Source organism: Somniosus microcephalus, chromosome 1 (genome assembly GCF_052327205.1).
Source record: "Somniosus microcephalus isolate GS21.2 chromosome 1, FLI_Smic_1.0, whole genome shotgun sequence".
NCBI lineage: Eukaryota > Metazoa > Chordata > Chondrichthyes > Squaliformes > Somniosidae > Somniosus > Somniosus microcephalus.
The window spans coordinates 96,632,639-96,776,817 of NC_140987.1; the positions used below are offsets into that span (position 1 = coordinate 96,632,639).

The 144,179-nt window shown below is 45.3% G+C and overlaps 2 protein-coding genes across 5 annotated transcripts; one reads left to right on the forward strand and one right to left on the reverse strand.

Moving 5' to 3' along the window:
• Positions 1-3,642: 3,642 nt before the first annotated feature.
• On the forward strand, positions 3,643-48,886 carry pum3 (pumilio RNA-binding family member 3). Of its 3 annotated transcripts, none has more exons than XM_085984195.1 (20): positions 3,643-3,738; positions 3,828-4,259; positions 9,126-9,221; positions 10,246-10,357; positions 12,470-12,667; positions 18,202-18,337; positions 20,405-20,480; positions 21,343-21,436; positions 21,533-21,599; positions 22,446-22,620; positions 25,079-25,182; positions 32,014-32,092; positions 33,547-33,645; positions 34,644-34,697; positions 35,555-35,635; positions 36,476-36,618; positions 39,475-39,697; positions 41,188-41,275; positions 45,747-45,837; positions 48,048-48,886. In XM_085984195.1, the coding sequence occupies exons 4-20, from the start codon at positions 10,267-10,269 to the stop codon at positions 48,175-48,177; spliced, it is 1,929 nt and encodes a 642-aa protein (XP_085840321.1). In that variant the 5' UTR covers positions 3,643-3,738; positions 3,828-4,259; positions 9,126-9,221; positions 10,246-10,266; the 3' UTR covers positions 48,178-48,886. The 3 variants fall into 3 exon arrangements, with proteins under 3 accessions (XP_085840321.1, XP_085840332.1, XP_085840326.1); XM_085984206.1 differs by having other exon boundaries at positions 3,828-4,153; XM_085984200.1 differs by having other exon boundaries at positions 3,828-4,149.
• A 31,096-nt stretch (positions 48,887-79,982) lies between these two features.
• On the reverse strand, positions 79,983-94,415 carry kcnv2a (potassium channel, subfamily V, member 2a). 2 transcript variants are annotated; one of them, XM_085984212.1, is made up of 2 exons: positions 92,954-94,415; positions 79,983-82,520 (listed from the first exon to the last, which is right to left on the reverse strand). In XM_085984212.1, exons 1-2 carry the CDS (start codon positions 94,265-94,267, stop codon positions 82,242-82,244), a joined length of 1,593 nt encoding a protein of 530 aa, XP_085840338.1. In that variant the 5' UTR covers positions 94,268-94,415; the 3' UTR covers positions 79,983-82,241. The 2 variants fall into 2 exon arrangements, with proteins under 2 accessions (XP_085840338.1, XP_085840335.1); XM_085984209.1 differs by lacking the exon at positions 79,983-82,520 and adding an exon at positions 87,619-90,494.
• Positions 94,416-144,179: the final 49,764 nt, after the last annotated feature.

Consider the following 144,179-nt stretch of genomic DNA (forward strand, 5'->3'; position numbering starts at 1 on the left):
GCTCGGCCCCTGAACACGGCTGCGCCCTGTGCGCTCTGCCCTCTCTCTCTCTCGCCCGTCGACGCTGCTCGGCCCTTTGCTGTGCCGCTCGGTCGGGCTCTAGCCCGCCGCTGTCCGGGAAGGGTCTGCGCACTACCTGTTGCCAGCCCGTTTCGCTGGACCACCGCGACTGGAAAGCCAAGTCTGGCTCTCAACAGCCTCCCCTGCAATTCTCGAGTCTCTGCTGGATGACTGGGCGGTTGCCCGTGGTCGACGCCCGTGTCTCTGGCCTTGACCTCCAATCTACTGGTCTCCAGGAACGAATCCCTGGGAGGTGATGCAGAGTTGCAGGTAGGATTGAATTTGCCTCGTCGCCAATGTTGTGTCCGTCAGTAGTAAGACACAAGACTGCAGGAGAACGGTACAACAGGTGTTTACTCAACGTGGCTCACTCTGGAACTGAACTGTACAGATTACTACTCAGTGCTATATACAGGTGTGGTCAATGCCAGTACTACAGTATACATGAGCTGTAAAAAGTAGTTCCCCCCTTAAAGGTATATACATTACAAGGAGTAGGCCATTCGGCCCTTCGAGCCTGCTCCACCATTCAATATGATCACGGTTGATCCTCTATCTCAATACCATATTCCCGCTCTCTCCCCATACCCTGTTTGAACCCAGCATTAAAAGTCTGCTAAAGTCATCTCCTGGGAGGAGGTAGCTGGTTTTATTGACAGGCCTACTGATGATTTCATGGAATGCGGAAGAAGGTGGAGGGACAATACCTCGATTCCTATGGTCAGAAGTGGGGAAAAAAGAGAGGAATACATGCAGTTCAGATCTGTTGTAAGATGTGGTAAGGGAGACAAGGGGTGGACAGAATGTCCTGTTAAAGAGAGAACAAACTAAGCCTAGCGGTCGGTCAGAAAAAAATAAGTGAGCCCGCTAATAGGGCTTGTGTGGCATAATTTTATTATTTTTCTTGGTCACAAGGAGGAATCTGAAGTTAGTTGGACTAAAGTGAGTTTTGATTAGAACTGTTTTTTCTGTACATTCACTTGCTGCCTGTAAAATAAAGCACTGTAATAATTTGTATTTGGCCTTTCCTCACTAAGGTCTGCCTACCAAAAGAAGAACAGTGTGTGCTGATGTGAGAAAGACATGATATCCAATTTGGATCACAACGGGGCACCATTGTTACGCCCTCAGGTTATACCACTGTATGATTAGATATTGAGCAGTGTGGGCGCACTCCTGATTGTGAAATGTGGGGACTGCTTACTGGAATGAATCTGAGAGAATATCTAAGGCAGACCTGAAATTTGTAACAGGAATGATTATATGAAGCCAAAAGCAGATAATATTGTCTGTAAAATCCCTGGGTGTAATTCTGGACAAAGCTAGCTTTATTTCAGTGTGAGATATCAAGGTATTCATTACCTTGAGTTTATTATGAATGAATTTATCACATCAATCTGTGGTCTGAATGTGCTCTGATAAAACTGACAGACTGCTATAATAAGTGAAATTTTTGCTTTCTTATGCATAGTAATCCAGTGCTTCTAACAGTGGCCTTTTATACAATGACTGATTAACATTATAGTTCCTCACATATGTGATGGTGACCTCTGATTTATTTTGTAGGTCTGACTCTACGTAGTAGCGATATATGGTTTCCCAGAAAAAAAACTCACTAAATGAGACTGGTGCCACCTGGTGATGGAAGTTTTTTATGCAGCTGCTACACCATTCCTGATCTGGTTCTATGCAAGTTGCTTCTCTTTAGTATATATTTCCTTAAGAACACAAGAATGCACGGAACAAGGAGAGGCTGTTACTCCTGCCCTCATCCAGAGCCAAATTGAGAGAAACTCAGGAACATCACATGAATCTCATATCACACACTAATTATCCCTGACCTGCCACCTTCCTCGACATGACATTTTTATGTCACAGCAGACCAAAAACTACCATGTTCAATACAGCATTATCAGCTCTATTTATGCTTATCCTTCTAACCCCTCAATCCCATCCCGAACCAGCTATTCATTCAACTCTTCTGTTAGTGATGGTGAATCAGCACAGGATGACATGCTATCAGTGGTACCCTATTGCACAATATTACTGCGGTACTCGCAACCTGAGGATAATTTTATGAGTTTGAAGAGTCAGCCAAACTCCAAAAGAACAACGTGTAGTAAAATTATCCAGGTAAGCTTTGGTTCATTATAAACCATTAAAAAAAATATTTGATACAATATAGCCCAGTAAAAGAAGTATTGTGATAAATTTACAAATAGAAACAACCGATTGTTCAAAATGAGGATATCCTCTTAAAATAAGGGCAAACTGCCCATATTGTGTGTGTGAGGGGAGTGGTGAGAAATTCTGTACAATTTCAAGTCTTGTCCAAAGCTTGATTTTTTTTAAAACTCATTCTCTGGTTCCTAACCTCTTTCTATCTATACTGTCCATTTCTTTGAGCATTTCAAAATCCGTATCATAAATTTGCTCAGCATTTTAAAACCTACATATAGTGAATGATTTAAATCTCACTGTGTCACGTGGAGATCTTATTATTTCTAGCGATTAATCATAGTGGTACCTAAGGTTATAGGAACATTGGAACACCTATCAAGTGACCCTGTGCTGTAAAGAATGAGTATATAGACATCAGACATGGATAGAATCAGGCTACGATGCCCAGACTTTCATAAAGCCTATTGTCCCTTATGTTCTTACGCACCAGCTTCTTTCATAATGAAAATATTGTTTATAACACTGAAACTGTTTATGTATTAGAAATTGCCAGACACCATATCAAAGGCTAGATGCTGTAAACAACATTCTGATTTAGTTTGATAAGTTTCCTTTCTCTTTTTGTACAATTTGGGTGTTTATTGTTTGTGCCCCTCTGAGAAGGGGGCACTTTTATTAGGCTATTTTTTATTTGGGTTGATGACAACCCAGTGTCATTCTGATTGGTCAATAGACAGGTGGTAACCATACCTACATTCCATTCCTAAGCACTGACAATGCAGACACATGTTTCACTCTGATTTTCTGACACTGGGAAGTCATTTAGATCCCAAGTAACAATTCCGCAGACTATTAAGTTTTATCATCATGTCAAGCACATAAGAACATCAACATCAAGATTAGGGATTTGTTCTCTGGCAGCCCTGCCTTTTGACCTATTTCATTTCCTTTCCAGTTTTGAAAAAGGGTTCACCCGAAATGTCAACTCTATTTTCTCTCCACGGATGTTGCCTGGCCTGCTGAGTTTTTCCAGCATTTTCTGTTGTTATTCAAGATTAGGGAAACTTTAAAACAGATATCTAACCAGTGAGATTTTTCAACATCAAGAAAATATTAAGTTAAATTTATGATCAAGAAGAGACAGATTCAAAACCTATTTAAACGAATTTATTTTTACTTTTAGTGCGAGATACATCAAAACTATTAATTTCTAAATCAAAATTATTGAAATTTGATCGGTCTGTTTTATTTTTCCATATATTATAAAAATAACAAATAACAGTCTCAGCATGCCTGGTACTTTGTGACAGAGAGGCGGTGTCATCCGGACAGTAAATACGTTGTACAAACCTATATTTCCTGGCGTCGCCCGGACAGTAAATGCGTTGTACAAACCTCTATTTCCTGGCGTCGCCAGTGTAACCTTCTCTCTATTGTCATTACCGTCTCGAGTAGTATCGGTTCATTTCCACGGCTGAGTGTGATAATTTTTTTAAGGTTTTATTAAGTTTAATTATGATTAAACCTTTTTGTTTACATTTCATATCAAATACGACAGTGCAATTAAAAAATTAATGTCATTTTAGGAAATATGCTCGAGCGTACTGACCAATGAGATAGCGAGCGTGGTGACGTTCGTCGAAGCTCAAGCCGGGGCCACGAGTGGAGCGAAGCAGGCGCAGTGCGAGCCGGGACCGCGAGTGGCGTGAAGCGGAGCAGAGCAGGCGCAGTGCGAGCCGGGACCGCGAGTGGAGCGGAGCAGGCGCAGTGCGAGCCGGGACCGCGAGTGGAGCGGAGCAGGCGCAGTGCGAACCGGACCGCGAGTGGAACGGAGCAGGCGCAGTGCGAGCCGGGACCGCGAGCGGAGCAGGCGCAGTGCGAACCGGGCCCACACGTGGAGCGGAGCAGGTTGGTTGTTGTCGGCTGCGGGTGACGCTTTCACCGGGAGCCTCGGGGACAAGACTCTTTCCGTTCGGGGCCTGTGGCCGAGACCATCAGTCCCGTCACCGTGAATGAAGGTGAATTCGGCGGAAATCCCCAATTCACCTCGACACTGACCCCGCTACCCGGACTGGCGGTGAGATTGATCCGCCAGTGAATGGCGGGTGGGCCGCTTTCTCCCCTGGTGACCGGCCCACAGCTAGGCCCGGGTCCGCGGCTGTATCAGGCTGCAATGGAGGAGCCCGGGCAGGTGGGCCGTCTCTGGCTGGCTGGAGGCACCCACTGATACAGCACTGCTCTGGGAGACCCATTTTCACCGGCGGATGTCGGTGCCTCTGCCGCCGCCGAAAGGTGAAGGAAGGAAGACTTGCATTTATATAGCGCCTTTCACGACCATCGGACGTCTCAAAGCGCTTAACAGCCAATGAACTACTTTTGGAGTGTAGTCACTTGTAATGTGGGAAACGCGGCAGCCAATTTGAGCACAGCAAGCTCCCACAAACAGCAATGTGATAGAGCAGATAATCTGTTTTTGTTATGTTGATTGAGGGATAAATATTGGCTAGGACACCAGGAATAACTCCCCTGCTCTTCTAAGAAATGGTGCCATGGTAGAGCAGACTGGGTTTAACGTCTCATCCGAAAGATGGCACCTCCGACAGTGAAGCACTCCCTCAGCACTGCACTGGAGTGTCAGCCTAACTTTATGTGCTGAAGTCCCTGAACGCACAACCTCCTGATTCAGCGACAAGTGTGCTACCCACTGAGCCACGGTTGACCCTGCATCTCAGTCATTAGTACTGACACTCCAGTGCAGTGCTGAGGGAGTGCTGCACTGTCTGAGGTGCCGTCTTTTGGATGAGTTGTTAAACCGAGGCCCCATCTGCGATCTCGGGTGGATGTGAAAGATCACTTGGCATGGGCATTATCCCTGGTGTCCTGGCCAATATTTATTCCTCAATCAACATCACTAAAGTACATTAGCAAAATACTGCAGATGCTGGAAATCCAAAATAACAACAGAAATTGCTGGAAAAACTCAGCAGGTCAGGCAACATCCGTGGAGAGAAATTTGAGTTGACGTTTCGGGTCGAAACCATTGCTGTTTGTGGGAGTTTGCTGTGCGTTAATTGGCTGCCGTGTTTCCTATGTGCAACAGTGACTACACTTCAAAAAAAGTATTTCATTGGCTAAAGCGTTTTGGGACGTCCGGTGGTCATTAAAGGCATTAAAGGCACTATATAAATGCGAGTCTTTTTCTTTAGTAGGCGGCTGTAGACTAGAGGCTTTCAGACTGGGTTGCCTGGAAGAGGGGACTGATGGAGCTGCTGTGTGTTGCCTTTATTTATTGGCACATTATTTCTGTTGCTGTTTATGAATGTAAAAGCTTTGTGGTTATAGCAGTTTTTCTTTGCCTTGTTGACATTGACTGTTAGAAATTAGGACAGCAGGTCACCAGAAGGGTGTTAATGTTTTCAGGGGTTTGCTGGGACTGTGCCAGTAATTTCCTAGGAGAATTTGGGAGGGGGGAATTGATCTAGTTGAGTGGGAGAAGGATTTAAGAAAAAATAGCATAACCTCCTGGCTTTTGTACTCTATGCCTCTATTTATAAAGCCTGGGATCTCATGTGCTTTATTAACTTCTTTGTTAACCTGTCCTGCCACCTTCAAAGATTTGTGCACAAAGTCCCCCAGGTTTCTGTTCTTGCACCTACTTTAAAATTGTAGTATTTAGTGTGTGTGGCCTCTCCTCATTCTTCACACCAGTATGTGTCACATCACACTTCTCTATGTTGAATTTCATTTGTCATGTGTCCACCCATTCCACCAGCCTGTCTGTCATCTTGAAGTCTTAGTACTATCTTCCTCACTGTTTACTACACTTCTTTGTGTCATCTGCAGATAACAAAATTGTGCCTTGTACCCCCAAGTCATTAAGTACTGAACCTTGGGGAACGCCACTGTATACCTCCCTCCAGCCTGAAAAACAGCCATTCACCACAACTCTGTTTTCTGTCCCTTAGCCAATTTTGTATCCATGCTGCTAATGCCCCTTTTATCCCATGGGCTTCAATTTTGCTAACCAGCCTAGTATGTGGTACTTTATCAAACACCTTTTGAAAGTCCATGTACACAACATCAACTGCACTGCCCTCATCCACCCTCTTGGTTACCTCAAAAAAAAAACTCAATCAAGTTAGTCAAACACGATTTGCTCTTAGCAAATCCATGCTGGCTCTCCATTATAAGTCCATACTTGTCCAAGTGACTGTTAATTTTCTCCCTGATTATTGTTTCTAAAAGCTTCCCCACCACCGACATTAAACTGACTGGCCTGTAATTGCTAGGTTTATCCTTCTCCTCTATTTTGAACGAGGGTGTAACATTTGCAATCCTCCAGTCCTCTGGCACCATCCCTGTATCTAAGGAGGATTGGAAGATTGTGGCCAGCACCTCTACAATTTCTACCCTTGCTTCCCCCAGCAACCTAGGATGCAGCCCATCCAGACCGGGCGACTTCTCCACTTTAATTACTGCCAACCTATCGGCTACATCAGACCATACCAAGTTGTGAAGGATAATTCAATAAATCTGGTCATTTGTGTGTTGCTGGATTGTCATGATATCCCCCACATTGTCCTACACTTGCTGCTCCCACCACGCCTGGCCTAATGTGACTCCAGTCTACAATATATGGTTGACTCTTAATACCCTGTGAAGTGACCTAGCAAGCCATTCAGTTGTTCACGCAGTTTCAAGAAGGTGGCCCTCCACTACCTTGAGGCAATTAGTGATGGGCAATAAATGTAGCTCTGTCAGCTTTGCTGACAGCTTGAGAACAAATAAAAAATCCAGAACCACAGAAATGTACGATAGCAAAATACTGCAGATGTTGGACACAGAAATGTAAGTGGTATCCTATGTAGGTGAACCCTGAGAAATGTGTAGCAGCTACAAATGTCTGTGCTCCCTTGTTCTCCACTCCGCCACACCAGATCTGGGCTCCACCTGCGTCCTAGCTGGAATTCCAGCCATGTCCCTGCTCCTGTTGCTTTATCCTGCCCTACCACACTACTTCTAGGCTCTAGCTTTTCAGCCTTGACTCCATTCCCATCTTCTCCTGTGAGGTAGCCACGCTGTGTTCGAACTTTGCTTTCTCTTTCTTCCATAGAACTAAAGTTATTCTGGTACTCGGCCAATAGATGGTCCAGATGTGCAGGTCTTGTGATCTGGATATGGATCATGGTTCATCATTTGAATAGTCCAGCCATAGTGTTGTTTTGTTTAATGTATGTTTAGACTATAGTGGCTTTGAGCCCAAGATCAGCCATGGATCTTATTGAATGGCGGAGCAGGCTCGAGGGGCCAAGTGGCCTATTCCTGCTCCTATTTCTTATGTTCTTATATAGCAATATATGTGCCTTTCCCAGTGTTGTTGCTAGTATATACTGTACTAGTATCAACAGTGTATGCTAGTATAGTTTTTAAAAATTCATTGATGGGATGTGGGCGTCGCTGGCTAGGCCGGCATTTAGTGCCCATCCCTAATTGCCCTTGAGAAGATGGTGGTGAGCCACCTTCTTGAAACGCTGCAGTCCATATGGTGTAGGTACACCCACAATGCTGTTAGGAAGGGAGTTCCAGGATTTTGGCCCAGCGACAGTGAAGGAACGGCGATACAGGTCCAAGTCAGGATGGTGTGTGGCTTGGAGGGGAACTTGTAGGTGGTGATGTTCCCATGCGTCTGCTGCCCTTGTCCTTCTAAGTGGTAGAGGTCGCGGGTTTGGAAGGTGCTGTTGAAGGAGCTTTGGCGAGTTGCTGCAGTGCATCTTGTAGATGGTACACACTGCAGCCACAGTGCGCCGGTGGTGGAGGGAGTGAATGTTGAAGGTGATGGATGGCATGCCAATCAAGCGGGCTGCTTTATCCTGAATGGTGTCGAGCTTCTTGAGTGTTGTTGGAGCTGCACTCATCCAGGCAAGTGGAGAGTATTCCATCAAACTCCTGACTTGTGCCTTGTAGATGGTGGAAAGGCTTTGGGGAGTCGGGAGGTGAGACACTCGCTGCAGAATTCCCAGCCTCTGGCCTGCTCTTGTAGCCACAGTATTTATATGGCTGGTCCAGTTCAGTTTCTGATCAATGGTAACCCCCAGGATGTTGATAGTGGGGGATTCAGCGATGGTAATGCCATTGAATGTCAAGGGGAGACGGTTAGAGTCTCGCTTGTTGGAGATGGTCATTGCCTGGCACTTGTGTGGTGCGACTGTTACTTGCCACTTGTCAGCCCAAGTCTGAATGTTATCCAGGTCTTGCTGCATATGGACACGGACTGCATCAGTATCTGACGAGTTAAGCTCTCTGGTTTTAGGGATAACCCTGATGATTCCCCATCCAGTCCAAAGAAGATCCCAAAATTATGGTTAAAATTTCCTGGAAGTGTTGACGTTGGTACTCTGGTGTGACCCATACAGCTACCGTTTCTGTTGAGAAGATTGCACTTCATCTTTCTGTACTGATGGGCAGCATTGATGTGAAGTGTTCCCTCTATTGCTTGTATTTTGTGCAGGAGTGTGATGGGGTAGGAGATACTAAGGATGCAGCTAATGATGCACACTTTCAGAATTGTTTTGTTGATTAAATGTGGACATTTTCTGGTTATAATGGTTGTTCATCCTTTACTCAAAAAAAAAAAAAAAAAAAAAGAAAGCTTGGCCTGATATTTCTTTGACAGAATTCAGGGAAAATAAAATTAGAAAATCAAGATCTAAGCAAGTTGTAATTCATAGAAGGAATCATTTCTGCACTCTTGTCCACCCTCCTCATTTCTCTGCCATTGTCAGCTGATGCCTTGCAAATTGTTCTTGCTGTTACTGCGTACTTATCAGATTTTCTTTTTAACATGCATATTTTTACTTTTTTACTGTTTTTTTATATTTGGGTAGTGCAACACAACCTCAACACTGCATTGGAGCGTCAGCCTGGATTTTGTGCTCAAGTCCCTGGAGTGGGCCTTGAACCCACAACCTTCTGACTCGGAGGTGAGAGTGCTACCACTGAGCCACAGCTGACACCATGATTACATATTTGAATTAATACATTTGAGTTACAATTTTTTTCCATGTGATGCTTTTGTTTATTTCACTAATCATCTTTTGGTTAAGTATATACAAATGTTTCAGTACTTGAGTTTTCAGAGAAATTCAGACCAAGGAAGCTCATGTTTCTGGCTAGTTCTTCTTAGGCAGTCCCTCAGAACCGAGGATGACTTGCTTCCACATTAAAAATGAGTTCTCAGGTGACTGATGAGTCCAATGCGGGACCTACAGTCTCTGTCACAGGTGGGGCAGATGGTGGTTGAAGGGGCGGGTGGGTGGTGTACTTGGGTTGACTTGCGCTTGGCTTCCGCTTGCTCCTGCCGAAGAGACTCGAGGTGTTCGGCACCTTCCCGGATGCTTCTCCTCCACTTTGTGCTGTCTTGGGCCAGGAATTCCCAGGTGTCGGTGGGGATGTTGCACTTTTTCAAGGCGGCTTTGAGGATGTCCTTGAAGCATTTCCTCTGCCCACCTGGAGCTCTCTTGCCGTGTTGGAGCTCCGAGTAGACCGCTTGTTTTGGGAGTCTCGTATCGGGCATGCGGACGATGTGACTCATCCATCGGAGCTGATCGAGCGTGGTCAAAGCTTCGATGCTGGGGATGTTGGCCTGAGCAAGAACACTGACGTTGGTGCGCCTATCCTGCCAATCTTGTCCCCATGTTGCACTGATTGTGGTTCTCCCTTTCCTTTCAAACTTCATAAAGATGCAACCTGCAAATCTGATTAAATGATTAATACATTCTATTAGCAAAGACTCAACTCTGAGGTGTTACAAATTTAGAAATGGTTGTCTGTTGGAAAAGAGGAGCGGTAGTGAACGTTCCAGATACAGTTTTGCCTCTGATTAGATTCCATGCTTTAAAAAAAAAAGAATAATGTTCTTCTGTAACATTGCAAAGCATTACACTACTCCACCTGGTCTGCTGAAGCATAGACCCAGTGCTGTAACTGCTTCAATTGTCCTTGCAGGTTTCTTGAGGTGGTGTGATCATGGTGGTTGAAGGTAAAAGGTTTTCCGGGAAAGGTAGAAATGCACCACATGGAAAGGGCAAATTTAAAGGATCTAAGAATGTTTCATCAGGTAAGACCTTGATATCATTGGAATATAATAGGCGCAACAACCGTCTAACAGTTTTAATCCAGAAATGAAACTTGAGTCTCCTCCCACATCTGATTGCTTTTTTTTATTAATATACTATAATGGTCAGCTGATGCGTGGTCTTGAAAGTGAGCCCTCCACATAGCAATGTGAAGCCTTCCTAATGTTCACTAGAGAGGTGCAGATGATTGAGTTGATTGCTATTAAAGCAAAGCTATTTGTCTCGGAAAAATTCACTGGTAGGAACAGTGAACCTGTTGGTCAGGAATAAACCAAGGTTGGTATGGTCTTTTATTTCAAAGGCATACTCCCAATTTTTCAGCTCCTGTTTGTCACTGTCTATTTCTTCAACCATGGACCCAAGTTCTAAGTACACCACTCAAAACATCCTAATTTCTGCACCCCTCAAAATCGCACTACCATTTCCTTTCCCTTCAATATGATATCTCAACTACTACCCTGAAATCCTTAATTTTCTTACCAAAACTCACTACCCCTGCAACTCACTCCCCCAAACCACTTCATTACTCCAACACTATTCCTAAATTTTTACAAAGCAAAAAACCTGCTTCTACAAACTACATTGTCTTGACTACGATAACCAATGTCCATAAAAGATCCACTTCCTTTTCAGTCTATATCCCCTGAGCAATGTTTTGGGCTGTGCGGGCCATTCAAAATTCCGCATGTGCGCCTTTTTCCATTTAAAAGCCGGCTCACTGGCCGCGCAGCTTAAAGGGAACATTGCCTCTGACTCTCTGTAAGCAATGCTGTGGGAGATGAACTAGTATATTATTAAAAATTATCTAGCATGCATTTTATGCCCATCACATCATGCTGTCGCATTTTTTGATTTGCAGCTCGCCTGTATCTATGCAAATTCATGAAAAACTACCAAACCTGAAACTCAACTAATCAAATCACTCAAAAGGAATAAAAACCCTTTTAGTCTCACTTTTTCTTCAACAACTGAAATTTCTAATGTCCAGAATAAGGTTTATAACATTGAGGCATTAAAAAAAACATATTTCACAATAACATGACTAAATTGAACTATAACACTGTGCCTTTGAGTACTTGTATTAATGAAGACCTCAGCCTGCCTTAGAATTACTTTGCATGATTTCCCAGTGCAAGTGGAAGGGTGCGTCTCGTTAGGATCTAAAAGAATGAGCTTTTTCCAAATGATTTGAAAAATCGCTACAAAATGAATTTTTCAGGTAGTTTCACATCAACTGCTTAAGTTTTAGTTCAGGGAGCACAAATCCGCGACCACTAGTTAGCCAGAGAGATGAAGGGATTTTACCACTCTTTGCTGTTTGTTACAATCCAAAATCAGTTATTTATTGCGACAGATTCTTAGAATTTGAAAATAATGACATATTCAGTGAAACATTTCATTTCATTTTGTTCAGTAATTTGAGATTTTATTATAAAGAAACTGGAATCAAATTCTGAAAGCCTTTCAAGTAAACATTTCACAAAGGCAAAGGCTATATGCTGGCAACTGTACTTTGTTTATACTGTCTGGTTAAAAGCTATTCACGTTGAGGTAAGAAGTAAATTGTGGATTTTATCTTTGAATTAAAATATTTGTGCGAAACTGATCACCATCCCAGTGTGTCAAACCCAAGCATTACCTTAAAATACCTGTTTTTTAAAAAAAAATAATAAGCATGTCTGTCTCATTTGAAAACTAGAAACTGAACTGCATAGATTTTTTTTGCATAGAATGTACACCACAGAAACAGGTCATTTGGCCTAACTGGTCCATGCTGATGTTTCTGCTCCACACAAGCCTCCTCCCACCCCTCTTCATCTCGCCCTATCGGCATAACCTATTTCTTTCACCCTCATGTACTTGTCTAGCATCCCCATAATTGCATCCTCATGTCAAAGTTGGTTCTACTTCACTTGCTTGAAATCTTGTGCAGAGAATTTCGCAGATGTTTACTGTGCGATAAACTGTAGGAATGAATAACCAGAGTCCTTTGTGCTTTGTTAGTCCCCAAAGTGGGTATTGCACTTTGTATTTTCTATTACATTGTAATATAATCATTTGTATGTTCACTTTCTTTTGTTTTTTTTGCACAGGTTCTGACACTTCCAAAAACATCAAAGGTGAAGCCTGGGAAGGCAAATCAAAGTTCAGATCTCAAAAGTATGAGAAAGGGACAGAAAAGCTTACTCCCAAAAAGTTGGCAAGTGCTACTGGAAAAGCAAATGTAACAAAGTTTAAGGGAAAGCAGCAGACTGGAAATAAGAGGAAGCAGTCAGCTGGAGATGAAGAGGGTACGTAGCTGATTGTATCTCCTTTGGGTTGCGCTCTCCTGTTTCATTACACAGACCTTCAGAATGAAAATAAAAATAACTGCTAACCATAGAATCATAGAATGGTTGCAGCACAGAAGGAGGCCATTTGGCCCGTCAAGCCCGTGTCGGCTCTCCGCAGAGCGCTTCAGATAGTGGCACTCCCCTGCCCTTTCCCCATAGCCGTGCAAATTTCTTTCTTTCAGGTACTCATCCAGTTCCCCTTTGAAAGCCACAATTGAATCTGCCTCCACCATTCATTCAGGCAGTGAATTCCAGACCCTAACCACTCGTTGCGTAAAAAAGTTTTCCCTCGTGTCGCCTTTTCAAATGAAATTTTAGACGTCCGTCTTTTAAAATTTGCAGCAATATATATATCAATATTGCTGGAAATTATTGGCTGAATTTTTGCTAATTTCAAGCTTTGCCTAATATAATACGACCTGTAATTTACCCCTCTTAAATTATACAGTTTCTTCAAATGTTTTAGGTTAACATTCCAAACTATTTTTATATCCATCAATAAATAGAAGCAATATTAAAATGAGTGACCAAACTCCTAGATATGAAAAACCTAACCAGTTAGTGGCAACAAGTTGTTTTCAAACCTTCTGCATATTTAACACTGATTTTGTGAGAATGCACTGTGCTGTTTTGTCAATATTGTTTTATGTTTTGTGATCATTGCTGGAAAAAGATTATATTGTTACACAAGAACTGATGACCGTTGTGCCTCTTTTGTGTACTGTGCTGACTTACCAGTTTACTACACTGCTGAACAATGTAGTTCTCCATTTGATGATTTCTTGATCGTGCTCTTGCAAGATTAAGGGCTGGATTTTCTGCCCGGAGGCGGGATGCTGGCAGCTTCAGTCGTCAGCGGGTTCTGGTCCCGCTCCTGGTTGCAGCCATCCTCCATTAACAATTTTCCATAGATTGGCCTCATTGAGGCCAACGTGTGCACTAGCTGGTCCAATCGGTGGGTGTGGGTCGGCTGCCCGCGCTTGATGACACGCTAGGAGCCTGGCTATTTAAGGGGGTCATGTCCCCATTGCTTTTCACTTGCTTTATTCTGCTTCTGAATGCTGGTTGCTGCGGGAATGGCAGCTCAACGGTCCAAGGCTGCTCCCCGTTTCGATGATGACTCCCTCAATGCTCTTGTGGAGGGAGTAAAAGGACAAAAGGAGGTCCTCCTCCCCGCTGATGGACGGAGGAAGCCTCCTCAGCACAAAAAGGCAGCCTGGCTGCAAATTGCTGAGGAGGTAAGTGCTCGGTCTGTGTACACCCACCTGGGTGCAGTGCAGAAAAAAGTTCAATGACCTGATGCGATCAGCAAAAGTGAGTATAACATCACACTTGCCTTCAGTCTGCTTCCCATCTCTTCTCATCACCAGCACTCTGCATTTGCAACCTACTCCTGCACATCCAACTGACCCAACATCCCTTGCACCCTCACCCATCTCTCTCTATGTACAGAATCACTTCACCATCCTACTATGCACCCCTCACACTTGCTCTCACTGTTATGCAATGACAACAACTAACAACACACAGGGAGGGTGCTTGGTATTGGCACCTCATGCCATCTTTATCTCCCTCTAAACATCTATGTTATCCATTCTTTACACTGACTCCATCAATCTCATTGAAACTCCACTTGTGTCCCTCATTGCAGGAAAAGAGAGCCCACAATAAGAGGACAAGAGGCGCACCATCCCTGGCGCATATGATGAATGCTGAGGAGGCAGCTCGAGATTGTCTGAGGTGCAGAGGAGCTGGAAGTGGGGGACGGAGAGATGGGCACAGTACAGCAAGCTGGTGACCGAATTGATTTGCAACCCTATCTCATGCCTTTACTCCCCCACAGGACCATTGAGAGACCCCCTTCCCTACAGTCCATGAGGAAGAGCCGGAGGACTCCTCAGAGGAACCTGCAGCCTCTGAGGGAGCAGCGTCAGCAGAAATGAGTGCACCCAGCACCAGCGCAGAGCCACACACCTCGGTGGGTAGTTTGCGAGGTAGAGTAGTGTTGTCACCTGGTGTATCACAGCTCACAAACAAGTGAGCATGAGCAGATGGTGGAGACAGGGACAGCAGTGGAGAGCCCTTGTCGGAAGCCGCTGGACGCTTCTAGCTCTGCTCAGCTGCGAGTAGACGCTATGCATCTGGGGCCGTCCAGAAAGGTGCTGGAACTTCAGGAACAAGTGCAGGAGGCTCTGTCTGGGTTTGCAACCACGGTAACTGCAAGTGTGCAGAGAATGGAAGAGTCCATGTCAAACATGAGCAATGCTGTGGTGCACGCATTGCCTTTACTCCCCCTGTGGGGGAGTAAAGGCATGAGTTAGCTATGTTATATGTCGGTTGCAGACACATCCCATTGTGCAGATGATCATAACTCAATTTCTATGAGCATCAGATGCCATATCAGTCACTCATGAAACAAAAATGATAGGATGGTGCGTCTCCTCTTGTCCTCCCTCTTATTGTGGGCTCTCTTTCCCTGCAATGAGGGACACAAGTGGAGTTTCAACGAGATTGATGGAGTCAGTGTAAAGAATGGATAACATAGGTACTGCCGTGGCAACCTCCATGGAGGACATAAATCGCCAGATTCAGGGGAACACGGTAACACTTCTATGGAGGATAGATGGGCATCTATTGAGGAGCGAAACCAGAGGTTCATGGACGTCCTTGTTATGAGGAATGTCAACACAGAAATGGGACCTCATGGCCCCACTGATGTGCAGCAAGGTGCTCTCCAGCTACTTGCTAGCAGTGAAGTGCGAGTGACCCATGAGAGGGATGATGGTGGTCGACAACAAGGAAGTGGAGGCTCCTCTCCAAGCACGCTCACTCCCATGCCACTGCGGAGCCCTCAGTCAGAGCCCCAGATGCCTCACCCAACTGAGATGGCCGTCTCTACCCCTGCACATGCTCAGGAGGAGCAGACTGTTGCGGAGCCCTACAAGGCTTCCAAACCCAGAGGACGTCCGCCAAAGGCATCTAAGCAGGCGCAGCAGGGAAGTGAGCACGCTGCCTCTACATCTGCTGAAGCCACAGGGGAAGCACGCGTAAGAGAAAGCTAAAGCACAAATAGTCACTTGGGTGATTTCATAGTATACCAATTTACATTTGTGATGGTTATTTCTAGTGTATTAAAGTTATGCGATATGAATGATTCAATACGTTGCCCTATGTGTGCTCAGAGGGTTGAGGGCACCTTTCATCTGCAGTGGTGGTGGGGACAGTGATAGGAATGCATAGTTCATTGTTCAGATGCTGTATTGTGTGCAATGGAGGTCGTACCAAACCTCGTGCATGTGACAGCCACATGTATGTACAGTGTAAAGTTGTGTGAATCTGGCATGGATTAGTCCATCCCTTGCCTGACGGCCAGCAATGAGGTCGCGTGCTGGTAGCACTGGGACTGCGGCCTCATTTAGCTCTTCCTCCTCCTCCTCTGAGGAGGAGGCTGTGCGCTGTGCCACTTGTTCCTCAGGCAGCGGTAAACCACGCTGCTGTGCGATGCTGCACAGGGCACAGCAGACCGCGATGATTCTGGACACCCTGGCTGGTGCGTACTGTGGGGCTCCACCGGGTCTGTCCAGGCATCGGAAGCGCATTTTGAGCAGTTCTATGGTTTGCCCTATGATACTTCTGGTGGAAATGTGGCTCTCATTGTAACGTTCCTCAGCTTTGTTTGATGGCCTCCTCATCGGTGTCATTAGCCAGGTCTTCAGGGGATAGCCCTTGTCTCCAGGTAGCCATCTGGAAAGTTGGGTTGGCGGATTGAAGAGCTGAGGCACAGTGAACTGCCGCAATATGTACAAGTCATGGCAGCTGCCAGGGAACTTGGCGCAAACATGCATAATGTTCTTCCTATGGTTACACACCAGCTGTACGTTAATGGAGTGGAAGCCCTTGCAGTTCACAAATACAGCTGGGTTGTGATGGGGTGTGCCCTGATGGCCACATGTGCAGTCGATGACGCCCTGCACCTTTGGGAAGCCTGCCATATTGGCAAACCCAACTGCCCACGCAGTTACACTTGCTTCATCCGTTGAAAAGTGGATGTAATTGGCTGACTTGCCAAACAGGGCATCGGTAACCTGCATTATGCATCTGTGTGCAGCCGACTGGGAGATGTCTGCAGATGATTCCTGGAAGGACCCTGATGCAAAGAAGTTGAGTGTGGTGATGACTTTGACAGCTACTGGTAAGGAGTGTCCACCCGCTCCTCTGGGCTGCAGGTCTTGGTGCAGCTTTGTGCAGATGTCTGTGACCACCTCTCGCGAAAGTCTCAGCCTCCTTTGGCACTGCTGCTCAGTCATGTTGAAGAAGCTCATCCTCTTCCTGTAAACCCTGTGTTGGGGGTCTCCTGTGGCGCGGGCCAGCCCTGCACTGACGGCCTCTGCCATGTGCAGCATCAGGTGGCTCAGGTTGTTGCTCTTGTTGTCGGTGCTGCTGGTGTGCCTGGTTCTGCTGCTGCCGCAGCTGCTCGTCCTCCGAGTCTGAGGATGAGGATGAGAGAATATAAATGGTTCCCATTCTGCTGGTGAAAATGTCACCTTGAGGATGAAATGTTATAAGCGCTCAATAAAAGTGGAGAGAGGTTATTCCAAGGAGGTCACAGTGTATATAGATCTCACAACACATACTTATAACCTCAGTACACCTGAAAAATGTTTTCAGCATCCTACAATCAGAAAGTTCTAGCTTTTGAAATTGAACTGATGTGGCAGGTTAGCTTTAATGCTGCACTTGCAACTGTGAACTATATTCAGCTTGTTGGAACCCCCGACACAATCAGCTGGCGTGTTTCTGGAATGCCGTGGAACACGCTGAAAATGTTGCAAAATTGAAAAGCCCTCAAAATCGCATTAAACAGGTCGTTAACAAGCAACTGTTTCCGCCGCTTGGTGTCTGGTCTGATCAGGAGTCGCAGACCCGTCACTTTGGAAAGTCGCATGGAGGCGGGTTCGCAACCCACCGTCGGTCATCTTTGATTTAACTCTGGACCCGCCTCCAAGCCCACCCTCTGAGCAATGTTTTTCCCTGATGTTGAGGGAGTTGAAAATTAAGAACAAGGAAAACTACACTGTTCTTGTGCATGTTGGTGGTGTCTGTTACCAACAGTAAGATCTTTGGATTGGGAAGATGTGAAGCTGTGTTTAAGCTTAAAAGAATCTTATTTATAGACTAACACTAACTTTAATCATTTTGGATCCTGCTTTTTTTAATGTGTATTGTGTATTTTTTCACTAACTGCTTGCCTCAGTCAAACGGGTAAAATAATATGGATTATAGACTTCAAGGCATCATTGGTGCTATTCCTTCTTGTGGATGAGATGGAACAGGTCTCTTTGTTTGTTTGTTGAGTATATCAATGACATAGCTGTATATTGCCCTGTAATTGAGTTCATGTGGCAATCTACCCATGGTATTTCAAAATGGGTATAAACTGTTCATTTGTAATAGATATAATGTGAAGCTAGTAATATTTTGTGTTGTTTTAGGCACAGCAGCAAAGAAACCTAAATGGGATGATTTCAAAAAGCAAAAGAAAGAACTAAAGCAGAACCGACAACAGGACAAGAAAACCAACTATGATTTAATTATCCGATCAAAGCAGATCTGGGAAAGTGTAAGAAGGTAACTTAACAAAGTTCAACTTAATAATCACAGGTCTTGGAGATAAATTTAAGTGCCCGCTGATGAAATCACAAGGTTAGATTATAGTACAGTATATAGTCTTAATTCCTGTTAAAATCCCTGGATGAAGACTGCCTCCCATCTAAGTAAGTTGAGCACTGGTTTTCTTATCAGAAAGCTGTAAGTTTGAATTCCATTGTTATGCTTTGTTTGAACTTGTTTACGCTCTTTTACCATCAAGATTTCTTGCTGTACAACAGAAAAGTTACCTGGTTCCAAATTAACCATTTTAACTGCAGCCAGTTCTCCAGCCTGTAGATTCCTTGCATTATTACACGTCTGCATAGGCACCACTTCCGACTGTTAGCTTGAAGTCCAGCTGTGGATTTATCCTCAAGAATGTCGGCCCTGTAGATTTGTGTGTCACTCCCTTGGCAGTCCAGTTTCACACCACTCCTTGGTAGCTGCTCGTGTGGAGCATAATCACCAGCGCAGATCTATTGGGCTGAATGGCCTGTTTCTGTGCTGTAAAATTCAATAGAAAAGGATCAAATCACAATTTAAACATGATGGAAACGAATGAAAAATGTAAAAATTATACTTTTATTATGTCATAAAATCACAATCTATACAGTATGGTTGTACTAAAATTTACAGATTTATTTTTAAGCTATTGCATCAAACCTAAACTTAAATATTGGAAAACTGAGTTTTAAAAAAATAACCGCTGATACTGATTTCGGGTCACAAATCTAATCACTTTGATTTGTATTTTAAACTGAATTTATCATAGGAAAAATACAGGGGGTGACTGTACTCTGATACCTCAACATCTTCCCATTTATTGTAGGGCAAGTATAGCGAATAATGCATACTTTGGCTTATTTGTGTGCCGTAATGGTAATGCTACCATCTACAATCTGCTGTTTGAAATGTATAATCATTTTATTACAAATGCAGTAGCACTCCTCAATCTACTATGGCTGTGTTTTGAACCTAGGTTCAGCTAATCATTGCATCTGTTGCTTCTATTTACCTGCATTCTAATGTTTTCAAGTATTGTATAATGATGTGATAGTGTAGGCTCAATTCTTGAGTAATGGGCTTGCCAAGGAAAGAATTGGATGATGGCAATGGAGATAATTCTGCTTATTTAATGGAGAAATGGTGATTAAAAAAGAGCATGCTTGATTTTTTTTTACCACAACTGGTGGGGAAAGAAATTAAAATTGAAAAACTTCTTAGCTGCTGGATTGATGTTGGGCACATCCATAATTAGGAAGTTCAAAAGGGAAACTGAGAGAACAACTGACTTAAAACATCCATGGGAACCTAACTGGGGTGGTGCGGAGGGGCTGGTTTGCCGTGCTCAATAAGGCAAACTGGAACAGCCTTGATTTTTGAAGTGATTTGCAGCATGCCGTTGTCAGTAAACTTTAAATTAAGAAAATCAGCCTCTAGTCTGCAGTAAGTATCAATTAGATGAAAGATTAAAACTTGCCTTTATGAAGTCACTCCTGGGCAGAACAGCATATTTTCAGTGTAAAGTGCTTATCCACTTGTGTGATTTGGAAGAAATAATTATAGTTCTGCTTTGAGCATTCTCTTTTCACTCCATCAGAAGGCTGCTTCAGTCCAGCAATTTAAGTTGATCAATATTCAGGTATTGGGGTAGTACAGTCATAGATGCCAATTCCAGATCCATCAGCAGTTTAAAAATTCTTTATTGGTTACATCATAAAGCCGACAGTAATTGCCACGGATGTGCTGTAGGTTTGACCACAATCTTGCTGTTTTTTCTGGTGTTAACTATTTACAGGTGACAAATGCTTTGAATTCCTTGCAGAATCACCTTCAAGGACAACTGTTTTTGTATTTATAAAAAAAAAAAGTATGTTTGCAAAATAAAACAGCAAAGTGGCCTTGTCTCGTTTTAGAAATAGTAATTGATTAAAATAGTTTTAGGCTCTACATCACCTTTTGGAAAGTGTACTTCCTGTAAAAGTGACAGTAAAGTAGATTTCATTTACTTCATATTTTAAAAAATGTTTTTCATTTGCTTTGTAGAAAAGACTGCAGTAAAGAGAAGAAAGCAGAACTTATGCAAGAATTGCAGAAGCTAGTCCACGGGAACATTAAAGATGTATGGCTTTTTTTCCAGTTGTGTGTTCTACCTTTCATTATTATGCTTTGGTTAGGTAGACATCATATATGCACAACACTCTAGATATATCACACTGTTTAATACAGAGTTCTGTATCACACTAAATACTAGAATGTTTGCAACTTCTTAACTGTAGCCTGACCTGCAAATCACATCAGTATTCATTTCAAAAATGTAGACTAATTACACCTTGTAGCCTAAAAGAGACTCTCACCTACACTTCATCAGCAGAATAATACATTGTTTTACATTGTATAATGTTCCTGTCATTAAAAAATGGCTTAACGATGAGTGGTGCCATGGGGAGTTCTGCACTTCTTGAACGTGTGCATCACATTTTGGGTGTAATACTTACATATGCCAAATGTTGAAAATAAAGAGAAGGAAGAAGCTGCTTTTTATTATCCTGCCTTGGAACAGGAAGTTTATAGTCTGCCAAACTTCTCTCTTCAGATAGCAAGTAAGTTCTGACTTCAGGTTGTTTTTACATTGAGCAAATAGACTTTGTGGCCTTAAAGGAATATTAAACACTGCTCCATGTTAGCATTCTACAATACAGTGTATCATCTGACTTAACTGTGAGCGATGTCACAGGAATCCCATCGGGACATATGATTTCCAAGACATCTTTAAGCATTGGATTCTTGTGTTGACATAAAAATGCTATTGAAAGTGCAGTGTTGGCTGCCAGTCTTTAAGTCTTCCTGGGGGGGTTACCCTAAAAGTATCTCACTGAATCCATAATAATTCTTCAATAAACTAGAAATTCTAACATTTATGTGGCTAAAGAGATTGCAGGTTTTGTTACTAGCTTGAATTGTGATTTATCAACTATTTCCAGATTGCTTTTGCACATGATTCCGCCCGAGTTATCCAGTGTTACATTCAGTTTGGGGATGAACGGCAAAGGCAAGAGGCCTTTGAGGAATTGAAAGGTATTTTAAATATTTGTATGCTCTTCGTTACATTGAGGAAAGATGTTTTCTAAAATATTTCCCTTCGCTTGATACTGACTTGTATTTTGTTTCCAGGGCATTTGGTTAACTTGAGCAAATCCAAATACGGCAGGCATATTGTGAAAAAAATTCTAATGTATGGGTAAGTAGAATGTTTAGTGATCCTGGAGGCAATAATCCAGAACTTTGCATTTTACTATGTTTCTAACTTTTTTTTAGGACTTGTTTCTGGTGTTCTTCGGTTTTAATGCATCAAACTAAATCAACTGGTAAATTGTCCCTCAGACTTGATGACAGCTTTCCACTTGTTCACTAAAATTTTGTCAGGGTCATAATCTCAAGCAGTTACTTACTGGACCACTCTTGCCTAGGCTCCAACATGCTGCATTGTAGTGTAATGGGATGTGGGTCTGCACCTGTGATTTCTGAACAGCGAGTTCCTGGTTTCTATCATGTCAGCATGAGGCATTCCTTACTGGAGGCCAGGCACTTCCCATAGGAAACTTAAGAGGGAGAGTTCAATATAGGACCAGTAGTCCTCCTGAAGACTGTAAACCTGGTCTTATTGGCGTGCTTTTACTTGCTTTACGGATACTGGGATAACCCTCCTGCCTTCCAAAGCCATTCCTTGTCTCCTTTTGCTGGAGACTTAAGAAAGGGAGAGTAATCGGCATTGATTCCCAGCTCGAGTAAAGCCATGGGTCAATAGGAGGTAATCTTCAAGTGGCATCTGGGCTAGCAAAGAACATTTAACAAATTCTTGAGTGCAGTCAGATGAAGAAAGATAACTGTCGATCTCCTATTATAAATCTCAACCAAATCTTTATTGTTTTTATGCCAAATATTAAGTTTTACAATGTTAATTTTAATTAATTTTGAACAATAGTGGTAAGCTTTCCGAGTGCAAAGTTGTAAAAGAACATCCCTTGCTGCTGTGCAAATTATTACGGTGTCAGTCTAGATTTCATGTGGGATTTTCTTTTGCTAGAAATAAGCAACAAGTGGCAGAAGTAATTAAAAGTTTTAAGGGTGAAGTGAAAAAAATGTTACGACATTCAGAGGCATCAGCGATTGTGGAATATGCGTACAACGACAAAGCGATACTGGAACAGAGGAATATGCTAATAGAGGAACTATATGGAAACACGTTCATGATTTGCAAGGTAATTTTTTAATTTTTAACCCCTGTGCTGTTGGCCAGTCCAGAAAAAAAAATTCATGGTCCATGCCTTTTGTCAATTCTAACTTTTTGGCTTGCATACTGACACTGAAACAAACACTAACATTACTGTAATAAAACTGCTCGATGGCAGGAATAGTGGGTGCACAGACTCAAATAATCACGTAAGCTATTAACAAATTTTGAAATGCTTCTGATTACCGGTCCCCCTCTTTTTTTTTTCCCTATATACTTATTGTCATCTTCTAACTTGTTCTAATTTTTAACCAATTGTTCCTCCCCCTTCCTCAATCCAGATTTTTGTTTGAAATACTGTAGTTGAATATTTCCTTGTGTCTCACCACCCACTGTCAATTTTGTAGGTGTAACCCACATTAATCTAAACTGAATAAAAGATGGTCATAAAAACTGATCTAGTCAAGTTTAATTTTTACACGTCATGCTTGTATGGCTGTTGCAGGACAATGCAGACCAGTGATTAAGGATGGTTATTTATACCGCTGTCACGATTAGCAATGCTGCTTATTTTTGTACCACTAAAATCATTTACTGAGATTTGAAAAATGGTTCATTCACTGGTTGCTGATGCAATCAATGTAATGTCCAAAAGAGGCCCTGTTGAAAATGTCAGCATCAGTGTGCAAAAATGTATTGGCCCAGAAATTTGGGTCGGGGGCTTCCCGCGGGTATAAGCCCCCGACCTACACTTACCTAGCGCGCCGGCCATTGAGCTGTGGGCCCCCGTGGAATTCCGATCCTGGGCCTGCTCCAGCTGCCGGCGCGCAGTGCTTGCGTATCCCAGGGGTGCAGTTTGTTCGATGCGTCCCCTGGGATCACGTGGGCCATGGGGAGCCAATCGGAGCAAGGAATGCTCCATTCATAAGTTTGACAGGAAGAGCTATCAAAACTTATAAATACTACGGCCCCAAAACATCACTAAATCTTCAAATAATTTTTTTTTTTAAACACCACATTTTTTAAATAAACTATAAATTATATGAAATAACTTTTAAACAATAATTTCAATTTTTGAAAAAAATAATTTTATTTTCTAACGGGGCTAAAAATAAACTTACCTTGCTTTAAAGTATTTAAAAATAATAAACCTGTGGAAAAATGTTTTAATTTTAATTAATTCACCACTTGTAAAAAGCAGGCCTTACGCCTGCTTTTTAAATGTGTAAATTCTACAGACTTACCCTCCCGGGAAAACCTGTTTAAATTAAAAAAAACTAAGTTTGATGCGCACGCGCAGCCTCTCCTGCGCACGCGTTCGAACTCGGAACCCCTTTCAGGAGAACGGAAGTGCCGGTTTCCAGTGCATGCAGGAAACCGGCACTTCCATTGGGCCTACGGGTGAGTACCCCGTGCGCACTCACCCGTGGAGACCCGAAGTTCTGGGCCATTATATTTTTGTTTTCTCCTTAGTTCTTTGGATGAGTACTTGACCTTTCTTCAGTTGCTGCTTTTTGTGCATTATTTCTACCAAATCACTGAATTTTCTCTTTTTTATTCTAGTGTTCAGAATACTAATACCGTGAATTATTTAAATATTAGTGATAGCACTAACAATATTAAACTTTACACATTGATGCATGTAAAAATGCTAACTTTAATGTTATGCATTTGGGAATGTGATAAACTCCTTATGCAAATCTTTTATGCTACAGCTTCCACCATAAAATTGTGGTAGGGAATTTCACCCATCCAAGGAACTATTGCTTTGACTTCACTATCAACAAGAAGTCTAATAGAGCAGCAAAAAAAAAATTCCTTACTTCACAGGCAAGGCCAGCATTTATTGCCCATCCTAATTGCCCCTTAACTGAATGGCTTGTCATTTCAGAGGGCAGTTAAGAGTCAACCACATTGCTGTGGGTTTCGAGTCACATATAGGCCAGACCGGGTAAGGACGGCAGATTCCCTTCTCTAAAGGACATTAGTGAACCAGATGGGTTTTTACAGCAGTCTGGTAATTACTGACATTAGCTTTTTATTCCAGATTAATTAATTAATTTGAATTTAAATTCCCCACCTGCTGTGCTGGGATTTGAACCTCTGGATTTTAGTCCAGTAACATAACCACTATGCTATCGCTCCTATATACTGTAATATTGCAATTTTGATTTTGTTTTTAACAGATTGCGACTACTGTTGTACAACAATAAGTAGTAAATATAAATATTTTTCATCTAGTCCTAGACTGATATGTGCCCTGAAGATACTGATTGAGTGCATTAGAGAACCACTGTGACCTGGCTTTGTGCCCATAGTTCCCTATATATTGAGTTAATTTCATTGGTTCTGTTGGGGAGGCACTGAACAGGAAGGAGAAGGAAAATAGTTAACCTTTCTGTATAACTTTGTTTTAAAACCGATTTCTAAAAGATTTTTTTGGGTTGGTATTTGGAATGAATTGTAACATTGTTTTTGTTTACTAGTCTGTATTTTGTCCAACGTTGGACAAAGTTCTCGAGTCCAATCCTGATAAGCGAGAGGGAGTAATGGGAGAAATGAAAGAGATCCTCACTCCTATGGCACAGAAGTAAGAAAACTATTGGTGATTTATAAGTTATTACAGAAACAAGGGATTTGTCTCCAGTGTATTGCCAAACAAAAAAGTATCTCTGTATCCAGGATGTGAAACGACCTTCCGACACACATCCCTGTACATCAACCACCCAGTCCCCCCAAGTCCGACGTCAGGCAAAAAAAGGACTAGTCCATAAAGGTGTCCTCTGCCAAAAAATTCCCTTCAGCCCCTTCTAAACAATTAGGCAAGCCTGAGGAAGTTACCAGATCTAGTAATTGCTTTCCATAATTTACTCTTTCATTCCTTATGCTGTGATCACCTCATTTTGCAGAATTCTATTTAATGCCTTTCTTAACTAATGAGGAATTCTGTTCCAGAGCTAATTCACCCTTTGGGTGAAATAAATCTTCTGGCCAACCAACCTCATCTCTTTTTTTTTTAGTTGGCTCATGTGGCTCCTAATTTTATCCCAGCCTATCACCTCAAATACGCTGTCAAATGTATGATGCCTATATTAAGAACATAACAAGAAATAGGAGCAGAAGTAGGCCATTTGGCCCTTCGAGCCTGCTCTGCCATTCAGTAAGATCATGGCTGATCTTCTACCTCATCTCCACTTTCCTGCACTATCCCCATATCCCTTGATTCCTTTAATATTCAAAAATCTATCGATCTTTATCTTGAATGTACTCAATGACTTAGGCTCCACAGCCCTCTGGGGTAGAGAATTGCAAAGATTCACCACCCTCTGAGTGAAGAAATTTCTCCTCATCTCAGTCCCAAATGGCCAACCCATTATTCTGAGACTGTGACCCCTGGTTCTAGACATCCCAGCCAGGGGAAACATCCTCCCTGCATCTACCCTGTCGAGCCCTGTAAGAATTTTGTATGTTTCAATGGAATCACCTCTCATTCATCTAAACTCCAGAGAATATAGGCCGAGTCTACTCAATCTCTCCCCATAAGACAATTCCAGGAATCAGTCTGGTGAGCCTTCGTTGCACTCCCTCTATGGCAAGTATATCCTTCCTTAGGTAAGGAGACCAAAACTGTACACAATACTCCAGGTGTGGTCTCACCAGAGCCCTATATAATTGCAGAATGACGTCTTTACTCTTATACTCAAATCCTTTTGTAATAAAGGCCAACATACTATTTGCTTTCCTAATTTGCTGTACCTGCATGTTAACTTTGTGATTCGTGTACAAGGACACCCAGGTCCCTCTGAACACCAACATTTCCCAATCTCTCACCATTTTAAAAAATACCCTGCTTTTCTATTTTTCCTACCAAAGTGAATAACTTCACATTTCTGCACATTATATTCCATTTGCCATATTATTGCCCACTCACTTAGCCTGCCTATATCCCCTTGAAGCCTCCTTGCATCCTCCTCACAACTTGCATTCCCACCCAGCTTTGTATCATCAACAAACTTGGATATTTTACATTTGATCCCCTCATCCAAATCATTGATGTAGATTAATAACTGAGGCCCAAGCACTGATCCTTGCAGTACCCCACTAGTTATAGCCTGCCAACCTGAAAATGACCCATTTATTCCTACTCTCTGTTTTCTGTCCGTTAACCAATCCTCAATCCATGCTAGTATATTACCCCCAATCCCATGAGCCCTAATTTTATTTAATAACCTCTTGTGTTGCACCTTAGCAAATGCCTTCTGAAAATCCAAATACACCACATCCACTGGTTCCCCCTTATCTATTCTGCTAGTTACAACCTCAAAAAACTCTTAACAGGTTCGTCAAACATGATTTCCCTTTCATAAATCCGTGTTGACTCTGCTCAATCCTATTATTATTTTCTAAGTGCCCTGTTACCACGTCCTTAATAATAGATTCTAGCATTTTCCCTACTATTGATGTCAGGCTAACTGGTCTATAGTTCCCTGTTTTCTCTCTCCTGCCTTTCTTAAATAGTAGGGTTACATATTAATCTCCCAAACTCCACCAAACATGAAGTCCAACTCGTTCAGAACTTTGTTGGCTACCCTGCACAAAGTACTGTTCACTTGCACCCCTTGTTACCTAGCTAACTTCATAAAAGAAATAGGAGCAGGAGTAGGCCATTCGACCCTTCGAGCCTGCTCCGCCATTCAATGAGATCATGGCTGATCTTCTGCCTCAACTCCATTCACTGGCCCTATTGCCGTATGCCTTGATGCCCTTACTGGTCAGAAATCTATCGACTTCTGTTTTGAATATACCCAATGACTGAGCCTCCACTGCCCTCTGGGGTAGAGAATTTCAAAGATTCACCACCCTCTGTGTGAAGAAATTTCTTCTCATCTCAGTCCTGGATGGCCTACCCTTTATCCTGAGGCTCTGGCCCCTGGTACTGGACTCCCCAGCCAAGGGAAACATTCTCCCAGCATCCACCCTATCAAGCCCTGTAATCATTTTGTATGCTTCAATGAGATCCCCTCTCATTCTTCTGAATTCAAGGGAATACAGGCCTAGTTTACGCAAATCTCTTCTCTTACGACAGTCCTGCCATCCCAGGAATCAATCTCGTGAACCTTCGTTGCACTCCCTCTATGGCAAGTATATCCTTTTCCTTATGTAAGGAGACCAAAATTGTACACAGTACTCCAGAATGGTCTCACCCAGACCCTATATAATTGGAGTAAGATGTCTTTACTCCTGTACACAAATCCTCTTGTAATGAAGGCTTGCATACCATTTCCCTTCCTAATGGCTTGCTGCACCTGCACATTCACTTTCAGTGACTCATGTACAAGGACACCCAGGTCCCTTTGAGCATCTGCATTCCCCAATCTTACACCATTTAGGAAATACTCTGCGTTTCTGTTTTTTCGACCAAAGTGGATAACTTCACATTTATCCACATTATATTCCATCTGCCATGTTCTCGTCCACTCACTGAGTCTGTCGAGATCCCCTTGAAGCCTTTTCACATCCTCTTCACAACTGACACTGCCACCTAGCTTTGTATCCTCAGCAAATTTGGAAATGTTACATTTAGTCCCCTCCTCCAAATCATTGATATAGATTGTGAATAGCTGGGGCCCAAGCACCGATCCTTGCGGTACCCCACCAGTCACAGCCTGCCATCCTGAAAAAGACCCATTTATCCCTACTCTTTGTTTTCTGTCTGTTAACCAATTCTCAAACCATGCTAGTATATTACCCCTAATTCCATGTGCCCTAACTTTGTTCACCAACCTCTTGTGTGGGACCTTATTGAAGGCCTTCTGAAAATCCAAATACACAACATCTACTGGTTCCCCTTTGTCTACTCCACTAGTTACATCCTCAAAGAACTCCAATAGGTTTGTTAAACAGGATTTCCCTTTCATAAATCCATGTTGACTCTGCCCAATCTTACTATTAGTTTCTAAGTGCCCGGTTATTGCATTCTTTATACTGTAATAGATTCCTGCATTTTCCCAACTACTGATGTGAGGCTAACAGGTCTGTAGTTCCCCGTTTTCTCTCTCCCTCCTTTCTTAAATAGCAGGGTTACATTTGCTATCCGCCAATCTGCAGGAACTGTTCCAGAATCTATAGAATTTTGGAAGATGACAACCAGTGCGTCCACTATCCCAATGGCCACCTCTTTCAAAACCCTAGGATGTAGGTCATCCGGTCCTTGGGATTTATTGTCTTTTAGTCCCATTAATTTTGCTAGTACTGTTTTTTTTACTAATAGTAATTTCTTTAAGTTCCTCATTCTTGCCACACCCTTGGTTGAGTTCATTCAATGACGCTAAGATAATACACACACACAAGCAAGGTTCCACTTAGTTTAATCCTTTAAGTAGGGTAAAATACTTCAACAAAACCAAACAAACATGATTCTGGGAAACAAGGTCTATCGTATACAGCGCTTTAAGTTCAAACCTACTTTTTATACCATTCTGAGCTACAAATTACTAATATAAATGTCCTTATCCACTTTTTGGTAGGAAAAATAGAAAAGCAGAATATTTTTTAAATGGAGAGAGATTGGGAAATGTTGGTAGTCAGAGAGACCTGGGTGTCCTTGTACACTAATCACTGAAAGTTAACATACAGTTACAGCAAGCAATTAGCAAAGCAAATAGTATGTTAGCCTTTATTACAAAAGGATTGGAGTATAAGAGTAAAGAAGTCTTAATGCAATTATATAGGGCCTTGGTGAGACTATACCTGGAGTACTGTGTGCAGTTTTGGACTCCTTGCCTAAGGAAGAATATACTTGGCTTGGAGGGAATGCAACAAAGGTTCATTAGACCGATTACTGGGATGGGGGGATTGTCCTATGAGGAGAGATTGAGTAGACTCGAGGTTAGAAGAATGAGGGGTGATTTCATTGAAACATATAAAATGTTTAAGATGCTTGACCGGGTAGATGCTGGGAGGTTGTTTCCCTTGGCTGGGGAGTCTAGAACTAGAGTCATAGTCATACAGCACAGAAAGAGGTCCATCGTGTCCGCGCCGGTCATCAAGCCCTGTCTATTCTAATCCCATTTTCCAGCACTTGGTTCGTAGCCTTGTATCCTATGGCGTTTCAAGTGCTCATCTAAATGCTTCTTGAATGTTGAGGGTTCCTGCCTCTACCACCCTTAGAGTTCCAGATTCCAATCACCCTCTGGGTGAAAAGGTTTTCCTCAAATCCCCTCTAAACCTCCTGCCCCTTATCTTGAAACTATGCCCCCTGGTTATTGACCCCTCTACTAAGGGGAAAAGTTCCTTTCCATCTACCCTATCTATGCCCCTCATAATTTTGTACACCTCAATCAGGTCCCCCCTGAGCCTTCTCTGCTCTAAGGAAAACAACCCCAGCCTGTCCAGTCTCTCTTCATAGCTGAAGCGCTCCAGCCCAGGTAACATCCTGGTGAATCTCCTCTGCATCCTCTCCAATGTAATCACATCCCTCCTATAGTGTGGGGACCAGAACTGCACACAGTGTTCCAGCTGTGGCCTAACTAACGTTTTGTACAGCTCAATCATAACCTCCCTGCTCTTATATTCTATGCCTCGGCTAATGAAGGCAAGTATTCCATATGCCTTTTTAACCACCTTTATCTACCAGTCCTGCTGCCTTCAGGGATCCATATACATGCACACCAAGGTCCCTCTGTCCTTCCTAGGGTCCTACCATTCATTCTGTATTCCCTTGCCTTGTTAGTCCTCCCAAAATGCATCACCACACTTTTCAGGGTTAAATTCCATTTGCCACTGTTCTGCCCATCTAACCAACCCATCTATATCGTCCTGTGGCCTGAGGCTTCCCCCCTCGCTATTTACCACTCCACCAATTTTCGTGTCATCTGCGAACTTACTGATCATACTTCCTACATTCATATCTAAATCATTAATGTATACTACAAACAGCAAAGGACCCAGCACCGATCCCTGCGGTACACCACCGGACACAAGCTTCCAGTCACAAAAACAACCTTTCGACCATCACCCTCTGCCTCCTGCCACTAAGCCAATTTTGGATCCAATGTGCCAAATTGCCCTGGATCCCATGGGCTCTTACCTTCTTGACCAGTCTCCCATGCAGGACTTTATCAAAAGCCTTACTGAAGTCCATGTAGACTACATCAACTGCACTACCCTTACCCCCTCTCAAAATTCAATCAAATTGGTTAGACATGATCTCCCCCTGACAAAGCCATGCTGACTATCCTTGATTAATCCTTGCCTCTCCAAGTGGAGACTAATCCTGCCCCTCAGAATTTTTTCTAGGGTCACAGTCTCAGAATAAGGGGTCAGCCATTTTAGGACTGAGATGAGAAATTTCTTCACGCCGAGGATGGTGAATCTTTGGAATTCTCTATCCCAGAGGGCTGTGGATGCTCAGTCGTTGAGTATATGCAAGACAGACATTGATAAATTTTTGGATATTAAGGGAGCCAAGGGATATGGAGATATTGAGGTAGAAATTCAGCCACGATCTTATTGAATGGCGGAGTAGGCTCGAAGGGCCAAATGGCCTACTCCTATTTCCTATGTTCTTAAGACATGCAACTACCTCTCTAAACTACAAGATGGTTATTTTTGTGATCGATGGGTAAAGTTATACTATTGATTGACATGGATGAGATGGCACCTCATAATGCTTTGTTTCATGTTCCCATAACATTTTGTCTTCCTCCTTCGAGGTCAATGGACCCACTTCACTAGACTTTCACACAGTACCATGTCATACCATCTAAGGGCCCTTTTCGTACTGGACGAGATAAGCTCACAGGTGCTTGTCTCTTTCTTGAGGCCCAGCTTGCATTCCAGAAGGGAGAGTAAAGCATGAGATTCTGTGTTCACTTCTGTTCTGCTTTTAAAAATACATTTAACCTTTTTCTTGCCCACATCTAATGCCCTGTCAGTATTTCCTTTGGCCCCTCTAGATTCCTCATTGGGCTCACTCTGCCCTACCCCTGCATTGCTACTCGTGCTTTCTGCTCTAATACCTATCATCTACTATGTGCACTTCCCTTTGCATCACCATTGGTGGCAGACTCTTGTCTGCCCACCCCCCAAAGCCCCTACATTCTGAACTCCCTTTTGTTAAACCTCACTCCACCTTCAGAAGCCTCCTTGCATCCCCTAATTTCTCTCCTCTTCCTGCTCGAGTCTGACCCCAAAATGTGAAGCACCTCGCTATGTTAAAGATGCAAGTTGTATAAACTCGCTGAGCCAATAGGGGAGCTGCTTTAAACGTACTTTGTTCTTTAAGCAGGGTTAACTGATGCAATGTTTATGGTACTTGTGTAATTCTTTTATTGGAGTAAGTTGCATTGCACACAATTATCAATCAAAATTAATAATATAAATGTAATTTAACCCATTTGGTCTCTCTGGTCATCTCTAGAGAGGCGGTAATAAAGCACACGTTGGTACACAAAGCATTTTTGGACTTCTTCACGCACTGCCCTGACAAAATGAGAATGGTAAATGATTTTTAAAAAGCTATTTAGTATCTAACCATTTAATTATTTAAAGGTTGTTTGCAATTTGTGTTTTACTAATCTATTTAGGAAGAGATTCATAACTTGCTATTTTTATAACATTCTAGTTGGTAGATCTAAACCTTGCTATGTTCTGTATTGTTGTACATTTGTATTGTTAAATTTGTTCATTAGACCCTTAGTTTAATTCTTTTGCAAATAAAATATAATTTTGGATTGAGTTGGGCCAGCAGTAATAACTAACTTATTTGAGTATGTAGCTGGGAAGATACTTTAATGTCCCCATTAATCAATTACAATGGCCCATTTCGTTATTATTGTCAAGGACTACAGTTAATTAAAAATTTTAATTGAACCTGTGAATATTCACTCAAAAGGTATTAGTTAATGTCCAGAATCAAGTGAAGCACCTTGTTCTGTTAAAGATTCTATGCAAATATAAGTTCACTGAGCCAATAGTGAAACTGCTTTAAATGTACTCTGTTCTTTAAGTAGGGCTAACTAATGTAATGTTTATGCTCCTTCTGTCTTCCTTTTATTGGAGTAGGTTGCAGTGCACAAAATACTCAGACTCAAAATTAATAATTTTAATGTAGCTTAACATGTTAAGTGGTCCCTTCATCTAAGACAGTAATAAAGCACACTGTACACAAAGCATTTTTTTTTAAAGTGGTGCTGTGATTATGATGCACATATTTAATCTAAACTGTTACTTTGAAAATCCTTATGTAGGCTGTTACAAACTGTATACATATATCACTATAAAGGGTCTTTTACAGAGCATTCATGAGTGGAAAAAATTACAAATGATGCGTTTTTGTTTTTAACATAGTGTATGGATGCCACTGAACCCATTCCAGATTATACTGGATGCCTTGGAGTGATCCCATTGACTCTTTCAAATGGTATCAAAGCTTGAGTGGCTCACAACTGCCATCTGAGGCTTGAGGTCATAATTGTCTTGTAATTGTTAAATTGTTAATTGTTAAATTATTCTTGCATGTTAATTTTGGGGGTGGTTTTATTCTGTTTGTGAAATTGTTTTCTGGCTAGCTATTGGTGCAGAGGCTGATACTCTGAACAAAGAGTAGTTAACATGTTAAACTACATTCAAATTATTAATTTTGATTCTGAACAATGTGCATTGCAGCTTACTCCAATAAAAGGAACAGAACAAGACAGTTAAGGGATTTGCCTGCTTGATAAGTCGTGAGTGAAGCTTGAGCAGTTTTTAATGATCATTTGACCCTTGAGATGAGATTGCGGCCTTCAAAATACTCCTACATATCCACTTTAAATATAGTGAGGTTTTTTTGCCAGCATCTAGTTTGCTTCACTTAGTAAAATGCATAATGATAGCCAAACTGAAGGATTAATGATTGTAATAGGTGATTACAATGTGTCAATTTGAAAAGCATGTACTTTTCTGAATTCAGGAAATGATTGAAGCAATAAGAGAAGCAGTCATCTACATGGCACACACACATGATGGAAGCAGAGTAGCCATGCAATGTTTATGGCACGGGACCCCCAAAGTAAGCTGAACAGCAACAGAGAACCTTTTCCTTTCACTTTTTTTGGCCCTGATGAGTTTGTTATGTGGTGAATTGTTCTATCGAAGAATCTGGATTAATGATAGATCACATGATTGACCAAAGAGTGCTCAAGAAAATGTTCTGATACCTGAATTTCTACAATCACAAAAATCTAAGAGACCTCCTGCTTTAATTCCTCAATTTAAGTTTGTTTTCATATTCAGGAGTGTATGTTTCTAACCTGATTTTAAATGTTTTGTATGTAGTATGGTGTAGAATACTGTAGTGTTATTTGCAACATGTAATTTAATAATAATATGAAGAAATGATGAGGGCTCCCCTGAAGACTCAGCTACTCACTACCTTATTCAGGCCAGTAAGGTTCCAGGTTTGATTCCCACTTTCTGCTGAGTTGGTTGATCTCAGTCGGGGTGAGGGGGTGAGCTGGTGGTGGTGGTGTGACTGTAGGGCCACTATAAGTAGCCTTAGTACCCTTTGAATTATGGAAGGGATAGTTGTCAACCGTTCCCGCTCCTGATCAATGTCCAGTGATGCCTGTGGAGTTGTGGGCGGACAGCCAGCTGCAGGTGTCTGGGGATAAGAACATAAGAGTTGCATGTATGTGGATGTCAGATGAGAACTGTGATGTATGAATAGCCTGCCAACGTGTAAGCATGACAATTGACCACTAGGAGTCACCAGAGGCCACAGTCCAGTATCTTCAGAAGAGGGGAGAAGGTTAAGTTGGAAGGGAGGAACCTAATTATAATAAAACCACATTGATTGAAGTCCTGAAAGAAGCAAATCGTGGGGAAAAAGATTATTTGGCTTCAAGAAAGGTTACACTGACCAGTTAATCAGGTTGTTTATTTTTTGCTCAACCCAGTTTTTAAAACAATAAATCTTGCTGTATTCATCAATTATTTAATTGTGCCAGAACTGGTCTAAATAAAGTTCAGTTACAACTCTTTACTTATGGTTGCTTTATTCCTTCCTAGGACAGAAAAACTATTGTGAAAACAATGAAGACCTACATAGAGAAAATTGCTACTGTAAGATGTAGATCTATTTAATCTTGTTTCTTGTATGCTAGCAGTTCAAAATCCTTTTGGAAATGCACCCAGACTATTTTTTTTTAAAAAGGTGGAGAAGTAGAGAATATAGCAAATATTAGCCAATTGAAAGATGGAACACTTTTAAGTGGGTTTGTTAATATTTTGTATCTCCTGTTACTTGATCAAAAATTACCTAGTGGAGCAAAATTGAATGCATCCAGAAACAAAACTGTCTCATGTTCTAGATTAAATGATCATTGACCAGATTTGTTGCAACTAGTGGACTGGAAGATTTAGGGATCCTCCTACCTTCGAATCTTTCTGTTTAACATGCCAGACCTCTGCCAGTACTGATTTACAATTGGTTGCCAGGATTGGGTGTGAAAGCAGGCTGTGATGACACGCCCCTACCCATGAGGAAAGACATTGGTAGTCTCTTAAGTGAAGGTTGGGAACTTGCAGTGTGATAAATCAAAGCTGTAGATTGCATGTCCATCCTTTCAGTAGTGAGGCAAAGCAGTACAGCAGCATTCTGTGCCAACCAGCATTTTTATTTTTTCTACAGCTATCACATTCTTGGGCTTTGGTTTTATCACTAATACTGAAGGAATAACCACATTCATACTCTAATAAAAGCTAATTTAAAAAATAGATGTTTAATAGTAACTTAAGGAATTTGTGCTTGTTTGAAAGGGGGTTACATTTTTAGTTTTTTTTCGTGTTCTTCGCTTAAATCCTACTGCTTCCTGGAGAGCAACATTTGTGCAGTTGATGACTAAGTGGTTCGGAGGGTGATAAGTGTACATATTGAATTCTGGAATACTGACCTACACGTGTCATAAATTGTTTTGCAGGGTGAATTTTCCCATTTGGTTCTCTCAGCTGCTTTCGACTGCATAGATGACACAAAACTTGTGAAACAGATCATTCTGTCAGTAAGTATTCAAACTTGTTCTATATTACTTTGAAAGGGGGAAAAAAAGTCTAGTCTAAGTACTTGTTTGGAGTGCTTCCCTTTCTATGGAGGAAAATGTCTTATAAAAAATTACTTTCATGTTGGTTAGAGTGTCAGTTTTCTTGCTGGCAAGTAAAACTTCAAGTAAACTCCCTCCTAGGCCATGTGGAGACTTGAATTATGATGAGCACCTCTGAATACTGGAGTGACTCCATTGCAAACACCTGGTTCCTTTCTTTCTCTCCCTCCACCACTTACTCCCGAAGATGGTAACTTGTGCTAGAGTATACACCCATGAGGGCTAGCAACCTTTCGGTATCTTGCTCAAGTTGCCAGCAAGTGTCAGCAGTATTACAGCTGTCCTGTCCTAGCATCCAAACTTGTATGCATTCTAGTTGGAGCATAATTGGTAACAGGGGCCCTGATCGTGTCTTTTACCCCCTCCCCCGGCTTACGTATTGCAAAAATATGCAGCCACTGTTCTTTTGGAAATAATTATCCAAATTTGGGCAGTGTCTCTGAGCTGTGTTGTCCGAGACACAGTTCCATTCCTGAAGCAGATCTGAGTTTGGGAGCTGTCACCTCCCCTGTCACCTGTAAAACCAAACCCAGCAAAAGTTGCTACCTTCATGAGAGGTGGAGTAAGGAAGGAAAGTCTGAAATGAAATGGAGGACGGGCTAAGCCGGAGGACTAAATTAGCTCAGAAATTAAGTGACTGGTCGCGTTCTGTTGGACTGTTAAAATTTGATGTCTGCATACCTTGAATCAGAACTAACCGTGTTGAGTTCCACTTAGTATCTTGAAACTGTCTATTTACAGGAGATCATCAGTTGCTTACCTAACTTGATCAACAATAAATATGGCAAGAAGGTCTTGGTGTATTTACTAAGTCCAAGGGACCCAGCACATAGTGTGCCAGAAATTATTAAACTTCTACAACAAGGCGATGGTAATGTTTACAGGTCAGAATGCTTTACTTGTTCAAATGACTGCAGTTGTTGTGTTGAGGGATTACCTTTTTGATTTAAAATTTTAGGATGCACTGTTAATTTCAGTGAGTATTTGAAGTTCATGTAGATAAATGAACAAAGGTGGTAGAATCTAAAGCAGTTGAATAATGAATATTCTGCAACTTATGATAGTTGGGGTGAAAATTTTGTAAGATTACCAGGGTTGGCTGGTGGAACAAGAAAACTTAATGGGTTTTAAGAAGGCATTGGACAGGTTATTTTCAACAAATAGGATTCTGGGTTATTAGAAATGCCCAAAGGGAATACTATGGCTGACAGTCGTCTCCTGTATGAAACTGTTGCTATATTTGCAGTTAACAGCTCTCTAAACCCCCCCCCCCACACTCTTAAGATCACATTCTTGGTGGTAATATATTTTATATAGCCATGCAGTCCCACAATTTTGTTAGGTCACCAATCATGCAGAAAAATTGATTTCCCCTGTTTTTGTTAAAGAAGGGATTCCACTATCAGCCATACTGATTAGGAAGGGCATGGGTTTAGCCCCCAGTCTGAGTAGTTGTCTCATCTCAGCTAGGGTGGAAGTAGGGGCACTATAACTGGCATGAGCACCCATTGAGTTATGACGGGGGAAAATTATCCAGGGTACTTATTTGTGAGTATTATAGGATTTCCCCCCCCCCCCCCCTGAAAGCGTGCATGTGTAGACATTGAATGAGGATACGATTAGGCTCAGCTCCGATGTCCTTGGCAATTAAATACCCTTCTGGCACTTTCCAAGGTTTATGTCAAGATATTGGTGATTTTAAGCAGGATGATCTGTGTTGTGGGATGAAAACTGAACTGAGGGGACCTGAACAGGGAGTAGTGGGCCTGTAGTTGGTGGCAATGACTTGTTCAAGCACTTTTGAGGAAGTAGTGGCTAAAAACTGGGGAGTACATGGACAATCGAGGGTGGGCTTTTTGAAGGGGGGTTATGATCGTTGTAAAAGCAGTTGAAAATGTCTGCAAGCACACAAGCTAAGGCTACAAATTTTGCAAACATTTAATGTAGTTCTTGACATCTTTAGCACTTTTTCTTCAGTTTGAATTATTACTGGATAAATGTGATATTCCTATTCATAAGTTGTTGAAAAATAGTCTTTGATTCTTTAATGAAATTTCATACAGGAACAGTAGCATAATGGTTATGTTACTGGACTAGTAATCCAGAGGCCTGGACTCATGATCCAGAGATGTGAGTTCAAACAGCAGCTGGGGAATTTAAATTCAGTTAATTAAATAAATCTGGAATAAAAAGCTAGTGCAGGAAACTCTCTGGTATCTGGCACCGACGGGACTGGGATGGTGCCGGTTGATTAAAAATTCTGGATAACGGAGAGGTATACCTACCAAGGTACGAGAGCCCCGGTTACACTGCCACAAGTACAGGAGTCCCTGTTACACAGCCACAAGTGCTGGAGCCCTGGTTACACGGCCACAGGTACAGGAGCCCCGGTTATACGGCCACAGGTGCTGGAGCCCCGGTTACACGGCCACTTGTGCAGGAGTCCCGGTTACACGGCCACAGGTGCAGGAACCCCGGTTACACGGCCGCAAGTGCTGGAGCCCCAGTTACACGGCCACAAGTGCTGGAGCCCCAGTTACACGGCCACAAGTGCTGGAGCCCCTGTTACACGGCCACAGGTACAGGGGACCTGGTTACACCACCAGAGGTGCAGGAGCCATGGTTACACGGCAAAAGGTACAAGAACCCGAGTTACACAGCCACAAATATACAGTAAAACTTACCTTTGGGTTCCTGAACCTACTCCTGAATTTTGCCAGTTATTAGAGCATTCCGGATAATTAGGTGCCGTTTAAACAAGAGTTTACTGTATCAGTAATGGTGACCATGAAACTACTGGATTGTCGTAAAAACCCATCTGGTTCACTAATGTCCTTTAGGGAAGGAAATCTGCTGTCCTTACCTGGTCTGGCCTATCTATATGTGACTCCAGACCCACAGCAATGTGGTTGACTCTTAACTGCCCTCTGAAATGGCCTAGCAAGTCACTCAGTTGTAAACAACCGCTACGAAAAACAATACTGCAGCGGTTCAAGAAGGCGGCTCACCGCCACCTTCTCGAGGGCAATTGGGGACGGGCAATAAATGCTGGCCTTGCCAGCGACGCCCACATCCCAGGAACTAAAAAAAAAAATAATAGTTTTGTTCTGTGTTACGTAGCACCGTGTGTGCATTGAACAAGAACACAATTTATTTTTTGCTTTTCCTCCGTCCTTTTTTAGTAAACATAATATCCAAATTTGGGAGTGAGGAAGAGGAGGAAAAAGAATGTAATTAAATTCTGATGCAGTCCTTTTTATTAAGGGATAATCTGGAAAATTTAATACAGGAAACTTTGTGTTATCCGGCACCGACGGGACCGAGCTGCTGCCGTTGCCTAAAAAGTGCCGTACACGCCAGAGTTAATGTTGAAAGATACGGAGATTCTTATCTCCGTATCTGACAACAATCACTGTTGCTTAGCAACAGCTTCCAAACACTGGTGTGTGGCTGCAAGGGTCTGTAGCTAAAGCTGTTGCTATAGCTACAGACCTTGCACTGCTTGACTGGGGGGAAAAAAAAGCAAAGAAAACAAACAAGAAGAATAAAAAACGGCACCTGATTTCTGCCGGTGGCTCCAGTTTGCCGGATAGCTCACCTCCGGATAGCACAAAGTTTCCTTTACAAATGAAAATGAGCAAAAGCAAGAATTGATTTAAATGCATTACTTTGATATATCATGTACCAAAAATGAAGTCCTGAAAGAATCCAAAGATCTCACTGTTTGCTTATTACACCAGTAAGAAGGATACAAACATTCGTCAGCGTGAGCTGCTGGAGGCCATCTCGCCACATTTGCTGCAACACCTGCAGGAGAATGCTCGTGAAATGGTGATGACTAAAGCAACAAGTGTCATTGTGGCAAATATTCTCGGCTGTGCCATTGGTGATGTGCAGCCAGCCATAAACGCTATAGCTAATGTGGCTGCAGAAGATTTTGTACCTGGAGGCAATAATGGTGAGGTAATGTACAAACACGCAACTTTTGTTTTTAACTCCTTGTGTCTACGTGGCATCGGGCATTCTACGTCTTGCATATTTAGAGTTGCATTGTTTCAAAGAAAAGCAGCACTTCGCTTCATTTGGCCTTTTTTCCAAGTTTGGATTGCTATATCCTGAATGCAGAAAGCTGCATTTAATTTTCAAGATCAACTGATGCACTTTAAAGGACTCTGCATCTGTTTTATATCTTATGTAGAACCATTTCTTTCAATAATGCAATTGTTCCTGCACAGAATGATTGAGGCAGGCGATTGCATTTTCATCTTGTATAAATTTCACATTTTGTTCTTTTTACAGTGCTTAGTCACATGCAGGGAAAAAAATATTTCCATGCAGTAACTTAAGATTTAATAACCAAAAAAAGGCTGTTCTACCGATTTAATTTTTTTTCTGATAAAACCACAGGATAGTTTTCAAATGGTTGCTCAGAATGATTCCAAAATAATTAGATGTTTGTAGAGTGACCTGCTTGGATTTGCATTCTGTTGCTTTGTAGATAGAGTTGATCATTTTTGATGTATGACTTTATCTTGTCCTTTCAAAAGAGAATTGCAGTATAGGTGTACGAGTGAGACTGTGGCCACACTGGTGCAATTAAAAGCGCTTCTGGGAGCCAGGTACATTTAGAGCAAAAGAGCTGAATAGCTAGTAGAGGACAGTGGGTTTTATGTAATATAGAATTATGCAGATGTCCTTTGGAATGCTTACTAATCACTAAGAATACCCTGCTTGATACTAGTCTTCAAACTAGCCAGTTAAAAATGTATTTGATGGGATAACCTAGTCCTATTAAGTGACACAAAATTTGTAACTACTGGATGTCAGGAGTTTATGACTGTACAATTAATCCATTGGAAAGAATTTTCTCAGTGGAGCATGTAGTCTTTTTTGTTCTTTTATTCTTGTGTAAGAATTTACCACAAAAAGGTGATAAATGACCAGTTCTATAATACAGGAAACTGTGTTATCCGGAGGCTAAAGGTCCGGAATGCTCGAGCCACCGGCAAAAATCAGGTGCCGTTTTTGTTAGTTTTTTTCTCTTTTCGTTGCTTTTTTCCTTAACAGTCAAGCTCTGCAAGGTCTGCTGAAGCTGTTGCTAAGCTATAGAGACGCTTGGACTGTTTAGAAGCTGTTGCTAAGCAACAGGGTTTGTTGACAGATACGGAGCTCAGAAGCTTCCGTATCTTTCAACATTAGCGCTGGAGTGTCCGGCAGTTTTGAGGGAACAGCAACAGCTCGGTGCCGGATAGCGCAAAGTTTCCTGTATGCACAATGGTGCTTTATTTCAGTAGGTATGATTTTAAAAATTGAAGCCCCCATTTCAAATGTTACTGATTTTTTTTTTTAATTGAGAGTTATAGTGGAATTTAACACTGTTTGTGTTTGAGCAAATTGGTAACTGGAGCATACCTGAAATGTGATTTTTTTTTTTTCCCCCTTCCTATTTTTAGCTCCACATGGCAGAGCACCCTGCAGGCCACCTGGTTCTTAAATGGTTAATAGAACAAGATGGAAAGATGAAAGAACTTGGAAAGTCAGGTAGGGGAGATTGCATTAATTTTAATGTATGCCTTCCAGAACATGTCAAAATATCTTTGGAATAAACTGAAATGATATTTTAGAAGGGGTCTCAGTTGTTCAATTTACTGAGTTTAAACATGTGCTTTGGATGGTGAGACATGGGGAGGGACATTTTAATAGCCCACTCCACCACCCATGTGAGTCTTGTGCACTTCCTGGAAATAAGCATAAACTAGTACAGGCAGAACTTGAGCAACTGTGGACACTGGAAAATCAAAGGGAAAAATCTCTTCCAAATTGGCATTTCAGAATATCATACTTGTTATTTCTTGGAGGTGCTTTATATTGAGCACAATCCTTAGGGAATCAAAAACATAATGCAATAGCACTTGAAAGTCAATTCTTGGTCACAGCTGAGAGTGCAGCATTTTGCGCCTCTTCAGTGTGGGAATGGCATTCTCAAAGAGGCTTCCCCAGCCCTGAGCTGAAACCTCTTGGAGAGAGGGAAATTAAATGCTTATTGCCTTCATTCTCCTTCATCTGATCCCATTCCGCTGCACTATAAGCACTCGTATTGCCTCTAGCCCTGGTGAGCAGGCCCTTTGATCCCCTCTCCCCATTGTTTCCCTGGCATCAATTTTAAAAACTCCTACTGCTGCATTCCTGTCCACACAATGAAATAAGCTTTAAGCTCTTTAAAGCACTTCAGATTTTAAGAATGCAGTAAATCCTTTAAAGAACTTGGGCTAGTTCCCTGGTCACGGCTTTGGCTATAGTGCTTTTCCCAGCAGTACCCCCAAAAACCTCCCCCACCACCCCCCTATTGCTATTTGCAGGTCTGACTCCTCACCCAACCATGATTCCACTGCTGCCACACCCCAGCACCTTCATCCCGCCACTTGCCTACTCCCAAATCCAGAACCCGACTCCTAGCCTAAAACCCTGGAGTACTGTGCACAGTTTTGGTCTCCTTATCTAAGGAAGGATATACTTGCCTTGGAGGCGGTGCAACGAAGGTTCACTAGATTAATTCCTGGGATGAGAGGGCTGTCCTATAATGAGAGATTGTGTAGAATGGGCCTGTACTCTCGAGTTTAGAAGAATGAGAGGTGATCTCCTTGAAACATACAAGATTCTGAAGGGGATTAACAGGGTAGATGCTGAGAGGTTGTTTCCCTTGGCTGGAGTGTCTAGAACTAGGAGGCAGAATCTCCGGATAAGGGGTAGGCCATTTAAGACTGAGATGAGGAGGAATTTCTTCACTCAGAGGGTTGTGAATCTTTGGAATTTTCTGCCCCAGAGGGCTGTGAATGGTGAGTCGTTGAGTATATTCAAGGCTGAGATAGATTTTTGGACTCTAGGGGAATCCAGGGATATGGAGATCGGGCAGGAAAGTGGAGTTGAAGTCGATGATCAGCCATGACCTTATTGAATGGCGGAGCAGGCTTGAGGAGCCGTATGGCCTACTCCTCTTATGTTCTTAACCCCTCTGCTTTCCTAGGCTACCCTTTAAAACTAAAAATCGCATCTGCACACTTGGCGCATCTCTGTATTCTGGACTCATTTAAAAAATAAAAAAAAAGCAAACATCACTATATAGCTAAACAAATATAATAATGAAAACCAATGTTTTACAACTTGCTCAAAAATGCTGACATGATCATATGAACTCAAATATACTGCTAACACATCCATAACGGAAAATTGTATAGGGACTTAGCAGTCACATCTAAGATTTATAAGATACTGAACCATATATTCCAATCCAAATTAGTCATGCTGGGAATGCAGTACAGCACTAAGTGAAGTGCAATTTCACATTTATGACCATAAATTTAATGCCAACACACAGTGCATCACAATATCTCATCAGATGGGTTTTGCATTATAACTAATAGAATTACACATACTGTACAAGCTTACAATAGGGCTTGGCAAGTTTAAATTTACTGTATTTAATGCATCATTAAGTTCCAGTATTCAGCTAACCCTCTGACATAAGCATAAGAGATACAATTTTTCTTTTGTAGTAGATTAGCTGCTATGGTATTGGGCATTTTTGCCTTCCTCTTGGATGTTCTGCCTTCTTTAGGAATGCCTGTGCTGAATTGTCATCCATGGTTGTAGTCTTTTCTTCAATAGACTTCTAGTGCTAGCTTAATCTAACATTGCTTGTATCTTGGCCCAGAAATTCAGGTCGGGGGCTTCCCGCGGGTGCAAGCCTCCGACCTGCACTTACCTAGTGCTTGTGTATCCCAGGGGCGCAGTTAGTTCGATGCGCCCCCTGGGATCACGTGGGCCATGGAGAGCCAATGGTAGCAGGGAAATGCCCATTCATAAAATTGACAGGAAGAGCTGTCAAAACTATAAATACTATAAGCCCTAAAACCTCAAAAAAAAAAATTTTTGGAATCACATTTTTAAAATAAACTATAAATTACATGAAATAACTATTTTAAACAATTTAAATTTTTGAAAAAATTAATTACATTTTCTAACGGGGCTAAAAATAAACTTACCTTTCTTTAAAGTATTTAAAAATAATAAACCTGTGGAAAAAATGTTTTAATTTTAATTAATTCACCACTTACCTTGTTAAAAGCAGGCCTTGCGCCTGCTTTTTAAAAGTGTAACTCCTGGAGACTTACCCTCCCGGAGAAAGCTGCAAAAAAAACGTAAGTTCAATGCGCACGCGCTACCTCTCCGGCGCATGCGTTTGACCACTGAACCCCTTCTTTCAGGGGAACGGAAGTGCCGGTTTCCCACGCATGCGCAGTGCATGCACGAAACCGGCACTTTCGTTGGGCCTACGAGCCAGTACCCCGTGTGTACTCACGTGTTGGGACCCGAATTTCTGGGCCATTATTTCTCAGTATTGTTACCAAACTTCTATGTGTGCAGAGATTTAAGCTATTGACAGTTGTGACACACTGAAGTTTTCTTCTGTTTGATTAAACACAAGCTCCTAATTTCCACTCTGAGCACTTTATGGGCTTTAGAAGATGCGTTTCCAAAGCTCTTCATAACTTTCTGAAGCCTTGCCTAAAACCTGATTCGATTGGCAAGCTTAAATACCTTATTTTATCACAAAGGAATCCCACCAGAGGATCATTAATGACCAGCCGTGATTAATTCATTCATATGGATCCTTTTCCAAGGTGTCATTTCACTGAATAGGCACCCGTCAGAAACTATAACAACCAGATTTGAATTTGTTTAACGAAAAACAGGGCTCCATTAGGTGTTGGGATTCTTTTCATTTTGCTATTGCCTAAATCGTGATTAAACAATACAGGCTTCTGATATCAGGGGTGTTCAAGGTTCTTGGGACGTTAGCCCTGTCTGTCTACAGACCATAGTGCTTTAATCAATCTGGTCTGTAGTATTGCTACACTACTTTATCACCACTGCACTGGTGACTTGTCTCCTCTTGCACATGGCAAAGTGGGGAAGGACTTCAACCATGTTAACATTCTATTGGCCTGCTCTGACTCCAGTTATGTTGCATTACATTGGTCAATCGTCTTTGTTTGAAATGTTAACGTGTGAATACTACTGGCAAAAGTACTTTACTATATAAACTATTCGACCTATCTAACTATTAGACTTATCTTTTCAAAATTGAAAATAGACATGTTGAAAGGATAAAGTTTTATTTTAAACCTGCATTAAGGGTAGACTGCTTGCCAACAAAGTATAGGCATTTATGCTTTACAAGGACAAACATTTTAAATCCGAACTGCAGTTTAATCAACAAATAAATCAGTGGCGCATACATTCCTGTATTGTTGTGCACAATGATATTCTGACACTTTTAGAAACATCTTGTGTAAGCTTTCAACCTGAGACTAGAAGCCCAATTAGATTATGCTGGTTCTCCTTTGCATTGGCATTCTAGAAGGTTTATCACAAAGGCAGATTAATCATTGCATTCTCTATTTGACCTGTTTGGACAGTTGTATTTGTGTCCTTGTTATACTTATCAAAGTAAATTAATTGTTTGAGGATCAGTTGTGCTGTTGTAATATTGTGAAAAATTGTTTGCTGCAGGTGCAGTGTAACTGATCCAGAATACAGGAAACTTTGGTTTATCCGGAGGTTAAAAGTCCGGAAAGCTCTATCTACCGGCAAAATTCAGAAGCCATTTCCTATAAGTTTTTTTACTTCTTGTTGCTTTTTTTTCCCAGTCAGGCTCTGCAAGGTCTGTAGCTAAGCAACAGCTTCAGCTAGAGACGCTTTTAAGCTGCAGCCGACTGTTTTGAAGCTGTTGCTAAACAACAGGGTTTGTTGATTCACACGGAGCTGAAAATCTCCGTATGTTTCAACACTAGCGCTGGTTTGTCCGGCAGTTTTGATCTAACGGCAACAGCTCGGTCCCGTCGGTGCCGGATATCACAAAGTTTCCTGTAACACCTAAAAAGCTTAAGAGGCAACAACAAAACATTCTGAAGAAAATTACTTAATGACAAATCTTGAATTTTTATTACAGAATGCTTTGCAAGAACATTAGTAGAGTACGTTGGGATTAAGAATCTAAAGACCTGGGCGCAGGTAAACCGCGGAGCTATTGTGCTTTGTTGGTAAGTATGAAATTACATTCTAATTCCTGGTTACAATATAAATCTTTTTTGTAGATATATATGAATATTAAATAACCTGTGCACCAGAATTGTGCAGTGCTTTCACTGTGATTAATCTTTTATTTAGCAGCAGTATTGGAAAATGCTGCATTGTGGCCAAAAACGGTGTGCTCAGCAACAGCATACATTCCTATAGTTCTCATGACATGCAGAGACGTTGCAGAGTGCTCCACAGAGTGGTGGATAGTGAGTGTATGCAGATGTGGGGAAGAGGATGTGGGGGCCAAGAGGGATAAAAATACACTTGAAGGAGAGGGTCTCTGATATTTTTGAACGATGGGAGGAAGGTGGAGATGCTGAGGAAGATTAGAGAACATATATGCTTCTGATGATTGGCCTGGGATGCTTAATCTGACCATAATACCACCACCCCCCCCCCCCCCACCACCCAATGCAATGTTGCTGCATCAACATCCTGTTGGTCAACGGTAACCTGAAATTCATGTAAATCAGCCACGTAAATGCTGTGGCTATTTGAGCAGGGGTCAGATGCTGCATGTTCTGCAGCAATTGGCTCACCTCTCATCTCCCCAAAGCCTCTACATCACCTACAAGGCACAAGTCAGGAGTGTGATGGAATACACTTCACTTGCCAAGTTGGGTGCAGCTGCAATAATACTCAAGAAGCTTGACATCATCCAGGACAATGCAGTTTGCTTGATTGGCACCTCCTCAACTAGCCTAAACATTTGTTCCCTCCACCACCGGATTACTGTGGCTGCAGTATGTATAATATCTATAGGGTAGACTGGAGCAACTCGCCTATGTTTTTTGGCCGCACCTCCCAAACCCATGACTTCAATCACTGAAGTACAGGGTGCATGGTAATCCCCTCTAAGTCACATTTCCCACTAAAAGTTTAATGGTGTCATTCACTGTAATCCAAAGACTACATTTTTATTGGAGCATGATACTTCATTGTGTTGAATGATGGCTATTCTCTGGGTGGGCAAAAGATCAATGTGTTTCACAGGTATGTTTTTAAATAGACTTTGCTGTATATTCATGCGGTTTCTGTTTCTTCAATTCAAATTCAGAAAGGCAGCTCATTTCTTAGAGAGCAACCAAAACTGGTGGGGAACCAAGGGGCTAATAAGAGTGAGGAACTTAAAGTAATTAATATCAGTAGAGAGAAAGTACTTGAGAAACTAATGGGACTGAAAGCTAACAAATCCCCTGGACCTGATGGCCTTTTAAGACTGAGATGAGGAATTTCTTCACTCGGAGGGTTGTGAATCTTTGGAATTCTCTACCCAAAAGGGCAGTGAATGCTGAGTCGTTGACTATATTTCTGGAATTCTCTGCCCCAGTGAGCTGTGGAGGCTGGGTCATTAAATACATTTAAAGTGGGGATAGACAAATTTTTGCAAGATAAGGGAGTGAAGGGTTATGGGGAGCGGGCTGGGAATATCAGTAGAGAGAAAGTACTTGAGAAACTAATGGGACTAAAAGCTAACAAATCCCCTGGACCTGATGGCCTTTTAAGACTGAAATGAGGAGGAATTTCTTCACCCAGAGAGTGGTGAACCTGTGGAATTCTCTGCCACAGAGGGTGGTGGAGGCCAGTTCATTAAATATATTCAAAAAGGAGTTGGATATATTTCTTAAGGCTAAAGGGATCAAGGGATATGGGGAGAAGGCAGGGACAGGGTACTGAATTTGGATGATCAGCCATGATCTCATTGAATGGCGGAGCAGGCTCGAAGGGCCGAATGGCCTACTCCTGCTCCTATCTTCTATGTTTCTAAGTGGCTTTGAGCCCCAGATCAGCCATGATCTTATTGAAAGGCGGAGCAGGCTCGAGGGGCCAAGTGGCCTATTCCTGCTCCTATTCCTGGCATCATTGCAGTGAATCTTCTCTCTTTGCTTTTCATGTAATGGGTAAATTCTCCAAGCTCTCATTTCTTATATTCAAGGATGAGATAGATAGATTTTTGGCCTCTAGGGGAATCCAGGGATATGGGGATCGGGCAGGATAGTGGATTGAAGTTGAAGATCAGCCATGATCTTATTGAATGGCGGAGCAGGATCGAGGGGTCGTACAGCCTACTCATGCTCCTAATTCTTATGTTACTACGTTCTTGTGTTCTCAGTTTGAACTCTTGCAATATTATTTAAGTATGAGATCTAATATTTTTGTTTCTTTTAAGTCTTCTTCAAAGTAAAGATGAGGATGTAGCCAGCAAAGTGAAAAAAGGTTTAAAGAGCCTCATTCCAAAGTTAAAGAAGATGGAAAATGTGAAGGGCGTGGAAATGTTGTTAGAAAAATTGACTGCCTAGTGAAGACAGCAGGCAACATTGCACCTCAGTAAAACCAGTTGTTTAATATTTGTAAAATTTTATGAAATACCAATTAACAATTTGTTACTATAAAGTTTTGCATATTGGGATGGCAGCAGTTACTTTCTAGTTCCTAATGCTCCAAAATATCAGTTCTCTCAGACAAACTTTATTCAGTAACGCACTCACCTTTCAGCAAACTGGCTTTTAGAGCAAATCTTGGAACTGGGATCGGATACAGGTGTGTCTTCTGGTGCACTGTTAAGCATACCAACTTGGAAATGGCTGTTGAATAATAAAATATCAACTAACTTACAGAAGTTATAGTTAAATTGCAGTTTATATTATTTAATTTAAAGCACAAAACGCTGATTTTTGTCCTTCAGTTATTTCTTTAAACAAAAACAAATTAGTATTTGAGAGGACTTAGAAAAAGTACTTGGTGCTACCAGTGTAGACTGCTGCCAACCCTACTAATGCCCTTAATATAAATCATGTTTGCAAAAGTTTTTCTTATTGTACTTTTTTAATTGGATGCCAAGTTGTGCTTTTTATGCAATAAATGTAACATACTCCATTTACTTAATGTAAAAAAAAATCACTCTTGTATTCCAACACCAGTTTATTAATACCTTCTTGCAATATTGTAATACAGTTTACACATTGCATTACTTATCTTGTTATTAAATGAAGTCAGGTTCTCCCTGTATACTCTCGTAAAATGAATAAGCACACAAAAAAAGAGAAGTTTCTTCTTGGCCCCTGAAAGAACTGAAAAGCACATCAATCCACATTATTCAGTATAGGTGACAATTGCAGTTTCCAACAGCATTGTGACTTTCCAGGCTAACCTGTATGTGAAAGGAAATGCATTATTTTTATTCATGCTTATATATAACCTTTTGGATTTTTACCCTTGCAATCACGTTATTGGATACACACTCGGGTTCAGCTTACAAAGGGTTAACTCCCAGAGATGCATCAGTCATTTAGAATGTTGATTGCATATTTCACCCAAGAACCATCCAATCAATATAGACGTAGGTGTGTTTTCTTTTGTTCTATTGGCCTGGATTTTGCAGTGGTAATGACAAACTGTCAGCATTCACCCTCTGAAACTGACTGACTTCAGGATTTAGCATGTGCAGCTAAACACAGAAATCCTGAATTTGCAGTCAGTCATTCCCTATTCAGCCACCATCTATATACTTCATGTACAAGAAGCCAGTTTATTGGTTTTCAGTCAGCCTCTTGTTTTTTCAAAAGTACTTTTCAGTTTGCCTTTGAAAATACAGGAGAGCACACATGGTGGCATATACAAGATCATAGTATCCAGTACAGCCACTGGAGAGTGGGGGTCTGTTATATCATTATGTCCCACAATCATTCAACTAGAAACGGATACTAAAGCAGTGTAAAAGCAAAATACTGCAGATGCTGGAAATCTGAAATAAAAACAAAATGCTGGAAATACTCAGCAGGTCAGGCAGCATCTGTGGAGAGAGAAACAGAGTTAATGTTTCAGGTCGATGACCCGATGACTAAAGTAGCGCTCCAGATTGTAGGGGAGTGACAATCAACTAATGTTCAATTTTTAAATATAAATAACATGCATTTGTTGCCCAAAGAGTCCCTCACTTGTGGACAATTGACATTTAAGAAATTTGTTTCCACTTCATATAAGCCAGTGTTTTTCCATTTTTTTGTGTAGCAAAAAGCAACAACACAGTAGGAGATCCCTTCTAATTTATTTTTAAAATGGTCATACAACTCAAAGGAAAACAGTGCTATCAATGCAGATTTAGAAATACAGGAATCTGTTGACCTTGAGGCCTCCACTTTGAAAACCTTTGAACGAGGGCTACCTTCTGGGCTGTGCCCTGAGTGGATTTCTATTCCTGCTGCTGTTTTCATCAGATCTATCTGTTGCCTTCCATGTTAGAAAAAGTTCAAATCAGTAATTTTCTTTGACTCTGTTTTGCTTCATAGTTTTCCTACAATCTTAGTTTTTTTTAAAAAGTGCATTGATTTAACATTTTCTCGTGCAAGTGTTGGAAATCAGTCTACCTCACATTTTTAAATTGCGCCTCATTCCTGGCATCATTGCAGTGAATCTTCTCTATTTGCTTTTCATGTAATGCGTAAATTCTCCAAAACCCAGAACCCAATTTGCATTTTAATGCCTTAATTCTGAACGTGGACAGATCTGTGTGTCTGGATCTCTGCTTCACTCAAATAAGAATCTCGAGGTTTATGGTTTATTTCCCTTCACTTCCTCTCACACCACCACCAAAATGTAATATTTCACATTTCTCTGCAGCTGCCCACTCATAACCTGCCTATGCCCTTTTGAAATTTCTTGCATTCTTCCTAGTTTACCAATCCCCCATATTTGGTATCAGCAAATTTTTGACGTCATCACTCTTGCGCATATGTCCAAATCATTTATATAAAATGGGAAACGAGGTTACAGCAGCTACATTCACTTTAATATGTATTTAATTTCAATAAAAGAAAGAACTTGCAATTATTTAGTGCTGTCCCTAGGACATCAAAAAGCACTTCTCAGCCAAGCAATTACTTTTGAGGAGTAGTCAATGTGTGCAAACACGGCAGCCACTTTGCACACAGAGAGGTCCTGGAAACAGCAATGCAATAAATCTAGATAATGCTGGAAAACACTGAGCAGGTCAGGCAGTATATCTCGAGGGAAACTGAGTTGACCTTTCATCAGAACTGGGAGAGAAAAGGTCTGTAATAGGGTAGAGGGCAGGAGGGATTATGGGGCACATCAAGAAACAAAATACTGGTCCAGAGCTGGTGTAAATAGTCATAACAGAGTGGGAAGGAAGCATAGCAAATCTGGTAGAGAAAGCTCCTGTAGCCCGGGAATATGGTGGTAGAAAGGTGGTTAGACACCAGGGGTGACTGGCCATGTATCGATAAATCCCCACCCCAAGCACCAGCCCACACCTTCACTACCTGTGGCTCTGATACAGCTATCTTCCATTACCAGAACCTGCTGTCTGAGGAAAATAAAAGCAGTGGTTAAGATCTAGTTAGTAAATTTGATGGTGAGACCTAGAAAGATGCGGTGCTATACCGCGAGCTTGCGTTAAATATCATGGGAACAGAATAGGAGGCTGCGGTCAGAGTAAGGTGGGGAATTAATGTGGCAAGTGACCAGAAGCTCGGTCATGCTTGTGGAATGCATGGAGGTGTTCAGCAAAGCGATCACCCAATCTGTGGTCGTCTAATGTAGAGACGATGACATCGTGGGTAGCGAATACAGTATACCAATTTGGAAGAAGTACAAGTAAATTGCTGTTTCACCTGGAAGGGGTGTTTTGGGCCCTGGATGGTGGGGGATGGGGGAAAAGAAAGAGCAGGTGTTGTATCTCCTGTGCTTGCATAGGAAAGTGGACTAGGATGTAGCGGAGGGAATGGTCCCTTTGGAATTTTGGGGGGGGAGATGTGTTTAATGGTGGCATTGCGCTGAAGATGGTGGAGGATGATCTGTTGAATATGGAGGCTGGTGGAGTGGAAGGTGAGGTCAAGGAGGACCCTATCATGGTTCTGGGAGGAAGGGGAAGAGGAGTATGGGAAGGGCACGGTCAAGGGCCATGGAGGGGAATCCTCGGCTGAGGAAACGGGAAGACATTTCGGAAGCACTGGTGCGAAAGGTATCGACGGAGACAGTTTTTCCCAGTTTCTCTGGAAAGCACTTAAAAATTGTTAATCTCTAACAATCTTTCAGTTCTGCTGAAAGGTTACTGACCTGAAACATTAACTCTCTCTCCAAAAATGTTACCTGACCTGCTGAGTGTTTCCCAGTATTTTCCATTTGATTTCCAGCATCCGCAGCATTTTGTTTTTGTTTTAATGAAATAAAAATGACCAGTTGATCTTTTTTGGTAGTGTTGATTCAGTACGACACAAACACCAGCTTAGATTATGTGCTCAAATCCTGGAGCAGGACTTGAACCCATAACCTTTTGACTCCGGCAAGAATGGTACCACTGGGCCAAACTGACTCATTTTCTCCAAAATTTAAATTAGTCAAGCCCTTTACAAACCCATGTTGATTGTTCTACTTAACCCATACCTTTCCAATTGTTCATAAATTTAACCTATATGGACTTGAAGTTTACCCACAACCATGGTAACATTAGTGGCCTATAATTTCCTGGCTTATCCTTTTTCCTTTTTTGAACAGTGATGTAACATTTTCTATTTTCCAGTCCTTTGGTATAATTATGGTCAGTGCTACTTCTATCTCTTCCACAAAATCCTTCATTATTCCGGGATACATGCCATCTGGGCCCAGGGACTCTTCTATTTTTAGTCCCATTCATTTTTTGATTGTATTCTTTTGAATACTTACCTCTAGTGATTGTATGTTCACATCTTCCTCAGCTACCACTGCAATCCCACTTTCATCTTCCTTTCTAAAGGCTGATACAAAATCATTATTAAGCAACTTTGCCATTCCTTCACAACTACAAGATTGCTTCCTTCATTCTCGGTGATCCCAAACCATTTTTGACTATTTCTTATATTTATGACAGATTTTGCTATTTCCCTTTCTCGTGACCACCAGTTTTTTTTTATATGCCTGCCTTAATGCCTCTTTTTGATTTCTTTCTATACCTTTTTAAATTTTCATTGTCTTCTGTGTTAAGTCCCTATATTTATCAATATGCCTCTACTTAATCATAGAGCTCCTGCTTTTGACATACACCCTTTACTTTTAGTGGGAATGTATTTGGCCTGTACCCCTTTCAGCTCATATTTAAAATATCCTTCACTGGGATGGATTTGTCTGATGGATATGTTAAGAGGGTGTTTATATTGTGTGAAACGCCACTGACGACATCCATCACTATTCAGAGTCACACTTGCACCCATGGGCCATGTTGCTTTTGATACTTCCTTGAAGAAAACTGCACAGCCATAACATTTTAGTGGAGCAGGAAAAGGTAGAAATTTAATTTACATGGAGTGAGTTTTTATGTGTAAGGATGCAACTGGTCGCAACCATATACAAGCTGAACGGCATCATTGAAGACTTCTTGGCTAAGTATTATCTTACCTAAGTTATAGAAGGAGGTCATTTGGCCCATCGAGTCTGCGCCGGTTCTTTCAAAGAGCAATCCAGTTAGTCCCACTCCCCCGCTCTTTCCCCATATCCCCGCAATTTATTCTCCTTCAAGCATTTATCCAATTCCCCTTTGAAAGCTCTGTATCCACCACCCTATCGGGGAGTGCATTTCAAATCCTAACCACTCGTTGCGTAAAAACATGTTTCCTCGTGGCCTCTGGTTCCTTTGCCAATCACCTTAAATCTGTGCCCTCTTGTTATCAGCCCTTCGGCCATTGGGAACAATTTCTCTGTATTTACTCTATCTAAACCCTTCATGATTTTAAAAACCTCTATCAAATCTCCTCTTCGCCTTCTCTGCTCTAAGGAGAACAACCCCAGCTTTTCCAGTCTCTCCACATAACTAATCCCTCATCCCTGGAACCATTCTAGTAAATCTCTCTCTACCCTCTCCAAAGCCTTCACATCCTTCCTAAAGTGTGGTGCCCAGAATTGACCTCAATACTCCAGCTGAGGCTGAACTAGTGTTTTATATAGGTTTAGCATAACTTCCTGGCTTTTGTACTCTATGCCTCTATTTATAAAGCCCAGGATCCTGGAGCTGTTTACTTAAAATGAGTATAAAATTAATTGAATTCAAAAGTAATAAAATGTAATGAACTCTTGCAGTCAAAAGCAATGAGCTTTGCCTCATAATCCTGAATGTTGGCTTTTTCAGGAACTGCAGTAACCAACCCCATAGAAGTTGACAATTTTTTTTGCCCTATATTAAAAATCTATCGCCGATATGAAGTAAAAAAGGTGATGGCACGAGCCTGAATAAACCATTTTTAATATAAAATTTTCCTGGGGAGCATGCCTCCTTCCAGGAATACCTGCACTTTGATATGTCTTGGGGGTGGGGGTATTTCGAAGGACTACATATACAACTTTAAATTTGCTGCCTACTTCCTTGCAAATGTATTAAGTATTAGTGTGCTAATATTGCCAATATTAATTTCTATGGTAAAAATTTGAGGACTATAAGTGTGCAACAGGGAAATGATGTACCACACAATTGCCAGATTTATGTTGTAAACTTCCATTGTCCCACTCCACTCCATCTGATGTCACTACAATCGGTCTGTGGGCTCCGAGACATACATGGACTGGGAGTGCACATCTGGAGGCTGCAAGCAAATGCTTGAAATCATCTTTTGTGGAGGGGATTTAGAGGCTTAGCTGCAGGCTGTGGATCCATCAATTGTGCATCTCCAGCATGTACTCTTTTGGTGTAGACTGTAAACAAATAAACTGTAGCTCAAAAAACACATTAAATGAAACTTAACAACTTAAATTAAAATTTTGTTATGGGGCTGATGATGTACTCCAGTCCCTCTGGTGCCCACCTCTCCAGCATGTAGCAACCACTGTTGTTTCCTTCAAGAGTATGCAATGGAAGCTTGTTACATGCTAATGTGGCATAGGCCTACTTCCATACATTGCTTCAGGATTACAGGGAGCTTTAATTACTCAGGCTTAATCTAAATTTAATTGACAATGACATTTCCTGCAGTGTGTTTGCGCTAATAGTATAATTAATTCAATGTTGCATGCTCAAGCATCCTTGCCTCTTCTGATGATGCTAAGTTAACTAACTGGCATCAAGATTTTGAATTAATATGAAAAGATTAGTGATTGGTGCAAAAATGAAAGACACAGACAGATATTTGCAACCTCATTGAAATAATTTCATTCACATTTAAATTAATCTAGTGAACTGTGCTAAATATAAAGAGGCAGCTATAATTGGACACAGCCATTTAAAACCTTAAATACACTGAATATGCTGTAGACTGTTTTATTGTGCTGTGGACTGGAGCACTGGTTGTGATTACTACAGAGCTGCCACATATTTTAAAAATTGTTTTAATATCATTTTCTAATCGACATCATCAGCATAGGAACAGGAGAAAGTCATTGGGCCTATCAAGTCTGTTCTGCTTATTTTATTAGCCATGGTGTTTTGTTCTTTCATTCTATTTCCCATCTTTTCTCCATAGGACCAAGTTTGTGATCTTGACATAAGAGCTATCAGGATTGTAACAATGGGCCTTGGAGCACAATGAGAGAGAGTTTGGCTGAGTTCAGATCGGCCATAAAACTCATTTAACACACTCGTTGCATGGATTCCTGGAACCTGCACAGAAAGTGCAACAATTGATTGGAGGGTGAGATTTCCAGTGATGTTGTAGCACTTAAAGGGCTGTCACTCACATTTAAAGGGAAACATCATTATTTGCAGTGGAGCAGATTTTGCAGGCTTGCAGAGATGAAGGAAGAGAGAATCTTGGAACGAACTCCTCCATTTGAAAAGGCATTAGTCATATGGTTCAAGGAGGTGTCGCAAAGGATGGCTGCCAGTTTTGGTGCTAAGAGGCACCCTCTTTGAAGCCGAGTGTCAAACAGACCTAGCATGAAGTGGGATTTAAAGATTTAGCTGGAGACTGGACTCCCATCAATTGCACGTTGCCGCTATGCAAGTGAATGCAGTCTCCCCATTCACATAGAAAAAAAAATTCTAGCCTCTGGAAAAGGCCAAAGGTAAGAGTGCTAGACTTGGCCTCCTCACAGTATGGGCTGGATTTTCCAAGCCCCGAGGAGGCAGGCATGAAGGTGGGACAGCCGGTAAATTCAGAGAAAATGGGGGCAGATGGCAAACCCGCCCCCTTTTGCCATGAGGCGGGAAGATGTGCAGCTTCGGGTCCCGTCTCCTGGAGGTGGAAAAGGCATTTAATCTTTTTAACTGCCTGTTAACAGGTAGTTAACAGGCAGAAAAAAGGATTAGTGCCACTTTACCTTCACAGGTGAAGGCTTCCCGACCTCGGAGAACCCCGCCGGGTTGGAGGAGACGTGAAGGAGGTCTGCGGCAGTCGGAGGCACCTGGAAGTAAGATGTAGAGGTGAGTGATGGGTGCAAGTGTGGAGTGGTAAGTATGCAAGGTGAGTGATAAGTTTTTTAAAATGTTCACTTACCTTGTTTTCTTCCTACAGCTTTCAGCCGCGCTGGATCGGGAGAGCCAACATCCTCCTTGTCAATTTCACAGAACCTCTGAACCAACAGCCATGTGAAATTTACAAAGTTGAAAGGTTTGATGAGTCCTGAACACAAGGACTCATCAAACTAAAGAGAATGTCAGTGTCTGACAGATTCACAGAGCTGACATTTCTTCTTTCAAGAAATCTTGACAGATAGCATGTCTGACGTTGATGTGCTCTGTCAGTGACTTCCTCCCTAACTGGCCTGCTGAGCCCACAGGGCGGGCTTAACAAGCTCAATCAGGGGAAAATCCCTCTAGTTGGTCAAGCGAGGATGGAAGCAGGACATTGACATGACAAGCAGCAGTCCCGCCTCCAACTCATCTCCATTCACAAAATCCAGCCCTCTGTGTCCATAACATTCACATGACAAACAAATCCGAACCTCCTGCTGCAAGAGCAAGGCAGCATAAAATGCACTAACACAAACTTCAGTTTTTTTATCAGATACACTTACTTACATGACCATATGACTGCAGGGTACACTGAATAGCACTCAAAAATGCACATTGGCAACAGAAACTACTAAGATACTGCGGTATCTTGCATTCACACAAAGTGGGATGAAGGTTGGCCACTGGGGTGGCATTTTCTTATCTAAAGGAACTTATAATTTCCTTGTTTGGAGAAAGTCACTAAGACTTATAATTCATTGATATTAGTTGGGAAATTTATTGATCAATGTTTTATACATTTATTTTCTTTGCTATTCTGTAGACTGATCATAATTAGAAAGAAGAGGGTATGATTTCCTTGTGCTATTGATGGTGCATTGACAACATATGGTAGTCATGTGATTCAGGGATGCTATGCTCAGGCTCAAGTAATAACTTGATGAAAAAGTTTCCAGTAGATGAGAGAATGAGTCACATTAACCAACCCAGTATTATTTTTGGTGGGGTTTTCATTTTTGTCTAGCTATCTAGTAGACCAATAGCTCAGCTGGCTAAAGCAGTTAGTAGCTGAGCCATGCAGACCAGCAACAGTCCCAGTCTTTGCTGGCTTAGCTGATCTTAGCCTGGTGGTACCAGGACACTACAATTGGCCCTTGGTGAGGAGAAGAAATTTGGCTAGGCTTCACACTCCCGATTTCCCTGGTGACCCCTGCTGGGAATGTGCATGTGTGGATATTGGGTCAGCCTCGGTGGTGATGCCCTCCATGAATGAATGGTCTGTCAACACTCACTATCAGGGTAAATACATGAATTATGGCCACCTAGCCAAGATATCAGAAGGTTCCCATTAAGCTGTACCTCAGCATGGAGTTGGTGCCTTCTGGAGAGGAGTAGAAAGGAGAAACTTGGCAGATTACAAATACATTGTAAAATTGCTTTTATGTACATTCAACAAGATTAAAATGCAAAGCTTTGAGCAAGGCCTCCACTGTTAACATGCTCAATGTGCAGTCAACTCTGCATATTTGTGTTTCATCTCAATCGGATTTTTAAGCAATTTCATCAATCTTCTCTGCCATCATTCTTTTCTTGGGGAGGATTGTTTATAAATATTGAGGTGTTATGCCAATCATTTTAGATGAACAATTAACAGACTGGTATTTGCCAAGAATAGAATATATTAATTTGCTTGCATGTATAAACCTTAACAGGTTTACAGGGAAACACTTGAGCATTAAATCTGTCGTCCTTAAAGTAATACAGATATACGATTCATTTGGTTTGTGTTTGAAGGATGAACTATCTATTTAAATACTTCACATTCTGAATTCTAATTCCCATATTTTTCAGAAGTGTACAGAATGTACTCTTGTTTAAGCACTTCTGTTCCCAAAGGACTACTGTAAAATGTAACAAAAACGGATCATTTTTATATATACTCTCCCCTGCTCTAAGTACTTGTGTGAAGTTTATGAATGACCACCCCGCCCCTCAAGTGATATGAATGGCAAATGCATTAGGACTATAAGGGGTAACTTCCTGGTTCTGGATATCACATTACTGAGTGGATCATTTGCCTTTCAGACGCGGACGGGATTTTCTAAGTTTGGACTGGTTATTTTTTGCATAGTGAGCCGCTGGCCCAGATTAGCTTGGCACTGGAAGCTTGGTAACAAGGATGGTCTGCATCTCTAAATAGCAGCTGCTATTTAAAGATACCCACATTAATTGTTGAGGTGTACAGCAAAAAACATGGATGAAACAAGGAGCAGTTCTGCTCCATTTTCTGATGCTTCCTTGGACATCCTCTTACATGAAATGCAGCAAAAGAGGGTTGCCCTCTTTGACATCCCTGGGCACCCACCTGTGTTAAGAAATCTCCAGGCTACTTGGCAGGAGGTGCAGACAATATTGCTGCAGTGTTCACTATCCAGAGCACTTGGAAGCAGAGGTGTGTAAAAAAAAAAAAAAATACACTCAGGAGGTCTTCCAATGCAAGGCTAGCCAGCATTTCATTATTTCAAACAGATGGGCAAAGCATTCAGTCCACCAACTGTTTGTTATCACCCGATGACACCCTTACAGAGGCTACATGCTAAGCCCTGAAAGCAGCTCTTAAGCTTTATGTGCATGACCACACTTTATTACTGTAACTGAAAGCTGCAAAGGCTTTCAAATGACCATTTGGAAAGGTGGTCCCACAAAGTAAAAAGAAAGAGCTTGCATTTATATAGTGCCTTTCGCATCCTCAGGGCGTTCCAAAGTGCTTTACAGCCAATTAAGTACTTTTGAAGTGTAGTCAGTTGTAATGTAAGAAACGTGGTAGCCAATTTGTGCACAGAAAGCTTCCACAAACAGCAATGTGATAATGATCTAGATAATCATTTTTTCAATAATGTTGGTCGAGGGATATATATTGGCCAGGATACCAGCGAGCACTCCCCTGCTCTTCGAAATAGTGCCATGGAATCTTTAATATTCACCTGAGAGGGCAGACAGGTCTCAGTTTACCGGCACCTCTGACCAGTGCAGTACTCCTTCAGTACTGCACTGAAGTGTCAGCCTAGCATAGGCCCAGAAATTCCAGAACGGGGCTTGCAGCGCGTGCAAGCCCCGTATTTGCACTTACCCCGCGCTCGTGCCGATCAGCTTCTGGGACGCCTGAACTTGCAGAAATAGAAAGCACATTCCCGGGCAGCGTATGACGTCACGCCGCCCAGGAGTGCAGCCAGCGCGAAGCCAGGAGCGTGCAGTGTAAGTGAGACACGCCCCTTGAGGTCTCAGTTTCACTGGACACGCCCCCAATGTTTCTGTCAAGCTGCTAAGGATTTTTACATGCAAAGTAGCAGTTTAAATAGGTTTTTGGAAGTTTTTTGAAGATTTTGGTAACTTTTATAAACTTTTTTAAATGTTTACATTATTTTGAGTAATCTGAAGTAGTTTTAAAGAGAATTAAAGCAATTTAAAGACTTTTAAAAGCCCTAAAAGAATTTTTTTAATTCCATTTATTTATTTAGCAATGTCGTCGTCATACGTGTCTTCACACTGTTCCCTTTGGGGAACTGTATGAAGTGGTGGAAGGATTTATGGCCATGATTAACGCTCATTCCGTGACTGTAACCATCTTTGAACCAGCCATTAGGGCGGTTAGTCCTATGGCGGGAGGGTTTTACGGGCTCCCACAAGCTATACAAGGAGGGGGGGCCACCCACACCCACGGACGCAAATATCCCACTGGATGTCAACCCAGAATTTAGAGCCGGAGCTCCGACTCCACTTGCTGGGACTGTCTGGAGCGGGGTTCGAAACCCTACCCTGATCTGGCCCAGCGGCGGGGATCCTACCGCTATGACAAAGGCCCAATCCAATTAGCAACGTGAAATGGCAGCATAGGGCTCCAGTCACTGGGAGGGAAAAGGCGCAGGAAACGTATGGGTGTCACCTTTTGTGCGGAGTGGGCCTTTTGCGTAGCAGTAAGCATCCCCGCCGCTGGACCAGAAGGAGTAGGGTTTTGAACCCCACTCCAGACAGTCCCGGCAAGTGGAGTCGGAGCTCCAACTTTAAATTCTGGGTGGACATCCAGCGGGATACTTGCGTCTGTGGGTGTTGGTGGCGCCCCCCCCCCCCTCAGATGGGTTGTGGGAGCCTGTAAAACCCTCCCGCCATAGGACTAACCACCCTAATGGCTGGTTCAAAGATGGTTACGGTCACGGAATGAGCGTTAATCACGGCCATAAATCCTTCCACCACTTCAGACAGTTCCCCAAAGGGAACAGTGTGAGGATACGTACGATGATGACCTCTTGCGCAATGCACCTCCTTGGACCCTCAGTCGCAGATGCGAGGGGGCAAGTCGTGCAATTGTTAAATTTTTTATTTTATTGACATGTAAAATGTTGGCCCAGTAATTCCCTTCCAAATGCGCTAGTACGGTCGGGGTACTTACGCATCTGGCCGGATGAAATGCCGGTTTTCAGCATGCACAGTGCATGTGGGGAAAACCGGCATTTCCTGTCCTCTGAACGAAGGGGTTCAGAGGCAGAACGCGTGCGACTGCACAGGCAGCGCGTGCGCAGTATAATTCGCCGCTTTCATTAATGCTTTCAGTGAGGTCCAGTCATTACAACTTACACATGAAAAAAGCATGGGTACAGTTGCTCCAGAGGCTGCGGAGGAAGATATTTCTTATCGTGGAGCTTCTGAAAGTATGTATGTCTGTATATATTCCTTTGCGTGTTATGTATATATTCCTTTACTTATGTGTATGAATGTATTATTTAATTATGACTTTCAGAGAAAGTAACTTATTGGAAAATCATAATTAAAAATATACATTCATACACATTAGTAAAGGAATATAAAACATACATACATATACGTAAAGGAATATATGTGGACATACATACATAACTCATTCTCACATTCCATTCACACAGCCACAATTGCTCCTTCTACCTACCGTTCTGAAAATCCGTTTTTAAAAAAAAAATTAAAGTTTAAAGCTTACTTAAAATTTCTTAAAATAACTTCCCTCCCTTTCCCAAACCTAAATATTGCATTTCATAAGCTCCTCCATAAAATATATCTCCTTCCCCAGCCAATGAACAACTTTACACTTGCTTTTTTCACGTGTAAGTTCTAGGGACTTACCCTCACTGAATCCATCAGTGAAATCTACAAAGTTCACTGCGCAAGCGCTGCCTGTGCAGTCGCACGCGCTGTGAATAGACCTCGGGTCTGGAAATGCCGGCGTTCCCCGCATGCGCTGTTCCTGCTGAACGCCGGCATTTCCAACGGCCAGATGCGTGAGTAACCCGACCGTACTCACGCTTCTAGCCTGGAATTTCTGGCCCATTATGTTCTCCAGTCTCTGGAGTGGGCCTTTAACCTGCAACCTTCTGACTTCAGAGTTGAAAGTGTAACCCCGAGCCACTCTCAAAACACCTCTAACCTATATGATGCAAGGTACCCTTTCATTCCCGCTAGTCTGTGTGCTGTTCCAACTTTCAATTTTTCCCTACTTTTCTGTTTTCAGGACAAAGCAGGGTAGAGAAGAGCCAAACTGGAAGAGATTACCTTCAGTTCAGACCCTCAACACAGCCTGAGCAGATCACGCTTTACTTGATTGCACTGGAGAATTAAAGATGGTGTGAACCATGGTGAGGTGGGAGAGCCAATAAGATCAGTGCTAATACTATTTTCTTTTTACCCTTTTTCCCCAACACACTCATACGCATGCATACATTACAACAAAATATCACACACACAAGATTGCCTATGTAACTCTGTGTCATGGGGTGCTTCTTAGCACTCTCACCTCTGAAGTCAGAAGGTTGGGGGTTAAAGTCCCACTCCAGAGACTGGAGCACATAATGCTATCTGACACTTCAGTGCAGTACTGAAGGAGTGCTGCAATTTTGGAGGTGTCGTCTTTCCGATGAGACGTTAAACTGAGGCCCGTCTGCCCTCTCAGGCAGACATTAAAGATTCCATGGCACTATTTTGAAGAAGAGCAGGGGAGTTCTCCGTGGTGTCCTGGCCAATATTTATCCCTTGACCATTACTTTAAAAAAGATTATCTGGTCATTATTGCTTTGCTGTTTGCGGGAGCTTGCTGTTCGCAAATTGGCTTTTCTGTTTCTGTAAGTGTTCCTGTAGAAGAAGCTGCAGACCTGAGTGGCAGCTCTGAAGCCAGCACCTCACAACATTATGCATCATCCATTACATCTGTAGCAAGCACATCCATGTTGGAGGGTTCCTGTAAGCAACATGAGTTGGGTTCATTGGGTGAAGCACAGAGCACAAATGAACAGGAAGAAGAGGAGCAGGAATGTGCTGACCAGAGGATCCATCTTCGCCTGGGATCCTGACCGCGTGAGGCTTTTGTGGGATGAAGGTTTGAGTGAAGGAACACTAGCAGGGGAAGGCTGGGGTGTAAAGGGTTCTGCACAACCTTATGGGCAGTGATGGCCAACTGCTCAAGCACTATACCATAGTGAGAGGTGTTACGTCCGTGTGTAATTGAGACACGGACTGCAGGAGTTGGTTATAACAGGTGTTTACTGAGTGGAGACAAAACTGGAAGTACTATACAAAGTTACTACATAGGCTTATATACAGGGGTGGTCACTACTAATACTGCAGTATACAGGGGCTGCAGAATATAGTTCCTTCTTCAAAGTACATACACTACAATTCCTCCCCTTTTAGCTAAACAGTACATAACATTCGATTAATAATTAAATAACATATTTACAATTACAGTTGCTATACACATTAGCTGAAGTTAAGCAATTATAAATTCAGTCTTTGAGGAGGCTTCCTGATTCTGTCCGGATAACGCCTCTTTGGGGTATCAGGTTCTTCTGGCAAAGTTGATTCGGGATCAACGTCGTTGTTTGGTTTGTCTGCTTCCAATATCACCGATTCTGAGGTAGATGTAATTGGTACTTCGATTTCATCACCAGGTGTATCGGATCGTGGTGTGGATTTGACGTTTTCCAGTGACTCTAGAATCTGGTCAGCATGGCGTCTTACAATGCTCTCTCCAACGTCCACGGTATACATTAGAGGTCCTTGCCGTGTGCAGATTGTTCCTGGCTGCCATTTCTCTGTGCGGTAGTCCCGGGCCAAAACTGGTTGACCTATCTTAAAACTCCTGGTCGGCCTTTCATTCATATTCTGAAACTGCCTGTCCTCCACAACTCTTCTGATGTTTGGCTTAACCAAATCCAAGGGGCATCGTAGTCTTCGATTGAAGAACATCATGGCTGGAGTTTGGTTGGTAACCGCATGTGTCGCATTCCGGTAGGCAAACAAGAAGTTATCCACCTTGTGTTGTAGGGGTATGTCTTCATTACCCATTGCCTTGATAGCCTTCTTGAATGTTTGAACAAACCTCTCAGCCAATCCATTGGTGGCTGGATGATATGGGGCGGATGTGTAATGCTTAACACCATTGTTCTTTAAGAACCTTCAGAACTCTTCAAACACAAACTGTGGTCCATTGCCGGAGCAAATCTGTTAAGGCAGCCCATTTCTGGCGAATATGGTTCGTAAGACTGTGATAGTTTTTTCTGCGGTGGTTGAGGACATTTTTATTACCTCTGGCCACCTTGAATGTGCATCCACCGCAATTAAAAACATCGAGTCCATAAATGGACCAGCAAAATCAATGTGCACCCTTTGCCATGGAGATGAGGGCCACTCCCATGGATGTAGGGGGGCTTGTGGTGGGGCGTTTTGGACCTTCTGGCATCCTGTACAGCTCTTGGTCATCTCTTCGATTTCTCTATCGATTCCCGGCCACCACACAAACGCTCTGGCTAAGTTCTTCATTTTTACCCCTCCCAGATGACCCTCATGAAGCTCATTGAGCACTCTATCCTTCAATTTGGGTGGAATTACTACTCTGGATCCACACATCAAGGTCCCTCGGCACACTGACAGCTGTTCTCTTCTCGGCGAGAATGCTGGCAACAGTGGTTCGCCATGTGCTGGCCATCCCTTCACCGTTAAATCATAGACCCTGGAGAGTGTCGGGTCATTTCGTGTTTCCTTTTCTATGTTTGCATTCGTCACAGGTAGACATTCGACTATGGTCGAGTGGAATATCGCCACAGGATCCACTGCAGGTGCTTCTTCCACCGTCGGCAACGGTAGGCGCGACAATCCATCAGCATTCCCATGCTGTTTAGTTCCTTTGTACTCGCTGTCATATTGGTGTGCCCCTAGGAAAAGGGACCACCTCTGTAGCCGTTGTGCTGTCATTATCGGGACGCCCTTCTGAGGGTTGAAAATGGAGACAAGAGGTTGATGATCAGTTAGTAGAGTAAATTTCTGACCGTGCAGGTAGTGATTGAACTTCTTCACCCCCCACACCAGGCTGAGGGCCTCTCTGTCAATCTGGGCGTAGTTCCGCTCGGTTGAAGTTAACGAGCGTGACGCAAAAGCTATCGGCCTCTCTGAACCATCAAGGAATTTATGTGACCGTACCGCTCCAACGCCGTAGGGAGACGCATCACACGCCAGTCTTATCGGTAGTGATGGGTTGTAGTGAGCCAATACTTCTCTTGAAGTGATTAGGTCTTTACTCTTCTGAAAGGCCCGCTTACATTCATCGCTCCATTTCCATGCTACTCCAATTTGTAGTAGGGCGTTCAGTGGGTGCAGAATTGTGGAGAAATTCGGCAAAAACTTATGTAGTAATTCACCAATCCGAGGAATGACCTCAGTTGCGACACATTTTCAGGCGCTGGAGCCTTAACTACCGCTTCAATTTTGTCAGGGGACTTATGTAACCCCTCTTCATCAATCACGTGGCCACAATACGATATCTGTTTCTTAAAAAACTCGCACTTGGGGCGATTGGCTCGTAGCCCATGTTCTCTTAGTCTCGTGAGCACCTGCTCTAGGTTGGCAAGGTGTTCACTGTCATTTTCACCTGTCACTAGGATGTCGTCCAAGTAACTCTGAGTCCCCGGAATCCCTTGCAGGACTTGTTCCATCGCTCTTTGCCATATCGCCGGAGCTGATGCTACTCCGAATACCAGTCGATTATACTGGTAAAGATCTTTGTGAGTGTTTATCGTGAGATACTTCCATCTGCAAATATGCTTGTGCTAGGTCAATTTTTGTAAAACGCTTCCCTCCAGCTAGTGAGGCGAAAATATCTTCTATCCTCGGGAGAGGATACTGTACTGTGTGAAGGACTGGGTTCACCGTCACCTTGAAGTCCCCACAGATGCGAACCTTCCTTGGCTCCTCAGACTTATTCTTTAACGTTTTCTTCATGACAGGAACGATGGGTGTCGCCCACTCGCTCCAGTCTACCTTAGATAACACGCCTGCATTCTCCAGCTCTGCCTCGACGGCTGGGCGAATTGTATACGGTACCGGTCTTGCTTTGAAAAACTTGGGAATTGCATTCTCTTCTATTTTTATCGAGGCGGTTACGCCTTTAAGAGTTCCCAGTTCTTGTTGAAATACCTCTTTAGCGTTAGCTAAAATTTTGGCAATCGTCCAGGTGTGACGTCGTCATCCTTTTTACCAGCCACCGTCAGTGCCTGAATGGGGTGCCAGTCTAAACTTATCTTTCTGATCCATTCACGTCCCAATAACGGTGGTCCACCATCTTGCAGTATGTACAGATACAATTTCTGTATAGCCTTGCCGTTGTATTCGACAGGCACCCTTATTTTCCCTCTGGGGTATACTTTCTGCCCCATATATGTCTTCAAGACAATGGATGTGTCTTTCAAGGGTGTGTGTGAGAATAACCACTCGTAGTCTCGTCTATTCATGACGGTCAGGGCTGATCCTGTATCCAATTCCATTTTGACTTGGGACCCTGCTATCGTGAGGGTGACCCAAATGGTTCGGTGATCCTCTTTTGCGATTACGTTGTGAAGTTTGAGACAGCTTAGTCTCTTGTTCCCGGATTCACTATCGCTCTTCTGGTCTTCGGAACTTCTGTCCGTCATCTTTTGTACTTTCCTGTACTGTTCCTTAGTAGCCTTTTTGTTGTCGTTAGTCTTCTTCCCGGACCTGCAAACTCATGCAATGTGTCCCATCTTTCCGCATTGCCTGCATATTTTGTCCTTGGACCAGCAGTCCTTCTGGTCATGGGTTGTTCTGCCGCAGCGATAACATTTTTCAAATCCCTGTGTCATTTCATGGGTGCCGTATTCCTGTGGCTTTTGCTGTATTTCCACAGCTCCCCTTGCTGCTGCTTCGTACGATACTGCCAAGCTGAAAGCCTTATCCAGCGTCAGCTCTTTCTCTGAGAGTAACCTCTTCTGGGTTCCTTCACTCAGGAGTCCACAGGCAAATTTGTCCCGCAGGGTATCTGCCAGTCCTGCTCCGAACTGGCAGTGCCTTGATAGCTTGCGTAGTTCCATAAGGTAATCAACATTGCTCTCATCTTTATGCTGATTTCTCTTGTGGAATTTAAATCTTTCTGCTATCAGCAGCGGTGTAGGATTTAGGTGTTCCTGTAGGATATCAACAATTTTGTTAAAACTCTTCGCCATCGGTTTGGCTGGAGTGATCAGGTTCCGCAATAGGCCGTACGTTCTTGCGCCCATTAAGTTTAGTAGTACCGATGCCTTTTTCTCATCGGCTACTTCATTTGCCTTGCAATATCCTTCGACTCTTTCCACATACGTGGTCCAGTCTTCTATTGCATTATCGAAGGCAGTGATATTGCCAGTCTTCGGCATCTTGGAGATCTAAGATGGCGCCTCCCGCGCTTTGCCTTCTTCCCCGCTGGATTAAGATGGCACCTCCCGCGCTTTCTGTCTTCTCCGCTGCTGCTAGCGCTGTTGCTGGCATTTTTATGCCTTGATGGCGACGCCCTATGGTCTTCGTGCACTTCCCTCCCTGCGCTGCTGCTAACGCCGCTCTCCGCGGTCCCCGTGGCAAACTGCACCTCCTCGCGGCTTTCTGCGCTTCTAATTTCTTTTATTTCAATTACTGTTCCCGTCGTCAGAGCAAACCCTACGGGACACTTTCCTCCCTCTTCTCGGGTCTGTACGCTGCCCGGCTTTGTAGCACCGGCCGCGCCCTGTGTGCTCCACCCTCTCTCTCTCTCTCTCTCTCCTCTTCCCGACAACGCTGCTCGGCCCCGTTGAAAAGCCACCCGATCGAGCTCTGGCCCGCCGCAGCCCAGGAAGGATCAGTGTACTACCTGCCACCAGCCCGATTAGCTGGAACACCATAGACAGGATAACCAAGCCCCGCTCTCGACAGCCTCTCCTGCAAATCTTCGAATTCAATGAATCAGAGGCGGTTGCCCGTGGTCGACGCCCGTTTCTTCTGTTTGTTTTTTTTTTCTTTTCTTCCTTCTGGCCTCGACCTCTAACAACTTCGCTTCAGGGATGGATCCCCATGAGGTGGTGCAGAACTGTAGGTAAGTTCGGATCTGTTCGTCGCCAGTGTTACGTCCGTGTGTAATTGAGACACGGACTGCAGGAGTTGGTTATAACAGGTGTTTACTGAGTGGAGACAAAACTGGAACTACTATACAAAGTTACTACACAGGCTTATAGACAGGGGTGGTCACTACTGGTACTGCAGTATACAGGGGCTGCAGAACATAGTTCCTTCTTCAAAGTACATACACTACAAGAGGGAGGTGATTGTAAGTAGCAAATATGCTTAAGACAATGAATTCTTAGAAGGTGTGGCTGACACCTCTTGCCTTGCCTGACCAGATATGGCCATCAGGCATTGAGAGGGCATGCATGGGTGATCGAATTGGTGCTCACTTCCTTGGGCACCTCCTTCCACTGACCAACTACTGCTTTCCTTGGGGTTTTCCGTTTGTTGGTTCCAAAGAGGGCCTCTCTCCTTAGCCTAACTTTCTGAAGTGCTCTTTATGCTGCCTCTCTGCGATTTCCACTGGTCTCCTACCGAAGTTACAGCAGATCAAGAGAACCCTTGCACAAATTCTACCTCTCTATATATTGTGTAGGTGTAACTCCGTTTCCAGGAAAAGCTTAGTCGATAAAGCACAATCAATGAAACTTGCACTCAAAGTGCAAAGTTCTGGACAGTGGCAACAAAATATTGGTCCGTTTTACTTCAGACCTTACAAGTTGTTCATTGAAAAATAATTATACTTCTATATTCTGCAACATTTTGGTTTGTTCTACAATCACAATAATTTAATGCAGTATTACTTAACCAAAGGAAGAAACAGAAGGCTATATTTTCATTTGTTTGCAATTTTTAGTGAAAAAATGCTGTCACTTCCCTGAAGTACTGAGGAAGTTCTTCATTGTTGGAGTTGCTGTCTTTCAGAGGAGGATTAAACCAAGGCCTTGTCCACCTGTGTAGCTGGATGTAAAAGACCGTGGCACTATTCAAATAAGAGCAGAGAATTCCCTTGGTGTCCTGACCAGCATTACTCCCTCATGAGTAAAAACAGATAAACTAGTAATTTATCTCATTTGCTGTTTCTAGACTCTTCCTGTACAATTGGCTGTCACATTTGCTTGTGTAACAGTGACTGCACTTCAAAAGTAATTCACTAAGATGCACTGATGATATGACAAGGTGCTATCTGAATGCATGTTCTTTCTATGTCTGCTTTTTCCTAACCATAACTGAGAAGAAAAAATACCTCAAACTGAGAACTGTTGTAACCTGTTCAATGTTTGTATAGTTTGACAGGTAATGATGCAAGAGTAAAATCACATCAAGCATGCTATTTCATGCATATATCGGTACCCAAGGTGAATTGATTTATTGCTCAGGTTGATGTATTGTTACAGACTGGTACTCAATCCCAAATTATTTCTCAATAAACCTGCAGTGATTATTTCACATTGTTGATCTTTCAGTGTGATAGTCAACTCATATTAATGTCACAGAATACTTTGGATTTTCATATTGGCACTGAGAGCCATTGTCAGCAAACTGAATAAAACTGCGTTGTGAAGTTCAGGGTCGATTACCTTGTGTGTATATTTAAAAAAAACCTTGGAGTGATTTGAAAGATTTAAATTTATCTTGTGTCAAAAAATGATTCTAAATGTCTTGAATTTTGCTGGTTCATATTATTGCCTTCTGATCAATCTTAGGTTCTCGTTAAACACACTGGGGGAGAAATTCAGTATCGCCACGTTTGGGGCGTTATACTCGAGCGGGCGCAAAATTTAGCGCCCGGCGCAAATTATCGCCACCTACTGCTAAATTGACCTGCTTTGCCCCAGGAGGCGCTTGGAGCGCTAAAACAGGCGCTGCACGACTGTCTTAAGGTGCTAAGCCGGAGAAGCAAGGCGCTACCACTGAGGGCGGGCGCAGCGCAGGTGCGGCCAGTTAGCGATTGCACGCAGACACGCTGGCGCCGGTCAGCTCTTAAAGGGGAGGTTCGATCTTGGATTGCAGCCACACCCTGCGCATCGGAGCCCTGATTCTTGGCCTGGACAGACCTGCTGCCACATTCTAACGCCTAGGACCATGGAGAGGGCCAGGGAGCGAGCGCAGCGGTTCAGTGAGGGGGCCCTGCAGGTTCTGGTTGGCGCAGTGGAGTGCAGGCGATCTATCCTGTTTCCGGACAGTGGCAGGAGGCTGCTGCCCAACGACTATCGCAAAGCTTGGAGGGAGGTGGCTCACAAAGTGACCTCCAGCAGCATGGTGCCTAGGACCCCTGTGCAATGCAGGAAGAAGTTCAACGACCTCACTCGGGCCGTCAGGGTGAGTACTCTTTTCAGTATCTTCTTCATCCCTGCATGTCCACCTCACTTTATGGCCAAAGGGTCCTGAAAGCCCCAATGCCCAGCCCTCATCCAACACCTATGGGCCTTTCATGAAACTCACACGCACATTCAGCACTTTACACACTTTAAGGGCTATTCGACCATGGGAGGCAGTGCAGCCAAGATCAGGGCTTCACACTGTAAGGGCTATTCGACCATGGGAGGCAGTGCAGCCAAGATCAGGGCTTCACACTACTCAGAGCCCGTCCTTTCTCTTGCAGGGCAAGCTGGCCCATAACAGGAGGCAGCAGCAACGGACCAGGGGAGGCTGGCCTTACCTTCAAGACCTCAGCGATCTGGAGCAGCGAGTCCAGTGGATTATGGCAGGCCGGATGATTGGCCCCGTCGCCACTGGCGATGCCAACCCCGTTCTGGACAGCAATGGTAAGGTCATCACCTTTTTGACCTCTCTCCTTCCAGGAAGACATAAAAAACCTGCAAAAGGACATAGACAGGCTAGGTGAGTGGGCAGAAGTTTGGCAGATGGAATATAATGTTGGAAAGTGTGAGGTTATGCACTTTGGCAGAAAAAATCAAAGAGCAAGTTATTATCTAAATGGAGAGAAACTGCAAAGTGCTACAGTACAAAGGGATCTGGGGGTCCTGGTGCATGAAACACAGAAGGTTAGTATGCAGGTACAGCAGGTGATCAGGAAGGCCAGTGGAATCTTGGCTTTTATTGCAAGGTGGATGGAGTATAAAAGCAGGGAAGTCTTACTTCAGTTATACAGGGTACTGGTGAGGCCACACCTGGAATATTGCGTACAGTTTTGGTTTCCATATTTAAGAAAAGATATACTTGCTCTCGAGGCAGTTCAGAGAAGGTTCACTCGGTTGATTCCAGAGATGAGGGGGTTGACTTATGAGGAAAGGTTGAGTAGGTTGGGCCTCTACTCATTGGAATTCAGAAGAATGAGAGGCGATCTTATCGAAACATATAAGATTGTGAGGGGGCTTGATCGGGTGGATGCAGGGAGAATGTTTCCACTGATGGGTGAGACTAGAACTAGGGGGCATAATCTTAGAATAAGGGGCTGCTGTTTCAAAACTGAGATGAGGAGAAACTTCTTCACTCAGTGGGTAGTAAATCTATGGAATTTGCTACCTCAGAGAGCTGTGGATGCTGCAACATTAAATAAATTAAAAACGGAGATAGACAGTTTCCTAGCTGATAAAGGAATTAGGGGTTACGGGGAGCGGGCAGGGAAGTGGACGTGAGTCTAGGTTCGGATCAGCCATGATCCTATTGAATGGCGGAGCAGGCCCGAGGAGCCGTATGGCCTACTCCTGCTCCTACTTCTTATGTTCTTATGTTGTGCCTCACACCAGCATCCTTTGCCACTATCGAACCAATACAGTGCATTGCAGCACTCATGCCTCCCTCGCTGCCGCCCTGTCCTCACGCTAAAGCAACTCTTGTACCTCCCTGCTTTCAGATGCTGATTCGCCAGGTGAGGAGGCGGGCCCTCAAGCTGCCACTGTGAGTGATTCTGAAGGCGAGGAGGAAGAGGAAGCCGGACCATCAGTGCCACCCTCAGCCGAGGCAGCCCATGGCCATAATGGGGACACGTCTTCCCTGGAGGGGAGCAGGGGGGAATGGTCTGAGGAGGATGAAGCTCCAGGGTCCAGCGGACTGCAGCAACGTGGGGGGTGCGGGTAGTGAAGCTCGGCGGCCTTCTCCCCAGAGGGAGAGTCTGACCTCGAGTCCTGCTACAGTGAGCACAGAAGAGGTGTGGCTCCTCGCTGAAATGGGCGCCCAGGTGGAGCACAGGCACACTGAGCTCATGGCTGCAGTGGCAAGGATGCCCGAATCCATTGAGTCACTGGCAAGGAGTGTCCAGGACTTCGGCGCAGCACTGACAAGGAGTCTCCAGGACTTTGGTGCAGCACGGGCGGCTTCCACACAAGTGCTTAGTGGTGCAATGCAGTCAGTGGCTCGTCTGATGCAGATGCAGATGCAGATTGAGGCCACACGAGCACTGACTGCTGGGGCCCTCGCCACGCCGCAGCAGACCAGCAGTCTGTGCTTCAGCAGATTGCTCTGCATGCTGTAGTGCTGCCCCGTGGGAGTGCCAGTGTGTCGTCCGACCAGGGAGTGGCTGTCCTCTGTCAGGATGGCAGCATTCCTGCTGCCAACACTGTCACTTCTCCACTGCAGCTGCCACCACCTGTAGGACAGGCTGCTGCCGCCCATGCAGAGTTGGAGCAGTCAGCAGCCGGGCCCTCCAGGCCCAGAGCTGGTCCAGGCCATACCTCAAGGGCATCTGCAGTCTCAGTTTCTGACACTCAGCAGCCTTCCCCCAGCCTTGCTGCAGCCACCGGGGTCCCATTGCAGAGGAGCTGCAGGGTGAGAAGGGGCCAATCTCGCAAGCGAAGCAGATCACCCTCGAAGGGCAAAAAGTAGGAGGTGTGGCAAAATGTTGTAAATTTTTTTACTGAAGGCCGAGGATCGTGGTCATTTTTTGGTTACTCTTTTTTTTATTCATTGATGGGATGTGGGCGTCGCTGGCTAGGCCTGCATTTAGTGCCCATCCCTAATTGCCCTTGAGAAGATGGTGGTGAGCCGCCTTCTTGAACCGCTGCAGTCCATATGGTGTAGGTACACCCACAATGCTGTTAGAAAGGGAGTTCCAGGATTTTGGCCCAGCGACAGTGAAGGAACGGCGATACAGGTCCAAGTCAGGGTGGTGTGTGGCTTGGCGAGGAACTTGTAGGTGGTGATGTTCCCATGCGTCTGCTGCCCTTGTCCTTCTAAGTGGTAGAGGTCGCGGGTTTGGAAGGTGCTGTTGAAGGAGCTTTGGCGAGTTGCTGCAGTGCATCTTGTAGATGGTACACACTGCAGCCACAGTGCGCCGGTGGTGGAGGGAGTGAATGTTGAATTGGTGGATGGAGTGCCAATCAAGCGGGCTGCTTTATCCTGAATGGTGTCGAGCTTCTTGAGTGTTGTTGGAGCTGCACTCATCCAGGCAAGTGGAGAGTATTCCATCACACTCCTGACTTGTGCCTTGTAGATTCATTGTCTCCAGGTTGTGAGAGCCAGTTATGTGTCTGACTGCTTTTTTGGGGGTTTCTCTCAATTACTTTGTCATGCGGGAAGGGCACACAGTTTGTTAAATAAAGAAGTGTCTTTATTCAGATTGTGCATGTTTGCTCTTTGAACTATTTGTAGCCTTGACCGGCTCAGGGGTTGCGGAACGGTTCCATTCATGTTCTTTCAATGGCACAAGCCATTCCCTCAGAGGGGGCCTAGAACCGACTTGCAATAAGCCGCTGACGGACGGCCCTTGCACTTTGTGCCTCCCTCCCGTCTTGGTGCTCCTCCTCCTCCTCCTCCTCTGCTGGTGCTCCAATGTCTGGTGGCAGTGGCTGAGTCCTGAGGATTGCCAGGTTATGCAGCATGCAGCACACTACAACGAAATGGGAGACTCGCTCAGGTGAGTACTGAAGGGCTCCCCCGGTATGGTCCAGACAGCGGAACCATTGCTTTAGCACGCCGATTGTGTGCTCAATGATGTTCCTGGTCACTTGATGGCTCTCATTGTATCGTTCTTCAGCAGGGGTGCTGGGTGCACGGAGCGGGGTCATCAGCCAGGTGCGCAGAGGTTAGCCCTTGTCCCCGAGAAGCCAGCCTCCTGGGTGAGCCGGGGCTTCAAAAAGGTCTGCCACAGAAGTCTGGCGCAGGATGAAGGCGTCGTGGCTGCTGCCTGGAAAGTGGGCATTGACAGCAAGTATCAGCTGTCTGGTCACACACCAACTGGACGTTCAACGAATGGAACCCCTTCCGGTTGCGGTAATCCTCGGCATTCTCTTGCGGCGCCCGCAAAGCCACATGCGTGCAGTCAATGGCGCCCTGGACCATGGGGAAGCCCGCTATTCTTGCAAATCCCATTGCACGCTCTTGCTGATTGTCCAGGGTCATGGGGAAGGAAATGTACTGACATCTCCTTTTAAAGAGGGCATTCGTGACTTGACGGATGCAGCAATGCACTGCGAACTGGGGAGATATTGGCAATGTCCCCAGTAGCGGATTGGAAGGAGCCGGTGGCATAGAAGTTGAGAGCCACTGTCAACTTCACTGCCACCGACAGAGACGTCCTGCTCCTCAGTTGAGGCTGCAGATCTGGCTGAAGCAGGTGGCAGAGCTCAGTGACCACCTCCCTGCTGAATCGAAGCCTCCGAAAACACTGCTCCTCAGACATGTTGAGGTATGAGAACTGTTGGCGGAATGCCCTGGGAGGGTAAGGTCTCATGTGCCGACGCCTGTTGGCCCTCCTCCGTCTGGCCATGATTGGCACTCTCTCTCGGCGTCTCTGAGCCCTCTCAATGTAATGGAGAAACCCAACGTTTCCACCCATTGCAGCCCCCATAGTATGTGGCCACTCAAGGTTATGCCAGTGAAAAAACAAACCAACTACAAAGTTCTGGACCGAAGCCAGAAGTACCTCTGCGAGCGCTGACTCAATGCAGAAAGCTCTCTCCCTTTGTCTCTCTGCAATTCTCTCTCTCACAGAAGGAGTGGTCCAAAAATGGCTACTACAAAGAAGCCAGGAAGAGCCCCCTTTAAATAGCGTCCCCCTAGCCCCACAGCGACTGGGAACCGTTCCAGTCAACCAGTCGCTGGGAGCGCCAGGCGGAAAGGAGGGGGGCGCCACTGAAGTTCCGGTTCGGGGCGCCCCAAGGGCGTTGCACCATGAAATGACGTCAGGATCTGCGCGCGCAGCTGAGTGGGCGTTGCGGATTTGCGCCGCCGCTAAATGTCCACTCAATTTCGCGAGAGGTGCAGGTCTCGCTGCGCCCGGGCACTAGCTGGTTTGTGCCCCACTTATCGGCCTCTTAAGGCGCTAACGGGTGGCGCTAACAACTGAATTTCTTCCCCAACTGACTCTTCCAAATACCTTTACTTTGCCTATCTAACGTAAATAGTATGTAGCAACATCAGTTACACATGTAAACACTATGGCCTAGAAATTCAGTTGCGTTCGCCAGCCGTTAGCGCCATAAGAGGGGTAGATTTCCAGCGCTAGGCACTTAGCGCCCGGGCGCAGACCGATCTGCGCCTACGCCCAACTTCAGTTGACATTTAGCGCCGGCGCAAAGTGTTTGCGCGCGCTCAGATGCGTGCGCAGCTTATGACGTCATTTCATCGTGCAACGCCGTTTGTGCGCCCCAAACCGGAACTTCAGTGGCGCCCGCCCAATGTGGGCGTGGCGCTGTTAAGAACTGTGAAGTGGAACGCAGCAGAGGCCCTGCGGGCCTCGGGGAGCGCTAATTAAAGGGCACTTAGACTGAACTATAAAGGGCTGCCATTTTGCTGCAATGACTTTAGTGCAACGGATTTCTGGACAGAGACCAAGGAAGAGACCTTACTGATTTGGGCCAACATAGGAGAGGTATTTTTGGCTTCTGGCCAGAGCTTGGAAATTTGACTCATTGTGATTTCACTGTTTGCAAGTATATTATGGGGGCTGCATGGGGTTCCAACCCTCAGTTCCAGCATTATGTGTGAAGGGCTCGCAGACGCTGTGTGAGAGGGGCAGCCATGCCTAGACGCAGAGGGGCCATCAGGCGTCGGCAACGTAGGCCTTACCCACTCAGGGAATACCGCCAGCAGGTGTCCTATCTCACCATGACTGCCGCGCATTGTGTTAAGAGGCTGCGCTTCAGAAGGGAGGCGGTTGCAGAGATCTGCCAGCTGCTTCACAGAGATCTGCGTCCACAGCTGATGTGCAGGACGTCTCTGTCGGTGGAAGTGAAGGTCACGGTGGCTCTGAACTTTTATGCAAGCGGCTCCTTCCAAGCCGCTGCTGGGGACATAGCGAACATCTCCCAGTTCGCCGTGCATCGCTGCATCCGGCAGGTCACCGATGCCCTTTTCGCAAGGAGACACCAATTCATCTCCTTCCCCATGACCCTAGAGAGGCAGGAGCAGCGTGCAGTCGGATTTGCGAGGATCGCCGACTTCCCCATGGTGCAGGGCGCCATTGACTGCACGCATGTGGCTATGCGGGCACCTATCGACAATGCCGAGGATTACCGCAACCGGAAGGGCTACCATTCCCTCAATGTACAGCTGGTGTGTGACCACAGGCAGCGCATCCTAGCTGTCAATGCCCGCTTTCCAGGCAGCAGCCACGATGCATTTATCCTGCGCCAGACTACTGTGGCTGACATGTTCCAGGCACAGCCTCCCCCAAGAGGATGGCTTATCGGGGACAAAGGCTATCCTTTGTGTACATGGCTCATGACCCCGCTCCGCGCACCCAGGACCCCTGCTGAGGAGGCATACAACGAAAGCCATCAAGCCACAAGGAACATCATAGAGCAAACGATTGGCGTCCTCAAGCAACGGTTCCGCTGCCTGGATCGTTCCGGCGGATCTCTACAGTATTCGCCGGATAGAGTCTCCCAGTTCGTTGTCGTTTGCTGCATGCTGCACAACCTGGCTATCCGCAGGACTCAGGCACTGCCACCTCACGTTGGACCACCACCTCAGGAGGATGAGCAGGAGGACCATGAGGAGGAGGAGGAGTACCAGCCCAGGAGGGAGCCACAAGGTCCAAGGGCCGTCCGTCGGCGGCTTATTGAACGACACTTCTAGGCCCCCTGTCAGGGAATGGCTTGTAGCAATGAAGGCACATGAATGCAGCCGCTCCGCAAGCCCTCAGCCGGTTAACGCAACAACCACTTGAAACATCACACATGGACAAGCTGAATAAATAAAAAGCTTTATTGAACAAACTCAGGGCCCTTCCCACATGAAACCCAAAAACAGACAAGACCCCCCAAAAAAACAGTCAAAAACATATCTCACTCCCACAACCTGGGGAGGAATAACAAAACTTGTCCATCCAAATGGCCTTCATCCTCGGCCTTACCAAGACAAACCCCCCCATACAGAACACAAACACCCCCATATAAAAAAACATTTGCCTTCATCTTCGGCCTTACCAAAATAAACCCCCCCCATACAGAACACAAACACCCCCATATAAAAAAACATTTGGCAACACACTCTACTTTGTGTGCCGAGAGGGCGAGTCCTTGTCCAGGCTTTTCCGGCCCCTGGCTGACCTGCTGCTCCGCCTCAACCTGGGCCCTGTGGGTGTTGCAAGGCTGGGGGAAGGCTCCTGAGGGGCACAATGCGTGACGGCAGATGCCCTTGGGGGTCGGCCTAGACGAGCTCCGGCCCTGGAGGGGCCGGCTGCTGACTGCTGCAGCTGTGGCTGGGCAGCATCAGTCTTTCCAGCAGCTCATCGCAGCTTTGCTGCAGCAATGGGGGCAAGCTGGCTGATGCCAGGCGCTCGCTGGTCGCCAGAGACACTGGCAGTCGGCCGGGCTGGCACTGCAGCAAGCGCAGCAATCTGGTGAAGGCCAGACCGCTGTGCTGCAGCAGCGCGGCGGGTGCCCTGGCGATGCGTGCGTGACACAGCGAGTGTGGCAGAAGTGAGTGCCCGTACTGCCCTGGTCTGTGCCCGCATCAGACCAGCCAGTGACTGCACGGCACCACTCGTCAACTCTCCACTCGCTGCCTGTGCTGCCCTGAATTCGGACCGACTCGCGTCCTGTGATGCCCCGAATTGTTCGAGACCCCTGGCCTGTGCTGCCGCGAGTTGCTCGAAACTCCTGGCCTGTGAGGCCCCGAAATCGGCCACACTATGAGCCAGGGACTCAATGGCCTCAGGCAACCGTGCCACAACCCCCATGAACTCGGTGTGGCGACGATCCGAGTCCACAGACATTTGATCAAGGAGGCGCACCTCCTGGGCGAGGACTGTCTCCGGACTGGAGGCCGGACTCTCCCTCTGGGGAGAAGGCCGCCGAGCTGGCCGACCCTTCCCGCGTGGCTGCACGCCACTGGGCCCAGCAACTGCACTCCCCTGCAACACTTCCCCCCTCTGGGGAGAAGGCCGCCGAGCTGTCCGACCCTTCCCGCGTGGCTGGACGCCACTGGGCCCAGCAACTGCACTCCCCTGCAAATCTTCCCCCCCTCTGGGGAGAAGGCAGCCGTGCTGCCCGACCCTTCCCGCGTGGCTGGACGCCACTGGGCACAGGAGCTACACCCCCCTGCAACACTTCCCCCTGGCTCTCCTCCAGGCAAGACGTGTCCCCTCCATTGCCATCCCCTGGCGCGGATGAGGGTTCCCCCGATGTGCCGCCTTCCTCTTGCTCCTCGTCGTCCTCCTCTTCCGAGGGACTGACACTCGCAGCTTCAGGGACCTCCTCCTCACCAGCTGAAAGCAGGAAGGCACAAGAGTAGCTTTAGAGTGAGGACAGGGCGTCAGCGAGGGAGGCATGAGTGGTGGCATTATGCGCATTGGTCGGACAGTGGCAAAGGATGTAGATCTGAAGCGCAAGGGGAACGAGAGAGGTCCAAACGGTCATGTCCTTACCATTGGGGCCCAGCACAGGGTCGGCATCTCCAATTGCAACGGGGCCAATCACCTGGGCACCCATGAGTCGACCCACGCGCTCCTCCAGGTCACTGAGCTCCTGGAACTGGGCACGGCCTCCCCCGGTGACAGTCCGGCTCTTCAGACTCTCGGCCAGCTTGGCCTGCAAGAGAAAGGATGGCTTCTAAGTACAGTGTGGTGCCCTGTTGTTGTGTGCACTGCCTCCCATGGTGGAATAGCTTGGCCAGTGTGGAATAGCTTGGCCAGTGTGGTGCCCTGTTGTTGTGTGCACTGCCTCCCATGGTGGAATAGCTTGGCCAGTGTGGTGCCCTGTTGTTGTGTGCACTGCCTCCCATGGTCGAATAGCTTGGCCAGTGTGTAAAGTGCAGAAAGTGCTATTGATGTTCATGCCAGTGCCATAGCTGCTGGAGGAGGGCTGGTCATTAGGCCTTTGAGGTCCCTTTGCCCATAATGTGAGGTGCACATGCAAGGATGAGGAGGACACTGGAAAGGGTACTCACCCTGACCAACCGAGTGAGGTCGTTAAACTTTTTCCGGCATTGGTCACCAGTCCTGGGGACATCGCTGTTGGCTGTGACCCTCTGGCCGATTTCCCTCCAGGCTCTCCTGTACAGCCTCTTGGGAGCCTTCTTGCCACTGTCCGGGAACAAGATATCTCTTCTCCTCTCCAAAGCCCTAACCAGCACCTTTAAATCATGGGCAGAGAAGCGCTGCGCTCGCTCACGGGCCCTCTGCATCCTTGCTGGCGCTATTTCTCTCCAGCAGCAGTGTTTAGGCCTAGCTGGAGGGCTGCAGTATCCAGGGCGTGGCAGCAGACCAAGTCGACCATTCCCCCTTTAAGAGCTGGCCGGCGCCAGGGTGTCTGCTGTCAATCAAAACATGACCGCACCTGCGCTGCGCCCGGCCTCGGCGGTATCAGTCTGCACCGCCGGCTTAGCGCCTAAAGATAGGGGTGCAACGCCAGTTTTAGCGCTCGAGCAAACTCCTTGGCCAAAGCTACTGAATATCGGTGAAGTGGCCTCCACTTTCCGGCGGGCGCAAACTTTAGCGCCCGCCCGACTTTACCGCCCCAAAAGTGGCTATACTGAATTTCTAGGCCTATGGCTTTGTTTGTATTTCATTCCAGTACCTTGGTTCAGATTCAATTGTCATATCTGTGATCGTGGATTCTGCAGGGGCGCTCTGTTAAAACACACAACAGCCTCCACCATTGAAATGTTTTATCTTTTTGTTCATGTGTTGGTGTTAACATCAGAATCCTATTGTCTTGATGTCATCATGTCAGTGTGAAGATCTTGGAGGGTTAATCAGTATGGAATCCTCTGATCAATTTAGTTTATACCATCTTTGAACCAGACTTGGCATAAAACAAACTTTAAAGGTGCATTTATGTTCTGCCAGCCAGGATTCATTTGGGACAAGTAATTTGGTAAGTTTAGATTGCTAACTAGAAGTTAACTAGAAACTGGGCCAGTTCTGACCTCTAACCATCACTGCAGATGAAATCTTGGATGCATGAGTATAAAGATCTGCAAGGCTCAACGTAATGGGACCCTGAAGGAACCATTGGAAACTGTTTTAATGCACTGGCAAGATATGTTTATTTATAAGCAATGCACATGGAGCAGAACAATTTTTATGCTCAATTACAGGTGTTGCACTAGAATTACTCAGTTAACATTCAAGAGATCAACCTAAAGACCAAATGATATCTGTAAAATGTATGTCTTGTAAAACAAACACTCGGACTGATAATGTGAAACTGAAGTACATTGTGCACCCGCTCCCTGGAATATCGGGCATGGAGGCCTGAGGCCTGTAATGTGCCCGAGGAGATCAGCATGCATCAATGCAGGTGCTGAGTGCAAAGGGGCTGGAAGCCTGCGCACAAGCGGTGTGCTAGTCTCATTAGGCTCTTAAGTTCTATTTTGGAATGGGTACTGAAGGGGTCTGGCATTCCAGTTTAAAATAAAATTGTGTGGGCATCCTTGTCATTTCCCCATTTCCCCCCCCTCCCCCCCAACCTTCTCTCAGCACCCCATCCCCTTGCCAGGTGCTCATCCCTGTCCCATGATGGGTGCCCCTCTTCCCACCCTGGGAAAATGCCTTGTACACAATGAGCAGCCAGCGGTCTTTCACTGGCTGCTGCTTCCCAAGAATGCGGCCCTGGCGCTTCTGTCGTGTCGTGAGAAACACACCTGGAGCGCCCATTGCACAACGCTCAGGCTGCATTATTGGCCCCATTCCCTACTTTTGTACTGGAATTCTGCAACAACATTGAGCTTGTATTCTAGAAAATAATGGTTTGAATAAATGCTGGTGTCAGTCGTTTATTCTGTTGCCCATACTGAATTCCTTTGTTGAAATTGACATAGAATCTACAGCACAGAAACAAGCCATTCGATCCAACTGGTTTATGCTAGTGTTCATACTCCACAAGTGCCTCCTCCCGCTTCAGTTACCTCTTGCCATCCTGGCCACATATCCCTCTATTACCTTCTCCCTCATATATACATCAAGCCTCCCCTTAAAATCCATTAATGATATCTGCTTCAACCATGCATGTGGCAGCGAGTTCCACATTTCCACCACTCTCTGTGTAAAGAAATTCCTCCTAAATTCTTCATTTGATCTCTTCATGGCTGCCTTATATTTATGCCCCATTGTTCTGGCATCACCAACAAGTGGAAACAGTTTTTTCACATTCACCCTATCGAACCCCTTCATAATTTTAAAGACCTCTATCAGGTCTTCTCTTAGTCTTCTTTATGTTCCAAAGAAAAGAGCCCAGCCTGCCCAATCTTTCTTGGTAGTTGCATCCTCTCAATTCTGGTAACATCCTAGTAAATCTTTTCTGCACTTTCTCCAGCGCTACAATATCCTTTTTGCAGCATGCAGACCAGAACTGTGCACAATACGCCAAGTGTGGTCTAACCAAAGCTCTATATAAATTTAACATTACCTCACTGCTTTTGTATTCTATTCCTCTAAAAATGAACCCAGTACTTTGTTTGCACTCAATAGATCCTCATCGACTTGTGATGCTACTTTTAGTGATTTATGTATCTGTATTCCCAGCTTTCTTTGTCCTTCTACCCCATTTAGTTTTTCTTACTTTCCAAGGAATAACTGGCCTCCTTATTCCTCCTACCAAAATGAACCACCTCACATTTCACACTCGGCAAACCTGTTTGTATTCTTGTATCTTAGTGCAGTCCCCCACATTATTAACTATAACCCCATTTTGATATCTGCAAATTTTGATACCATACCTCCGATTTCAAAGTCCAGATCATTAATGTATATGGTGAATAACAATGGTCTCCACATGGATCCCTTCAAAACACCACTCCCACTTTCTGGCAGTCTGAGAAACTTCCCTTAACCCCTACCATGTTTTGTAGCCATCTTTCAATCCATTGTGCTACCTGGCCTCTGACTGCACACACCCTGACTTTTCTCATAACTCTCTTACGTGCACCTTTTCTTGCTAAAAATCTTTTTTACCTGTGTTGTGCTACATAACAGTATTTTACCCAGACAAATTGCTTCTTGATGAATTAAATCAATTCTACGGCAAGTAATCCTGAAAGAGAGTATACTATTTGAAAATATTTACAGTATACATTGAATGTTGTGCTAGTTAACCATGAAAACTATATTCAGAATACTTCTAGTTGTACTTTTCCTCCATTTTTCGGGGAACGTGCCCTGTTCCCTGGATTCTGAAGATGGAATATTTCTTCAAACCACTGTTGTATTTCAGGAAAGAAAATAGGAAAGCGTGTATCATCCTTCGGCCATTTTCTGAGGAAATGTTATTGCTCTCTCAGCAAGTGATGGTGTGCGACCCCTCCGCAACATTCCATCATCTTCCTTCGTGCTCTTCCTGAAAAATGAATTCTGCCTCTCTGCTTTGATGCTGTTGTATATTCATAGCTTTTGAGGTGTGCATAGTAGTCTGAGAACTTATTATAGAGGATGGAAATTGGCATACCGTTTAAAATGATCCCTAAAGCAATGCAGCCAAAAGCGAAAATCCTTCCGAGGGCTGTTTCTGGGTAGACATCTCCATAGCCTACTGTGGAAATGCTAACCTGTAATCAAATAACATCCTTATTCAGTAGGTATCTTGACAAAATGGTTATTGCTTTTAACAGACTCCATATCATGCATTTGTCTCGGGGATTAGCACATGTGTGGGATTGTTAAACTATGGCCCAGAACTTGGTGTCGGGGGCTTGCCGCATGTGCAAGCCCCCGATGTGCACTTACCTGGCGCGCCGACATCTGAAACCTGGCCCGCAGTGGATTTCCTGTCACTGGCCCGGTTCAGATGTCGGCGCACAGTGCTTACCTAATCCAGCGGCGTACTTAGTGCGATGTGCCGGCTGGGATCAGGTGAGCACTCTGCAGCCAATCAGGGGAGGGGAAACTCATTCATGAGTTTGATAGTAAAGACTGTCAAACTCATGAAAACTACGGGGGCCCAAAACACTAGTTAAACTTTAAATAAAATTTAAAAAAACATCCCACTGATTATAATAACTATAAATAAGTTTAAAAAAATGTTTTAAACAATTAATCAATTTTTTGAAAAAAATAAATTTTTTAAAAATAGGGTCTAAAACTAAATTTACCATCTTGTAAATTCTTTAAAAATAACAAACCTGTGGAAAAAAAATTTCTACATTGTACTAAAAGCCCACTTACCTGAAAAACTAAATACTTACGTCTTGTTTTTCCATGCGTAAAGACCGGAGGCCTTTACACGCGCGCAACTCTGGGGAAAAAAAGGAATTTTACTGCGCATGCGCTGCCTGTGCAGTCGCGCGCGTTCTGCCTCTGAACCCCTTCGTTCAGAGGACAGGAAATGCCGGTTTTCCCCGCATGCGCTGTGCATGCTGGAAACCGGCATTTCCTCCGGCCAGACGCGTGAGTACCCCTTCCGTACTCACGCGTTTGGGGAGGAATTACTGGGCCAATGGCCCAGAAATTTGGGTCGGAGGCTTCCCACGGGTGCAAGCCTCTGACCTGCACTTACCTAGCGCGCCGGCCGTTGTGCTGTGGGCCCGCGTGGGATTCCGATCCTGGGCCTCCTCCAACTGCCGGCGCGCAGTGCTTGCGTATCTCAGGGGCGCAGTTAGTTCGAAGCATCCCCTGGGATCACGTGGGCCATGGAGAGCCAATGGTAGCAGAGAAATGCCCATTCATAAAATTGACAGGAAGAGCTGTCAAAACTATAAATACAAATCAGCCCCAAAACATAACTAAAACTTCAAATACATTTTTAAAAAAATCATATTTTTAAAATAACTATAAATTACATAAAATAACTATTTTAAACAATAATTTAAATTACAGTTTCTAACGGGGCTAAAAATAAACTTACCTTTCTTTAAAGTATTTAAAAATAATAAACCTGTGGAAAAAATGTTTAACTTTTACTTAATTCACCACTTACCTTGTTTAAAGCAAGCCTTGCGACTGCTTTTTAAAAGTGTAACTCCTGGAGACTTACCCTCCCGGAGAAACCTGCAAAAAAAAGCGGAAGTTCCAGGCATACGCTCTGCGTCCGGCGCACGCGTTCAACCTGTGAACCCCTTCCTTTAAGGGAACGGAAGTTCCGGTTTCCCGCGCATGCACAGTGCATGCATGAAACCGCCACTTTTGTTGGGCCTACACGTGAGTACCCAGCGTGTACTCACCCGTGGGGACCCGAATTTCTGGGCCACAATGTTTCAGGTCGATGACCTTTCATCAGAGCTGGAAAAAGTTAGAGATGTAACAGATTTTAAGCAAGTGCAGGGGCAGGGAAAGCGGGGATGGGAGGAAAGAACAAAAGGGAAGGTCTGTGATAGGGTGGAAGGCAGGAGTGATTAAATGACAAAAGGTATGATAGTACAAAGCAAAAGGAGGTGTTAATGGGACAAGTAAAGAAACAAAAGATGGGTCTAGAGGAGGTGTAAATGGGAATGGCAGCTGTCATGTGAAAAAATAGGGGCAGAGATTATCGTCTGAAATTGTTGAACTCAATGTTGAATCCAGAAGGCTGTAAAGTGCCTAATCAAAAGATGAGGTGCTGTTCCTTGAGCTTCGTTGGAACAATGTAAGAGGCCGAGGACAGAGTGGAAGTAGAGTGGATATTTAAAGTGACAGGTGACCGGAAGCTCGGGATCATGCTTACGGACTGAATGGAGGTGTTCTGCAAAGCGGTCACCCAATCTGCATTTGGTCTCCCCAATGTAGAGACAGCATCGTGAGCAGCGAATACAGTTTACTAAATTGCAAGAAGTACAAGTAAATTGCTGTTTCACCTGGAAGGAGTGTTTGGGGCCTTGGACAGTGGGAAGGAAGGAGGTAAAAGGGCAGGTGTTGCATCTCCTGTGCTTGCACGGGAAGGTGCCGTGGGAACGGGGGTGGTGTTGGGGGTGACTGAGGAGTAGACCAAAGTGTCGCAGAGGGAGTGGTCCCTTCGGAATGCTGAAAGGGCAGGGGAGGGGAAGATGTGTTTGGTGGTGGGATCATGCTGGAGGTGGCGGAAATGGTGGACGATGATACGTTGAATGTGGAGGCTGGTGGGGTGAAAGGTGACAAGTGGAACCCTATCGTGGTTCTGGGAGGGAGGGGAAGGAGTGACAGCAGAAGCGTGGGAAATGGAACAGACACAGTCAAGGGCCATGTCAACCACGGTAGAGGGGAATCCTCAGTTGAGGAAAAAGGAAGAGATATCGGAAGCACTAGTATGGAAGGTAGCATCGTCCGAACAGATGCGATGGAGATGGAGAAACTGGGAGAATGGAATAGAGTCCTTACAGGAAGCGGGGTGGGAGGAAGTGTAGTCCAGGTAGCTAAGGGAGTCAGTGGGCTTATAGTGGGTGTTTGTCGATAGCCTATCCCCAAAATGGAGACAGAGAAGTCGAGGAAGGGAAGGGAAGGGAAGGGTCAGAGATGGACCATGTGGAGGTGAGGGAAGGGTGGGAATTGGAAGCAAAGTGAATGAAATTTTCTAGTTCATGTCGAGAGCAGGAAACGGCACTGATACAGTCATCAATGTACCGGAAAAAGAGGTGAGGGAGGGGACCTGAGAAGGACTGGAACAAAGAATGTTCCACATTTCTCACAAAAAGGCAGGCATAGCTAGGGCCCATGTGGGTTCCCATAGCAATACCTTTAATTTGGAGGAAGTGAGTGGCGTCAAAGGAGAAGTTGTTCAATGTGAGAACAAGTTCAGCCAGGCAGAGGAGGGTAGTGGTGGATGGGGATTGGTTGGGCCTCTGTTCAAGGAAGAAGCGGAGTGCCCTCAGGCCATCCTGGTGGGGGATGGAGATGTAGAGGGATTGGACATCCATAGTGAAAAGGAGACGGTTCGGGCCAGGAAACTGTTAAAGTGGCGGAGGGTGTTGGAAGAGTCGCGGATGTAATTGGGAAGAGACTGGACAAGGGGAGAAAAAATAGAGTCAAGATAGGAAGAAATCAGTTCCGTGGGGCAAGAACAAGCTGAAACGATGTGTCTACCAGGGCAGCCCTGTTTGTTGATCTTGGGAATGAGGTAGAAGCGGACTGTGCGGGGTTGGGGAATTATTGATGTAGTGTATATGGATTTTAGCAAGGCTTTTGATAAGGTCACACATGGCAGATTGGTCACAAAAGTAAAAGCCCATGGTGTCCAGGGCAATGTGGCAGGTTGGATCTAAAATCAGCTCAGAGACAGGAAGCAAAGGGTAATGGTTGATGGGTGTTTTTGTGACTGGAAGGCTGTTTCCAGTGGGGCTCCGCAGGGCTCAGTACTAGGTCCCTTGCTTTTTGTGGTATATATCAATGATTTAGACTTGAATATAGGGGGTATGATAAAGAAGCTTGCAGATGATACTAAAATCGGCTGTGTGGTTGATAATGAAGAAGAAAGCTGTAGACTGCAGAAAGATATCAATGGACTGGTCAGGTGGGCAGAACAGTGGCAAATGCAGTTCAATTAAAGAAGTGTGAGGTAATGCATTTGGGGAGGGCTAACAAGACAAGGGAATACACTATAAATGGTAGGACACTGAGAAGTGCAGAGGAACAAAGAGACCTTGGAGTGCAGGTCCACAGATCCCTGAAGGTAGCAGGCCAGGTGGATAAGGTGGTTAAGAAAGCATACGGAATACTTGCATAGAATACAAGAGCAGGGAGGCTATGCTTGAACTGCATAAAACACTAATTAGGCCGCAGCTAGAGTACTGCGTGCAGTTCTGGTCACCACATTACAGGAAAGATGTGATTGCACTAGAGAGGGTACAGAGGAAATTTACGAGGATGTTGCCTGGTCTGGAAAATTTTAGCTACGAGGAAAGATTGGATAGGCTGGGTTAATTTTCTTTGGAACAGAGGAGGCTGAGGGGAGACTTTATTGAGGTGTATAAAATGATGAGGGGCCTAGATAGAGTGGATAGGAAGGACCTATTTCCCCTAGCAGAGGGGTCAACAACCAGGGGGTATAGATTTAAAGTAATTGGTAGGAGGTTTAGAGGAGATTTGAGGGGAAATTTCTTCACCCAGAGGGTGGTGGGGTCTGGAACTCACTACTTGAAAGAGTGGTAGAGGCAGAGACCCTCATTACATTTAAAAAGTGCTTGGATGTACACTTGAAGTGTTGTAACCTACACAGCTTTGGACCAAAAACTGGAAAGTCGGATTAGACTGGATAGCACTTTGTCAGCCAGTGTGGACACGATGGGCTGGATTTTCATTGAGGAGTCGGGTAGGAGGCGGGACTACAACTTTCGGGGTTGTAGTCCCGCCTCCATCGAGTTCTAGCCAACACACACAATTTTGACTTGATTGACCTTGTTGAGCCGGCTCAGCAGGCCAATTATGGGCCAGCCAGCAACAAATGACGTCACAGATTGACATTTCATCTGTCAAGAGCTTTCAACAGATGAAGTATCAGCGTTTCACAGCTGTTTGAAGCTGTCAAACACTGACAATCTGTACTCTAAGTTAATTCCTTCCTCTCAGGCTGATTTAGAGATCTCCCCAGAACAGAAAGCTGAATGCTGCAACTTTTGACAGCTTGCAGCCATTCTGCTTTCTGTGCCGGTGAGATGAGGGACTCCCGAGACCTGAAGGAAGGAAGGCTGTAAAGGTAAGTAAAGGTATGTAAAACTTCTTTAAACACTTTACACACACCAAACACACTTACCTTTGCACTCATGCACCCATCACTCACCTGAACACCGGACATCTCGGCCCCTCCAAACCCTTCATCCCGACGGTCTGCCTCCTCTAACTTGGCGTGGTTTGGAGCCGTCGGGAATCCCACACTTCAGCATTAAAAATAGGGATTAGGCTAAAAACTACCTGTTAACAGTTAATTGGCACTAATCCCCTTCCCGCCTCGGGGAGGCGGGTCCCACTGCAGGTCGGGTACCCGCCTCCTTTGAAACTGGCATGGAGGTGGGTTGGGTGCGGGATGGGTTTGTGCCCCCCGATTTCGTGATTTTAACCCCCCACACGCCTCCAATCCTGCCTCCACGTCCCAATGAAAGTCCTGCCCGATGGGCCTAAATGGCCTCCTTCTGTGCTGTAAATTTCTATGATTCTATGATTTTATGAGGTTGGCAGCTGTGGAGATGAAGTCTGTTAGTCTTGGAAATGATGGCTTGATGTTCGATAGTGGGGTCATGATCCGGGGGAGACGGGGAGGTTTCAGAGAGTTGGCGTTCAGCCTCCGCAAGATAGAGGTCAGTTCGCACTTGATTTAGTGTTCAGCAGTAATCCTAAAACAGTGTCAGACATCCATGTGGGGAATACCTGGGTGATAATGACCATAATATTATTAGATTTCAGTTGATCAGTAGAATCAAAGGCACTGAAAGATAAATATTAATTCCAGATTTTAAAAGGGCCGCCGGTAAGAGGTATCGCTGGGAATGTCAGTGCCAGGTAGATTGTGACGTCAGTGAGTGTCCAAAGCCCACTGGCTGCCCGATCTGCTAAATTGATTTTTGCCACTTACTTTAGCCCCTGGAGTACACACCGACAGGGAGAGCTGGCGTGAAGCACCAGGAAGCCAGCTCCAGGGATGTTATTTAAAGGGATCATCAGTAATCACTCGCAGCTGTCAGGTTAGTGCAGTTTCAGTGGTTTCTTGCCAGTTTCACATACTGCAACAGTTTCATTCAGTAATTTCAATGTTCTTGTGTATCAGGAGTCTTGTGGCAACTAAAAAGTAGCTGCATTTATTCTTCAAAGAATCAAACTGCTACACTTGGTGACATTAATGGGGGCTGTACTGGCATGCCACCTTGCCCTCCAGGATCTACGGCGGAGGGAGTGTAGGCAGCAAGAAAGATAGAAACATGTGCGCAGAGAGATGAGGAGGGACATCAAGGCTCTCACCAGGAGGCCTTACCCTTCAAGGGTATTCTGAGAGCACGTCTCCTACCTTCAATGAAGCGAGGAGCAGTGTATTAGATGGCTCTGCCTCAGCTAGGGGGTGGTCACAGAACTCTGCCACCTCCTCCAAACAGAGCTCCAGTCTCACACCAGGATGACTTAAAGCCCACATCCCCTTTGCTCACCACATCCCCATCATTCCATCCCTCTTGCAGGCCATATCACAGCGCAAAGCTGAAATGAGAGACACCACAAAAGAATGGTAAGTGAAGTAATAAATTTATCAAAAAATAGTAGACACATATTTACACCAAAAATATTTATTTTTCACCCCTGTGCAATCCCTTAGTGCCTGTTGTTACTGTGCCTTTTCCTGCTCTAGTGCTCCTATGAAATATTGGCCCAATGGCTGCAGCAGGGCTGGTGGAAGGCTGCTGAGTGTCCATGCGGGACACTTCAGATGGCCTTGCAGGATGTCCTCGACCAGCTCTGGACCTGGAAGACCTGGCTGTAGACTGCACCACCTCCGCATGGGCTGCAGCAGTCTGGGCTGGCTGGATGACAGGCAGCAACAAGGGCAATGGCAGAGTGGCAGTGGACAGCATATGCCTGCTCCACTGACCCACTGCCACTCCCCCGGGGCAGCACCTCAGCATCCCAAGCAATCTGTTGGAGCACAGATTGCTGGCCTGCTGCGACACGGTGAAAGCCCCGGTTGATGCTGGTAGACACAGCCATGATGGCAGCAATCAGAGCTTGTGTGGCATCAAACTGAGACTGCATGAGAGCAGTCTGAGATTGAATGCCACTGAGCATAGACTCCATTACAGCACTAAGACATTGCCTGTGCTGCAATGGAAGCTGCCAGATCGCCCATCACACATGGCATTAGGTCTGGGTTGCCACGGTCTCTCTGGGAGTCTACCATCCTGTGCAGACTGAAAATGATGGGCTCCATGGTGTGCGCAGAGCCTTGTGCAATGTTGGAGGTGGACTCCTCCATGCTCCTTACCATGGCCGAGAGGTTCTTGGACACCCTTGCCTTTGGACCTATCATCTCCCATCACCCTTCATCTAAAGGCCTCCCCATCGTGCAGCAGAACTCGTGCGCAAACTCACCCTCTGGGGAGCTGGCCCCCGAGCTACCCTTTCCCTCTGGCCTTGCTGCAGCCCATTCATCCCCGGTAACCAACCCTGTGCAGATCCCACTACTATGCTAGCCTCTAAAGAAAGTGTAGTGCCAGTATCTGAGCTGGTGTCTGTGGGTGAGAGATGCAGTGACGCGGTGTGTTCTTCCTCCTCCTCTTCTCCCGCTTCGCGCTCTATGGTGCCCTCAGGGACAGGCTGCTCAGGTGCTTGCTGATTATCTGAAAGCATAAAGGCACAAGAGTCGGGTTAAGGTGAGGGGAGGGGGGGCGGGCAGGAAGGGAGAAATGCATGCATACAGCATGATTAGCTGGAAAGTGTGAAACGCTTGTGGGGTGAGGAGGAAGTGGGATGTGAGAAGAAGGAATAGGGATGAACATATTGTTGTTGTCCCCAAGGGGGTCAACGTCGCCGGTGGCCACGGCACCCATCGCCTGGCGCCCAATGATTTGCAGCACTCTATTCTCCAGCACAGACAGTGGTTGGGTGTTGGCTTGTTCCCCGCCTGTGCACTCCTGTTCCCTCCTGTTGTGCACCACCTTGGCCTGCAAGAGAAAGGAAAGAGTGTGAGTGAGTGTGGAGCAATGTGTTTGGGTGATTTGCCTGCCATTGTTGAATATCTGTTATTGTGTGCAAGGTGTGAGATGTGGGTGTGAGTGTTGGTATGTAGAGATTGTTGATGGGTGAGTGGTGCTTTGGGCAGTGTGTGAAGATTGTGGTACAGATGGTGGTATGTAGCATTTGTTGAAGCATTGACTCACCCTGACCACCCGAGTGAGGTCGTTAAATTTCTTCTTGCACTGTGTGTGGGTCCTGAGGACCACAGTGCTGCCTGAGATGTGCTGTGCTACCTCCCTCCACATGGTGCGGAAGACTTGTGGCAAGGGCCACCTGCCACTTGCTGGGTAGAGCACCGCCCTCCGTCTCTCCACAGCGAACACCAATGCCTCCAATGCTTCATCAGAGAATCTGTGGGTTCTCTTGTGGGGCGTGGATCTGTCATAAGCACACCTGGTTCAGTCCACCAGCTCATTCTCCTTGTTCTGCTTTTGCTTGCTGAGGCAGCTGCACACCCAGCAATGCTGAGAATGAGGTGCTGCGGCATCAATGAACCTCCCCTTTAAGTAGTGAAAAAGCCTGTGGCAATGATGAGTTGTGATTAGACTGCACCTGATATTGGTCCAGCCTTTAAGGGTAATGCCAATGAGCTTGGCTTTTAAGACTTGATTTAGGACTCCAATCATTTTATTGAACAGTGAAGATGAATTTTGCGTGCAATCTAAAGCATTTGCACCTGGCAGTAATTCTCCAACTTTTCTACTGACACCGCCCATTCCTTGGCTATAAAGAATTTCTCGCCTGTTCTCTATAGTCACATGGATAGAGAAGGAATTATCAATGTCATTCAACACAGCTTCTGGAAAAGAATGGTCATGTTTTGTTAAATTGATTGAATTTTTTGAACTAGTTATGAGGTTATCCCAGTAGACATTGCCCACTTAGATTTTCAGAAAGCCTTTGATAAGGTACCACACAATAGGTTACTCTACAAGATAGAATCTTGTGGAATTGATGGTACGTTGTTGCATTGGATTAAGAATTGGCTGCATTCCCATAGGCAGAAAGTTGTTATTAATACTTGTGAATCTGCTTGGAGATTGGTTACGAGTGTTATTCCACAGGGATCGGTGTTAGGGCCATTGCTTTTTACTATTTTCATTAATCACTTGGATGTAAGTGTTGTGGGAACAGTTCACAAGTTTGCGAATGATCAAAAGATCTGTGCAAGTGTTAGGACTGTGGATGAGAATAAGTTATAGCAAGCAGATCTTGATGTACTGGTGAATAGACTTGCATTTGACAAATGGAATATAAATGTCGCATTATGCACATGGATAAGACCAACACCAAATATATTTACATCATACGGGGTACAGACTGTTGAAGAAGATAAGACCTTGGTGTTATAGTATCCAATTCTCTTCAAGTTCACCATGAAGCAATAGCCAAAGCAAATAGAGTATTAAGTTGCATTGCCAGGACAATTCAATATAAAACAAAACACACAACTTTGTCCTCGTATAAGACTTTGATTAGGCCTCACTTAAACTACTGGGTCCAAGTTTGGTCCTCTCAGATGGTGGGTGATATAGAGACATTGGAAAAGGTTAATCGGAGGTCTACAAGAACAATATCCAGCTGGATAAACCTTAGTTACCAAGATAGGCTTAAAAAGTTGAGTCTATTTACTTTAAAGTTGCGTAGAATCTGGGATGATCTGATAGAGGTGTTTAAAACAATGAAGGGAATATATTGACAGATTATTTCAATTCGATAGATTAGGTAGGACCAAAGGTCATATGTATAAGCTACACAAGGGCAGAACTAGGTTAAATGTCAGGAGTTCTTCTTTTCCCAGAGGAAAGTAGGCCTACTTATATTTTCCTGTCCATCATTTTTGCATGTACATAAAATCTTCCATAATTTTCCTTCATTGCTTGTTCACTCTCCATTTTGTTATCCTCCCCTCTCATGGACTGATGATTACAGTCCCTCTCCCTACGATTAATAAGGATACAATATAAAATAACAATTTCAATGCAAAGCGGTCCATAATTTGGTACAAATTGACACTAAATTGTCAGTGCCAACCAAAGGTGCTACAAGGAGGCACTTGGGGGAAAATTCACATTTGGGTCACATTAGCGTAGCATGGGCCAGATATGTTGCACTCTTCTGTGGTTGCAGTCATGACACTCTTTGAGGGCACAGTAGAGTGAGCTTTAACTCTGCATTTGACCCATGCACCTAACCAGGGAGGGTTGATAATGAAAATTGATGTCCCTCTCCCATAAATTGAAAGCCCTCACAATTCATCACAAAATGATTTTTTGGAATTAGCGATACAACATCCCTGACACTCCACTTTAAGCACTGAAGATAGTTACTTATTAAACAAAGTAACCCTTGCCCATTAGTTCAGGAATTGTTAGGTTGTACTCACCGCTGCCCACCACCAGGCATGTGGTATGGATGTAAAATTAGTCCCTGGGACATCACGTTCAACAGAGAAGACCAGAGCAGAAAAGGAAAATATGCCCATTGCTATAAAGAGGAAAAGGCAGCCAACCTGCTGGTAACATTGCTTCAATGTGAAACCAAATGCCCTCAGTCCAGTGGAGTGCCGGGCAAGCTTTAAAATCCGGAAAATTCTCATCAGTCTCATGATCCTCAGCACTTGGCCAACTTTTCCCACTCTTCCCAGTCTCTCTATATCCTGATCACGCCTCACATAGTCTTTATCCTCAAAACATTCCAGGGTGACCTGGAGATAAAAGGGGAGGATTGCAATAAGATCAACTGCATTCAGGACGCTTTTTGCAAACTTCTTAATATCTGGCGTGGTCATTACTCTTAGCAGGTACTCTGTAGTAAAGAATATGATGCAAATAGTTTCCACGTGCTCCATGTAGGTATGCCCACTCAGTTGGCCAGTTGGACTTTTGTACTGCATTTCTTCAACTGTGTTCAAAGCCATGGCTACAATGGAGACTAGCACGAACATACTGGAAGCCACTGCCATCATCTTAGCTATAACCGAAGAGAAAGGCTTTTCCACTAAGTTCCAAATGATTCTTCTCAGGTGACCAAACATGAAGTTTCTGAAGTGCTGCTCATCTTCTTCCACATCAAGTTCAGCTTGGAGCTCTCGCTGTATCTTTAGCTGCTCATTCAACTCATCTTGTCTCTCTTCAAAGGAGATTCTGCAGCACCTATTACTGTTTTTGATCCGTATACCCCAGTAATGGATCTCTTCGATAAAATTTCTGGGGCAGAGCTCATTTTTGATCCACAAAACACCTGTCCTGTAGAAGTTAAAGATATGGTGGAAGATTGCAGGATCTCGATCAAAGAAATATTCATTGTTTTTCATGCTGTAGTCATCACACAGTTCCAATTTCCTCGTGGGATCAGTGTAAGTAGCCAATTTTCCAATTCTGGTCTTAGGAAACCGGGCAGCAGCATGGTAGGTGATCTGGAACATTTTGCCTCCAACGTTAATATTTAACTTATAATCTTTTGAGGGAGAACTTAGTTTGTACTGGGGGACAGTTGGTAACTCTTCATCAGAATCCATCTCATCATCATATTTAATTTCATAGATAGCAGACCCAAGTTCTTGCATGGAGCTCCATGGTTTCAAGGAACATTCTTTCACAAATGGCAAGTCACTGCCTTGTTGCTTAGCCGCACTTAAGCTCTCTCCTAGCTTGTAGTGTGCAAACAGACTCTGGCGTCTTTGCTTGAGTTTTAACATTTCTGTCTGCTGTTTCTTCTTTAAAAGAACTTATCCATTCAATCAAAGTGGCAAGTGGATTGAACTGCATTACATTTTCGAAACTAAAGAGCGTTAAAGGCGTGTTTGAGAAATGCTGCTGACCCCATTAATGTGTTGACAGAGAGGATCTAAGAGCTTAGGTGGTGATTTAGATATTATCCCATTTCAGCTGCTTCCTCCCACTGCCACTGACGTCTTTCATTTGTGGCGGTGGGGGGGGGGGGGTGTGGAATTGGTTTAGACAAAGTATTTCCTGTGTTATTGTCAGTCTTCGAAATTATGTTATTCATTCATAACCTATTATCGGTTGTATCAATAAACTATTATAGGACACCTCATGCTATTAACTTGATAGCAGCATACTTACATCATTATGCGATCATTGGTGACATTGCAGTATAAGATAATGAAAAGTTTGTTTTGAATTAATAATGGATGTTGTGATTACAATGCATCATAAGACTGTGCGTATAATATATTACACTGTCTCTATTTTCTACTGTCCAAATAGGGTTTCTTCAATAGTTATATGGCAAGTATGACTCCTTGTAAGAGTAATCCTGAAACTAGGTCACTTGATACAAACAAGATGGAAAGAAGCCATAGTTATGAAAATGAAAAAGATTTCAGTAATTAGCCTTTTCTTTTTCCTCTTCCAACTGATGTAGAATAGTAAGTGTAGAGTACGCTGTTGTACATATTGAGTAAGATCCATGGACAGACCTCTGCTGCTTAACTTAATCCTGTTTCCTATCTTCCTCTTATCCACATAATATATCAAATTCTCCTTTATCCATGTGTTATGTTTTGGGGTTTTTACACTAGGTAGTTCCTTAAGTTCAGTGTCACTGGCCACTCCTGTAAATGGATTTTGTGCCCTTTACAAACCATAATATACCTTTACCTGCCTAATATCTAGTTAAATGTAGCGAGACCCCAATTTTGAACAGAGAGCCTATGTCACTGTACTCCACTTTAATGGAATATATCATGTTCCGCCACATGACCTTATCTTCAGTAGACAGAAAAATATTGATTCTATCAAACTGTGGCCCAGCCTAAAAATCACTAGGCAAATTTATTGAACACCAGTCATTCTCCCATAATGTTGCATATTGACGTCAGTCAATCAATGCTAAGTAGCAGATAATGAGTTTAATTTTGAAGGTTTTTTGCATAAGACGCGAACAATTTTCGTCCGACCGAAAAGTAAATATGCTTACGACCGTCCCGGAAGCGTAACCTTTTTTGGAGGTAACGCGCGCGTAAGTATGCTCCATAACTTTCGAGCGCATAGCCGGACAGACGCACACGTGAGGACAGACAGAAGGACAGACAGATAGACAGACAGATCAATTCCTTTATATATATAAGATATATGGTGTGTATCTATGTAAAAAGAATTGTGGAATATTTTTTCTATAATATAATGTATATAAAACCATTGAACATAAGTTCTATTTAGTAACTTGCATATAAATAATGTAATAAAAGTATTAAGAAAATGTAGTATTTTTGTGAATGTCAGTTGCTGTGATGATTTGACTGGAAGTGAGAAGTTGGATTTCCGATAATTAGAGGGATAGTTTGGGGGGGGGATACTGTGAAATGGTGGAGAGGTATGAAATGTTAGGGGAGGATTGTGAAGAGGTTGGTATTAATAAATGGAAATGAGGTTGTGGTGTTGAGTGGATGGTAAAAGTTGAGTGACAGGAAGTGTTGAAAAATATCAGGAGGAAATTTAATGGGTCCCAGAGAATTTGGTGCTGGTTAGTACAGGAGGTCAGTAAGTTGAGGTCTGAGCAAGAATGAGGGAGTTAGGGTAGTTATAAAGAGAATGGCGAGGGAAAAGATAGAAATAATGTAAGTATTTGGAAGATGTTTCTTGGGAAATTTAACAGAATGTGGATCGTTAAAAGGCACAAAAGTGGGAGCAGGATTAAACACAGCAGAAGAGTAACGAAGAAATTACCAGAATGGGAGCAAGATTAAAAGAAGCAGAAATACTGGGAGCAGGCAATAGAAAGAGAAACACTGGGAGCTGGACTAGCAATTACAAAAAAAACAAGAATCAGTGAGAGTTCAGTAAAAATAAACTCCAGCTCTGCTCTTTAAGCCTGGAAGAAGGAGTGAAAAGGAAACAGCAGAGCTATATTAAAAACGAACATTGGGAGCAACACTAATAACAAGAGGGGCTAGGAAAGCATAACAATATAAAGAACAGGATTTTAAAACAGATGGGGTTGCAATCAGAAGAAGCATCAGACCCGCAACCCCTTCCACCTAGAAGGACACGGGCAGCAGGCGCATGGGGACACCATCACCTGCAAGTTCCCCTCCAAGTTACACACCATCCTGACTTGGAAATATATCGTCAATCCTTCATCGTCACTGGGTCAAAATCCTGGACCTCCCTCCCTAACAGCACTGTGGGAGTACCCTCACCACACGGACTGCAGCGGTTCAAGAAGGCGGCTCACCACCACCTTCTCAAGGGTAACTAGGGATGGACAATAAATGCCCACATCCCATAAATGAATAAAAAAAAGGACACAGATCTCTCATAGAAACATAGAAGATAGGAGCAGGAGTAAGCCATTCGGCCCCTCGAGCCTGCTCCGCCATTCAGTGCGATCATGGCTGATCATCCAAATTCAGTACCCATACCCCTTGATCCCTTTAGCCTTAAGAAATATATCCAACTCCTTCTTGAATATATTTAATGAATTGGCCTCTACTGCCTTCTGTGGTAGATAATTCCACAGGTTCACCACTCTCTGGGTGAAGAAATTCCTCCTCATTTCTGTCCTAAATGGCTTACCCCTTATCCTTAGACTGTGACCCCTGATTCTGGACTCCCCGACCATCGGGAACATCCTTCCTGCATCTAGTCTGTCCAGTCCTGTCAGAATTTTATAAGTTTCAATGAGATCCCCTCTCATTCTTCTGAACTCCAGCGAGTATAAGCCCAATCGACCCAATCTCTCCTCATACGTCATTCCTGCCATCCCAGGTATCAGCCTGGTGAATCTTCGCTGAACTCCTTCCATGGCAAGAACATCCTTCCTCAGATAAGGCGACCAAAACTGCACACAATACTCAAGATGTGGTCTCACCAAGGCTCTGTACAACTGCAGCAAGACATCCTTGTTCCTGTACTCAAACCCTCTCGCTACGAAGGCCAACATACCATTTGCCTTCTTAACCGCCTGCTGCACCTGCATGCTTACCTTCAGCAACTGGTGCACAAGCACACCCAGGTCTCGTTGCACTTCCCTTTCTCCCAATCTATTGCCATACAGATAATAATCTGCCTTCCTGTTTTTGCCACCAAAGTGGATAACCTCACATTTATCCACGTTATATTGCATCTGCTATGCTTCTGCCCAATCACCCAACCTGTCCAAATCATCCTGGAGTTTCTCGGCATCCTCCTCACAGCACACACGCCCACCCAGCTTTGTGTCGTCTGCAAACTTGGAGGCATTACATCTAGTTCCCTTGTCTAGATCATTAATATATATTGTGAATAGCTGGGGTCCTAGCACCGATCCCTGCGGTACCCCTGTAGTCACTGTCTGCCGCTTGGGAAATGAGCCATATATTCCAACTCTTTGCTTTCTGTCTGCCAACCAGTTCTCTATCCAAGTCAATACCTTGCCCCCAATCCCATGTGCCTTAACTTTACACGCTAATCTCTTATGCGGGACCTTATCGAAAGCCTTCTGAAAGTCCAAATACATCATATCCGCTGGTTCTCCCTTATCTATTTTACCAGTTACATACGCAAAAAATTCCAGTAGATTAGTCAAGCATGATTTACCTTTTGTAAATCCACGTTGACTTTGTCCGATCCTGTCCCTTCTTTCCAAGTGCTCTGCTATTACATCTTTTATAATGGACTCTAGCATTTTCCCCACTACTGATGTCAGGCTTACCGGTCTGTAATTCCCTGTTTCCTCTCTACCACCTTTTTTGAATAGTGGGGTAACATTAGCTACCCTCCAATCCATGGGTACTGTTCAAGATTCCATCGAATGTTGGAAGATGATCAGCAATGTATCTACTATTTCTAGGGCCACTTCCTTAAGTACCCTAGGATGTAGATTATCAGGCCCTGGGGATTTATCGGCCTTCAATCCCATCAATTTCCCTAACACCATTTCCCTACAAATACTGATTTCTTTCAGTTCCTCCCTATCATCAGACCCTATGTTCCCCGACATCTCTGGGAGGTTATTTGTGTCCTCCTTTGTGAAGACAGAACCAAATATATGTATTTAATTGGTCTGCCATTTCTTTGTTCTCCATTATAAATTCCCCTGATTCTGACTGCAAGGGACCTACGCTTGACTTCACCAATCTTTTTCTCTTCACATATCTATAAAAGCTTTTACAGTCAGTTTTTATGTTCCCTGAAAGCTTACTCTCGTATTCTATTTTCCCCTTCTTAATTAATCCCTTTGTCCTCCTTTGTTGAATCCTAAACTGCTCCCAATCCTCAGGTTTACTGCTTTTTCTGGCCAATTTATATGTCCTCTCCTTGGATCTTATGATATCCATAATTCCCCTTGTTAGCCACGGTTGAGTCACCTTTTTTGTTTTATTTTTATGCCAAATTGGGATGAACAAATTCTGTAGTTCATCCATGTGGTCTTTGAATGTTTGCCATTGCCTATCCACTGTCAACCCTTTGAGTGACTGTGGTAAACCACTTTTATCGTTCACTATCGTTACACTATGGTTATCACTGTTTATATCGTTACACTATGGTTATCACTGTTTACACTGTTGTATCACTACACAAGGTCACCTCTTGTCACGCTGTTATACCTGGGCTGACCACAGCTGACTCCGCCCATGGCTCCGCCTGCTTGCTCAGGTATAAAGGTGGTCGACTGGCTGGTATTCCTCCTTGTTGGACCCGATCACCCACGAGGGTGGGCTCTGTTATTTAGCCAATAAAAACCTATAGTTACTTTCTTAACTCGTCGCTTTTCATTGAATGAATTGATAGGTATATCAATTTTATTGGCTAAATTTTGAAATGAGTGGATCGGAGCAGCCAAACGACCAGCCAAACGGCCAGCTACAACAGCCACAGCAGCCGGCCTGGCTGCGAGCCCTCCGACCGCCGTACCTGGATCTAAACCCACAGGCAGCGAACTCAGCCCTCGACTTCGAACACTGGCTGAGCTGTTTCGAATCCTACCTGGGAGAATCCGGCATGCCTCCGGGATCCAAACTAAGAGTTCTGACCGCCCAGGTGAGCCCTAAAGTATTTGCATTCATCCGGGACCTTGCTACATACGAGGACGCCCTCAACCTGCTGAAAGAGCAGTACCGGAGCCCGGTAAATTCTATGTATGCCAGACATCTCCTAAGATCCCGCTCGCAACAGCCAGGAGAGTCTGTAGATGAATTTTTACGGGCGCTACAAACACTCGGCAGGGACTGTGACTTTAAAGCTGTAACGGCTGCAGAAAATACCGAAGGGAATATCCGCGATGCCTTCGTGAAAGGCCTTCGGTCCGACTACTCACGGCAAAGACTGCTCGAATCAAAGGACCTCGACGTGAATACAACTGCAGCCCTCGCTCGCTCTCTGGAAGTGGCCCATCGGGACCTCGAGGCGTACTCCGGTACTGTGCTGCGCGACCCTGGGACTCGGGCCCGACCCCGGCCGCAATACCCCTCGCACCGCCGCCTCTGGGACCTACCTCAGCGTCGGCGTCCCAGAACCGATCGGGACCGCCACCCCCGGTACCGGCTGCGACATCGGAGCCCCGCGATCGGGCCGCCGGCTGCTTCTTCTGTGGCCAGGCGAAACACCCGAGGACGCGCTGCCCTGCAAGAAACGCGACTTGCTCCGACTGCCACAAGAAAGGCCACTTCGCGAAGGCCTGCAGGGGGAGAGCCACAGACGCCAGCAGTGCCTCATGCGAGTTGTGGGGGTGGCCATCTTTCATCAAGGCCACAGATGCCAGTATCCCCTCGTGTGAGTCGTGGGGGCGGCCATCTTTGATCAAGGCCACTGACACCAGCAGTGCCTCATGTGAGTTGTGGGGGCGGCCATCTTCTCCGCCATTTTATTCAACGTCATGGGCGCCGCCATTTTGTCCACCACAATCGACCGCCACCTTGTCTCCAGACCCGACCACCGCCTCACCCGCAGACTACAGCAGCTCGCTCAGCCATACACTAGCCTCCGTCACACTGGACCAAGCTCGCCCGCATCACCTGTCCAAGTCCATGATGGACATCAAAGTAAACGGCCACGCCACGACCTGCCTGTTCGACAGCGGAAGCATGGAGAGTTTCATCCATCCAGACACGGTGAGCCACTACTCCCTCACTGTCCGGCCAACGCGCAACCGGATCTCGATGGCGTCGAGGTCCCATTCTACAGACATCAGCGGCTACTGTGTTGTGACCCTGTCGGTTAGGGGCACGGAGTATAAAAATTTTAAACTTCTCGTCCTGCCCCAGCTCTGCGCTGCCGTCCTACTAGGGCTGGACTTCCAATCCCACCTTCAAAGTGTCACTTTGGCATACGGTGGACCCCTCCCCCCACTCACAGTCGACAACCAGCAGCCTTTAAACCGCCCACCGCCTACCACCTGCGGCCTATCCACCCTCAAGGTCCCGCCCCCCTCCCTGTTCGCTAACCTCACCCGCGACTGTAAACCCGTCGCCACCAAGAGCAGGCGGTACAGCGCCGGGGACAGAGCTTTTATTAGCTCTGAGGTGCAGCGTCTCCTGAAGAAGGGCATCATCGAGAGGAGCAACAGCCCCTGGCGTGCCCAGGTCGTAGTCGTTAAGACCGGCAATAAAAACCGCCTGGTCATCGACTACAGCCAAACCATAAACCGGTACACCCAGCTGGACGCATACCCCCTTCCCCGCATATCTGATATGGTCAATCAGATTGCACAGTACCGGGTATTCTCTACCATCGACCTTAAGTCGGCCTATCACCAACTCCCTATCCGCCCTGAGGACCGCCAGTATACCGCCTTCGAGGCGAATGGCCGCCTCTACCACTTCCTTAGGGTTCCCTTCAGCGTCACCAACAGGGTTTCGGTCTTCCAAAGGGAGATGGACCGGATGGTTGACCAGAACGGGCTGCAGGCCACGTTCCCTTATCTAGATAACGTCACCATCTGCGGCCGCGACCAGCAGGACCACGATGTTAATCTGGAGAAATTCCTCTGTACGGCCCAACGGCTGAACCTCACTTACAATAAGGAGAAATGTGAGTTTCGGATAAAGGAGAATTTTGGATTTCGGAAGGTGGGTCGGCGGGGGTGTCGGCGGGGGGTCGTGCGCACGACTTACGCTGACGCTCAGCGTAAGTCAGTCGGGGTCGACGGGGGTCAGGGCCGGCGGGGTCCGCGGGGGGGTCGGCGGTTGTCGGGGCTGGCGGGGTCCGCGGTTGTCGGGGCTGGCGGGGTCCGCGGGGGGGTCGGCGGTTGTCGGGGCTGGCGGGGTCGGCGGTTGTCGGGGCCGGCGGTGTCTGCGGGGTTGTCGGGGCTGGCGGGGTCGGCGGTTGTCGGGGCTGGCGGGGTCGGCGGTTGTCGCGGCTGGCGGGGTCAGCGGTTGTCGGGGCTGGCGGGGGGGTCGGCGGGGGGTCGTGCGCACGACTTACCCTTTATCCGAACTTCCGCAACCGGAACCCTCTAAAAACCGAAGGTTTTTTCGTTCAGCGTAAGTCGTACGCACGACTTACGCTGAACGAAAAAACCTTCGGTTTTTAGAGGGTTTCGGTTTTCGGAAGTCCAGATAAAGGGTAGTCTACCTGTATCTTGTACCGGCCTGGTAAACTGAACGAACCCCCAGATGCTCTATCACGAAGTACATGCGCCAACGCGCAAATTGATAGACTGCAGACCCTCCACAACGACCTCTGCCACCCCGGGGTCACCAGACTTTACCACTTCATTAAGGCCCGCAACCTGCCCTACTCCATCGAGGAGGTCAGGACCATGACCAGGAACTGCCAAACCTGTGCCGAATGCCATCCTCGGCTGCGTAGTAGAGAACGGAGTCATCGGCCCCGACCCCGAAAGAATGCGCCCCCTTATGGAGCTTCCCCTCCCCCACTGTCCAAAGGCGCTGAAGAGAACCCTGGGGCTCTTCGCCTACTATGCCCAATGGGTGCCGAATTATGCGGACAAAGCCAGACCCCTCATGAAGTCCACCTCCTTCCCCCTGACGGCAGAAGCGTGCGCAGCCTTCTCCCTCATAAAGGGAGACATTGCTAAGGCCACAATGCACGCGGTGGATGAGTCTATCCCTTTCCAAGTGGAGAGCGATGCATCCGACTTCGCCCTAGCTGCAACCCTTAACCAGGCGGGGAGACCTGTGGCCTTCTTCTCAAGGACCCTCCAGGGCCCTGAGATCCGACACTCTTCGGTCGAGAAGGAGGCCCAGACGATCGTGGAGGCAGTACGATGCTGGAGGCATTACCTGGCAGGCAAACGATTTACCCTCCTCACCGACCAGCGTTCGGTCGCTTTTATGTTTAATAACAAGCTGAGGGGCAAAATCAAGAACGACAAGATCTTGAGGTGGAGAATCGAGCTCTCCACCTATGATTATGATACAGGTAGACTATCCTTTATCCAAAAACCTCGGGACCAGCCGAGTTTCGGATAAAGGAGAATTTTGGATTTCGGAAGGTGGGTCGGCGGGGGGTCGTGCGCACGACTTACGCTGACGCTCAGCGTAAGTCAGTCGGGGTCGGCGGGGGTCAGGGCCGGCGGGGTCGGCGGGGGTCAGGGCCGGCGGGGTCCGCGGTTGTCGGGGCTGGCTGGGTCGGCGGTTGTCGGGGCCGGCGGGGTCCGCGGCATTGTCGGGGCTGGCGGGGTCGGCGGTTGTCGGGGCTGGCGGGGTCCGCGGGGGGGTCGCCAGTTGTCGGGGCTGGCGGGGTCGGCGGTTGTCGGGGCCGGCGGTGTCTGCGGGGGGGTCGGCGGTTGTCGGGGTCGGCGGTTGTCGGGGCTGGCGGGGTCGGCGGTTGTCGGGGCTGGCGGGGTCGGCGGTTGTTGGGGCTGGCGGGGGGGTCGGCGGGGGTCATGCGCACGACTTACCCTTTATCCGAACTTCCGCAACCGGAACCCTCTAAAAACCGAAGGTTTTTTCGTTCAGCGTAAGTCGTACGCACGACTTACGCTGAACGAAAAAACCTTCGGTTTTTAGAGGGTTTCGGTTTTCGGAAGTCCGGATAAAGGGTAGTCTACCTGTATCTTGTACCGGCCTGGTAAACTGAACGAACCCCCAGATGCTCTATCACGAAGTACATGCGCCAACGCGCAAATTGATAGACTGCAGACCCTCCACAACGACCTCTGCCACCCCGGGGTCACCAGACTTTACCACTTCATTAAGGCCCGCAACCTGCCCTACGCCATCGAGGAGGTCAGGACCATGACCAGGAACTGCCAAACCTGTGCCGAATGCAAACCGCATTTCTTTAGGCCGGACAGAGCAAGCCTGATCAAGGCCACCCGCCCCTTCGAGCGCTTGAGCATCGATTTTAAGGGGCCCCTGCCGTCCTCTGACCGTAATGTGTACTTCCTCAACATCATTGATGAGTACTTCCGTTTCCCCTTTGCCTTCCCCTGCCCAGACATGACCAGTACCACGGTCATCAAATGCCTGAACGACCTCTTCGCCTTGTTCGGGTTCCCGAACTATATACATAGCGACCGGGGCTCATCCTTCATGAGCGAGGAACTTCGCCAGTTCCTACAAGCGAGAGGTATTGCTGCAAGCAGGACCACCAGCTACAACCCCCGAGGGAACGGCCAGGTGGAAAGAGAGAACGCGACTGTCTGGAAGGCCGTTCTCTTAGCCTTAAAGTCTAAGGGCTTCCCAGCCTCGCGCTGGCAGGAAGTCCTCCCGGCAGCGCTGCATTCCATCCGGCCACTGCTGTGCACGTCCATTAACGCCACCCCCCATGAACGAATGTTTGTTTTCCCCAGGAAGTCGACTACGGGAACCTCGCTACCAACATGGCTGACTTCTCTGGGGCCCGTCTTGCTGCGAAAGCACGTGAGGGCCCATAAAACGGACCCCCTGGTCGAGAGGTTGGACCTCCTGCACGCCAATCCCCAGTACGCCTATGTGACATACCCAGACGGGCGGGAGGACACAGTCTCCTTACGAGACCTTGCACCCTCGGGCACCCCTGAGACACCACCGTTACCCCCCACCACCCCCCCAAATCCAGCCCAGGTAGACGGCATGCCGGAACCCCATGAGCCTTCGCCGACCACGCAGACACCAGCATTAACATCGGATACTGCACCACCGCCGCCGCTGCTGCGACGATCAGAAAGACTTACGAGGCCTCCGGACAGACTGACATACCCGAACTGGTAGTGCACTTCACCCCGCCGGACTCAAATTTAAACAAGGGGTGAATGTGGTAAATCACTTTTATCGTTCACTATCGTTACACTATGGTTATCACTGTTTATATCGTTACACTATGGTTATCACTGTTTACACTGTTGTATCACTACACAAGGTCACCTCTTGTCACGCTGTTATACCTGGGCTGACCACAGCTGACTCCGCCCATGGCTCCGCCTGCTTGCTCAGGTATAAAGGTGGTCGACTGGCTGGTATTCCTCCTTGTTGGACCCGATCACCCACGAGGGTGGGCTCTGTTATTTAGCCAATAAAAACCTATAGTTACTTTCTTAACTCGTCGCTTTTCATTGAATGAATTGATAGGTATATCAGTGACATTCCCCATCAATCCTACCCAACTCACACATCAGACCATCGTAGTTTCCTTTATTTAAATTCAGACTTCAAAGATTGTTTTATTACAAAGAAGTGTTTCAAATGATAAGTAAACTTTAACTAGAACTTTTAACAACTATGTACAAAAACTCTGATAAATGTTAAATAGATCCTCAGATATTTAGTTTTACTGCGAAAGAATTGAACTCTACTTTGTCATTTCAACAAATTTTTACCGGAACTCTGATAAACCTCAAATAGCTCCCTGAGAAATGTGGTTTAATTACAAAAAATGTTTTTTAACAATGTTCAACATTTATAAGTTTGCATGGTATAAGAAATATAGGTCCCATTCTGGCCATAACTTTGGCAGGAGGTTGCTGGAACAGTTGGAAATTCAGCTGCGGTCTGGATATGCTGGGTCTTGGTCTTTTGCCAAAGAAAGCTTTGTGGAGGCGGAACCTTGGCCCACACCCAGCAAAGCCATTGTTGTAAAGGGGTGCAGGCCAGGGGTGAGGACGCCCCATGTCAGGAGCTCCCACTTGCTGGGGCCTCAAAGGCACCCAGCATAGGATTGGTGAGATCAGGCATATTTCCCAACAGAGGTGAAGGTGGGGACCACCTAGGGGTCTAGCCTGGGACACATGTCTCCAGACTGGCCACCTTTGCCACACATTCTGACCATATGCCAATGCGCCCCTTGTGGTGTGGGTGTCCACCATTGGTATGATAATTAAGGCACCTCTCTCTGACCCTGCAAATTGTGGTAGGGTCAGCAACAGACAGGTTCCTGGCAGATCCACCCTTGTGGGTTTTCGAGGTTATGAACCAAAAGTATAAGTATGTGCATGGGATAAACTGAAGAAAGAAAATGTCAGCTGAATCAAGAACAAATGATTATGTGGAGGACTTGGGAGAAGCATTACCTCAATGCCTCACTCCAATCTAAGCAGAGACAAAGCAAGATTAGCGTAGGAGATGATCCAAATTTGACCCAACTGTGTAAAAATTTGCAAAACAAAATTGAATATCCAAATGTTAATGGGGGTTTAGAGCTTGACTTTGAGGCACACATTAATAATTTCTACATTACTGAGGGCATTGTCTTGGGGTGAACTTAATAAAAGTGCTGCTACACACGGTATATTATAAGAGAATCACGTGCAGCCAATCACTAATTGATTTTCCTTCTTGCTGAGTATCAAGCACTGATCTCATAAAGTTTATATTTGCTCTGTATATTTGGGGTACGGTAGCATAGTGGTTATGTTACTGGACTAATAATCTAGAGGCCTGAACTAATGATATGGAGACATGAGTTCAAATGGCAGCTGGGGAATTTAAATTCAGTTAATTAAATAAATTTGGAATAAGAAGCTAGTATCAGTAATGGTGGCCATGAACCTACTAGATTGTTGTAACAAACCCAGCAGGTTCACTGATGTCCTTTAGGGAAGGAAATCTGCTATCCTGACTTAGTTTGGCCTATAGGTGACTCCAGACCCACCCTCTGAAATGGCCTGTCATGCCACTCAATTGTACCAAACCGCTACAAAGAAGTATCATGGAATGCAGCGGTTCAAGAAGGCGGCTCACCACCACCTTCTCAAGGGCAATTAGGGATGTACAATAAATGCTGGCCTTGCCAGCAATGCTCACATTCCGTGAACGAATACAAAAATGTAAACAATTTTACATGAATATAAGTGATGAAACAATGCGAGTAACTTCTGTTTATAGAATGCTATTTGATGAGCAGCAATATGTTAAAAGCGCACTGTTTTCATAAGGGAAAAATTATTGCCATCTGAATCTTAATGTGGTGTTTAGCTGAATGATTAGAATGCCAATAGTTTTATTACTGCTGAATCACAGAATCACAGAAACCCCACAGTGCAGATAGAGGCCATTTCGGCCCATTGAGCCTGCACCGACACATATCCCACCCGATCCCCGTAACCCCTACACCAACACATATCCCACCCTATCCCCATAACCCCACATATTTAATCCCCCTAACACTAAGGGTCAATTTATCATAGCCAATCAACCTAACCCGCACATCTTTGGACTGTGGGAGGAAACCGGAGCACCCGGAGGAAACCCACGCAAACACGGGGAGAATGTGCAAACTCCACACAGACAGTCGCCCAAGGCTGGATTCGAACCCGGGTCCCTGGTGCTGTGAGGCAACAGTGCTAACCACTATGCCACCGTGTCTGCCACCGTTAAAAATAGAAACTTAAATACGAGGCTACTAAGAGTTAAAGCTCTTATTGTTTGATTGAACTACGCAGAATTGAATTGCTGTCCCTAGGGGATAATAAGTTCTAAGCCACTTGCAACTGCCTGTGAATAAAAATGGACAGCGCTAGAAAAGACAGCACTCTGCTTCACTCAGTGAATTTAAAGAGACAGTTCACAGATTTGGCCAAACTAATTTCATGCTGAGATTTTCAGTTAGAATGAATTTGATTTAATTGCCTACAAGCAATATGGATGACCCAGTTCTACAGGCAGAGGTTCTGTATGTTATCCTTTATGAAGGACTGTATGATGCTGATGCAGTATTAGAAAATAGTCAACTACCCATGCATGAGTGGTTTGATAGAGGGAGAAAAGTCCTTTGAGTGCAAAGCAGGAGGCATGGAAAAACTGTCAGAAGAAAAGGGCAAATAGGTTATTGTGTCTGCCATTGCTTCATTGCATGGAATTACATGGAATGTACAACACAGAAACAGGCCATTCGGCTCAATTGGTCCATGTCGGTGTTTATGCTCCACATGAGCCTCCTCCCACTGCTCTTTATCTAACCCTACCAGCGTAACCTTCTATTCCTTTCTCCCTCATGTGTTTATCTAGCTTCCTCTTAAATGCTTCTATACCAGGCATCACTTTTTTTTGGTAATCCTATTTTCACTAATCAGCTTGGCCAGATTGGAAAAGAGAGCAATGTGGCAAAGCCACCAAGAGACTCTTGCAGTAATGTATATAATTGCCTTTAACAGGGGTTTGTTACCTTTAAATGTTTGCTCTGTATAAATAGCGCGGGTTCGGTAAAATGTCGATCCAGCATGATGATGTCATCACGCAGGTCACGTGACGTACCCAACGGCGGGAAACGTCATGACGTCAGAGGGGAGAGGCGTGTCCTTTCAGTCCTCGTGGAACCAAGTATTGTACAGACCTGTTTAGAGTTTCTCCTGCGTTTTTGTTTGTAACTTTTACCAGTGCATTAAACTGTTGAGTCTGTGTTTCCAAATGTAGTTATGCTGAATAACTGGACACAGACTACAGAAATAATTAAACAGGTCTTTAGTAATTGAGGGTCAGGGCTGAACTGGAATACACTTTGCTCCACAGGGTTTATATACCGGTGTGGTCACCACCGGTACTACAATGTACAGGAGCCATCAAAAAGTAGTCCATCACCTTAAGGTATCCTCTTAAGGTGGTACAGGTTACATACACTGCAATTCCTCCCCTTTTAGCTTAACAGTGTACACCCCAATTTAAACATTACATGGATAACATATATACAACTTTCACACAAAACTGTTCAAAGATTCAGTCTCTGAGGAGGCCTCCTGATCCGGGCCGGATAACGCCTTTCAGGGGTCTCTGGTTCTCGTTGCTGGGGTGACTCATCCATTTGATCTCCTATGGATTGAACATCATCATGTACATTCGAGTCTGAGGTAGATGCTACAGGCTCAATAACTTCTTCAACTGGTGTCTCTGCCGTAGACATGGGGTCGACCCTTGTTCTCGATTCCACAAGCTGGTCAGCATAACGTCGTATTACGTTCTCTCCAACGTCTACCGTGTACATCAAGGGTCCTTGTCGGGCACGAATTGTTCCGGATTGCCATTTATCATTCCTATAGTCCCTGGCCAACACTGGTTGTCCTATTTCGAAACTCTGAGTGGCCTTGTTATTTACGTGCTGGAATTGCTTGTTTTCGACTTCCCTATGCACATTGGGTTTTAACAAATCCAACCGGGACCGCAACCTCCTGTTATAGAACATTATGGCAGGGCTTTGATTTGTCACTGCATGCGTGGCGTTTCGATATGCCATCAGGAAATTGTCCACCTTGTGTTGTAGTGGAATATGGTCTTCGCTCATGGCCTTTATCGCCTTTTTGAACGTTTGTACAAATCTCTCAGCCAACCCATTTGTAGCCGGATGATATGGGGCAGATGTATAGTGTTTCACCCCATTCTTTTTCATGAATTTCTGGAATTCTTCTGACACGAACTGTGGTCCGTTGTCTGAACATATTTGTTCCGGCAACCCATTCCTTGCAAATATGGTTCTTAGAACTGCGATCGTCTTTTCAGAGGTAGTGGTCGACATCTTAATCACTTCTGGCCATTTAGAATGTGCGTCTACTGCTATCAAAAACATGGAATCCATGAATGGACCTGCAAAGTCGATATGCACACGTTGCCATGGGGTTGAAGGCCATTCCCACGGATGCAACGGTGCAATTGGAGGTGCGTTTTGAACTTTTTGGCACCCTGAGCAGCTTTTAGTCAGATCCTCTATTTGTTTGTCGATACCTGGCCACCACACATAAGCCCTAGCAAGGCTTTTCATCTTGACTCCCCCCAGATGACCTTCATGCAATTCCTTCAGAACTCTCTCCCTTAATTTAGGAGGAATAATCACCCTTGTTCCATACATCAATGTTCCTTGACAGACGGACAGCTGTTCTCGTCTGGCTGAGAATGCTGGTAACAGTGGGTCGCCATGTGCTGGCCATCCCTTCACTGTCAAATCGTAGACCCGAGACAGTGTCAGGTCGTTTCGGGTCTCTCTCTCAATACCTGCATTGGTGACTGGTAAGCATTCAGTGATGGTCGAGTGAAATATCTCGACAGGGTCAACTGCCGGTGCCTCTTCCGCTGTAGGTAGTGGCAGGCGCGACAGCCCATCAGCATTACCATGTTGCTTTGTACCTTTGAATTCGATATCATATTGATGTGCCCCTAGGAAAAGGGACCATCTCTGAAGCCTCTGCGCCATCATAACCGGAACACCCTTCTTAGGGTTAAAAATGGAAACCAACGGCTGGTGATCTGTCAGCAGCGTAAACTTTTGGCCTTGCAGGTAATGGTTAAATTTCTTAACTCCCCACATGAGGCTGAGAGCCTCCCTATCTATCTGAGCATAGTTGCGCTCTGCGGAGGTCAATGATCTGGATGCGAACGCGACTGGCCTTTCCAAGCCATTTGGAAACTTATGTGAGAGCACTGCCCCGATACCATATGGAGAAGCATCACAAGCTAAGCGAATAGGCAGCGTTGGGTTAAAGTGAGCCAACACTTCCTTAGAGGTGATCAGTGCCTTGCTTTTTTGAAAAGCCCGCTTACAATCATCGCTCCACTTCCATGGTATTCCCATTTGCAAAAGAGTGTTCAGCGGGTGTAACACCGTGGATAAATTTGGAAGAAACTTGTGGTAATAGTTAACCAACCCAAGGAACGACCTCAACTGGGATACATTTTCCGGAGCGGGAGCTTTCACAACAGCTTCGATCTTGTCAGGTGACTTATGGAGCCCCTCCTGGTCAATGACGTGGCCGCAGTACGAGATTCGCTTTTGAAAGAACTCACATTTCTGGCGATTAACTCTGAGCCCATATTCTTTCAATCTGGTGAGCACCTGCTCCAAATTCGCGAGGTGATCCTTATCATCATCTCCTGTGATCAGAATATCGTCCAGGTAGCATTGTGTGCCTGGAATTCCCTGCAATACCTGCTCCATGGCCCTTTGCCAAATCGCTGGAGCCGATGCCACTCCAAAAACCAGTCTATTATACCGATATAAGCCCTTATGTGTGTTGATCGTGAGATACTGGTGTGACGCTTCATCAACTTCCATCTGTAGGTACGCCTGCGCCAGGTCTATCTTGGTGAAGTGTTTCCCGCCAGACAGCGAAGCGAAGATATCTTCAATCCGTGGAAGCGGATATTGCATCGTGTGAAGAACCGGATTAACAGTGATCTTGAAATCGCCACAGATGCGAACCTTCCCAGGTTCCCCCGGCTTGTTGCTCAACGAACGCTTCATGACAGGAACAATGGGTGTGGCCCATTCGCTCCAGTCCACCTTTGACAGTACTCCTGAACGTTCTAGCCCTTCCAGCTCTGCTTCCGCAGCAGGTTGTATCGCATAAGGTACCGGTCTGGCTTTGAAAAATTTTGGGTTTGCATGTTCTTCAACCTTGATGTTTGCCATAATTCCTTTCAGTGTTCCCAGTCCCTGTTGGAACACCTCCTTAGCATCGTCCAATATTTTGGACAGTCGTTTAGGTTTGACGTCGTCCTCTTTACAGGAATCTACAGTCAGTGCTTGTATGGAATGCCAGTCCACATTTATTCTCCGGATCCATTCCCGTCCCAGTAGCGGCGGACCTCCATCAGGTAACACATACAAGTCCATTTCCTGACTTTCTTTACCATTGTAGACCACATTTACTTTTATCTTTCCGATGGGGTATACTATTTGCCCCGTGTATGTTTTCAATACAATCTCCGTATCCCTCAGGGGAATGTGCAAGAATAACCTTTTATAATCTTGCTTATTCATGACCGTCAATGCCGATCCAGTGTCCAATTCCATCTTCACTTGGACTCCTGCTATCCGAAGCATGACCCAGATAGTTTGGTGGTCTGCTGTGTTACCCACATTATGTATTTTTAGACAACCCAGTTCCTTACTGCTGGAGTCTGAATCCATCTTCTGTTCATCCGAACTGTTCTCTGTCACCTTGTGTACTTTTTTGTACTTCTCCTGCGGCGACTTTTTGCTGCTGGTCTTCTTTCCTGACCGGCATACTCTCGCTATGTGACCAAGTTTGCCACATTGCCTGCATTCTTTATCTTTGAACCAGCACTGGTTCTGGTCATGCGTTGTCCTTCCGCAACGATAGCACTTTACTGCGCCCAATGCCATTTCATTGGTGCTGAATTCCAATGGCCTTTGCTGTATCTCTGCAGTGCCTCATGCTGCTGCCTCGTGCGATGCTACAATGCTGAAAGCTTTGTCCAGCGTAAGATCCTTTTCCTCTAGCAGTCGCTTCTGGGTTCCTTCCCTTAGGAGCCCACACACAAACTTATCTCTCAGTGCGTCTGCTAGTCCTGTACCGAACTGACAGTACTTTGATAACTTGCGCAGTTCGATTAAGAATTCAGCGTTGCTTTCCTCTTTAAGTTGAATTCTTTTGTAGAATTTAAATCGTTCTGCTATCAGCAGCGGCGTGGGGTTTAAATGCTCTTGCAGGATAGTAACAATATCCGCGAAACTCTTTCCTACCGGTTTATCTGGTGTTACAAGGTTCCTTAATAACCCGTACGTCTTCGCACCCATCGAGTTTAATAGGGTTAGTGCTTTCTTATCCTCCGGTACCTCATTCGTTGTACAGTAAACTTCGACGCGTTCCACATAAGTGGCCCAATCTTCCACATCGCTATCAAAAGCAGTGATGTTACCTGTTTTTGCCATCCTTGTTGAGTTTCCTTTCCTTCGGATACGATTATTATTTTATTTTATTTTTCTTTTCAAAATGGCGGCTTTTCCCGTGCTTGTCTTCTTCCCCCGCCGACTCAAAATGGCGATTACCGCGCTGTTGCTGTTCTCGCCTCCCAGCGGTCCTTTATTTTCCCCTACGCTGCTGCTCTTGTTCCCCGCCGCTCCCGCGGTCCTTGTGGACATAAACACTTTTCTGGCTGCTGCGCGTCTCTGCCCCGATTGCAGTCCGGCCCCTGACACCGGCTGCGGTTGTGTTCTCCGCCCTTTTCGTCGTTTCCCTCCCCTTCTCTTACTGACAACTCGGCCGACCTACCCCCCGTGCCGCTCGATCGGGCTTACCCGCCGCTGTCGTCGAAGGGATGTTCACTGATGTTTGACTTCGTGGCCAGAAACCAACCCGGGTTCCCGATTGCCTCCCGTGCTATGCAGTGCCCAGCAGGATGTTGAGGGTGGATGTCCTTGATCGACACCCGTTTCAGAGGCGAAGCTTCCTTTGATGCAACTGCCGCTAGGTAAGATCAGGCTCGTCGCCACTGTTGAGTCTGTGTTTCCAAATGTAGTTATGCTGAATAACTGGACAAAGACTACAGAAATAATTAAACAGGTCTTTAGTAATTGAGGGTCAGGGCTGAACTGGAATACACTTTGCTCCACAGGGTTTATATACCGGTGTGGTCACCACCGGTACTACAATGTACAGGAGCCATCAAAAAGTAGTCCATCACCTTAAGGTATCCTCTTAAGGTGGTACAGGTTACATACACTACATAAACCACGTTTGGTTAACTGCTAGTTTCAATCTCAGTACTTTCGTTAGGAGTTGAGAACTCCTACAGCAACATGTTTTTCTAGTGTTGTGGTATGGAATACTTCTTTGACTTCCATGCTTCCAGAAGTAGCTTTTTGCTGCTCATCAAGCTGAGGGATGTTAGTGCTGATGAATGGAACTCTTCCCATTTCAGACACCCAGGCCGTGATTTTATTAATGGAGGCGGGTTGAGTGCGGGTCAGCTGATTTCCGGCTTCCAGTCCCGCCCCCAGCTGCTTCCGCTCCACAGATGTGATTTTGCCTTGATTGACCTTGTTAAGCCCACCCTGCAGGCTTGCCGGCCAATTAACAGAAAGCGGGTCAGATGACATAATTTGATGAAGTGTCATCTGCCAGTTTCCTTAAAGGGACCACGCACAATTTTATTTTGACAGTTGATTTCTCAGTGTTTGACAGCATTGAAGTGCTGAAAACACTGACAATCACTGCACAAAGGTGACCTCTTGCACCCAGGCTCTCCAATGACTCCCTCCATAGGTTGGAATAGATGGCAACTGCAGGTGAGGTGACAGAAGCAATCTGTCACTGGTGAGAGAGGTTCTCCCAATGAGGTGGCACTGGACATGGATTTAAAAACTTGCAAGCTAAATAAATCTGTAAATGTATTAAAAATGCAGAAAACAACATTTCCTTCCCTCTGAGACTCACCATGTGCAACATTGGATCCTTCACACCACTTCTGCAGCTGTCATCAATCCAGAAACATTACAGCAGACTCACAACATGCCACACTTAACTGGCATGGTGTCCGGACGTCGGGAAACCCGAGCCAGAAGCGGCAAAATCCAAAAGGACGTTGGGAAACCCGAGCCAGAAGCGGCAAAATCCAAAAATAGGCTGACAACTACTGGCAGGTACCTGTTAATAGGCAGGTAATTGCCTTTAATCTGCTCCCCGCCGTTAGGTGTCGGGTCCATTCGCTAACCAGGGATCTGACACTTGGGAAAGCTGTTTGGAGGCGGGTTGATGGCGGGATCAGAACCCACTGTCAATCAAAACAAATTTAACCTATGACCCACCTCCAAACCCGCCCTCTGAGCACTGGCAAAATCGCGGCCCCAGTTCCAGCATCAAGCATTCGGGACTGAATGGAGACTGTCCCCACTCATTTCACATGGGGCCCTTACAAGCAGATGCTGAAGGAGTCTCCCCTCCCCCCCAGTCAGATGATTCCAGATGTGAAAGACCAGATTCTGACCCATTGCATCACTCAGTTCCCATAGCAGCAGATTTTTTCCCCATTAATTATGTGAGATACACTAAGCTGCTTCTGTTTTTGGACAGGTTTGTGGTCTTCAGTTTTAAACTCTAAGGCCTAGAAATTCAGTGGGCTGCGCCACCCGTTAGCGCCTTAAGAGGGCACTTAGTGGGTTGGAAGCCACTGGCCACGCCTCCCGCTAAATTTAGCGGTACGCTAATGGCGGCGCTAGCCGTTAGCGCTGCGCCGCTACCGATGATGTCATTGGTGTGCGCAACGCCCCGCTACCTCCCCGATCGCGAAATTTAGTAGCGCCCCCTGGTTTAACGCCGGTCACTATTTGCGACCAGTTCAGGGGGGCCTACCTGCGGCGGTAGAGGCGCTGAGGTGCGGGGCGGCCATTTTTTTTGCTGGCCGCCTGCCAGCCCATTCGCGCCGCCGTCCCCGGCCTCCTGAGCCCCCCCCCCCACGGAGTGCCGGCTGTGTTCCAAGAGCCCGGCACTTCTCCTCGGTGCCGGGCTCTTTTGCTGGCACTCGCGATCTTTGATCACGCTGCAGCAGGCCCCTCCCCTTTAAGAAGGGGAGGAAGGCCTGCAGTACCGCAGCATGCCGTGCCACAGCGTGTGGTGCTGTGGCACGTTGCGCTGCGATATTGAGTTGCAGCGCCCCAAGAGGGATGCGGGGCACCTCCAGTAGTGCCGCGCTTCCCTCTGGGGTGCGCAAAGTCAATTTCCGGTGGGCGGCTGCGACTACTTCCGGGGCGCTACTTTTAGCGCCCTGGTGAGGCTGGGGGCGCCACTGAATTTCTAGGCCTAAATCTTAGCTTGTACTCACTTTCTCAATTTTTCTTCCTTCCTTAATGAGGAAATCACTGGAAACTTCTTTAAACCACATACACTAATCCATCTCCTTGATCTTCACATCTCCAGGCATGGCCATTGTACATAAATCTAAACCCGAACTACCCTTTTTAGCAGTGAAGACTTTTTGGAGTTAGATACAATCATTGAATTATTTTCAGTTGCAAGAGTTTTAATCTCACTCACACATTCCTGCTGCATGCAGATTTCCACATTCCCTCCAGTCAGTTCTGATGAAAAATTGCTTTTTGTGGGTGTTGCCAGTTTCCTTGATTGGATCCTCTTGATGTTTAATCAGAAAGGAATAGCTGCTGATGTGGTTAAAATACTCTTTAATTTTTTAATCTACTTTTTAAAATGTTATTTCCATTGGTTGTGTCAACTGTAACCATAACCTTTCTCAGACTTGTTCTTGTCTACAAAATGTTGTACTGTTGGGAAGTCAACCTTAATTCTCGGGGGCCTGCAGATCTGTGGCCATTAACTTTAGAGGGACTCTGCCGGATTAGATGGCACCTAGGGTAGGATCTGGGTACACTGGGTCCCAGCCTTAGGCCAAAGAATTTGGATGTACCTTGTGGGGTTGGAGTCTCCAGCTTCTCCAAACAAGGCCATCATTGGGGTTGGGGGTGGGGGGGAGGGGGGTGATGGGGCTGGGCATGGTCTGGGGACTCCCTAAATTGGGAGTTCATGCACTCCAGGTCTTCAGAGGGACCTGATGTATAGTCAGCAAGGATATGCTTAGTCATACTGTTAGCAGCAGGGAATGAAGTTAGAAGTAATTATTTCAACTGAAAACTTGAAAATCAGAAGGATGGGCTCAAAAAATCAGGAACATTTTATTTAACTGTGTAGGAATGGAAGTTCCTATCAAAATGACTGAGTTCGACTCAGGCAATTAAAACAATGAACTTTAATGAAACGAAACAGGTTTAAACTGGAAACTGCTGGAACACATCAATTACAGGTCTACTCTTCTTGAGGGTTCCACGAGGACTGATCCTTTGGTCAGAAGACTGACGTCATGACGTCATGATGTTCTTCCCACCATTGGGGCATCACGTGACTAACGGCATGACATCATCACGTTGAAACCGCGCTGTAAAGGTAACTAGGCATTGTACAGTCAAACAGTGTAATTAAAGGTACAGGCACAGACAGTAACTACATTGCTGTTAGAGGAATTATGTACAACCGCTCTGAGTCCTTTGGTGGCTCCGCCACATGTGCCCCCCCCCGCCCCAGAATTGTCTTTAACAGAAAAAGTGAGGTGAGGAGGAGGCCTGACAAGCCTGTCCGATCAACTTCGATACCCAGGCAGAGGAAGTTGATGACCGGTGGTCGAGTTGGCAGGCGGTTGTGGTTGAGCAGGTGCGGCGCGCGCGGTCGGGTTGACAGGCGGCTTTGGTTGATCTGGTGCGGCGGCTGTGGGCGGTCGGCCATATTTGGGTGGTTGAGCGACTATGACAGGGTGGTCCAGGTCCAGGTGAGCCGGTTTCAATCGGTCCACCGAGATGTGATCCGGCTTCCCTCTGACGTCGACCGAAAAGGATTTGTCTCCCGGTTCGATGACGCGGAAAGGACCAGTGTAAGGGGGCTTGAGCGGATCCCGGTGAGCATCGTGGTGGATGAATACATACTCTGCATTCTTCAGTCCCAGTGGCACGTAGGAGTTCTGCAAACCGTGATTGGACGTAGGTACCGGAGCGAAGCATCTGGCCGCTTCCTGGTGGCGAACGAGTTGCTGGGAGGCGGACCATGGCTCCGTGGGAGAAGGGAGGAAATCCCCTGGAACTCGGAGCGGCTGGCCATAGACGAGTTCAGCTGAAGACGATTGTAGGTCATCTTTGGGCGCCATACGAAGACCCAAAAGGACCCATGGAAGTCTGTCCACCCATCCTGCACTGGCCCGAAGAGAGGCTTTAAGCGACCTGTGGAATCGCTCGCAAAGGCCATTCGCCTGTGGATGATAGGTGGTGGTGCGATGAAGTTTGATGCCGAGCCCCTGAGCCACAGCGTTCCAAAGCTCCGAGGAAAATTGTGGCCCGCGGTCAGAAGAAATGTCCGCCGGTACCCCGAAACGGGCAACCCAACAGGAGATGAAAGCCCTAGCGACATCTGCCGAAGTGGTGGAAACCAAAGGAATTGCCTCTGGCCACCTAGTGGTGCGGTCCACCATGGTGAGGAGATGAGTATAACCCTGAGAAGGCGGAAGCGGCCCCACAAGGTCCACATGCATGTGGTCGAAACGAAGCTCCGGAACAGTGAACGCAGCCACTGGAGCTTTACCATGACGCTGGACTTTGGCCTTCTGGCAGACGACGCAGGTATTAGCCCAGTCACGGACATCGAGGTGCATACCTTTCCAGACGAACTTCGCCGATATAAGCCATTGTGAAGCCTTCATCCCAGGGTGCGACAACCCGTGTATGGCATCAAAAACCTTCCGGCGCCATGCGACTGGCACGATAGGTCGAGGAAAACCCATGGAGACGTCGCAAAGGAGCGTAGCGCCTGCGGCCTGGAAAGTGACGTCGGTCGCTTGGAAGCTAAAGGGAACGGTTCTATATGATTGGACCTCAGAGTCCGAGGCCTGATCTGCAGCCATGAGGGCGTAGTCGATCCCCAGGTGCACCGCGTGGACCGTCGCACGGGAGAGGCAATCCGCCACCAGGTTGTCCTTACCAGACACATGTTGAATGTCCGTGGTAAATTCGGAAATGAACGTCAAGTGACGTTGTTGACGATTGACGAGCGGACCACGGTTCGGCGGTCTTGGCCATGGCGAACGTAAGGGGTTTGTGGTCGACAAAAGCCGTGAAGGGACGCCCTCCAATAAAAACCGAAAATGGCGAATGGCGAGGAAAAGGGCCAGTAGCTCCCGATCGAAGGTGCTATACTTTTTTTCATTCTTCTGTAGTTGACGGCTGAAAAACGCCAGCGGTTGCCACGTGCCGTTGACCCACTGTTCTTGCACTGCACCGATGGCGTAGTCTGAAGTGTCGGTGGTAAGGGCGATGGTGGCACCTGGAAGCGGGTGCGCCAGCATGGTTGCGTTGGCCAAAGCGTTCTTGGTGTTGCCGAACGCCTGGACCATCTCGGCTGTCCAGCTGATTGGATCTTTACCGGACTTGCCCTTGAGGGCCCCGAACAAAGGTTGCATAAGTTGAGCCGCCTTGGGGACAAAACAGTGGTAGAAGTTGACCAGCCCCAGGAACTCCTGCAAGGCCTTGACTGTCGGTGGCCGCAGGAAAGAGGTAACCGCTTCAACCTTCGTCATCAAAGGGACGGCGCCGTCCGATGTTACGCGATGTCCCAGGAAATCGATCTGTTGCAGGCCGAACTGGCACTTGGCCGGGTTGATGATTAAACCGTGTTGGCTGAGGCGCGTAAAGAGGGAACGCAAATGGGAGATGTGCTCCTCCTTGCTGGCACTGGCGATGAGAATGTCGTCAAGGTAGACAAAGATGAAACGCAGGTCTCGAAGAACGGAGTCCATTAAACGCTGGAATGCCTGTGCTGCGTTCTTTAAACCAAACGGCATCCGCAGGAACTCAAAGAGGCCAAAAGGGGTGATGACTGCGGTTTTCGGGATGCCTTGTGGGTGCACAGGACCCTAGTGATATCCACGGACGAGGTCGACTTTAGAGAAGATAGAATTTCCCACCAAATGGGCCGAGAAATCCTGGATATGCGGAATCGGGTACCGATCCGGAGTGGTGGCGTCGTTGAGGCATCGGTAGTCACCGCATGGCCACCAGCCGCCGCCAGGTTTTGGCACAATGTGGAGAGGCGAGGACCAGGGACTATTGGATCGCTGAATGATCCCGAGCTGCTCCATCATGTCGAACTCCGCCTTCGCAGCCGCGAGCTTGCCGGGTTCGAGCCTTCTAGCCCGCGCATAAACCGGGGAGCCAGTAGTGGTGGTGTGATGTTCAACACCATGCTTCGTTGCCGAAGAGGAGAAAGTGGGCCTTGTCAGCTCCGGAAACTCCCCGAGGAGCCGCGTGAAGTCATCCGGAGGAGGGAAAGCACAGGCAATGGAGCGCGACACGGAGGTACCGTGGTAGCACGGAATCGAGTGGAAGGTGGCCGTGTTGATCAGCCGGCAGTGCCGGACATCGATGAGGAGGCTGTTGGCACACAGAAAATCCACCCCTAGGATGGCCTGTGAGACTGTGGCCGTGACGAATTCCCAAAAGAAGCGCTGACCGCCGAAACAGACTTGGACCTGCCGCTTTCGGAAAGTTCAAATTGCTGCGCCATTAGCCGCAATGAGGGAAAAACCGAGGTTCCCAGTCTGCATGTCGAGCTTTGACGCAGGTAGAATGCTACACTGCGCCCCGGTGTCACAAAGAAAACGGCGGCCTGAGAGGGAATCGGTGATATAAAGGAGTTTCCCCGTAGATCCGACGGCCATCGCCACCGTGGAACACCCATTAGACCTGGTCATCTGATGCCAGGGAGGCCGCCGGCGCTTTCTTGGTTTTTTTTTTGGGCTTAAAACTGCAGGGGGAACCGCAGCATCGTGCTTTCGCACCAAAACGGGTGTGGTAGGAGCACCAGCCCACTGTAGGAGGAGCAGGAACCGCGTCTGTGGGGGATGGGCGCCTTGTGGCCATGCAGCACTGCTGGGTTACCGTGAAAATCTTATCGGCTTCGGCCGCAAGCTCGGCGCAGTCTGTAATGTCGGATCTGGCTAGGGCAGCCTGAACCTGTTCAGGCATTTGATAGAGGAAAAGCTCCCAGAAGAGGAAACATTCTGGTTCGGCACCCAAGAGTGTGAGCATTTGGCTCATGAGCTCGGCCGGTTTGGAGTCCCCGAGGCCGGGCAGCGTGATGAGCTGGCGAGTGCGCTCCAACTTTGAGAGCCCGAAAACCTGAAGCAACCGCGCCTTAATTGCATCATACTTGCTGTCAGTAGGAGGACTACCGAGGAGGCTGATGATCCGTGATGCAGTTGCGCTGTCGAGGGCGGAGACCACGTAATAATAACGGGTCTGATCCGCGACGATGTTCCTAATGGCGAACTGGGCTTCAGCCTGGATAAACCAGGCATCTGGTTGTTGCTCCCAGAACTGTGGCAGTTTCAGCGTGACGGCATTCGTGTCCATGTTGAATCTTCCATGAAAATCGTTCGTAGAATTCGGGGTCACCAATGTAGGAACGGAGGTTCCTATCAAAAAGACTGAGTTCGACTCAGGCAATTAAAACAATGAACTTCAATGAAACGAAACAGGTTTAAACTGGAAACTGCTGGAACACATCAATTACAGGTCTACTCTCCTTGAGGGCTCCACGAGGACTGATCCTCTGGTCAGAAGACTGATGTCATGACGTTGAAACCGTGCTGTAAAGGTAACTAGACATTGTACAGTCAAACAGTGTAATTAAAGGTACAGGCACAGACAGTAACTACATTGCTGTTAAAGGAATTATGTACAACCGCTTGTACATAAACCACTTGTCCTTTGGTGGCTCCGCCACAACTGAGCACAATGCTATGATGTTGCAAATAACCTAATATTTTCACTTTTGTACAATTTTCATGTGCTTCTAATCAGTTTCATCACTGTTTCCTCTGGAGTCCCCCAAGGATCTATCCTTGGCCTCCTCCTATTTCTCATCTACATTCTGCCCCTTGGCGACATCATCCGAAAACACAATGCCAGGTTCCACATGTACGCTGATGACACCCAGCTTTACCTCACCACCACCTCACTTGATCCCTCAACTGCCTCTGATTTGTCACGCTGTGTGTTCAACATCCAGTACTAGATAAGCAGAAATTTCCTCCAACTAAATATTAGGAAGACCAAGGATAGAATCATAGAAATTTACGGCCCATCGTGTCTGTGCCGGCCAAAAAAGAGCTATCCAGCCTAATCCCACTTTTCAGCTCTTGGTCCATAGCCTTGTAGGTTATGACGCTTCAAGTGGCTATCCAAGTACTTTTTAAATGTGATGAGGATTTCTGCCTCTACCAGTGGGTCAGGCAGCGAGTTCCAGACCCTCACCACCCTTTGGGTGAACAAAGTGTAGTGATCAATAACATGTCATTCTGTGGTGGACACTAGGTGGAGCAGTAGAGCTGTGTAGAGCTGTATGTATAAGACTACACTACCCAGCTGTATCTATATTAAAACTACATTACCCATGAGGCTAGGCTACCCACAAGGCAACAGTCAAGATGGAAGCCTCTACAAGATGCTGTACAAGTCCACATGTGCTCAATAAAAGTAGCTCGCAAAAGCTAGCTGTGTTCATAATAAGAATGTCTATTTATTAATGAACATAACATGGTACCAGGGTGGTGAAGATCTGCTGAAAATTATGAAAAGTGACATGGAGAATTTGAAGCCACCAGAGCGTTTGAATCTCAAGGGAAATGTCGACTACAACTGGCGGATTTTTAAACAGCAATTCGAACTCTACATTGCAGCCATTGGATTCGGTACGAAGCCAGACGCAAGGAAGATAGCGTAGCTGCTTACGGTTGCAGGCCCACCGGCGATAGAGGTATTTAATACATTTGTATTTAATCCAGAGGAGAACAGAGAAAAATTAGAAGATGTGCTAAAAAAATTTGATGCACATTGCTCTCCCAAAAAGAATGAGACGTATGAAAGATACATCTTCTGTTCTCGGACACAGCAACAAAGTGAGACTTTTGATCTGAAACTGAAAGCACAGACATGTAATTTCTCTGAGCTCAAAGCATCCATGATTCGTGACCAGATTGTGTTTGGTATTCATGATAAAAAAGTCAGGGAACGTCTGTTGAGAGAAACCGAACTAACATTGGAAAATGCTGTGACAATATGCAAAGCCAGCGAGCTAGCTCAAAAGCATGCAAAGACTTTCAGTGAAATCAATAATGATGCGATTGTAGTAAGTGCTGCTGTTGGTGCTGTGTCCTACAAGGGGAAGAAATGTGGGCAGAACAGAAATGAAAAGCAATCGGAGGATGAAATTTTTAATTGTAAACGCTGTGGTTACAAACACCAGTTAAGACAATGCCCAGCGTTTGAAAAAATGTGCACAAAGTGTAATGGAAAGAATCACTTTGCCAAACAATGCTTTTCAAAAGTAAAAACGACAAAAGGGCAATGAGTTAATGTGATTGAGGACACTGATTTAAGTGAGACATTTTTGTAGGAATGGTGTCATGTGACGATATCAAAAAAGATACAGAAAATGTGCAGCCCTCAGAAATAGACAATGCTGAACATAAAGTTAATGCAGTAAAAGAGGACAAATGGATGATCCCACTGCAGATAAATGGAGCATTAGTTACATTGAAACTGGACACTGGGGCAAAAGCAAACTTAATCAGTATGAGTGACATTAACAATATGAAAGAAAAGCCCAAAATACAGAAAAAGTCAGTACTACTGAAGAGCTATAATGGACAGAAAATAGATGGCTTAGGTGTATGCAGACTTAAAGTGACAGTCAAAGACAAAGTGCATCATCTCATGTTTTCTGTTGTGGTTGAAAGACTTGATTCGATACTAGGTGACAAAGCTTGTGAAGACTTAGAACTGGTCAAGAGAGTCTACCGTATAAACTGTGCCATAAGCAGACCAGATGACTCAGGTGATGAAGCAGAGAGCCCATCAAGGATGAAAAGGCCAAAGGGTATCCATGTCTTCAAAAAGCCTAGTTTCTCCAAGAAGAAAGAAAAAGACTTTAAGGTCAAAGAAAAGCACAAAGAGGAAAAACACAAGGAGAAAAAGTCCAAAGATATAACCACAGCAGATGTTGTTAAGCAGTGGAAAGAGAAAAAGAAAAAGAAGAAGCCTGCACCAGAGCAGGAAGCAGTTCCGGTGGATACTCCTTCTTCCCTCAGGCCAATCTTTGGCGTTCCATTAGCCGAGGCTGCTGAGAGGACTATGCTGTATGATGGGATCCAGCTGCCAGCAGTTTTTCGAGAGTGCATTGACTACATTGAGAGTTATGGCATGAAGAGTGAAGGAAACACTGAAACCCTCTCCAAGCAAAGATCGCAAGGAGACCTCGATCTATACAAGAGCAGATTGATGACAATGCCGCAACTGCATCTTGTCATTCACCGCCAGAACAATCTCATGAAGACACATCAGACTTACCCGTGTTGAGAAGATCCACACGTGACGTAAAAGAGCCTGATAGACTTAATCTTTGAGTACAATGTAAAGCTTTGAAAATGTGTTGACTGTTTTGAAAATGGTTATGTTTATCGAGCACTAGCAAAAGTGTTACTGATATTATCTTTATTGTTTTCTTGAAAGTTGATTGATATTGATTTTGTTAAACCTCAAAGAAAGGAGGATGTAGTGATCAATAACATGTCATTCTGTGGTGGATACTAGGTGGAGCAGTAGAGCTGTGTAGAGCTGTATGTATAAGACTACACTACCCAGCTGTATATATATTAAGACTACATTACCCATGAGGCTAGGCTACCCACAAGGCAACAGTCAAGATGGAAGCCTCTACAAGATGCTGTACAAGTCCACATGTGCTCAATAAAAGTAGCTAGCAAAAGCTAGCTGTGTTCATAATAAGAATGTCTATTTATTAATGAACATAACACAAAGTTCTCCTCAACTCCCCTCTAATCCTTCTACCAATTACTTTAAATCCATGCCTTCTGTATTGTCTCTGGTCCCCGCCACAAACTCTGTTCCCTAGCCATCAACTCCATTCCCCGCCCTGGCCACTGTCTGAGGCTGAACCAGATTGTTCGCAATCTTGATGTCCTATTTAACCCTGAGATGAGCTCCGACCCCATATCCAGTCCATCATCAAGACTGCCTACTTCCACCTCCGTACCATCTCCTGTCTCCACCCTGTCTCAGCTCGTCTGCTGCTGAAACCCTCATCCATGCCTTTGTTATCTCTAAGTCGACTATTCCAATGCTCTCCTTGCCAGCCTCCGTAAACTTGACCACATCCAAAACTCTGCTGCCCGTATCTTAACTCGCACCAAATCCCGTTCACCAATCACCTCTGTGCTTGCTGACCTACGTTGGCTCCTGGTCAAAGCCTCGATTTTAAAATTCTCATCCTTGTTTTCAAATCCCTCCATGGCCTCACCACTCCCTATTTCTGTAATTTTCTCTGGCCCGACAACCCTCCACGATCTCTGCGCTCTGCCAATTCTGGCCTCTTGCGCATCCTCGATTTTAATCGCTCTACCCTTGGCGGCCGTGACTTCAGCTGCCTAGGCCCTAAGCTCTGAAATTCCCTCCGTAAACCTCTCCACCTCTCTACCTCTCTTTCCTCCTTTAAGATGCTCCTTAAAACCTATCTCTTTGATCAATCTTTTGGTCATCTGTCCTAATAGCTCCTTATGTGGTTCGGTGTCAAATTTTGTTTGATAATGCTCATGTGAAGAGCCTTGGGACATTTTACTACGTTAAAGGCGCTATATAAATGCAAGATGTTGCTGCTGTTGTTGTTAATGCATTGTTATGATTTCCACAAATACAAATGAAAGGAGTTTTGGCCTACATTAAGCATATGCTTAATTTATACTTTTCAATTAGGGGGATCAATTTCTTGTATGTTGATAGCAGTTTAAACCTTAGACCATGTACCATCAAAATACAATATATTGTTACTTTTTCTGATTAGGCAGTGAATACAAATTAAGATTGTTGGACTTGCTTTATCCTCCAACTCTTGTAACTTCAGAAAAGAAGTCCTAGCATCAACAGTTTTAGACAGGAAGGACATTTTTAAATTCTGGAATGCTACTCTGAAGTTGGACAAAAGGACAAGATTGAAATTGCATGTTCTGGTTAAAGCAGGCATAGTGTCATGGATGGTTAATATCTAGTGCCTTCTACAGGTAATTTTCCAGTGTCATCCTTTACTAATATTGCCACATATCACAAAGCTCAAAATAGGTTTGCACCATAAGCTTTTTTGTTTTCCACACTTGCAATGTCATGTTATGTGTTTACTGAATGTAACACTTTGGGGATGATCATCAACTTCCACCCGAAAGGGGCGTGAGGCTGCTGGAACTCCTGCACCGCCCACATGTTGGTGCCTGTGGGATTCCGGAGCCATGTTGAGGCCCAGGCCTCATTCGCATGTTGCCAGCGAGCTGCGAGCGCCAAATAGGCACCACGCTGCAGCTCGCCAATTATGGAATGGTGGGGAATAGTCCGGCTCTCACACTGAGCCGGCTGGTAGGTCAGGTCTGGAGGGGCGATAATGCAGAGGGGAGGCTAGAATGGGCTGGCAGTGGGCTGGAGTTTTTTTCTAGGGGGCCCAGGACCACTCCTGCTGCTCCTGGGCCCATCAAAAAAAAAATTAAAAGTTTCTTGGGCCATTATTTGAGTGGCTACCTGCGGTCCCTTTAAGGAAGTGAGGTCACTGGCGAGGCTTAGTACAAATGCATGGAGCATGCCCGGCACACTCTCCGCCCATTTGTACCTGAAAATTGCTTTTGGAGTCCTACAACAGACATAGGACCCTGATTTACATATTTAAGCAGCCTCCATGGGTGGATAGGACGTTCACCCATTTACAGGCCTACCTGAAAATTGTATCAGGAGAGCTTGGAGTATTAATGGGCCAGCCAAGTTGTCCCTTCCAATTTTCAATTAGAAGTTGCCCGTTTCTCAGTTGAAAATCGCCCTTCTTTGTGCGCAATGTCAAAGGGATTTCAGTGTTATCCACAAAATCAGAATGGTGCAACTATTTGGTTTTCAGTTGCATTACTTAAAAGGAAAAACATTTTATAGCTTTGGCACAAACAGTTGCTTATCAGCATAGAACAAGAAAACAGGGCAATGCATAATCCAATCTATCAAGGTCTCTACTTTACTCAGTTGCATCCAACATTATGCATCTATAGATGACTGGTCATCTTCCTTTTCATGATGTTTACACAACCCCAGCAGCCTAGCAATTGTCATATTCCATGCAGCATTTCATTACAGACTAGAATGGGAAGACAATAAATTTACATAGTCATACTATCAACACATAAAATTTACCCTACTAAATTATAATAATTTCTTCTAAACACCATAAAATCATATTGTAAAGCATCAGTCAATTGATGATTGTTTAGGTTTCTAATTGCTAACATATCTATCATAGCAGAATCTTATCTGTGGGATTCAGTCATCAGGTGTTTAGCATGTGATCTTCTTTAATGGCAATGTGTATTTGCAACACCAGATTTCTGATTGATCCCCTTGGAGGACAAGACCAGATTTCTCATTGGTCCCATTGGAGGACAAGACACACCCCGTCAGTTTGTCTGGAATGTGTAATTTGATCCTGCTTGCTGGAGAGTAATCAAGAATTCTGCAATGTGTAATTTAAGAACATAACATAAGAAACAAGGGCAAGAGTAGGCCATTTGGCCTCTCGAGCCTGCTCTGCCATTCAATAAGATCATGGCTGATCTTCTACCTCAACTCCACTTTCCTGCACTATCCCCATATTCTTTGATTCCCTTAATTTTCAAAAATCTATTGTTATGTTCATTAATAACTAGACATTCTTATTATGAACAGCTAGCTTCTAGCTAGACATTTATTCAGTACACGTTCTCTAGGTACAGCATCTGTAGAGATTCAGCATGTGTACTTCTGTGTGCAGGCTTCCATCTTGACCACTGCCTTCTGGGTAGCCTAGTGCATTGTGGGTAGTGTAGTCTTAAACACATACAACTAAATATACAGCTCTATACAGCTCTACAGCTCCAACTAGTGTACTATTCTAGAATGACATGTTATTGATCATTACATCCCCCTTTCTTTGAGGTTAACAAAATCAATATCAATCAACTTTCAAGAAAAACGATAAAGGTGATATGAGTAACACTTTTGTTAGTGCTCTATAAACATAAACATTTTCACAACAGTCAACACATTTTCAAAGTAGTTTTCTTTGTACTCAAAGATTAAGTCTATCAGGCTTTTTTACTTCACGTGTAGATCTTCTCAACACAGGTAAGTCTGATGTGTTTTCATGAGATTGCTCTGGTGGTGAATGACAAGATTCAGTTGCGGCATTGTCATCAATCTGCTCTTGAATAGTCTCTTGTGTTTTCAGGAGGGAACGGTGGTTCCTCCTGAGAATCTGTCCTTCCTCAGTTCTAACAGTGTATGACCTTGGTCGTACTTCCTCAAGAACGGTAGCTTTCCTGTTCCATGCATCTGGATCCTCAATCCTGACAACATCATCCCTTGTCAATGGTTTTAGAGTTTTGGATGACTTGTCATAGTATGATTTCTGTTTCAGCTTTAACAGTTGAAGTCTCTGTCTCAGTTCCTTACTTTGCTGTTCTTTTGCACAGCAAGGTAGCGTGGTGCGCAACTTGTGACCTATTAGTAGTTCAGCAGGTGAAGAACCACAGTCTAAAGGTGAGGCTCGGTAGCTCAGCAGGGCGAGATAAGGATCAGACTTGCTTTCTGTCACTTTCTTCAGTAGTTGCTTGAGAACTTGAACACTTTTATCTGCCTTACCATTTGACTGAGCATACAAAGGACTGGATGTGATGTGCTGAAAGTCATAATGTGCTGCAAACTGTTGCCACTCCTTACAGTTGAAGCACGGACCATTGTCGCTAACGGCAATCCTGGGAATTCCATGTCTGGCGAAGATGGATTTCACATGCATTATGACACTGCTTGCTGTGGTGCTTGAGAGCAGCGCCATCTCAGGATAGTTAGAATAGTAGTCAATCACTATTAGATAGTCTTTACCATTTAAATGAAAAGGGTCCATACCAACCTTTTGCCATGGTGCTGTTGGTAAGTCAGCTACTATCATTGGTTCCTTTGTTTGTTTTGGTGTTTCTGACATGTCTCACATTTGCCTATCATGTTCTCAATGTCCTTATTTATGCCAGGCCAATAAACAGTGTCTCTTGCTCTCCTTTTGCATTTTTCAATTCTGAGGTGTCCCTCATGAATCCTTTTGAGCATGCCTTGATGTAGAGCCTGTGGAATGACTATTCTGTTCTGTTTTAGTAATAGTCCACTTGCGACACTCAATTCTGACCTTATGTGAAAGTATTTTGGACAGGAACCTTTTGGCCAATCATGATGAATGTTCTCTATTACTGTTTGTGACACTGTATCTTTTACTGTTTCTTCTGCTATTTGCTTTGATTTTGTGTCTGACACGGGCAGCGCAGCAGTGACCATACTCACATGAACATCCACGTCTTCTTCAGTAGAGCTCACATGACTCATTGTGGGTGCTCGGGATAGTGCATCTGCTAACACTATGTATTTGCCTGGTGTGTAGATCAGTTCAAAGTGATATCTTTGCAGCTTCATCATGAGTCATTGAATCCTTGGAGACATCTCATTCAGATTTTTTTTATGATGGCAACCAGTGGGCTGTGGTCTGTCTCAACTGTGAAGGTGGGAAGTCCATATATGTAGCCATGGAACTTTTCTAGTCCAACTACCAAGCCTAGACATTCCTTTTCAATCTGGGCGTATTGACACTCAGTATCAGTCATAGACCTGGAGGCATAGGCAACAGGCTTCCAATCTTCACCCTCTGCTTGTAGCAAGACCGCGCCTAGGCCATCTTTTGATGCATCCGTTGACACTTTGATTCTCTTTGTTGGGTCAAAGAAAGTGAGTACAGGTGTGGTTGTCAGCACTGTTTTGAGGTTCATCCACTCTTGTTCATGTCTTTCTGTCCATGCGAAATCATTTGTTTTATGTAGCAGGTCTCGCAGACAGGTTGTCTTGGCTGACAAGTTAGGAATGAACTTTCCAATGAAGTTTATCATCCCCATGATGCGTAGTACTCCTTTTTTGTCAGTGGGTCGGGGCATTTTGAGTATGGCGTTTACTTTTTCCATGTCTGGCTCTATTCCTTTACCAGATAGAATATCGCCTAGGAAAGTGACTTCCTGGACGCCAAACTGACACTTGGCTTTGTTGAGCTTCAGTCCATTCCAGCGTATGCTCTGTAGCACTTTAGTCAGTTGCTCATTGTGTTCTTTCAGTGTGGAGCCCCAGATGATGATGTCATCAACATAGACCCGGACTCCTTCCAGACCTTCAATTATGTGTTCCATCGCTCTATGAAAGATTTCAGATGCAGATATTATCCCGAAAGGCATTCTGAGGAAACAATACCTGCCAAATCTAGTGGGAGGATAGAGGATTGGGAAAACTTTAAAAGACAGCAAAAAATAACAATAAGATTGATTAAGAAAGGGAAGATAGATTATGAAAGTAAATTAGCAAAAAATATAAAAACAGATAGTAAGAGTTTTTATAGTTATATAAAAAGAAAAAGGGTGGCTAAAGTAAATGTTGGTCCCTTAGAGGATGAGACCGGGAAATTACTGGTGGGAAATATGGAGATGGCAAAAACACTGAATGAATATTTTACATCAGTCTTTACAGTAGAAGACACAAAGAATATCCCAACACTGGACAAACAGGGGGCTAAAGGGGGGGAGGAGCTAAACACGATCAAAATCACTGAGGAAGTGGTACTCGGTAAAATAATGGGACTCAAGGCGGATAAATCACCTGGACCCGATGGCTTACATCCTAGGGTCTTGAGGGAAGTGGCGGTAGGGATTGTGGATGCATTGGTAATAATTTTCCAAAACTCCCTGGACTCGGCAAAGGTCCCGGCAGACTGGAAAACTGCTAATGTAACACCCTTTATTTAAAAAGGGCAGTAGACAGAAGGTTGGAAACTATAGACCGGTTAGCCTATCATCTGTGGTAGGTAAAATTTTGGAGTCCATTATTAAGGAGACAGTAACAGGACATTTGGATAATCATAATTTAATAGCATGGTTTTATGAAGGGGAAGTCATGTTTGACAAATTTGCTGGAGTTCTTTGAGGAAGTAACATATAGGGTGGATAAAGGGGAACCAGTGGACGTAGTGTATTTAGACTTCCAAAAGGCATTTGACAAGGTGCCACACAAAAGATTATTGCTTAAGATAAAAAATCACGGGATTGGGGGTAATATTCTGGCATGGATAGAGGATTGGCTATCTAACAGAAGGCAGAGAGTTGGGATAAATGGTTCATTCTCAGACTGGCAATCAGTAACTAGTGGTGTTCCGCAGGGGTCAGTGCTGGGTCCCCAACTCTTTACAATCTATATTAATGATTTGGAGGAGGGGACCGAGTGTAACATATCAAAGTTTGCAGATGATACTAAGATGGGAGGGAAAGTAGTGAGTGAGGAGGACATAAAAAACCTGCAAGGGGACATTGACAGGCTAAGTAAGTGGGCAGAGATTTGGCAGATGGAATACAATACTGGAAAGTGTGAGGTTATGCACTTTGGCAGGAAAAATCATAGAGCAAGTTATTATCTTAATGGCAAGAAACTGGAAAGTACTGAAGTACAAAGGGATCTGGGGGTCCTGGTGCACGAAACTCAAAAGGTTAGTATGCAGGTGCAGCAAGTGATTAAGAAGGCCAATGGAATGTTGGCTTTCATTGCTAGGGGGGTAGAATATAAAAATAGGGAGGTATTGCTTCAGTTGTACAAGGTATTGGTGAGACCGCACCTGGAATACTGCGTACAGTTTTGGTGTCCATACTTAAGAAAGGACATACTTGCTCTCGAGTCAGTACAACGAAGGTTCACTCGGTTAATCCCGGGGATGAGGGGATGGACATATGAGGAGAGGTTGAGTAGATTGGGACTCTACTCATTGGAGTTCAGAAGAATGAGAGGCGATCTTATTGAAACATATAAGATTGTGAAGGGGTTGGATCGGGTGGATGCGGGGAAGATGTTCCCGATGATGGGTGAAACTAGAACTAGGGGGCATAGTCTTAGAATAAGGGGCTGCTCTTTCAAAACTGAGATGAGGAGGATCTACTTCACTCAGAGGGTGGTAGGTCCATGGAATATGCTGCCCCAAAAAGCTGTAGAAGCTACATCATTACATAAATTTAAAACAGAAATAGACAGTTTCCTAGAAGTAAAGGGAATTAAGGGTTACGGGGAGCGGGCAGGAATTTGGACATGAGTCTAGGTTCGGATCGGTCATGGCCCTGTGGGTAGCGGAGCGGGCCCAGGGGCCGTGTAGCCTGATCCTGCTCCTATTTCGTGTGTCTAATTCTGTTAGATACAGGAGATGGTTCTGTGATAGTGGATTGGCGGTTAGGATCAGATCAGTCATGATCTTATTGAATGGCGGAGCAGGCTCGAGGGGCTGATTGGCCTACTCCTGCTCCTATTTCTTATGTTCTTATGTTCAAATGGTGTGTTGAAAGTACAGTATTTGGTGCTCTCTTCATCCAGTTTTAGTTGCCAAAATCCTTGTGAGGCATCGAGCTTTGTAAAGTATCTGGCACCTGACATTTCACTGGTGATTTCTTCTCGCTTGGGAATCTGGTATTGTTCCCGTTTTATGTTTGCATTTAAGTCCTTTGGATCTATGCATATTCTTAGATCATTGTTCTTTTTCTTTACACATACCATGGAGTTAACCCAGTCTGTTGGCTCTTCGACTTTCCTGATGACTCCTAGTGTGGTCATTCTGTCCAGTTCTTTCTTGAGCCGGTCACGCAGGGGTGCTGGAACTCTTCGTGGACCATGTACCACTGGCTGAGCATCTTCCTTTAGCTGGATCTTGTATGTGAATGGTAGAACTCCAAATCCTTTGAACACATCCTGGAAATTACTCACTACAGAATCCACTGAGTCATCTGGTCTGCTTATGGCACAGTGTATATGGTAGACTCTCTTGACCAGTTCTAAGTCCTCACAAGCTTTGTCACCCAGTAGTGAATCAAGTCCTTCAGCCACAACAGAAAACATGAGATGATGCACTTTGTCTTTGACTGTCACTTTAAGTCTGCATACACCTAAGCTATCTATTTTCTGTCCATTATAGCTCTTCAGTAGTACTGACTTTTTCTGTATTTTGGGCTTTTCTTTCATGTTTTTAATGTCACTCATACTGATTAATTTGCTTTTGCCACAGTGTCTAGTTTCAATGTAACTGATGCTCCATTTACCTGCAGTGGGATCATCCATTTGTCCTCTTTTACTGCATTAACTTTATGTTCAGCATTGTTTATTCCTGAGTGCTGCACATTTTCTGTATCCTTTTCTATATTGTCACATGACACCATTCCTACAAAAAATGTCTTACTTAAATCAGTGTCCTCAATCACATTGACTTGGACTTGTTGCCCTTTCTTTGTTTTTACTTTTGAAAAGCATTGTTTGGCAACGTGATTCTTTCCATGACATTTTGTGCACATTTTTCCAAACGCTGGGCATTGTCTTAACTGGTGTTTGTAACCACGGCGTTTACAATTAAAAATTCCTTCCTCCGATTGCTTTTCATTTCTGTTCTGCCCATGTTTCTTCCCTTTGTAGGACACAGCACCGACAGCAGCACTTACTACAATCGCATCATTATTGATTTCACTGAAAGTCTTCGCATGCTTTTGAGCTAGCTCGCTGGCTTGGCATATTGTCACAGCATTTTCCAATGTTAGTTCGGTTTCTCTCAACAGATGTTCCCTGGCCTTTTTATCATGAATACCAAACACAATTTGGTCACGAATCATGGATGCTTTCAGCTCAGAGAAATTACATGTCTGTGCTTTCAGTTTCAGATCAGTCACAAAGCTATCAAAAGTCTCATTTTGCTGCTGTGTCCTTAAACAGAACACGTATCTTTCATAGGTCTCATTCTTTTTGGGAGAACAATGTGTATCAAATTTCTTTAGCACATCGTCTAAATTTTCTCTGTTCTCCTCTGGATTAAATACAAATGTATTAAATACCTCTATCGCCTGTGGGCCTGCAACCGTGAGCAGCAACGCTATTTTCCTTGCGTCTGGCTTCATACCGAACCCGATGGCAGCAATGTAGAGTTCGAATTGTTGTTTGACAGTCCGCCAATTGTAGTCAACATTTCCCGTGAGATTCAAAAACTCCGGTGGCTTCAAATTCTCCATGTCCTTTTTCACAATTTTGAGCAGATCTTCACCAATCCTGGTACCATGTTATGTTCATTAATAACTGGACATTCTTATTATGAACAGTTAGCTTCTAGCTAGACATTTATTCAGTACACGTTCTCTAGGTACAGCATCTGTAGAGATTCAGCATGTGTACTTCTGTGTGCAGGCTTCCATCTTGACCACTGCCTTCTGGGTAGCCTAGTGCATCATGGGTAGTGTAGTCTTAAACACATACAGCTCTATACAGCTCTACAGCTCCACCTAGTGTACTATTCTAGAATTATATGTTATTGATCATTACATCCATCGATCTCTGTCTTGAATATACTAGATGACTGAGCCTCCACAGCCCTCTGAGGTCGAGAATTCCAAAGATTCACCACCCTCTGTGTGAAGAAATTTCTCCTCATTTCAGTTCTAAATGGCTGACCCCTTATTCTGAGACTGTGACCTCTGGTTCTAGACTCGCCAGCCAGGGGAAATATCCTCCCTGCATCTACACTGTCAAGCCCTGTAAAAATTTTGTATGTTTCAATGAGATCACCTCTCGTTCTTCTAAACTCTAGAGAATATAGGCCTAGTCTACTCGATCTCTCCTCATAGGACAATCCCCCCTTCCCAGGAATCAGTCTGGTGAACCTTCGTTGCACTCCCTCTATAGCAAGTATATCCTTCTTTAGGTAAGGAGACCAAAACTGTACACAATACTCCAGTTATGGTCTCACCAGGGGCCTATATAATTGCAGTAAGTTGTCTTTACTCTTTTACTCAAATCCTCTTGTAATAAAGGCCAACATACTGTTACGTCCGTGTAATAATCAGACACAGACTGCGGAGAACGGTACAACGGTGTTTACTCAACGTGGCTCAGACTGCAACTGAAACAACAGATTACTACTCAGCATTATATACAGGTGTGGTCACTGCCGGTACTACAGTATACATGAGCTGTAGAAAGTAGTTCCCCCCTTAAAGGTACATACATTATAATTCCTCCCCTTTTAGATTAACAGTACCATAACACTCATTTAACAATTAAATATCAAACTAATTACAATTAACACTTTTAACATGCAACATTAGCTGAAAATAGTCTATTTATAAATTCAGTCTTTGGGGAGGCTTCCTGATCCTTTCTGGATAGCGCCTTTCCCGAGTGTCTTGCTCTTGGTGCGGAGGCGATTCTGGCCCCCTGTCATCGGTTGGTTCATCAGCTTCCGATGCTACTGTTTCTGGGGTAGATGCTACCTGTACGTCGGGTTCATCACCAGGTACGTATGGGCGAGGCATGGGGTTGACTTGTTCCTATGACTCTAGGATCTGGTCAGTATGGCGTCTCACGATGCTCTCCCCAACGTCCACTGTGTACATTAGTGGGCCCTGCCGTGTGCATATCGTTCCTGGCTGCCATTTTTCTGTTCGGTAGTCGCGGGCCAAGACTGGTTGCCCTACATTGAAGCTCCTTGTTGGCTTCTCATGGATGTGCTGGAATTGCTTACTCTCAACATCTCTTCGTACGTTTGGTCTGAGCAAATCCAGGCGAGATCTTAACCTTCGGTTAAAGAACATCATGGCTGGGGCTTGGTTGGTGACTGCATATGTCGCATTCCGGTAGGCGAACAAGAAATTGTCCACCTTGTGCTGCAGCGGAATGTTGTCATTGTACATAGCCTTTATTGCCTTCTTAAAGGTTTGTACGAACCCCTCAGCCAATCCATTTGTGGCTGGATGATATGGGGCGGATGTGTAATGCCTTACCCCATTCTTTTTCAAGAACCTCTGGAACTCTTCGGACACAAACTGTGGTCCGTTGTCGGAGTAAATCTGTTCTGGCAAGCCATTCCTGGCGAAAATGGTCCGTAGGACTGCAATAGTTTTCTCCGTGGTGGTGGAGGACATTTTGATGACCTCAGGCCTTTTCGAGTGCGCATCCATGGCTATTAAAAACATTGAGTCCATGAATGGACCAGCAAAATCAATAGGCACCCGTTGCCATGGAGATGAGGGCCACTCCCATGGTTGTAGAGGGGCCTGTGGTGGTGCATTTTGGACTTTCTGGCAGCCTGAGCAGCTCTTGGTCAGTTCCTCGATTTGTTTATCGATTCCCGGCCACCACACATAAGCCCTGGCTAGGCTTTTCATTTTTACCCCTCCCAGATGACCCTCATGAAGCTCATTGAGGACTCTATCCTTTAACTTGGGTGGAATTACCACTCGGGATACACACATCAAGGTCCCCCGGCACACTGAGAACTGTTCTCTCCTTGTCGAGAATGCTGGCAACAGTGAGTCGCCATGTGCTGGCCATCCCTTCACCATCAAATCATATACCCGAGACAGTGTCGGGTCATTTCGGGTTTCCTTTTCGATACAAGCATTAGATACCGGTAGGTATTCAACTATAGTCGAATGGAATATTTCGACAGGATCCACTGCTGGTGCTTCCTCCGCAGTAGGCAGTGGCAGGCATGATAGCCCATCAGCATTTCCATGCTGTTTCGTGCCCTTATATTCAACTCATAGTGGTGTGCCCCTAGAAAAAGTGACCATCTTTTTAGTCGTTGCGCAGTCATCACCGGAACGCCCTTCTTCGGATTAAAAATGGAGACAAGAGGCTGGTGATCAGTCAGCAAGGTGAATTTCTGCCTGTGCAGATAGTGATTGAACTTTTTCACTCCCCACACTAGGCTGAGGGCCTCCCTGTCAATCTGGGCGTAGTTACGCTCGGCTGAGGTTAGTGATCGTGACGCAAAGGCTATTGGCCTCTCTGAGCCGTCTGAGAATTTGTGCGACAGCACCGCTCCAATGCCGTAGGGTGACGCATCACATGCCAACCGAATTGCTAATGCTGTGTTGTAATGGGCCAATACCTCTTTCGATGTGATTAGTGTTTTGCTCTTCTGGAAAGCTCGTCTACATTCGTCACTCCACTTCCATGGCACTCCAGTTTGCAGTAGGGTGTTCAGTGGGTGTAGTATTGTAGACAAATTTGGCAAGAACTTATGGTAGTAGTTTACCAGCCCGAGGAACGACCTCAGTTGTGACACATTTTCCGGTGCTGGAGCCTTGACTACTGCCTCAACCTTCTCTGGGGACTTTTGTAACCCCTCTTTATCGATAACGTGGCCACAATACGAGATTTATTTTCTATAAAACTCACATTTGGGGCGGTTAGCTCGGAGCCCATATTCCTGCAATCTAGTGAGCACCTGCTCCAGGTTGGCAAGGTGATCACTGTCATTTTCGCCCGTGACCAGGATGTCGTCCAAATAACACTGGGTCCCTGGGATCCCTTGCAGGACTTGTTCCATTGCCCTCTGCCAAATAGCCAGAGCTGATGCTACCCCGAATACCAGCCGGTTGTATTGGTAGAGACCTTTATGGGTGTTGATTGTGAGGTATTTTTTTGATGCTTCTTCGACCTCCATTTGCAGATACGCCTGGGCCAGATCAATCTTAGTGAAGCATTTCCCTCCAGATAGCGAGGCGAAAATATCTTCAATCCGCGGAAGTGGATATTGTACGGTGTGAAGGACCGGGTTCACTGTTACCTTAAAGTCACCCCCCATATGCGAACCTTCCTTGGTTCCCCAGGCGTGCTGCTCAACGACTTCTTCATCACAGGGATGATGGGTGTAGCCCACTTGCTCCAGTCTACCTTGGACAGTACACCTGAACGTTCCAGACTCTCCAGCTCTGCTTCGACGGCTGGGCGGATCGCATAAGGTACCGGTCTGGCCTTAAAAAATTTTGGGCTTGCGTTTTCTTCAATTTTAATCGTCGCTGTCATGCCTTTTAGTGTTCCGAGTCCTTGCTGGAACACTTCTTTCGCGTCAGTTAGGATCTTTGACAGTCGCCCAGGTGTGACGTCGTCATCATTTTTTCAGCCACAGTCAGTGCCTGTATGGAATGCCAATCCAGTTGTATTTTCCGGATCCATTCACGTCCCAGTAATGGTGGTCCTCCATCTTGCAATACATATAGGTCTAGTTTTGGTGTTTCCTTACCGTTATATATAATGGTCACCCTTATTTTTCCTTTGGGGTAGATTTTTGCCCCGTGTATGTCTTCAAAATAATTTTTGTGTCTCTCAAGGGTATGTGTGAGAATAGCCGCTCGTAGTCCTGTCGATTTATGACTGTTAGGGCTGATCCTGTGTCCAATTCCATCTTTACCTTGACTCCTGCTATCTTGAGAGTGACCCAAATGGTTCGGTGATCCTCCATTGTGATCACATTATGTAGTTTCAGACAACTCAGTTCCCTGCTTTCGGAGTCGTTATCACTCTTTTGTTCGTCTGAACTATTCTCCGTCATCTTATGTACCTTCTGGTATTTTCCTTTGGTAGGTTTCTTATTGCTGGTTTTCTTTCCCGACCTGCAGACTCGTGTTATGTGTCCTACTTTTCCACACTTTCTGCACACTTTGTCTTTGAACCAGCAATCATTCTGGTCGTGTGTTGTTCTGCCGCAGCGATAGCACTTCTCTGTTCCATATGACATTTCGTTTGTGCCATATTCTTGCGGTCTCTGTTGTATCGCTGCAGCGCCCTGTGCTGCTGCTTCATATGATACCGCAATGCTGAAAGCCTTTTCTAGCGTAAGGTCCTTTTCAGATAAAAGCCATTTCTGGGTTCCTTCACTTTGAAGCCCACACACAAACTTGTCCCTTAAGGCATCTGTCAGTCCCGCTCCAAACTGGCAGTGTTTCGATAGTTTGCGCAGTTCTGTTAAATAATCAGCATTGCTTTCATCCTTATGCTGGTTCCGTTTGTGAAACTTGAATCTTTCTGCTATCAGCAGCGGTGTGGGGTTTAAATGTTCCTTTAGTATCGTTACTATGTCTTCAAAACTCTTTTCCATTGGCTTCGTTGGGGTTACTAGATTTCGTAATAAACCATACGTCTTTGCACCCATTAATTTAACAATACCGACGCTTTCTTGTCATCTGACACCCCATTTGCCTTGCAGTACACCTCTATTCGTTCGACATATGTAGTCCAATCTTCAACTTCATTGTCAAATGCGGTGATACTACCACTCTTCGGCATTTTGGGTGTGGTTTAAAATGGTGTCTCCCGCGCTTTCCTTCCTCCCCCGCTGCTGCCGACGCTGCTCCCAGCGGTTCTCGTGGCAATGGCGGCGCCCTGTAGGTTTCGCGCGCTTCTCTCTCTCCCTCTCTCCGACGCTGCTCGGCCGCTGAACACCGGCTGTGCCCTGTGCGCTCTGCCCTCTCTCTCTCTCCCCCGTCGACGCTGCTCGGCCCTTTGTTGTGCCGCTCGGTCGGGCTCTAGCCCGCCGCTGTCCGGGAAGGGTCTGCGCACTACCTGTTGCCAGCCCGTTTCGCTGGACCACCTCGACTGGAAAGCCAAGCCTGGCTCTCAACAGCCTTCCCCGCAATTCTCGAGTCTCTGCTGGATGACTGGGCGGTTGCCCGTGGTCGACGCCCGAGTCTCTGGCCTTGACCTCCAATCCACTGATCTCCAGGAACGAATCCCCAGGAGTTGATGCAGAGTTGCAGGTAGGTTCGAACCTGCCTCGTCACCAATGTTACGTCCGTGTAATAATCAGACACAGACTGCGGAGAACGGTACAACGGTGTTTACTCAACGTGGCTCAGACTGCAACTGAAACAACAGATTACTACTCAGCGTTATATACAGGTGTGGCCACTGCCGGTACTACAGTATACATGAGCTGTAGAAAGTAGTTCCCCCCTTAAAGGTACATACATTACACATACCATTTGCTTTCCTAATTGTTTGCTGTACCTGCATGTTAACTTTCAGTGATTCGTGTACAAGGACACCCACGTCCCTCTGAACACCAACATTTCCCAATCTCTCACCTTTTAAAAAATACTCTGCTTTTCTATATTTCCTACTAAAGTGGATAACTTCACATTTCTCCACATTATATTCCATTTGCCATGTTATTGCCCATTCACTTAACCTGTCTATATCCCCTTGAAGCCTTTTTGCATCCTCCTCACAACTTACATTCCCACCCAGCTTTGTATCATCAGCAAACTTGGATATATTACATTTGGTCCCCTTATCCAAATCATTGTTATAGATTGTAAATAGCTGAGGCCCAAGCACTGATCCTTGTACCCCACTAGTTACAGTCTGCCAACCCAAAAATGACCCATTTATTCCTACTCTCTGTTTTCTATCCGTTAACCAATCCTCAATCCATGCTAGTATATTACCCCCAATCCCATGAGCTCTAATTTTACTTAATAACCTCTTGTGTTGCACCTTGCTGAATGCCTTCTGAAAATCCAAATACAACACATCCACTGGTTCCCCCTTATCTATTCTGCTAGTTACAACCTCAAAAACCTCTAACAGATTCGTCAAACACGATTTCCCTTTCATAAATCCGTGTTCATTCTGCCCAATCCTATTATTATTTTCGAAGTGGCCTGTTACCACGTCCTTCATTAAAGATTCTAGCATTTTCCCTACTATTGATGCCAAACTAACTGGTCTGTAGTTCCCTGTTTTCTCTCTGTAGTGTATGTACTTTGAAGAAGGAACTATATTCTGCAGCCCCTGTATACTGCAGTACCAGTAGTGACCACCCCGGTTTATAAGCCTGTGTAGTAACTTTGTATAATAGTTCCAGTTTTGTCTCCATTCAGTAAACACCTGTTATAACCAACTCCTGCAGTCCGTGTCTCAATTACACACGGACGTTACGCTGGCGACGAACAGATCCGAACTTACCTACAGTTCTGCACCACCTCACGGGGATCCATCCCTGAAGCGAAGTTGTTAGAGGTCGAGGCCAGAAGGAAGAAATCCAAAAAGAAAAAAAACAAACAAACAGAAGAAACGGGCGTCGACCTTGGGCAACCGCCCTCTGATTCATCGAATTCGAAGATTTGCAGGAGAGGCTGTCGAGAGCTGGGCTTGGTTATCCAGTCTATGGTGTTCCAGCTAATTGGGCTGGTGGCAGGTAGTACACTGATCCTTCCTGGGCTGCGGTGGGTGGCTTTTCAACGGGGCCGAGGAGCGTTGTCGGGAAGAGGAGAGAGAGAGAGAGGGTGGAGCACACAGGGCGCGGCCGGTGCTACGAAGCTGGGCAGCGTACAGACCCGAGAAGAGGGAGGAAAGTGTCCCATAGGGTCTGCTCTGATGATGGGAACAGTAATTAAAATAAAAGAAATTAGAAGCGCAGAAAGCCGCGAGGAGCTGCAGTTTGCCACGGGGACCGCGGAGAGCGGCATTGGCAGCAGCGTGGGGGGGAAGTGCGCCAAGACCATAGGGCGTCGCCATCAAGGCATAAAAACGCCAGCAACAGCACTAGCAGCAGCGGAAAAGACAGAAAGCGCTGGAGGCGCCATCTTAATCCAGCGGGGAAGAAGGCAAAGCGCGGGAGGCACCATTTTGTTCAATCGGGGAAGAAGGCAAAGCGCGGGAGGTGCCATCTTAGATCTCCAAGATGCCGAAGACTGGCAATATCACTGTCTTTGCTAATGCAATAGAAGACTGGACCACGTATGTGGAAAGAGTCGAAGTATATTGCAAGGCAAATGAAGTAGCCGATGAGAAAAAGGCATCGGTACTACTAAACTTAATGGGCGCAAGAACGTACGGCCTATTGCGGAACCTGATCACTCCAGTCAAACCAATGGAGAAGAGTTTTAACGAAATTGTTGATATCCTACAGGAACACCTAAATCCTACACCGCTGCTGATAGCAGAAAGATTTAAATTCCACAAGAGAAATCAGCATAAAGATGAGAGCAATGCTGATTACCTTACGGAACTACGCAAGCTATCAAAGCACTGCCAGTTCGGAGCAGGACTGGCAGATACCCTACGGGACAAATTTGTCTGTGGACTCCTGAGTGAAGGAACCTAGAAGAGGTTACTCTCAGAGAAAGAGCTGACGCTAGATAAGGCTTTCAGCGTGGCAGTATCGTATGAAGCAGCAGCAAGGGGAGCTGCGGAAATACAGCAAAAGCCACAGGAATACGGCACCCATGAAATGACACGGGGATTTGAAAAATTTTATCGCTGCGGCAGAACAACCCATGACCAGCAGGACTGCTGGTCCAAGGACAAAACATGTAGGAAATGTGGAAAGATGGGACAGAAAGGGAGGAAAAAGAGTGGGAGAGCAATAGTGGTAGGGGATTCTATCGTAAGGGGAACAGATAGGCATTCCTGTGGCCGCAAACGTGACTCCAGGATGGTTTGTTGCCTCCCTGGGGCCAGGGTCATGGATGTCACTGAGCGGCTACAGGGCATTCTTAAGGGGGAGGGTGAGCAGGCAGAGGTCGTGGTCCACATTGGGACCAACGACATAGGTAGGAAGGGGGATGAGGTCCTGCATCAAGAATTTAGGGAGCTAGGTAACAGATTAAAGAGCAGGACCTCAAAGGTTGTAATCTCTGGATTACTCCCAGTGCCACGTGCTAGTGAGTATAGGAATAGGAGGATAGAGCAGATGAATGCGTGGCTAAAGAGTTGGTGTAGGGGGGAGGGTTTTACTTTCCTGGATCACTGGGCCTGCTTCTGGGAAAGGTGGGACTTGTACAAGTCGGACGGGTTGCACCTGAACCAGAGCGGGACAAATATCCTTGCGGGGAGGTTTGCTAGCACTGTTGGGGGGGGTTTAAACTAACTTGGCAGGGGGATGGGATACAGAGGGGAGCTGAAATAGGGGGTGATGTGCTGCCAATTATAGAGAAAAAACAAGTCAGCTTGGTAGACAGGGCAAATATACAAGGGCAAGGCTGGATGGCATCTATTTTAATGCAAGGAGTCTTGCAAATAAGGTGGATGAACTGAAGGTGTTGATAAACACATGGGAGTATGATATTGTTGCTATCACGGAGACATGGTTGAGGGAGGGGCAAGACTGGCAGCTCAATATTCCGGGGTACAGAATCTTCAGGCGAGACAGAGGGGGGGGGTATAAGAGGAGGGGGTGTCGCAATATTAATTAAGGAGTCAATTACTGCAGTAAGGAGGGATGACATATTAGCAGGTTCCTCTAATGAGGCCATATGGGTGGAGCTTAAAAACAAGAAGGGGGCAAGCACTTTGCTGGGAGTGTACTATAGGCCTCCAAACAGTCAGGGGGAGATAGAGGAACAGATATGTAGGCAAATCTCAGAGAAATGTGCAAATAATAGGGTAATAGTAATGGGGGATTTCAACTTCCCCAATATTAACTGGGATAGTCAGAGTGTAAAAGGCACAGAGGGCGTAGAATTCTTAAAGTGCATCCAGGAGAGCTTTTTGAGCCAGCATGTAGAAGGTCCTACAAGAGAGGGGGCGGTACTGGACCTAATTCTAGGGAATGTGGCCGGCCAAGTGGAAAAAGTGCTAGTAGGTGAGCACTTTGGTGACAGTGACCATAATATGGTGAGATTTAAGGTGGTCATGGAAAAGGACAGGGATGGGCCGGAAATAAAGGTTCTAAATTGGGGGAAGGCCGATTTTAATAGGATAAGGCAGGATCTGGCCAAAATGGACTGGGATCAGCTACTTGTAGGAAAATCAGCATCGGAGCAATGGGAGGCTTTCAGAAGGGAGATTGAGATCATACAATGGCAACATGTTCCCGTAAAGGTCAAGGGTGGTTCCAAAAACCACAGGGAACCTTGGATGTCAGGGGATATACGAGAATGGATTAAAAAAAAAAGGTGGGCTTTTGGCAGATACAAAAGGCTAAAGACGGAGGAAGCCCTAGAGGAGTACAAAAAATGCAGGGGGATACTTAAAAAATAAATTAGGAGATCAAGGAGGGGCCATGAAATAACACTGGCGAGCAAAATAAAGGAAAATCCTAAGATGTTTTATAAGTATATTAAGGGTAAAAGGATAACTAGGGAAAAAATAGGGCCCATTAGGGACAAAAGTGGAAATCTGTGTGTGGAGCCGGAAGATGTAGGAGGGGTTCTAAATGAATTTTTTGCATCTGTTTTCACTATGGAGAGGGACGATGTAGACATAGAAATAGGGCGGGGGGACTGATATGCTCGAACATATTAACATCGAGAGGGAGGAGGTATTGGTGGTTTTAGCAGGCCTAAAAATGGATAAATCCCCAGGCCCGGACGAAATGTATCCCAGGCTGCTGTGTGAGGCAAAGGAAGAGATTGCGGGGGCTCTAACACACATATTCAGAACCTCTCTGGCCACAGAGGATGTGCCAGAGGACTGGAGAACCGCTAATGTAGTTCCATTATTCAAGAAGGGGAGTAGGGAAAAACCGGGGAACTACAGGCCAGTGAGCCTAACATCAGTGGTGGGAAAATTATTGGAAAAAATTCTGAGGGACAAAATTAGTCTCCACTTGGAGAGGCAAGGATTAATCAGGGATAGTCAATATGGCTTTGTCAAGGGAAGATCATGTCTGACTAATTTGATTGAATTTTTTGAGGGGGTGACTAGGTGTGTGGATGAGGGTAACGCAGTGGATGTGGTATACATGGATTTCAGTAAGGCCTTCGATAAAGTCCCGCACAGGAGACTGGTCAAGAAAGTAAGAGCGCATGGAATCCAGGGTGCCTTGGCACGTTGGATACAAAACTGGCTTAGTGGCAGAAGGCAGAGGGTGATGGTCGAAGGTTGTTTTTGTGACTGGAAGCCTGTGGCCAGTGGGGTACCACAGGGATCGGTGCTGGGTCCCTTGCTGTTTGTGGTCTACATTAATGACTTGGATATGAATGTAAAAGGTATGATCAGTAAGTTCGCGGATGATACAAAAATTGGTAGGGTGGTAAATAGCGAGGAGGGTAGTCT

Bases quoted from the DNA above. Each gene is read 5' to 3' on its own strand.
- pum3 (XM_085984195.1), top strand. From the start codon at position 10,267: ATGGTGGTTGAAGGTAAAAGGTTTTCCGGGAAAGGTAGAAATGCACCA. The intron at 22,621-25,078 runs GTAATTTTTTAA...TTTGTTTACTAG, and splicing joins ACACGTTCATGATTTGCAAG to TCTGTATTTTGTCCAACGTT. The intron at 39,698-41,187 runs GTAATGTACAAA...TCCTATTTTTAG, and splicing joins CTGGAGGCAATAATGGTGAG to CTCCACATGGCAGAGCACCC.
- kcnv2a (XM_085984209.1), bottom strand. From the start codon at position 94,267: ATGTTAAAACTCAAGCAAAGACGCCAGAGTCTGTTTGCACACTACAAG. The intron at 90,495-92,953 runs GTGAGTACAACC...TTTCTCTTGCAG, and splicing joins ATGCCTGGTGGTGGGCAGCG to GCCAAGGTGGTGCACAACAG.